Raw genomic sequence first — 134,185 nt, 5'->3', positions numbered from 1 at the left:
CTAAAGCTGTTCCTCAAAGTAAAAAAAAAAAAAAAAAAAAAAAAAAATGCAAGGTGTATTTCAATTTTATGTGATCTTGAGATTTTTGTGGATTGGAATAGTTAAGCTTCCAGATGGGCAGCATTTTATACCAAATTTTTTTTTCCTTTTGGCAAATGCTCTATCACGGAGCTAGACTCCCAGTCCGACACCAACTTTGATTTGTATCCTGTCAATGCACTACCTGTAAAATTATTTTGATGTTATTCTTCAAGGCACTCATTTTATATGTAGCATATTTATTTTAATTAAAAGGAGACTGTATCATTACCGGAAATGGAAAATTAATATCACCTGTGTGATAGAAATAGAAATAAAATAAAACACATAAATAAATACAAATAAAATAAAACAAAGCAACATAAAATCAAATGTTGTTTTAAAACAATGAAACAAAAGTAATGACAAACCTAACCTATTATTTAAAAATTTACATCTGAAACCAAGTTCCTCAGTAAGGAGAATGAACTTGTTTATAATAAGTAGATGTTTGTTTTGATGTTGGCAAAGATCACTTGATTTTTAGTTTTGGTGTTTATCAGTACTAGGATCCCAACTCACTAGTAAACCTATTTAGAAAGATCAAAATGATTTTTTTTTTAATCCAGTGGGGAGCTGATAAGTTTAATCCTCCTGTGGGTTCAGGAAGCATAGAAGAACCAGAGAAGGTGAACCCCAAATCTGACTTCACCTCTCAACACTTTCACCCTGGAAGTGGGAGTTAAAATCAGGAAACCAACGTAGTCATTTATTTAAGCGACAATGAGTTTCCTCCAGAGTCTGTATAGGTTTCCATGACTGGTTTTCTTCTGTGTGGGAGGCCTGAATGGGTCACTCTATCAGTACCCCAAAAATCCCTCTCTATCTACTGGGAGGTGGGAAGTATGGGAGAAAAATTAAGCCAGATAAGACCACTGCAGGAGATTTAATACTTCTAAAGTAGTGAGATGGGACAAAGGACAGATAATTGGTTATCAAAGAAGGGAAATGGTATTTAACATTTCCCCATCAACCTGTTGCTAATACCTCCTGGGGAGGAGAAGGATCACACTTTCCAACACAAGGGATCACACCCCCCCCCCACCCCATCCTCCAGGCTTTTATCAGAGTTTTTTGTTGTTGTTTTTTCTTTTCTGCCTTTTGGTCAAGTAGGCACATAGGAGGAGGAGGGGACAGGAGAAGAAAGGAAAAGTTAAATCTATAAAGGGGCAGGACACCTTTACTCCCACACGCACCAGCTCTGGCTCCCAGGATTCTCTCTCTCTCCTATCCCTTAAATAAAATTTACTTTCTACTCTTGCCTCGGCCTTTCTCTGGTATTTAAGCTTCAACACCAGGGAAGGGGTGGGGGCGAGGACCTGACCTCTCAAGACCAGTATCAGTAGGACTTCCAGAAGGAAAGGGGAAAAATGGTAAAACAACAATGAATGGCGCTAGTCAGCTTTCCTCCCTGTGAGCAAAATACCTGATAAGAACAACTTGGCCCATAGTTTCTGAGGTCTCAGTGCATGGCCAGCCAGCTCCATTGCTCTGGGTCTGAGGGGAGGCAGAAAATCATGGTGGAAGGGCACTGTGCAGGAAAGATACTCAGCTCTCACAGCAGCCTGGAAGCAGAGAGGGTCGTAGGAGCCAGGGACAAAATGTGATCCCATGAGCATGCCTCCAGGGGCATACTTCCTCCACTCATACCCACTTGTCTTCATTAACACCCAGTAATGCATTCAAATTATTAATCCATCAAGTGGATTAATCCATTAATGAGGTTAGAGTTTCATAATTTAATCATTTCACTTCTGAACATTCCCGTGTTAGCTAACACATAAGTTTTTTGAGGGATACTTCATTACCAATGGCAACAAAATAGCCAAACGATAATGGGAAAGAGAGGAATGTAGACTTTGAGCTGGAGACTCAAGCTTTTGGGCTGAAAGACCCATGAAATTCATATTCTCTCTCTCTCTCTCTCTCTCACACACACACACACAAAGATAGACACACACACCAATTCTGGTGGAAATTCAAGATTAAGGAGAAAAAGAATTAAGCAATATCAAGCTTTTCATCTCTAACAGAGGGTGTAAGAAATGATGCTAGAATCATGTCTTCAAAATTTGAGAGTGGAAATTATTTCAAATCTGGAATTGTATAAAATCAAGTCAAAACAACTCCTATATAAGAGCAAAATACCTAATAAGAGCAACTTAGAGGAGGAAAAGTCTATTTTGGCCCATATAGCAAAATAAAGTTGTTTGTAGGCATGCTGGCTCTAAAAAAAAGTCGAGCATACCCTCTTTGAAAACAATAAATCAAAATTAAAAAAAAAAAAAATCCAGAAAGAGGAAGGCACTGGCTACAAGAAACAGTAGAACCAACGCAGACGTATGGTGTAAAGAAACCTCTGATAATAGCTGCATAACTGGCTGGGGTAGTGATCTGTTACTGTGTATGTATCTACCACACTATGGTTTTATCATTATTTTAGAATTTATCTCTAATAATAAAAAAATAAAAGTCTGCTGTGAAACTAGGCCTTGTTTTGCCGGCAGCAGCCTCTTACATCCAAGTGCCTGTCTGCACCATCTTCTCTGGTGCTTGGTTCAGTCTTGTTGTTTTTGTTTATAGTCTCCACAGGGCCAAGAGACTATGCCGTGTATGTGTGTGTGCATGTGTGTGTGTGTGTGTGTGTGTGTGTGTGTACCACATAGCCCAGGTGTGTAGTAGGACATGTCACCTGGGTTAGCATAAATACACTCTGCAGTGTTCCTACAACAATTAAATCTCCTAACATTTCCTAGAACACATCTCCATCCTTAAGCAATGCAGTATTGTGGGCAAAACAGGGATAATAGAGCATAATTTGGAGCTGGGGCTGTAGCTCAGTGATAGAGTGCTTGCCTAGCATTCATGAGGCACTGGGTTCGAGCCTCAGCACCTCATAAATGTAAAATAAGGATACTATGTCCACCTAAAACTTAAGAATAAATATTTAAAAAGTAAATAAAAAATTAAAGCACTAACTCATAGGATAGCAATGAATATTTGTGAATTAATACTTATAAAGCAGTTGCAATAGCACTTAAGGCACAATAGAGCTCATAAAAGTATTATTTTTACCTATAATATGAAGTTCATTTAAAGTTTATATTTGTTGAATAGCTTCATTATTCTTACATTATAAATTTGAGTTTCTATAAAATAACCTCATGTCCCCTTCATCTCTCTTATACATTGAGGTCTTACACAAGATTTCAATTAAAAAAAAAAAAACTAAAGAGGTTCCTTTGCTAAAACAATGACATCAAAAAAGGGGGACACATCATAAACAATTGATTTGATCTCTAAATGTCCTGCCGGCTCTAATTCCAGGGACACCACCATTTCATTCTGTCCCGGTGAACATAACAGTAAGATTTAAAGCTCCAGGAGTGGAGGACCCATATCATACCAAGAAGCACTTGTACCTGTGGGTGGGAAAGCCCTGCCCCACTAACAGCTGGGCCTCCCCTGGGGACTCTTTAGGAATGCACATTCCTGGGCCCCACCTAGACTACCCCGTCCCAAACTGCAGGGTAGGGGTGCAATAACCTGTATTTAACAAGCCCCCTCCAGCCAGGTCTGACTCAGGCCCCAGTTTGAGAACCACCACTCTAGAAGGGAATCCCACAGATTACAATTCTGGGCTCCTAAAGAGTCGACTGTTGTTTTCAAAACTGATCTGGTTGATAACAAGAAGTTCTTTCTGTTTCTATGACAAGAAATTCCCTTCTGCTGTAAGAGTACCCACACTGAATTTTAAGAAATGAAATCAGGAAGGAAAGGAAGTCTTAGAAATCATGTCATTTAACCCTGTGGAGCTGCAGATGAGGAAAAGGAGACAGAGAAGTAAAGGACTGTATCCAAAGTCACACGAAAAAGCTAGTACAGACTTCAGGTCTCCTAAGGTTCATGGTAGAGTGCAAAACACTTGGTTGATTGGATAAGTTTAGTGAAAAAATCCTGGGAATGGTTATGGAGTGTCATGCAACCAACTCCATTGAATGACTGAATATTTCATGTTTCCGTCTGTTTTCTGCACGGTGTAACACACCCCTTTGCAGCCTTCTATAGATTAAGAAACATTGCTATTTTTCCTTTCCTTTCAGTCTGTGGGTTTGGCAACTTGAATTCTTGAGCAATCACTTCAGACACTTGAAAGGGAAAATAAGAAACTGGCATCATTTTCTTTGTGATTTAGAGCTCGGATTGCTGAGGCAAGTGTAATTGTCCAGCAGAAACCAGAAAGGCATGAAAATCCTGCTTCCCAAAATGCTTGATTAAATATTTCTCAACTTTTTTGTTTTTTGTAAATTCCTAAGTCAAAAATGTAGATAGGTATGACAAAAATGTTTTTGTTTGTTCAATTTCTACAAAGAGTCATTGTATTAGCCAGCTTTTGGTTACTGTAACAAAATGCCCCAGATGATCAACTTATAAAGAGAAAAGTTTTATTTTGGCTAACAGTTTTAGAGGTCCTAGTCCATGATCCATTGTCCCCTTTGCTTTGGGCCTGTGGCAAAGCAGCACATCATGGAGGAGGCATGTGACAGAGCAAAACCACTCACTTCACAAAAGTGAGAAAGAGGAGGAGGCTGAGGTCCCACCATCCCCTTCAAGGGCATCCTCCAAAAGGCCTAAAGACTCCCCCCATGAGAGCCCATCTCTTACAGTTTCTACCACCTTCCAGTAGCTCCACCCTGGGGATAAAGCCTTTAACATGTTGGTCTTCAGGGGACATTCAACCATGGCAGTTATCACGTAGATTAAATGGGATAATATCTACAAATCACTTCGCAGATTCCCTGGCATATAATACATGCTTCATAAATAAGGATGAAAGTCTTAGTTGGTGCATAGTTTCAGAGGTTTAAGTTCATGATCCTTAGACCCCATTGCCTTTGGGCCTGTGGCTGTGGAGGGGTGGAGGACCGCTGCTCATCTCATGGTGGGAGGCAGAAAGGGAGATGAAGGAACCTATATCCCAATGGCCCCTTCAAGGGCACACCCCTAATGACCTACCTTCCTTCTCCCAAGCCCCACCTTCCAATACCGCTACAGGCTGGTGACCAAGCCTCTAGCAAATGGGCCTTGGTTGGGGACACTTGCCGCACCATCCCTTAGTGCCTACATCTCAGGAAGTTCTTCTATTATTCAGGCATTCATTCAACAAATGCTTGCTTCAACCCACTCACCGCATAGTATTGTTCTAGGTGCTTTGGGATAGGTACCATAGGGTCAGCCTCTGATCCAATTCAGGCTCCTACCACCTGTGAGATTGTGGACAAGTCACTGATCTCTGTGCATCTCAGTGTCCTCATTCATCAACGTGGTCAAAACAATGTCTAGCACAGGGGTATCCTAGGAATTAAAAGAAATCGTGTGTGCAAAGGGCTATGGATGCTCAAAAAATTATTCTACGTCCTTCATTTCTCTTCAAAGTGTTTGGTGTCTTTATGTGCTCTGGAGGATTCTTTCAAAAAGCCATATATTTAACAAATAAGTGATACAAAGGCATTTATCATCGTGAGACAGTCAGGGACCCCATGATAAAGAGGACACACACTCTAAGAACCCTAACTCCTAGCTGTTTCCCCTTAAAAGTACGGCATGTGCTCTCCCCGACTCTCGCTCTCTCAAACAATCATATCAACCTCAAAAACCAGGTGCATCATTAAAGCCAGGATGCCCTCACCATAAGGAATCCGGGAAGAATAGGATAAAAAAATAAACCTGTGGGGATGGCCACAAAGGGCTAAAGGTAATCCCCAGGGCCCGTCACCTGTCACTCACGTGATTTGTGTTTCTCCCACTCCCATCTATGTGCTCTCTTGCCAGCTGCAGCAACTCACCCTCATCCCAGGACCAGGATGTTCATGCAGGATGGGGTACCAATGGGGGGAATGAGCAGTCTCTGGGCTCCACGCTGACCGCCTGTTCCTCAAGGTCAGAATGAATGTCAATACAGCGTCCCAGTGACCATGATAGACAAAACAAGAAAACACCTTTTGAAACCATGCCCCAAACCAAGGCAGATTCCAAGACTCTAGCCCTCCTCCTCCAGGAATAAAAACTGGTCCCTTTCTTTGCTGGGGGCATATCCAGCCTGACACATTCTTGGTTGGAGCTGCATCTCCTTCTTGCTGGAGCAGAAGCCCCGGTACAGCCTTGCCTGTGTTTGAGTTCCTCCAAGTGTCGTCTCATTTTCATAGTTTCTGGACCCAAGAGCCCCACTCCAATAAGGAGAGGGCCGTAGATACTAACCAGCAGTTCATATCAACAGCAATGGAAAATCTTTTTGGACAGTTCTTACTCAGTTGGAACACCAAGGTTAAGGATAAGGCATATGGATACAGGCTGTACTTACTTCTTATTTAAGTAGATTATAAATGCTGATGATTAAAAATTCTGTTTTGTTTTTGTTTTGCAGTGCTGAGGATTGAACCCAGAGCTTTGTACGTTGGGCAAGGACTCTACTACTGAGCCACATTCCCAGCCCTAAAGTTTCAAATAACATACGATAAAAAAGCAAACTTCCTATTCCTTGCCCCTGGCTCCTTTTTCCCTCCCAAGGGCCAAAAATTTTCCAAAAATATGTCTCATTTTTCACAATTTTTTTTCTCTGCATTCTTCAAATTGGGTAATTTCTACTGATCTGTCTTCAAGTTCACTGACCTTTGGGGAGGGGGTCACTTCCATTGTGCTATAAGCCCATCCAATAAATTGCCTATTTCAGATATTATAAGTTTTTTTTGTTCTAGAATTCCACCATTTCAGTTATTTTAGTAGTTTCTATTTTTCTGATGAAATTTCCTATTTGCTCATTCATTATGAATATATTTTCCTTTATGTCCAGTTTTTATCACAGATATAGTAACCCTTCATCAAAGCAAAAAAAATATATTTTCCACTTTTATTTAATTTTTAGTTGGAGCCAGTATGTGAAGCAGAAAGAACGAGACTCAATAATCTTCACAAAATAAAATTATTTCAATCTTTTAAAATCCCTTTATTCATTTCTCCTTCTCCTTCTTCTTCTTCTTCTTCTTCTTCTTCTTCTTCTTCTTCTTCTTCTTCTTCTTCTTCTTCTTCTTCTCCTCCTCCTCCTCCTCCTCCTCCTCCTCCTCCTCCTCCTCCTCCTCCTCCTTCTCCTCCTCCTTCTCCTCCTCCTCCTCCTCTTCCTTCTTCGCCTTCTTCTTTAGTGCTGAGGATGGAAACTTAGGCCTCATGCCTGCTAGGCAAGCTATTACTGAGCCACATTCCCAGCCCTGTTCAAGCAATTTTAAATTTCAACCTTTATTAGGAATTTATCATTTGAAAACTATCTCATACATCCAATATAAATGGGAACAGCATATATTCTGCTGATCTGAATAGGAACACACCAATATGCCTTTTTACATATTTTTTTATTGGAAATTTTGGGATCTCTCTGCAGTGCCTCATTCTGTAAGCATATAACTTAAAGAGTATGATCTCAGCCAAGCTCCTGAACTTTTTAGGTGGCAACAATTAGGGTATGAGAACACTTTTGCCACCTGACCTTCAGATGCTAGAATAATGTCGGCTTTCCAATTTATTCATGAAGAGAAAGAATTCTTTCCTGGCCACTCACTGTCTCTGCCCTTCAGCATTAGACAAAATACATTTGCTCTGCAAAAAGGAAAAGGAAGTAGAACTTCTACTAAAATGACACTCAACAAAATAATTTTTTAATATTCCATTTTCTTTTTTTTTCTGGTTTGCTTTAGTATATTGAACATCTATGAGAAAGCCATTCTAATTCAATGGAAGAGATGCTGAAGGATTCAAGATTAACATCCATTATTAGCAATGTAAAACGGAGGGAAAGATCAGTGAATTGTGCTCCTAGAATTCTGTCCCCATGGGAGACGGAAGGGTCAAGCCGAAAGCCATCAATGGGAAAGATGAAGAAAGGTGGGCTCTCAGAGCAGGGGTTTCTGGCTAGAAGCTGTTCCTTGCTCACTGTGTCAATATTTTCTCCCAGCCCCCTCAGGCTGATTCTCTAGGCTAAGGTGGTGGAGATGGTGTTTACTGTAGAAAGAAAGTGGCGGGCTGAACCCAGGGGTAGTGCTGAAAAGCTTCGCAAGTCACGCTTGGCTCAGGCTCCTCCAGGGAAGATGGACAGAGGAGCTGGAGGTCCAGGTGGCAGGACACACTTGGATAGCAAAGAGAGAGAGTCTGCAATGCCCATACAAGGGACAGCAGTCCAAACCCTATCTTTCATAAGCAGATGGAGTCTGACAAAGACTTGCCCTAACCTGTCTCCCATGTGGGACTGACCTAGCCCTATTAAGCCCTTGGTGGGCAGCCTGGGAGAGCGGGGGTCAGGGTAGCCCAGTGTTGGACAGGACACCATGGGAGACAGACCCCATGAGGTTTCTGGCTCATCTCCATCTCTCAAAGCTTTTGGACATGCACACACCTGAAGGAGGTCTCCCTGGTGGAGAACTTTGGGCAAGGGGTGGCAGGGTGGGGGTGGAGACTCCCTTGAGAAAGCAGCTGAGGAATGGAGGGATCGGGATTTTCCAGAGACTTCAGAGATGATGCCTGGTCTGATAGGAACCGTGATTCCATGCTCCGACTTGGGGCTAATTTGCCGAATGAGGTACTTCCATCCTGACCTCTCTGGGCAGGGTTGATCTGGGAAGGCAGAAAACGGGCCTTCCCAAGACCCACAGGGATGAAAAGTGACCAAGAAAAGCCAGATTTGGGCTCCCAGAACGCAATGAGAAAAATAGAGAGAGGGCCGTAAAGGATTCTAGGTGCAGGCTGAGCTGAAGGCGCCTTCTATCCATGATTCTGATCCTGACATTGGCTTGGAGGCAGAGACAGCCCTTCCCTGATCTTCCAACGCCTCGGAGATAAAGGGACCAGGTGAAGGATGGGCTTTGGGGCGTCCAAGGACACAAGTGTGTGACGGCCACCCCTACGGAACTCAGCAGGGACCAAAAAGAAATATTCATTTTCTATTAATCACAAGAAACTATATAAGATATAATCAGCATAAAGTATGTACACTGAAAATTGCTCCAAAGATGCAATTAGGCCAATACTGAGAAGAGGATCTGGCATAAAATGGGCACTTAGTAATTTTTTAAAATTAATGAGCCTATAAATTAAAACTATATGCTAAACTGGATTGCATTTTCTAATACCAATATTGGAATCTTCCAGGAAAAGTCAATTTTGAGGGCTTTCTTTTCTCTTGAAGAACATTCTTCTTTTTATTTTTCACTAAAAAAAAAAAAATTGTATTTAACAGATTTCACAAAGAAGAATTCCACACTCTGGCAGGCTGATGTCCAGGTATAGAGTTATCTTTGTTCTTTATGATGGAATTATCAGACACATCAACAAGATCTGAAGGTCCAGTTTCCAGGAGTTGGTAATGGATACTGGTGCAAGCCAGGCTTTCTGCAAAAGTTTGAACAAGGCCATATCCCTGGTGTTATGAAAGGTCTTTTAAACTTAGAATTGCACAGTAAAAAAATTATGTGTTGATTGTTAGTTTTCTTAAATGTTAATTACAGGGTTACGAACTGCACAAATCATGACAGTTTCTTAATGTTCTATTTTAAAAATACAGCTCAGGGTGCTAAACACATATTTATTGTTTGTAAATACCTATCATCTGGCAAAGTCTGATTGGGCCAAACCCTGGAAAATGAAAATATATTTATCCTCTTCCTCTTTGACCCAGCCTCGTGTCTCCTCATAGTTTTAATGGTGTCTGCTGTTGAATTTTGGCAGACAGCACCCAAAGTCTCTAAGAATGCAGGCAGCCTTCCAGCGCCCAGCATCAGAACCCCCCAGGGGGTGCTTGTGAAGAGGATGGATTCCCAGGCTGCCCTGCAAACCTGCTGAATCAGAAGTTGAGTTGAAGAAATACTTCACCTTCAGGGGTGTTTGCCCTCTCCTCCCAGCGGCCTGCCCTTGGGTTTCACTTTTCGACAGGAAACAGAACATAAATCTAAAATTGCCTTTGTGCTTGGACCAGTTTCCTTTGCTGATCTGATTCAAGAATGGCTTTTTGTGCTGTGACCATGAGTCCGCTGAATAGATCCCTTGTATTTTAGGGGAAGAAATGCAGTGTTTCTTTGCTCACCATCATAGCTGGCCCTGGTGGCTCTGAGAATAAGCCAGCTTAGATTTCACCCTTGAGGATTACCATTTCACAGGCACATAAAGCCACCTGAAAGTCAAGATGAGAAAGGGGAAAGGGCACGCTGGACTCTTTGTGTGATTGGTTTGTCTTTTTGCCATTTGTCAGGCACAGCAGCTGATGCTACTGAATCTGACAAAGTAGTAACAGTCAAGAGCAGAATCGACTCCAAGATGCACTTCTGGAGAGTGGAGCCAAGGTTGCTGACCCACCACCTGCCCCTCTCATGACCAACTCCACACCTGGAAAAGTTATCCCTTACCTTCATCTGTAAAGTGTCTGGGGGCCTGCAAAGTAAACTGACGAAAGACAACAGGAGATAAGGCATATAATTTTTATTCATCTTAATATTTTTATCTGCATGTGTTCAAAAAAAGAAGTCAAAACTCAAAAGATGTGATGAGCCTTGGGGACTTTTATACCATTTTAACAAAATGTGATACATTATGAAGAAGTGACTGAAAAAAAAGGGAAGGGGATTGGCAATAAAATATAGAAAAGTGCCTAGGAAATATATGGAGGAAACTAATGGAAGACAAGGATTCTGTTAGTAGGATCTGCTTTTGCAGACTCAGCTCAATGTGATTCCCCATCACCAGAGATAAGAGTCAGTCTCCTCTTCCTAGTACACAGGGGCATCTTCCTCAAAGGAGAATTTATGCACTGCTATTCTGCAGAGAAGGGAACAGCAGCAAATTTTCCCTACATCTGTTTCTTTATTGCCTACAGCTCAAAATAATCCTTCTGCCAGTATGACACATTCAGGATGGTGTATTCTGAGCCTCGTTATTATCATCAGCACATCCAGCTGGGGAGAAGCTGGACAAGGCTGGAACAAAAGGGAGTTTTGGGGCAGTTTCTTTGATTGCTGACCACAACCCTTGGCTGAAGGTCTGGCCTGTGCCCTGGTGAGGCCTGGTCTCACCACCATCCCTGACTGCTGTAAACTGGTTTATGAATGGCCTTGTCCCTCTGGAGGAAGCTATAGAAGAACAATTGATGTGTCCATCAGGTAGGACGACTCCTTAGGGACAGAATCTTGGTTAAAAACTATCTCATAGTTCAAATGACTTAAGTAGGTCATTTGTAATGTCCTTGTGATGTATACAGATAAACCGTATGCATTAGCTTTTTGTTGCTATGACAAATACCTGAGAGAGTCAACTTGAAAGAAGAAAGATTTAGTTTGACTTGCCGTTTCCATTGCAGAAACATCATGGCGGAAGGGCACGGTGGAGCAAAGGTGATCGTCTCATGGCAGAGGAGAAGCAGAGAGAGAGTGAGCAAGGAAGGGGCAGGGACGAGATATGCCCTTCCAGAGAACACACCCAGTGACCTAATTCCACCAAGGAAGTCCCACTGCCTACAGTTTCTACCACCTCCCAATTATGTCAGCAAATGTGAATCTCTTGATGGATTAATCCACTGATAAACACCCTCATGATCCAGTCACTCCCCCAAATTCTCACCTCTGACTGTTGCTGCCTTAGGGACCAGATCTTCAACTTGAGTCTTTGGGGAACATTCTAGATCCAAATCCTAATACTGGAGCTTCAAATAAGGAAGATTTTAGAGTTCAAATACGGAAGTCTAAAATTTAAGCCAGGATCTAAACTCAGAGAAATCATCATGTTCCACTAGAGGGCAGTATAGCAACTTGTTTCTAAGACCGTTGGCTCAGAAGAGCAGAGGAAGGGAATTTTGATCAGAGTTTTTAAATTTGTGATGAGAAATACCACCTTTACTTTAGAGTTTCTCTGCATGACGTGAAAACTACTCAAGAAGTTTTGGGTTTTGTTTTGTTTTTGTTTTTTTTAAGTCCAAATGATTTTTTTTTTTAAAGGCAAGTAGACAGACTTGGAACCAAATGGAATTGCTCTCATTTAGTTGCTATGTTGCTCTGTTGCTATGTGATCTAGTAGATGCTACAAACAAAATCAAGGAGATCACATTTCCTTTGCTTCAGCCCTTGGAAAAGCTTCCTACCCGTACGAGTCCTCATCTGCAGTTGTGCCTGGAGCTACCACGTTTGCAGGAGGGTTAAATTGGGAAAGGTAATAACAGCCATCACTAGCTTTTTTTGAACTCTGAGTACTAGGCCGGGTGCTTTACATGGATTATCTCCTTAATCCTTATGGTAGCTCTGAATTCGGCACTATTATTATCATCCTCATTTGACAGATGAGGAAACTAAGGCCCTAGAGGATTGAGCATTTGCTGATGGGATACAGCTCTTCAATGGCAGAATTGGGATTGGAACCAGGCAAATGAAATCTAGATGTCAGGTCTGAGCTGCTTCTAGGCGGTTGGTGGCAAAGACAGAACCAAAATCCAGTCCTCTTTGTTACAAATTAATGTAACAAAATTTGTGTTGCCAAAGATATATATGAGTAGAAAGGGACAAAAGAAAACTTTAGAAGCTCCAAGGGGAAGGATACAATGTGACAGTAATTGCAGAGATAGGTTCCTGCCAAGAAACAAGAATATTCCAGATGAGTTGGGATGAGCAGCCAGGGCCCATTGCTTCCTCAAATCAAAGACCTCCATGACTAGTAGCCTTTGAAGGAGAAGTCAGCAGAAGATGGGGTCTGGCTTCAGAACACAGACTAAAATACATAGAATTTCACCTACATCCCTGGAGCCATTATCAAGTTCATCCCAAGATCATAAGCATAATTATAATTGCTACCACTGGAGTACTCAAATGCCAGGCTCTACGCTAAGCCTTGAAAGAGAGCATCTCATTCTCATGGTCACTCCACCAGCTGGGCACCATGACCACCCTCTGGGTGTTCCTTGCACCGGCTCCTCTCACGGGGGCTCCCACGTGTAAGGCATGTGTGGATACGTGGGTGAGAATCTCACACACAGGTTGCTTCTCTAACCACCTCCCCTCATCTTTGAGCAAACAGCCAGTTGGGTTGTTAGAATGCAACGAAGTCTGAGCAAGGGTGACAGACAACTCCCTTCTCCCTTCCAACACCACTACCCGGCAATACGGGCACAGAGGACTTACGGGCCCATTAGGAAGTGAAATGAGGGAAGAGACCAACATGGAGAGTTCTACGCATGCTCGGAAGATGAGGAGGAATGGGAACTGACTCAGCGGAGCTGTGAACGGCTTGCTACCAAGGTCCCTGGAGACGGGGATGACAACAAGCAGAGGGGACTGGGCTTACAGATTCTGGTCCTGAGGACTCTGAGAAAAATGAGTCATGGAACCCAAACCAGGGGACGAGGTGGCCTGTTGGGGGTGATTCCACCCCCCCTCCCACTTCTGAAAGCCAGCAGCAGCCCCGTCCATGGGCTTACCCTGGTCCTCTCCCCCACCCCTGTGCCCCTCCCCACCTCCATAGCCGTAAGAGCCTTGAGATGTTCTTTATGGATAGCTAAATGGCTCAAAGACCAACTTCCAAATTCTGCCATTTTGGAGTCCAACTCCAATTAAAAAGCCAGTTTGCTGCCTGTGACAGTTTGGATCTTTAATATTCCCCAAAGACTCATGTGGTAAAGACTTGGTCTCCAGTCCGTGGCACCATTGGGAGGTGGTGGAACCTTCAATAGGGCAGAGCCTAGTGGAAGGAAGTTAAGTCACTGGGACATCTCTCAAGGCAATCTGGAAACCCTGGCTCCTTCCTGTTCCTCAGCTTCTGGCTTCCATGAGGTGAACAGGTCTCCTATGCCACACACACACCCCCGTGATGTACGGTGCTACCAGAGGTCCAGAGCATCAGGGTCCAGTGACTGTGAACTGAAACCTCTGAAAATAAAACTTTCCTCCTTATAAGTTTTTTATTTCAGGTATTCTGTCACAGTAACAGAAAGCTGACTAACAGAAAGATCTTATAGTAAAGATTTTTAAATACAGGTGAAGTGTGCCTTATCCAAAATACTTGGGATCAGAAATGTTTCAGAGTTCAGAGTTCTTCAGATTTTGGAATATTTGCATAGACTTTACTGGTTGAACAACCCTAATCCAAATGTTCCCAAGTCAGAAACGTTTTTGAGTATCATGTTGGTGCTTAAAATTTTTCAGGTTTTAAAGCATTTCAGATTTCAGATTTTCAGGTTAGGAATGCTCAAATTGTAATAATAATTGAGGCATTACAGGAAGTCCAATTTCCAACTGTAAAGAATTCTATAAGGAAAGCTGGGCATGGTGGCACACACCTGTAATCCCAGCAGCAATGGAGACTGAGGCAAGAGGATCGTGAGTTCAAAGCCAGCCTCAGCAATGATGAGGCACTAAGCAACTCGGTGAGACCCTGTCTCTAAATAAAAATATGAAAAATAGAGCTGGGGACGTGGCTCAATGGCTGAGTGCCCCTGAATTCAATCCCCAATGCCAAAAAAAGAAATAATAATAATAATAATTCTATAAGAAGAGAGCAGAGAAAAAGAGAAGCAGGATGAAGGAAGTTATAATAAAAAACAATACCATTTCCCAGAACTGAAAAATACAATTCTTCAGGTTGAAAGACTCCACTAATTGCCAGACTCACTTCAAGATCCACACCAAGAGGCATCAACATAAATTACAGAATAAAGATTTTCAAAGCTTCCAGGGAGGGAAAAAAAATTAACACAAAAAATACCAGGTATTGAATGACATTGGACTCCTCACTAGCCACACTCAAGTTAGAAAATAATGGCTTCAAATTTATGTGTGAATATTACTTTTGGCTTAGAATATTGTAACTAGATGAACAATGTAATATGAGGGGGCTGGGGTTGTGGCTCAGTGGTAGAGTGCTTGCCTAGCATGTGCAAGGCCCTGGGTTTGATCCTCAGCACCATATAAAAATAAATAAGTAAAATAAAGGTATTGACAACTACAACTAAAAAAAATAAATATTTTTTAAAAATGTAATATGAAGGTGCCATAAAAGCATTTCAGATAGACATGAACGCAAATTTTCCTTACAGGTAAAATTAATCCTCTTAAATAGCTAATGCAGGATGTGCACCAACAAAACAAGAAAGTAAACTAATAAAGATGATGTGGGGGGGCTGGGGTTGTAGCTCAGCGGTAGAGCGCTTGCCCCGCACCTGCAAGGCCTTGGGTTCGATCCTCAGCACCACATAGATAAATAAAGATACTGTGTTTCAACTACAACTAAAAAATAAATCTTTTTTAAAAAGATGATGTGGGACTAGGAATTATGGGATATAACCCTCAGGACAGCAGTGAAGAGGGAACTTGCAAGAGAAGAACAGATAGAAAACAACCAGTACAGAGGGAAGCAAAAAGGTCAGCAGGGTGAAGAGGGAGGTGCCCAAGGAATCAAAGAAAATTACTTGTTTGAGGATACAGAAAATAGTATCCAGACATACTGAAGCAGTCTGGAGAAAAATGAGCAATTGTTAATAGATGACCAGGCAAATAAAAAACATAAATCAGGGCCTGTGGCAGACCGCTTGCCTAGCATGGGTGAGGCACTGGGTTCGATCCTCAGCACCACATAATAATAAACAAATAAAATAAAAGCTTGCTGACTATCTACCGCTCCAAAAAAATTTTTTTAAATAAAAATAACTCAATGGGCTGGGGATATAGCTCAGCTGGTAGAGTGCTTGCCTCGCATGCACAAGGCCCAGGATTCAATCCCCAGCACCACAAAAAATAAAAAATAAATCAATGACTAATTCCAGGAGAGAAATAAGGAGAATAACTCTTGCAAATGGCCTAAGACAGAAATGAGCATAGTTCATTCAAGGACTAGTGAGCAGAGGGCCCGAAACTGACTGGAAAGGGGAGAAGGCTAGGCAGTGAGGTCACCGAGATAAGAGAGGCCAGGACATGCCTGTCATTCAGACCACTGGGACAACTCAGCCATTTTCTCTGAGTGAGACGGGATCTGCTGCAGGGTTCTGTGCAAAGCTGTAATGTGATCTAACGTACCTGTTGGCATTTCCTGGTGTATTGAGAATAAACGGAAGAAGGGAATAGGTAGAAGGAGGATGGTATTGCAGTTAGAAGGTGGAAGACAATAATGATGGCCCAATTGGATGAGGGTGGCTTGAACCAGGTGCTAGCATTGGAGGTGGTGAGAAGCAATTGGATTCTGGGTATATGTCAAAGGCAGCGTCAAAGTATTTCTTGACATATGGATGGTAGATGTGAAAAAAAAATTAACAATGAACTGAGCAACCAGAAAGATGAAGTGGCCATGAAGGATGAGGAGACCATGATTGGAAGGATGTGTCCCTAATCTATTGATGAATCTATCTAAAATGAATGATGTCAACCAAGAATCATTGATTCACTGTCATGGCCCTGATGGTTGACTGGCTCAGCTGGGCAGTTTCACTTGGTGGCAGGGATCATCTCAAAAATCTTCCTCCCTCACGTATCTGGTGCCTCTTCCAGAAGATTCAGGGGTGGGCCAGCAGGGGCTCCCTGGGGCATCGCTCTCTATGTTTATGTGATCTCCCCACATAAAGAGACTCGGTGGCTTTGAATTAGCCAGACTTCAGTGATGGCTCAGGACTCCAAAGGGGCGGGTTCCACTAAAGAGAGGAAAGCTGCAAAGCCCTTTGTGACCCAGCCCTGGAAGCAGCCCAGCTCACTCCAGCGGCATTCCATTGCTCAGAATCCGGGCACCATGTTGAAGTGCGGAGGGGATCAGATTCCCCCCCCCCAATGGGAGGAGAGTCAAAGAATTTATGGACGTGTTTTAAAACCAAAAAGTAGGTTTGGGGGAGAAGATCAGAGTTCAGTTGGGGGACATTTTGAGCTGAGCACTGTTTGCATAGTCATATACTAAAGTAAACACTGACTATCAACTTAACCAAGTTGTGATATGACCCTATCGTGGGGGGATGGAGTGGAAGGAAGTGACGGGGTCACTTGTGTGGGACAGCCAAGTTCTCATCCCCTGTGGCAGGAAGCCAATGGGTGTATACAAAGGAAAAACTGAGTAAGAAACATAAAGCAACATCAGTTAGAAATACAGGGATGGATACCAGGGAAAACTCGTAGAAGAGGTAAGGAGGGTCCCTTCTCAGAGCAAGAGGGGGTGAGAATGGGGAAGGGAAAGGACCTAAGTTTTTTTAGGTTTTTGATTTTTTTTTTAGCACTATTTGACTTTTTAATCTAGGTACATGCACATTTGATAAAATAATAATTTTTGCAAATTCAGTTTCTATCAAATAGATGTTAAAAAGGGTTCAGAAAAAAAAAAAAAAGATGTCCCATCTGTGCGGCAAGTATAATTTTAGGAAATATCCATCCCAGACCCCTTTCCACTCTGCACCTTGTCCTTTATGTCCCTGAGCTGAAAGAGTGCTCAGACAGCAGGGGGCACCTTACACAATCCAGGGACACAGCCCACCTTGTGATCTCAGAGCCAGGACCACTGCAGCTTTCCAAAAGCCACAGCTGCATCTCCCTAATCCCCTCCCCAGTCCTTGGGGGCTGGTGGGGCAGGGCTGATGTCTGAGGAGTATACCATGGCTCAGCGAGTCTGAGCATTCACTAAGATAACGTGGAGACCAGAAGCCAGGCCTCCTGGCTTACGGTTTTATGGTCTCTTCACAATAAAAAAAAAAAAAAAAATGGTGGCTGCCATCATTTTAGATGATCCTGGTGGAGTGGGGTGGGGTGGGGGCAGGAGATGGGAAGGGTGGTGTTCCTGGACGGGAAGTCTGTCCTTCTAAATTAAGTGCATTATTTTTCCTGAATAAAAACACACCTGTCATGAAATCCACTGCACCAAAAAGATACTTGATACAGCAACTATGATGGCCCCTGGCCGAAAATACTCCATTTCCCTTAGTCACCCTCCTCGGGTCAGTGTAAGCTTGCTGGATAAAGTAACAGAAGCAAACAGATGTCCCGTGGAATGAAACTCCTTGGCTACGATGGAGACGGCAGCAAGGGGCAGGGGGTGGGGAGACAAGGTTCTGGGTGGAAACTTAGGGTTTTCTCTTGCCCTTGGGGTGACCCCAGTCTGTGGTCTAGAGATTTAAACCCTTTTGGGGGTAGGCCGGGGAGGGCAGTAGAGAAATTGTCCGGTGAGGCAGGATGAGTGCAATCACTGTTAACCCTCTGCAGGCCAAGCCAGCAGAGCTAACCAACCCTCTGATGGTGATTATTTCCATACAAAACCCTGCTCTAGTTATGTCAAAGTCTATTTAAAGTGATATGAGTTGTCTGGTGTCCCCCAGTTTGCCAATATACAGTATCGCAGTGACCATGATGGACCAAACAATCCAACCACAGCCAGGCCCAGAGGATCTACTGAACACCTAATCTAAACCAAGTCTGTCTGAGGCCCAGGATGGCAGCAGATACAGACCACAACAAAATCCATCTCTGTCCCCAAGGTGGCTCTCAGTGGATTTGACAAACTAAACTACGAGTGGCTGTGGCATAGTCCATGCCTTCGGTGGAGTTTCAATTGCTTGTTCAGTGATCCTGCCCATGGCTAATCCAATCCACTTAACTATAGGATGGGCTCTGCTTGTTGACTCTGCCAGGGGAGCAATTTGTAAATCAGAAAGTGCTGCCTGACTGAACACTCTGCATCTCTCAAAACAACAAGAGAAAAAAAAAAACATAGCTTGTTTTCTGAAAAACTACAGCAGATTTCCCTGCAGGGTCTCTGGCCGGTCTTCTCTTCCCTTCTCCATCCTAACCTGAATTTGACTTTTTTTTTTTTTTTCAATTCCATGATAATGACTAAAGGGAATGCTAATCAGCATCCTTTGTCTGCAGCAGTGATGCTACACTTTGGGAATGAAATCTGAACTGTTTATCCAATAAGGGGTTCTGGTCCAGCCCAGAGAAGCTAAGATCCACCTTGTTACCTTCGGCTTCATTTATTCACATCTGCTAAATAAACAAATGTCAGCAGGAACATAACTCTGATCCCCCGGAGCCTCCTCTCACTGGCTTTCAAAACTTTCTGGTGATTGTAAGGGAAACATTTTGAATAAAAAGGTTGCACTATAAAGAAACTCAATGGCACCTGAATAATTCTCAGAGTAAGTACTTCACCTTCAGAAGTCTGGACTGGTTCCCAGGGGCACAGAACCACTCATTCATTCAGCCACTGCTTCCTGTCTTTCCTGGTACCCAGCAACCTGTCCATGTGGCAGCATGAAGGCTACTAGGCCTTGCGGGGACCCAGGCCCAAACTCTGCCTTCAGGGAGCTTATAGGCTAGGGATAAAACAAGATCAGTGAATGACAGGATAAAGTCATGGTTCCCTGGGAACTGAGATGGCACAGTGGTATTAATGAAGGCCTTCCTGAGGGGAGGATGCTTAGACTGAGCTCTGAAAACCAAATAGGAGGGATTCAACCGAATGGGGCAGAGGGAATAATGGAAGAGAAGCATAAAAGTGAGAGTTGGGCCCGAAGACACCTGGCCAGGTTAGGTAGCCTTCAGTGTCCAGTAGGAATCACTTATCGCAAAGACGATGGGAATCCTTTCCATGGAGATGGTGACATGACCAGATTTGCTTTTCAAATCACTCTAGCCCCAACATAGAGAATGGATTAGAGACAGAGAAGCATCCAAGCCCAGGAACCAGTTTTAGGAGCTAACTGTTCTAATCCAAGTGAGAAGTGTTATGGGCTAGATAAGGTCACAGGCAGGGTGGACAGAGAGAGCTGGGATCAAGACCTAGAGAAATCTTCCTGATATATATATATATATATATATATATATTTAAAGAGCTCTTGAAAATGAAGAGGAGACAGAAAAATGGTCAAAAGACAAAAGGTTCATAGTAAAAGGACAAACGTTCCATAAACATGAAAATGTGTTCATCCTCACTCCTAAGAGAAATGCAAATTAAAACTAGAGTGAAACCATCTGTCACCTCCAAGGCAGACAAAAATTCAAGCCTGACAATACCATGGGGAAAGACAGGAATCCTCACACCACATGGGGGGAGGGGTGTAAAATGGCACAAATGCCACGAAAACAGATTTGATGGTATCTAACAAAATGCTCTAGATGTCGAGCCTGTAACCTAGTGATCGTTTCTGGGAATTAACCCTGAAGGTACACCCCCTACAAATCCAAATCAACACGCGCACAGGGCTGCTTACGGCAGCACTGTTTGTTAAACACAGCAAAATATTAAAAATGACCTAGATGCCCTTATGTAGGAGACGGGTCGAATAAACCATGAACTATCCACACAGTGGAGTGCTGTGCAGGCATTTTTTTAAAGATGAGGAGGATCTCTTCAAAACCATACACACTTATTAATAAAAATAAAAGGCACTTCGGCTGGGGGTATAGCTCAGTTGGTAGAGTGCTTCCCTCGCATGCACAAAGCCTGGGTTCAATCCCCAGCATCACAAAAAAATAAAATAAAAGGCACTGGACCGGGGATGTGGCTCAGTGATAGGGTGCTTGCCTGACCCTGGGTTAGGTTCCCAGGACTGCAAATAAATAAATAAACAAATAAATACATGTAAAAATTAAATGATTTGCTATAGTTTGAATCTGGCTTGGTCCCCAGCCCATGGTGCTATTGTGAGTTGGTGGAACCTTTAAGGGGTGGGGCCTACTGGGAGACTGTAGGTCACTGAGGGCATGCCCTTGAAGGGGACAGTGGCACTCAGGTCTCTTCCTCTCTCCCTTTCAACTCTGTGCCATGAAATGATCAGATTTTCCTGCTCCGTGTGCTCCCTGCCAAGATATGCTGCCTCATCACAGATCCAAAAGCAATGGTGCCAACCAACCACAGACTAAAACTTCCTTTGGTATCCCCAGGAGATTGGTTCCAGACTCTTCAGACCCTTAAAATGTCCCTTTTAAAAAATGGCATAGTTAGCCAGGAGCGGTGGTGCATGCCTGTAATCCCAGCAGCTCCAGAGGCTGAGGCAAGAGGATCACATATTCAAACCAGCCTCAGTAGCTTAGTGAGGCCCTATGCAACTTAACTTTGTGTCTCTAAATCAAACATAAAAAGGGCTGGAGATGTGGCTCAGTGGTTAAGGGCCCCTGGGTGGGTTCAATCCCTGGCATTAAAAAAAAAAAAAAAAAAAAAAGCATTCCTTAAAATGGAATAGTTTTTACATAGAAACTTCACACTTCCTCCCATATTTTGACTCATCTCTAGATCCTTTATAGTACCTATTGAACATAAATGCTGGGCTGGGGATGTGGCTCAAGTGGTAGCGTGCTCGCCTGGCATGTGTGCGGCCTGGGTTCGATCCTCAGCACCACATACCAACAAAGACGTTGTGTCCGCCGAAAACTAAAAAATAAATATTAAAAATTCTCTCTCTCTCTCTCTCTCTCTCTCTCTCTAAAAAAGAAAAGAACATAAATGCTATGTGAATCGTTGCCATTGTATTGCTTAGGGAGGAATGACAAGGAAAAAAAAGGTTGTACATGTTCAGTACAGATGCATTTTTTTCCCAAATATTTTCAATCCATGGTTTGGTCAAATCCACAGAAGCAGAACCCATCAATATGGCGAACCCATTATGTATGTGATGCTATCTCTTGTGTTAGAAAGGAAAATTAAAGCAGATATGTATTTGCTTGTTGTTGTGGAAGGAAGAAAGGGAAGGAGAGAGGAAGGGAGAGAAGAAGAAAGACACCCAGGGAGAATAAATAAGAAACAAAAGGGGCTGGGGATGTGGCTCAAGCGGTAGCGTGCTCGCCTGGCATGCGTGCGGCCCGGGTTCGATCCTCAGCACCACATACCAACGAAGATGTTGTGTCCGCTGAGAACTAAAAAAAAAATAAATATTAAAAAAAATTCTCTCTCTCTCTCTCTCTCTCTCTCTCCTCTCTCACTCTCTCTTTAAAAAAAAAAAAGAAACAAAAGGAGAGGTGAGAGCCCAGGGAGGAGTAATGAATAGGAGTGCCCCCTTTTTAAACCACTTTGACTTTTTTTTTTAATTATTTATTTTTTAGTTGTTGGACACAATATCTTTGTTTTATTTATTTATTTATTTTTATGTGGTGCTGAGGATCGAACCCAGGGCCTCACACGTGCTAGGTGAGTACGCTACCACTGAGCCACAACCCCAGCCCCCATTTTGACTTTTGAACTAGGTCGAGAATTTGCATATTCAAAAATGCACTAAAATAATGGAAACAAACCCTCCACTGAATACACACAGAAACAAATGAACTTCACCACATATTACATTCATAACATGACTTCCAAGAGAAAAAAAAATAATACAATTATTTTTTGAATCCACTTCCCTGTGCATCCTGGGGGATATATTCTAATTGGGGGTAAAAAAGCACCACAAAGAAATCCCTAACCTTACTTATTTGGGTGAGTTCATTGTGAGCAGTGGTATCAGTGGAAAAATTCTGTGTTCATTAGAATACAGAAGAAATTCAGAATCATATTGAAATTGTTGGGAATCAGAGAAAATGGAAAATAGAGAATAAAGTGCAGAAGAAGGGCTGGGGATGTGGCTCAGAGGTAGAGCACTCACCTAGCATGCATTAGGCATTGGGTTTGATCCTCAGCACTACAAAAAAATAAAATGAAAAATAAAGATATGGTGTCCACCTAAAAAACTAAAAAATAAATATTAAAAAAAAAGTACAGACGAAGCCTGTGTGAGATTGAATCTAAACTGGAGGTATTAGTAGATTTGAAGGTCTTCTATGTCAAATTTCATAGAGCATGATACCCAGTTGCAGTGAGCACCTCTAGTTCTTGAATCTTTATTGAAAAAATTTCCCACTATTGTTGATGACTTTAAAGAGACCAGGCAGGACCTCTTTAAAAATGGTTGATTCTGGGGTTGGCTGGAGCAAGGAGAGTCAAAGATCAGCCTGGAGTATCCTGTGCCAGAAAGCAGGGAATTGCTCAAACAATCATGAGGACATGGCAAAAGGACAAGCCATCATCCCTCACCGGACCAACTTTGGACAATTTAAGCATCAAAAAGAACTGACAATGAGAGATTACGACACATTGCACTTAAAAAAAAAAAAAATCCATGAGTCCAGAGTAACTCTCAAAAACTGAAGTAGCAGGAGGGAAAGACCTCTGCAGAATAAAACCAACTGATAAATATAGAAGGGAATATGTAAATCATTTTCAACGTTCAATATGATTACAGATTCGGGCAAAAATCACCAATGGATCACCCTAAAGCTAGTGGATGAAAGGTTGCTGGGAAATAAAATGCATGGTCTCAAGAGTTTCACCCATGGAGTTCTAGTTACAGAGACAAAGAGTGTAATGAGAGGTCTGGTGGCCCCTGCCTGTCCATAGTCAGAGCTGACAGGGACAATAGGCCAAGTGTGTGCCCCACATATAATGTTATAGAAATGGCCAACATGGTTCACCTGAGTCTAATCAGAAGGAAACAGTCAAAGAGATTGTAGAACAGTGTGCATAAGACAATTGATGGGGGTTCTTCCAAGAGTCCAGAGAAAATAGCAAGCAAAGTAGGGGGGACTTCTTCCGTTAAAAGAAATAAAAGAGATATCAAACCAAATGAACCGTGTGAACTTTGACTGGATCCTAGACTTTTTTTTTTTTTGAAAGCCATAAAGGGCATGTGGGAACAATTGGGGAAATTTGAATATGGATTGTACATTAGGCAAGCGAGTGTTCAATTTCTTCCATATGATAACACTTTGCTTACATAGGAGAATGTTCTCATTCTTGGAAGATCTTTGCTGAAGTGTTCAGGGGTGAGTTTCATGGTATTGGTACCTTACTTCCAAATGGCTCAGAAAGAAAGATAAAAAAAAAAACCAACTCTTTTATGGAGAAAGAACACACATCAGCAGAATGTTAGCAAACGAGGCAAAGAGATACAGATGTTCATGGACCTATTCTTTTGACCTTTCTATAAATTGGAAATTTTTTCAAAATGAAACCATGGAGAATACCAATATTTCTGAAACTTCAGGACACTCTAGAGAAGGGGAAATCTTGAGCCCCTGCTGGCAGGGATCTCACAAATGCTCAGTTTGCAATGCCTGGAAGGAAGCAAGTGAATTGCTTTGGGAACAGCCCCCAATGTCTAGGTCCAAAGGGGACCCGAGAATGTCCATGAGGCCAATGGGATGTGATGGCTTCTGAGAAAGGAGCCAGATTTTCAGAGGAAGGTAAAATATTTAATTCAGACATCCACAGACTCCCCAAAGCCCACACAGGGTCTGGGTGTTGACATTGAAGAAGTGCAGAGCTCAGAACATAGCTCAGAGGAATGGGGAAAGAAGGGACTCTAAGGCTGCAGAATAGAAATAGCCATAGACCTTCTTCTTCAGGACTTTCTAGGGAAGAAGCAAGCCTTAGAGAGTTTTGGTTTTGTTTGGTTTTGTGGGTGCCAGGGATTGAAATCAAGGGCACTTAAATTAACCACTGAGCCACATCCCCAGCCCTTTTCATTTTGAGACAGGGTCTCACTAGGTTGCTTACAGCCTCACTGAACTGCTGAGGCTGGCTTAGAACCTGTGATCCTCCTGCCTCCGCCTCCTAAATCTCTGGGATTATAGGCTTAAGCCACTAGACCCAGCCACCTTCGAGATTCTTAATGTGCTCTTTCAAAAGATGATGAGGGCTCTTTAGTGTTCAAGAAAGTCCAAACACCGAGCAATAAGAGATCAAAGGCTCTAAAAGCAAGCCCAAAGCAAACTTTAAAAGCCAGAGGCAACATAGCCCAGAAATGATCCCACCAAGTACATTTATTTATTTGGCAGAAGCTGATCCTGGGGCTGCAAGACCATAGCTAAGAGAGAGAGGGAAACCAGTTGGCCATTTCTATGGGTATAATCAAGTCATCTGAATAAGTTCTGACACCTGTCACCAGCTTTTGAAACCCAAAACCAGAGTTGGTTCTGATGGATCGGTAAAATGTCCCACCTAAAACCGACCCACTGAATCAGCATTTTCAGCCTTCTATCCAGTTGCTTGGGGTCATATGGATGGGACTTAACGGCAGAAAATAAAGTGTTCTCTCACGCTGGTCTCCTCCAGTTACAGAGCCCTGACCACTGCCACTGGGAAAAAGCTGAGAACTTTCCCTCCTCTAACACATTTGCGAAATTCGTTGGCTTTAACAAACTGTTCCCCCAAACACCTGGCCCGTATGCTCTCTTCTCACCAGCATGTGTATATCATATCCAGAAGGTGCTTAGAGGCTCTCACTCGCCTTGAAAAATATCCATCAGCTGTCAGAAAAGCTAAAACCCATCTTGGCTCTGGTGAAACGTTCACTTCAGGGAAACGCATACAAGCCCCTTTGGTCAGATTTAATAAGTTTTAACAAAATCCAGGTGAAAGAAACCTCTCTGGAAAAACAGAAGAATCGTATGAACCGTTCCAAGAAATGATTCTCTCAGGAGAGGGGTAAAAAAAAAAAAAAAATGTGAAACCCTCCATCCCATAATAGAGGCAATGAGGATTCCGATTCTACAAATGGGAACTTGCACGTAATCCCAGTTTAAAATGGTGGTGTCCCCAATGTCTGGAGAGTGAGGGTCCTGCTTGCACCCCCTCCCCATTTTGGAACACTCATGCTATGTCCTAGAGGAAATCAGGTTTCAAACTCATTAACTCCTATGATCCCTCATTCCACCTCCCCATCAAAAGAGCATCACGGAACTGACTTCAAACATATCTAGTCCCTCTTATTCTGCAAGAGACACACAAGGGGAACCATTCCTAAAGTTTAAGAGAAACAGTTCCCCACTCCAGCAGGATCTGCTGTACTTTATGTGTGGAGGGGGCAAGGCACGTCTACAACTCAGGAGAGCTCCATTCAACATGTGTGAGTGCTTGGTAACACATAGGCATGCTTTTTATAGAGCCCTGGTGTTCCCGCATTGGCTTCGGGTTTTGAAACTCTAAGCTCCAGTATGTGTCTCTGCTAATAATAGGGCTCACCTTCCCAAGCCTATGAGCAACAGCAGAACTAGAGAGGGAATGGATCCCACTGTGCGAGAATCCAAAAGATGCCAAGGCCTGAACAAACAAATCCACTAAGGACTAGGGTATAGCTCAGTGGTAGTTTGCTTGCCTAGTATGTCCAAGGTCTGGGTTCCAGCACCAGAAAGAAATTTAAAAATTAAAAAATTAAAAATAAAATAAACCTGCAAACAAATTTACTGGAAGTACTGCTCAGTCACCTGTAAGGTCTTCCATGGCCCTCCAACCTCCCCAACTCCCCCACCACCAAGGATCTTCTGCCCCCAGCACCCAACATAAGGGATGTACATGCATCTCCATGATGTCACATTGGCGCCAGTGTTTAGAGCCTATTGCTTGAGAGGAAGATCCATATTAGCTCCTTAATGACAAGTTTTAGAAATCCAGGGACAAAAATCCAATCCAGTTATACAATGATTCTTGAATAAGTATAAGGTAATGGCTACAGCTTTATAGAATCTAAAAATTTTTCTATTAAAATCCTACCACCACTGGGCTGGGGTTGCGGCTCAGTGACAAGAGCGCTTGCCTTGCATATGTGAGGCACTGGGTTCGATCCTCAGCACCATATAAAAATAAAAATAAATAAACAGAATAACGATATTGTGCCCATGTATAATTTAAAAAAAGATTTTAAATCCTACCACCGAACAGCCATGAAATTAAACCTGCACTTTTGATGGGCCACCAGGGGCTTCGAGTGTGGCTCAGTGGTAGAGCACTTGCCAAGTGTGGGTGAGGCTCTGGGTCTGATCTCCAGCATCATGAAAAAAAATTTTTTTTCAATAACCTCCCCCCAAAAAAACTCCCCCAAAACGTTCCATCTTGAGCCACAGTTTATCATAACACATTTCTCAACATCCAACGGACAGATCTGTAAGGGGAATTTTCTGTTCATGCTCCTTAGACAACATGGAGATGGGTGTCCGACACGCAAACTGGGAGACAGCAAATGTCATTTTCAACTTCTCCAGCAAGCGGTTTTGATGCAAGAACAGTTCAAATGGGATTTAATCAGATCTTCATTTGAATATACGCAGTCTCTTATTCATAAAACTCACATCTCCCAAACAGAAATAACAGATTCCAAAAGCCAAGTTCAGCACATCTTTTTATGTACAAATGAGTCAGTGGTACAGATGGAATTACTTCTTATAAATACCTGCAGCAAATCCTCTAAAAAAGATGCAAATAAAAACTCAGCACAAAGGGTCTACCCTTCCCCAAAAGTGTCAGCTTCCAGAGAGCCTATCCTCAGCTGAACCCCTGCTGGGCCTCCTGGGAAGAAGAGGAGCATTGTAGGACCCAGGCAAGAGCCTTCCCATCTCCCCCCCAGAGAGTAGAGGTGACTTGAAGGTCACCCGTTGCCCAGGACCTGTGCATGATTAAATTGTTTCTTCCCAAGACTTCAGTCTTCTTTGTCAAGCTGCTGATTAAGTGGTCTGTTTCCTGGCAGTGGCCCAGAGGGAGGGAGGAAAGGAACCTACAATAGTGTGAGGAAGTAAAAAAAAAAAAGGCTCTGGGTATTTTGATAAAAAAAACACTTGGTAATCAATGGAACCCTATCAAGCCAATGTATCTAATTCACCAGAGGGGAAAACCATAATTTAGCATCCTGGAATCTACACAGGCAAGCATTTCATTAGGAAGATTATTACTTAGCACCAATTTCTGTCTCTCTCTCTCTCTCTCTGGGAATTTTTCCTTTTTCTTGGAAGCCCTGGGCCGTGGTAGTACTGTCCAGCACAGCTCAGCCATACTTTTAATCAGTAACACGGCTGGGCACGAAGGGGCACGCTGTCACACGCCACAGAACAAACAGTGAGCTCACACCACGGCAGCTGCTCCTGGGGTCATCCTGACTCAGGAACACAAGCAGCCCCACAGTCCCATCCCGGGCTGCTCTTTGGCTCTCCGGGTCCCACGGCTTTACTCAAAGCGACGCAGGTGGTTGTACAGCGACTGGACGTAGGTGAAGACGCACATGGGGTCCGGCTTGCGGCCCATCACCATCATGTCCTCCACTTCGATGAGGCGCTCACAGTTGGCCAGATTCCTGAAACACAGAAGCCCCCATCAAAGGATGGTCCCAGCAAACAGCCAGCCCCTCTGCAACTGGGATGTCCTCGGTGTCCCCCAAACAGAATTCAGCATTCCAGTGCTCTCCAGGTCACCTGTCTAACACAGTATTTCCCCAGCTCCCATATTTACAATCATGAACCACCTGTACTATAATTTGTGTGTGCGTGTGTGTGTGTGTGTGTGTGTGCGTGGTACTGGGCGTTGAATCCACTCTGCCATTGAGCTACATCCCCAGCCCTTCTGGGTTTGGAGACAGTGTCTCACTAATTGCCCAGGCTGTTTTTGAACTTGGGATCCTCCTGCCTCAGCCTCCTATGGAGCTGGGATTACAGGCATGTGCCACTGCACCCAGCTACAATTCATATTTTGATTTCAACAGACTTCCTTTAATTTTAAGTGAATTCAACTTAAGTAACAATGTATTCATTATCCTGTGGAAAATTAGCACAAACTATAAAAAGAAATGTAAAACCAATAAGGTAAAAAGTAAATACACCCGTTTGCCTTCCAAATTAGCATTTTAAAAACTCTTCTCTTAAAGAAAAAATAGTTTTCATCATGATTTCAGCACACACACAGTCAGCCCTGTATAAACCACAAGTTCCACATCCACAGATTCAACCAATCTTGGATTGAAAATATTAAAGAGGGTTGGGGTTGTGGCTCAGCGGTAGAGCAATCACTTAGCACGTGCGAGGTGCTGGTTTCGATCCTCAGCACCACATAAAAATAAAATAAAGATATTGTGTCCACCTAAAGCTAAAAAATAAATATTAAAAAAAAATAAAACAAATAAATGAGAAAGAAAGTACTGTGTCCAATTACAACTAAAAAAAATTTTAAAAAGAAAATATTAAAGAATCACATCTGTATTGAACACATACAGACTTGTTTTTTACTGTCATTATCCCCTAAACCATACAGGATAACAACTATTTACATAGAATTTACATTGTTTTAGGTATTATAAGTAACCAAGAGATGATCTCCAGTCTACAGAAGGATGTGCACAGGATATATGCAAATACACCATTTTAAATAAGGGACTTGAGCACCTGTGGATTTGGGTATCCAAGGCGGGTCCTAGAACCGTGGATACTGAAGGATGATATATGTGAAATACACTTCCACAGAAATTCTTTGCTTTACTGATATTTTCTCCATGTTTCATATTTATCCCCCTCCCCACCTTCTATAAATTGCTGAACCACGACAGTAATTTTACAAAGTACTAATGGGGCATAGCTGGATGTTTAAAGAATTGCTCAAAATCATCTTGTCACCCCATCTCCAGCATCCGCTCCTCCCCCACCTGCAGACCCTGTGCCTCACATCCCGGGAAACATGGGTCTAACTCTGGGCACCTTGACACAGACTCCTGTGTAAACTGTAGCCTCGCAGGGATCTCCGGGACGCAGGAAAATGGACTTCATCAGTCAAGACACACAGCCTTGTGCATCTCAGCACTGAGTCCTGACGGGGCAGCAGGCATCTGCCAAGTAATGCCCCTGCCCCCTCTGACTGTGCTCACAGTATGCCCAGGACTCCTGGATACCAGGAGTAGCTGGCCTGAAACCAGGCAGATCCAAAAGGGCAACCATGAGTGCATTTGTCCCACTCGCCAGTGCCCTTCTGTCAGTAGCTATGTGTGCATCTGCAGCTCCAGGCTTTCTCAGTCTTCTTTATCCCCCGATCAGTGCGTGACTGTCAGGGTTCAAATTCCAGCTCCGTCTCTTATTAGCTCTATGATTGAGGACAAGGCACTTAACTTCTCCAGGTCTCAGTTTCCTCATCTGGAATAATATCCACCTCACAGAGTAGCATGAAGGATTAGTGAGCTAATCCATGAAAACCAGTCAAAACAGCACCTGGCACATCAAAAGAGCTCCATGACTGCTGGAGATTATTACTATTGCTGCTTTTTTTTTTTTTTTTGCAGGAGGGTGATACCAGGGATTGAATTCGGAGGTACCCAACCATGGAGCCACATCCCTAGCCCTATTTTGTTTTTATTTAGAGACAAGGTCTCACTGAGTTGCTTAGAGCCTTGCCGTTGCTGATCTTCCATTGCAATCCTGCAGTCTCAGCCTCCCAAGCCACTGGGATGACATGCGTGCACCACCAAGCCTGGCACTATTGTTGCTTTTATTATCACACCTCACTTTATGCAGCAGAGGATCATGGAGAAGAAAACTCAATGTGAAATCTAAACAACTGGGTTCAGATCCTGACTTTGCCAATCACTTAATCTTTCTGTGCCCATTACCTGAGAAGAAAATTAAGTACACCTCTGTTCTTGCTTCCATGGGGTTAGTGAAGAGACTGTGTTTCCACACTATGTCCTTATGCACCTTGAACCCCAAAGAGCCCAGCCAGAGGGAAGACCCCAGGGAGCAAACCAGGGCTCCTCAGACCCACCACAGAGCTTGAAGCCAGCTTGGCGCGACTCCTGCAGCTTCTACCATGACATGGCACCAAGGTAGCACCCTGAACCGTGTGCTCCAGAGACAAAGACTGTAACATTACTACCAGGCCTGGCTCAGTGGTGCTGGCCAGACTCCAGGGCTCCTATCAGAAACCAAATGTCAAGGCGAAATGGAGACATCTGTCCCGGATCCCATCTCCGCCTCCCTTTCGGGTTGGAGCGGGTGGCCTGTAAGAGAATCCAGCAGCTTTGTTGGGTAAAGAGTAGGTTTGGCCCAAAGAGCAGGCACCCTCTCTCCCCAGGCCAGGCCAGAGCTCAGGGTCAGGGAGGTCAGCCCTCTGAACAGGGGAGGCATGCAGAGGTGCTTTGTGGACAAGGACTAAAAAATCGGAACTCTTCAGAGGAGCCAGGACCTGAGTTCACCTTGCAGAAATATCACTGGCATCCGGTGTCTTCCTCCTCCCCTGCCCCACACAGAGAGCACCTTCTCTCTCTCCTCCCTCTCAGGCCTACTATTTACAGGATCCCAAGTATGCAAAGAAGCTTCACATGAGCCCAGGTTACCACCACCAATAGTGGTAGCCTCAGTGCCCCCCACCACCACGCTAAATGAGGACAGCCCTGGGACCCCAGGACCTCAGCCTCAGAAGAGAACTCAAACATCACCCTGTCCAAACACATCAATCAGAAGCCCAACCAGCTCAATCAAGACCCTGCCTTGGCTTGCTCACCTCTAGGACGACCAGGGAGGGGGACCTAATTTCCTCCAGGGACCATTCCAACCTCTCCAGGTGGCTCAAATCCTGAGGAAGCCGTTGCCCATGTGGCTCATGCTATTCTGCCTCCGTGCTTTCTTTTTCTTTTCTTTTTTTTTTTATTGCTTTTATTGTATTTATTTATTTTTATGTGGTGCTGAGGATTGAACCTAGCACCTCACACGTGCTAGGCAAACGCTCTACTGCTGAGCTACAACCCCTGCCCTCCTCTGTGCTTTCTACCTAATGTCCCCACAGGTTATTCTCAGTCTAATTTTTCCCCATAAAATAGCCCTTGACATGCTGAAAGAGAAGCTTCCTATCCATTCCTAAAATGAAATCTTTCTGGTTCCTTAATTGTGCCCCCAAAGAGCACAGGACCCTCTCCTCTGAATTCTGACTTCTGATTTCTGGCATTTTCCAGAATTGTCCAACCTGTGCAGAGGAGGGTGCGTGAACCCCTTCCTTCATCTAGAAGCTGCACTTACCCTCCAACCCACATCCCCTGCCCTGTCCGGGCAGCAAGGCTTCGAGATCAGTGGAGCCTCACCTCTACTCCCATGCCAGGCAGTGACTTCCCCAGAAGGCAACCAGGAGCCTGGGCCACCATCCACCTAGACCCTATCCTACCCCACTGTCATTTTTAAGTTAAGCAGATGAGAATATGGAGTCTCTGAGACTTGGGGGACAGGGGGTCATAGTATGTAACATGTGGCCACCATCTCTCAGCTCTTTCTTTTCTTTCTCTGTACCATCTCTGACCCTCACCTACTTCTTTCCCTGGGGAGCTCCCAAGTCTCCCTCCTCCACGTAGAACAGTGTCCCTATCTGAGACCACAGCATGGTGCACACCAGACCCTCATGGGCACATGCCATCCACTCCAACTTGTCCCCGAAGACAGAGCACACTCTTCCTCAGCTGGTGCCAGCTACAATGGTAACAAGATTCCTAGAAGCTGCAGACACAGGATGAATAAAATTCAGGAGACCCAGTAGGAGAAAAGGGAAATGATGTCCCCACTGACTTGTTTTTATGTTTGTTTGTTTATTTGTCTTTTCAGTACTAGGGATTCAATTCAGGGCCTCACACATCTCCACCTCCCCCCACCAAGCTACACCCAAGCCCCTTTTATTTCTTATTTTAAGACAAGGTCTCATTAAGTTGCCCAGGTTGGCTTTGAACTTGGAATTCGCCTGCCCAGTGTGTGGCTGTGTTTACAGATGTGTACCAACCACACCCGGCCCCATTAACTTTTATCAAAATAATTAAGCCTCAAAATATCAGAAGCCCCAGTTACCTTTTACATTTTAAACGAACTGCTTTTGTAAACATGGTCCAAGCTTGTTTTAATTAATTCAGACTCCATGGAAAAATCCAAAGGAGAAAGTACAGATCCCTTCCAATGCCACCAGACAGCAAGACATTGGCCTACATCATGAACTTGCTTACACTCAGTTTGGAGGGCTTTCTCCTACTCCCATCACCTGTGATCTTCAGCGACCATAGCGCTGGCCTATAAGGGACACAGAGGAGGGACTTTGGGGGGGTTATTTTTATTTTTTAAGCCTGCTCTAAATACAGCCAGGGCTCGGGCTGCTGCCTCCTGTCTGGTTTTAGACAGAGACACATGGAGACTACAAATAGCCTGGAAGCCCCTTCTGCTGGGGCGTAACCGGAGAGCAGGACACATTCCACGCAGGGCAAGTGGGAAGCGTCCTGCGCTGGGCTCTGTGGAGAAGTGGGGAGGAAAGGTGCAGAAGGGCCAGGCGCCTGCCTGACTCAGCCCTTCCATAAAAGGGACTGGTCCTCCCTGTTCCAGGCCCTGAACACCTGTCAGGCAAGGGAAGCTCGCTCTGCTGTCAACACTGCATCACTCACACAGATTAGGCCACAAGGAATCTCTGGGCCCAGAAACTGCAGGGGGGAGGGGCCGCACACACCACTTTTACTCCAAACGTTTCCAGTCCTTGTGCCTTAAAGACACTTGCTCACCAGAGGAGCTGACAACTTTCCCTCCCTGGTGCTAGATGGATGCATGGTTTGGGGACCACCTGTCTTTTCCCTTCTGAAAGTCATGCCTTGATGGTATACCAGGCTTCTCTCATCTCCAGCTGCCTGCTCCCAAGCCGCCTCTCTTAGCTCTGTTCCCTGCCTCCATGGTTTTTGATGGCTTTCCATACCCTGGTGCATCCGCTCGGATTTTGCTGGCAGACCTCATCGGGACACCTGAGACATCCAGAGCTCATATCCTCAAGCAGGTGTCCCCGAGATTCCCAACAGCTTTCCTAACCTGTTGTCCAAGTGGCTGTCCTTCTCAAAGGCCCCAGGCAGGCCGGCCCATCTACCCAGCCCTCTCCCCGACTTGTACCTGTGAGATAATCTCCTGGGTGACTCATTCGGGGAGGCGCTTTCCCAGGCTCTGAGCAAGCTCCCCACACAGGCCCACTGCGGGGCGCCCCTCCCCACCCCCCTGGAGTCAGCAGAAAAGCCAGGGCTGATCTCAGGAGCCCCATCTCAGCGGCCTCCTCCCCTCCCCAGCCAGAGCAGGCTCAGGCTGCAGGGAGGCAGGGCTGAGAATTTCACCCCATTGTTTGCTCTGGAAAGGAGAAGGCAAAGCCTAGACCAGCTTCCACCACCCCTTTCCCCTCCCCCAGGTCGGGAATAGAAGAAACATCTGTTTGGAGTCTGGAGACTCCGTGAACTCAAACCTCGTGCTGGGAAAGCACAGCCTGGAATGGTTCTGGCTTCAGCTGCCAAGGGAAGCTGTTTTCTTGGGGAGCTGGGGCGCCAGGCCACCACTCCATGGCCCAGGGTGTCCCTCTCCCTGCCACAGCCCAGCTTGGCCCAGGGTTGAGGGTGACCAAGGTGGCCAGGGCATGAGTTGGCACTGCTTGGCCCACTGGACATAAATGGTGAAGAATTCTATAGACCCAGCATGGCCTCCCTGCGGCAGGGGTGGATCTGGAGGTGCCCAAGGAGGAGCCCCAATCCCCACACATTCTAACAGTCTGATTTCTGACAGTCCCCATTTCTGTGTTGCAAGCAGCTGGGCCTCCTCCTCTGAGCCACCCCCTCCCCACATCGTGCCGCGACACTTGGCACCACGCCACCTTCGTCTGGATCCAGTTGCATAACACACCCGTCCAGAGCTGTTTCTGCTATTAGGATGACAACTAATCCCAGGCAGCCAAGAAAGACAAGGCTTTAAAGTATACATGGAGTTCTTATGACCCCAAAGGGGCTGAGAGTCCTAGTGCGTCGCCCGAGAAGACACAACAGGCCCATGCGGGTATTCCAAAACGTCAGGCAGAGAAGCTCAGAGCCAGAGGCCTGATTCTGCCCCAGAGCAAACCAGCAGCTGTCGGTCCAGGAGGGCTTTCCATACCAGGGTGGGGTGTGAGATCCACTGGCCCCACCTCCTCCCTGGCCAGGCTCAGGGCCTGGCATGAGGGGGCTGGGCTAGGTGGTCAGGCCCAGAATGGAGTGAGCAGGGCAGGCAAGGCGGGGAGAGGCCCTTTCAACACAGGAGGATATGAGCACTGAGGACCCAGACCAGAAACTCACATGGTCCCCTAGAGATCGACCTTAGAGGCTGACAACACAGAGCCCAAAGGCAGGGAGAGAATGACCGATGTGCCCCCAGTCTGGGAAACTCAGCTTTGGAGTGGGCCTTCCTTCTCTCTAAGGATCTCTTTATCCCCTGCTTTCTACCCCCAGGGGGCTATGATGGGCTACAGTGATGGCTTCCTGCTCTCTGGGGTCAGCCAGCACCAGCCCCCGAGTGTGAGGGCAGGAGAGGAAGGAGGTCCAAGGATGATCCCAGGGCTCTTTCCCTGCTGGGTCTTGTGACCTGGCCACATGCAGTTGCCCGAAACACAGCTCCTATCAGAGAGTCATGAACTGACTCCATGAACCTTGTGTGCCCCCCAGTTTCAGAGAGATAACCACCCAGGGCTGGTAACAGGTCTGCACTGCAGTCACCCCAGACGTGCTACTGCACACAACCTGCTCCTTTTCTCTCGCTCCTGCCCACGCCTTTGGAAAGAGTCCCTCTATGAAATACACATCACCCAGTTTGAATGGACACCCACCCTCCGCCAGGGCCCTGACAGATAGACTAAACTTAGCCAATTCTCCTGCTGCTCTAGGGGTTGCCCTTGGCCAATAACCCAATTCCAAACTGGTTTCTCAAGCACGTCCCAATCCCAGAACTGCTCCTCCCTCCCTCCCTAAATCTTCCTATGAGTGGGACATGAAGAGGCAAGTACCATGGTTTAAAGAGGATTTGCCCCTACCAAAGCTCCTGTTGAGGACTGGTCCCCAATATCATGGCACTGAGGGGTGGAGAGCCTTTAAGAGGCATTAGGCTCATAAGTGATCTGTCCTCCTGAAGAGACTAACATAGTTCCTGCAAGAATGGGTTCGTTATCTTGAAAGCAGTTGTTATAAAGCATTCAAACCCCTTTATCCTCTCCTCTCTTGCATATATGCCCATTTGCCCTCTCTCTTCCCATCCTGAGTCTAGGCAGCACAAGGCCCTCACCAGAAGCCAAGCAGATGCCAGCACTATAACTTTGATCTTCCAGCCTCCAGAACCAAAATCAACCTTTTTTTTTCTTTATAAATTACCTAGTTTCCGGTATTCTGTTAGAGTTACAGAAAACTAAGCTGGTATTTTGAGCATTTCACAGAAAATCCTAAAATAGTATTTAGGGATGCAAAATCTACTTTTGAAATGTCCCAAATTTCCTTATGGTTGGCAGCTGGGGTTTATCCAAGCAATTGTATCTGTTCACCAGTGTGACAAGATAGGCCCACTGCCCCAGGGACCCTGTTCCATTGTCACTCAGGCTCTGTGGTCATTCTTCCATGCTGCACCCAAGAAGCTGAGCACCAGCAAGAAAGAGAGGAACACCAGGCACAGAGAAAACCTGGCCCCACTGAGTACATCCCTCACCAGGCCTCCATCTTCCCATTTGTACAAGAGGAAGATGGGCTGATTGGCCTCAAGGTCCCTCAACTATGTGGCCAGCGGCTCTATGTCCTGCCTACTCCCAGACCCTACCTGGGGCAGAAATAGTACTTGGGGTCTGGCCTGGAGCTAGTAGCCAGCAAGACTTGCCACACTTACTCCGCCATGGTGAAGGCCAACTCAAAGTTCTTCTGCCGCTGCGCAGGGTTCAGGGCATTGTAGTCGAAGGCATCTGGGAAGAAGGAGTGCACCAAGGCACAGAAGGCCATCCCGTCGCTCCAGCTGGATGAGAAGTTCTGCAGGTCCACATGCTGCAAGCAAGGCCAGGAGCGAGTCAGTGAGGGGTGGGAGCACCCAATTCAATCCCACGAGTAGGTGCTCCCAGCCCCGCCCCAAAGCCCACCATCACCCAGCTCATCAACAAGACCTCCCTACTAAAGGTATGCTAGACCAGGCTGCTCAGGCCTAGATCTGGATTCCTAAAATCTCTAAGCACAAGCTGCCGGTGGCTAGACACCTGCTCAGAAGGGACCATGTCTCTAGCTCTAGCCCCTTCCCTCAGCCTGGGCGGGCTCTCGCCCTATCAAGGAGGACAAGCTCAGGGATGAAGCTTGGCTGGCCTTGGGCCAGGGCTCACCTGGTAGCCCAGGGTCTTGTTGCGACACCACTCGAGCAGGATTTGCTTGATGCTGCTGGCGCTGGCCACGCCAAAGCTCTGCGACCGTTTTAGCTTGGCCCGGGCCTCACCTTTGCCCCTGTGGAGAAAGGGCAGGCCTGCTGTGGGGGCTGCGGGGAGGACCTCTGTACACCACCCAATTAGACAGCCCCCAGGTTTGCTCACTCTAGGGAGACACTGGGTCAGGGTGCAGCTAAGGCCCCCCAGCACAGCCCCAGGTACCATAAGCCTCCTTTGATGGTATCTGGAAGAACCATCATCACCCCCTTGCGGCCCTCCAGGGACCCTGAGAACTTTTGCACTTGTAAGCAGGGGGCCACTGGGTAATCCAATGGAGTCCTCCTTTTCTGAGGGTTCTTTCCTGGCAGGAGGGATGGTTTTCTCCTTGGGGCCCCAAGGACACTTCCTAATGGCTAAGGTCAGGTTGCTGATCATAGGGTCAGTGGGGATCTTCCTGGCTGAGATTCTTCCCTAGACTTGAGCAAGGATCGCCTACACCCCCCCTTGCACCTGCAAGATATCAATACTATGCACCAAAAAGGGGGTTGAATAAATATGCAAAGGCAGGATCAAGAATCTCATCTCTCCAGAGCATGTTGGTGGCCAGCCGGCCCCTGAGACCTGCCATGTCACCTCTTTGGTCCTCAGACAAGTTCAGCCCAACGGCAGCATGGTCTCCCAACTCCAAACAGGAATACCAACCCCTGCCAGACTCCCTGGTCATACCCAGAAACTAAAGGAGTGACAATCCTGAAAAATTCAGGTTTGAGGGTGGTTTGGGCACACTGGGAGTTTAGAAGACTGGGGTACATCGGAATAGAGGGGAAGGACCCTCATCAGGCCTGACCCAGACCCTCTACAGTCTCTACTCCCCATAAACTCACACTGTGACTCAACCTTGACCTTGAACTTTAACCCAGAGGGCTAGCCTCAGGTTATGCACCTGGGGAACAGGTCAGGGCCCTGCCTTACTATGCCCTGCCTGCCTGACCCCAGTCTAGGCTGGGCCTGATGTGGGGAGGAGGGCCTGAACTGGGGGTGAGTGTCCGTACTTGCCCGCTGTATCCTGCTCCCACTTCTCAAACAACGCCTTCCGGGCCTGTGCCCCTGAGGTGCGGGGCAGTGTCTGCGACCTCACCAGCTCTCTGCGACGCTCCCCCTGGCGAGGGGCTGGAGTCACAGCTGGCAGCTGTGGGGATGGGGGTGACTGGGGTGGTGTCACCAGCGGTGGGCTAAGGAGAGAAGCACCATATCAGGAACACAGACCTGGAGTCACTAGCTCCCTAAGCCCCGGTCCAGCCCCTGCCGAGTGGGAGAAAGGCTGACAGGCTGTGCCATGATGGATGGGCACTATGGCGGCAGTCAGAAAGCAAGCCCCACCTGCTCCATCCTCAGCTGGTTTGGCAGGTTTTCTTAACTGAGTTGCTGTCTGAAGCAGGCCAGGCCAGCAGGCCTGACTGCGGAAGGAGGGTGGGCCCAGTCTCTGGACATAAATCCTTTCCTCGGCAGGTGTCAATGCCTGGGGGTGGCCAGGGAGGCCAGGAGGTATCCCCTGAGCCAGCCCTACCAGGGCCAAGTCTCCCTCCTCCACCACTAAAGAAGACCCCTGATGTTCCCTGCCCCCAACAATTGGCCAGAAAGCCACAATCTCTATTTATTATTCAAAGATAGAAAGACCAGCCCAGTTGCCTCTCCCACTCCCACCCCCAGTTCCAACCACAGCTCAGCTGGCCTGCGGGAGTGGGGGTGGGGGTACCTGCTACACAGGGAAGTCCCTGCTACCCTGCCCCAGCTCCTGGGCCTCTCCGCATATCTGCTCATCCTGAGACAGGACTGCCTAGCTCTGAGGGACCCTCCAGCCAGTGCGGAGGGAGGAAGAGAAAGTGGGACATCCTTCTGCCTTCCTTCCTACTATGGGGGCTGAGACCCCAAACTCCCCTGCAATCTTCTAACTGCCGAGCTGCCACCATATTTCTCCAAAGGAATCTCTCTGCCAATCCCATGACCTCACTCCCCCTGCTCACACCCTCCCAGCCAACCCCACAGCCTTAGTTCTGGGGAGCACCAACTCCAGGGGGGTACTAACTTCTGAGCCGGTACAGGGAGCTCCCTGAAGGGGGCCTGGGCAGCCTGGGCCTTAGGCAGAGCGGAAAAGCCACCTGGGGAGAAAGACTCACCTGTCCTTGCGCTTGCCTGCTGTCACTGTCCCGAAGCCAGAGCTTGACAGAGATCGAATAAAAGAGGAATTCTTCTCTGTAGGATGAAGGAAGGGAGAGAAATGACAACCCTGGCCTTAGAGAGGGTTGGCCATAGCCTCCCTTTCTCTGGCCCTGCCCCATTTATCTGGCATCACTTTGGACAAACCAGAAACCCTGGGCTAAACTGGCCTCAACAAACCAAGCAAAAAGGAGAATAGGGACATACAGCAGTGACATCCAAGAGGTCCTCTAAACTGTCTCCTACCTTGCTCAAGGGCAGAGCCCAGGGCCTCCTGTGTGGTGTGACCAGAAACCATTGTCCCCAAACCCACCTTTGGAAGACCACAGAGCCCCAGCCACGACACACCAATAAGACCCAACCACAGCTCAAGACAAGGCCTGAGGGTGCTGACGGAGGGGACTATGCCAAATATGCAGGGCAACCATGGCTTCAACCAGGAATGGAAGCTGTGACAGGCAATGACAGGCAGAGGTGGCTGGGGCTTGGCCTGGGCTTCTTGAGTCTCTTGTCACCCTCCTCCAGCCCTGCCCTCCCTCTCCCCGTCTGAGGTGGGCTCAGCTCCCACACCACTCTCTCCAGCTCATACCAGTGGGACTGGGAGTCCAGGGGGTGGTGGCCTCACTGGGGCTTGAGCTGAAGCCCCCCAGGATGGCAGCAGATGTAGGTGACAAAGCTGCAGCTGAGGTCTCTCCAGAGAACTTCTCAGAGACTCGGGTGACCGCCGTGACTGGCTGGTGAGGCAGCCGCAAGGAGAGGCTCACAGGTCGAGGCTTGGGGGGCTCTGGTGCCGAGAAAGCTTGGGCAACTTCAGGGGGTCCGTTGCCTGGACCTGGAACATGTGACCAGCAGGGAAGGATCAGTCATGGCAGCCAGAGAAGCTTCAGAGTCCCCAGGAGGGCTTCAGCCTCCCTGGCCCTCCTCCTACCTCCTCCAGGAAGGGCCCCTGACCTCCCTGACTGGGGATATCCTGCTGCTCTAACAGAGCCGATTCTTCTCATCTTCCCCTCATAGCCAGCTCAATAAACACTAATTGGCCAGCCAGCCACTCTCTGTCCACTTCATTGCTTGGACAATTCCTCAGCTCCCGGCTTGCTTTTCTCTAGAAACAGGGAAGCTCACTACCTTCCAAGATCTCCCCTTTCCCTGTGTGTTTAAAAAGTTGTACTGTACACCAAATGAGGCTGCCCTCCTGGAAGCTCTCTGCCTATTGTGGCTCAGGCTCAAGTCCTCCCTCCCCCCAACCAAGAAATGGCTGGGACAAATGGCTGGCCGAGGCCCTGATGCCCAAATCTCTCCAGCCACCTCTCCCATCCCTCCATCCCTACCTGCACCCGGCTGGTGTCCATTCTCCACGATGCATGAGTTTGAGGTTCGTCTCACCTCTGGCTCGCCGGCTTCATCATGGTCCACGCTCTGCTGAGACAGTGACACCACTGAGACAGCTGCCCACCCCCAAAACCACTTCCTAAACCCCTCCTCGTTCAGGCAGGGTGAACAGCCCTCATTTTGAGAGAAAACAGGCCCCAGGAGATACAGTGGTGAGCAAGGTCAAGAGCAAGCTGGGATGAACCCACCCCAGCTGCAGAGCCTCTCAGGGCTCATCCCAGAGCCCAAACAAAAAGCTAAGGACAGAGGTCAAGGTGGAGGGTTCTGAAGCAGTGTCAGGCAGCTCCACCCCTCCCCCTCAGGCTGGTCCAAATGACCAGAGTCAGGAGAACCTGGACCCTTCTCCTCCCAGCTGGGCCACCCCAGCTTGGCTACCCACATGGGAGCAGCAGGAACCAGGAGGTACAAGGTCCTCCGGAGCATGAGCAGCAGGAGAGGCCCCCGTCATGCTGAGGCCTTTCCACTAAATGCAGTGACATGAGACTTCCCAGATGTGCAGAGTGCAGGAGCTAATAGGCTCCATGCCACCCCTCCACCCTCCCTGGGCTGCAGCAGGGGTTGGGGCCAGCAGGAGGCAGACAGAGAGCCAAGACGGAGAGGCGGGGTAGCGGGGTGAAGCCTGGGATTCTGGCTGAACTGCCAACCCCACTGTATGACCTGGGACACATCATGTCCCCTCTGAGTCTCCGTTTTGAAAAACAGGAGCAGATGATGCAAGTGCCATCTGAGAAATTACCAAATGGGTGGAACCTGAGGTCTCAGAAAGGGGACATGCACTGACAGGGTTGTAGAGTGAGGAACAGCCAGGCTGTGTGGCCAGGGGAAGTCCTCTCCCCCTAGGTCCCATCGCCTCCTAATACGGGTGTGGTGTGTCAGTATCTGTGAGGCTGGGGTCAGCCTGGCCAGGGGAGACAGAAGCAGATCCCAACCAGGCACTTGATTAAAAGCCCACACTGGGTGGGCTTGAGGGGTTAGCCATGCCTCTCCCTAGACACCTCCAAAGTGGCCCCTTAGTTTACAAGCTTCCCAGACAATAATTTGTCCCTCAGATGGCTCAGGTTTTCCTGTAAGCAGTGCTGAGGGTGCCCACCCTGCCATGGGGAAGTCAAGCTGGCAGGTAGACAGATGGTGACAAGCCAGCACAAAGATGCCTAAGATAGACATCAGCCCCAAGGGGCAGGGAGGTTCCCCAGAGACAGGCAGGGGTGCCTGGGCCAAACCCAGAATGAGCTAGGTGCACGAGGAGCCGAAGCCATTCTCAGCAGACCCGTGGCTGCACAAGCAGAGAGACATCAAGGCCCAGGCCTTCTGATCCTGCATGACCCACAACCCAAGCTTCCTGCCAGGAGTACTTGGACTTGACTCCTAAGGCAAAAAGAAGCCAAAGGCATATTTTAGGCATCCTTCAGAAGCCAGAGAGAGTGGAATGAATGGGAGAGTCCAGATGGTGAAATCAACTCAACAGTCCCAGGCGGGGATCTGAGGAAGGGCCATGGGGCAAGAGTGTGGGAGGGCAAGGGCAAGGACTCAGAGCTTTGGGGAGAAAGGAATCCAAGTGGAAGAGGGATGGATGCAAGAGAGAGAATGTCCTGCCCGCTCCAAGCCCAGGCTTGGGGACTGAGTGCAGAGGAAGCAAAATAATTTCCATTTCAGACATGATGGGTGTCAGGGGTCCCTGGAACATCAGGGAGTTAAGGAGGTAAGTTGGATATTCGAGCCCGAATGGGTAAAAGAAAGGACGGATGATGGGGAAACAGGAGTCACAAGATCCACGGGCTTCAGGGAGTCAGTAGAGGAAGAGCTAGCACAGGGGCAGCGGGGGACCTGAGATGTGGCACCCACATCTCAGAAGCAGAAGAGATATCTGTGAGGGAGAATAGAAGGAGCAGCCAGAGAGGTGAGGAAGAAACCCAGCAGGACATTGAGAAAGCCAGGGAGGGAAGTGAATCAAGAAGGCCACGTGTCCAAAGGCAGCCTGAGGTCGAGGACTAGAATGTTAAGGAAAACGTGTCCCTTTTGTTTAGCCAAAAAGAGGTCACTGGTGATGGTTATCAAAATGGAATCAGAGGCCTAGGAGTGAGAGCAAAAGACAACCTTGGGATAGAGAAAGGAGCTGGCAGCTTGGGCTGCAGGTTCATCTCCAGCCACCCATCCTGGTCATGCAAGGGGAACAAGAAAAAGGGTCTGGGGGTGTTCTCCAGATGAAACAGGCAGGACCACACTGACAGGCTGAGAGAAAGGCTCCAGCAAGTTGAGGGGACCATCTGTGAGGTGGGGACCTGGCAAAGTGACAGAGGACAGGACCTAGAACCTGAGGAGAGCCTGGCCTGGGAAAGGAGGCAAGCCCTCAACTTCTGATTCAGAAGGGTGGAGGAGAGAGGCCAAGCCTGGTGGACACAGGACCCCTGGAGAAGGGCAGGGTGTCTCCTGATACTCCAGAGTAGGAAGGGCATTCCCAGAGCCACACTGCTAACCCGAAGCCAAGCCAGCATGGGGAGGAGAACCAGCCAGGTCAGCCGAAACCCAAGCCCCCACTGTCACCAGGGCTCTCTCTGGGGTCTCATGTCCCCCCATCTACCCCACTCTGGTTCAACAGGTTTCACAGGTCCAGGAAGGGGCCTAGAGGGACAGGTTGATGGTGAAATCATTTTCCCAGGAATGTAGGTCTTTATGGGGGAGTCCCCCAAAGCCGCTTGTCCCTGCATGTTGCAGGCCCCCACCACCCATGCTGCCCCGGGGACCAGGAAGGAAGTAGGTTGTGCACCTCTTTATCAGCTGGACAAACGCCTGCTAAGGGGTCCCCAGCACAGGAAGGAAGAGAAGAAGCTGGGCTAACTCAGGCTAGCAGGGCAGCAGTAGCTAGGGTGTGGAGCTTGGTCCTGACTCCCATGTCCCCCTGCCCGCTGCCCCACACTACAAAGTACTCCGCACCTGAAGAAAGGACTCCACCCAGGCCTCAGACCAAGAGGCCACCTTCCAATCTATCATCACACAGACGAGGAAATCAAGTCCAGGGAAGGGAAAGGATGCCCTTAAACTCACACTGTGGCTGAAGGCAATGTCTACGTCAAGGGTTAGGACTGGGATCTCCTGCCCCACTCCAGGGATCTATCCACAAAGCACTCTGGGCTGTCAGAGGACTGAGGACAACAAGACAAACTTGACTCCCAAGACTTGGTCAGAGTGAGCTCTGGCCGCAGTGACCCGTCTTAACCAGATGACAGGGAGGTAAAGGTGCGAGACTGGACCATCCCCTAGAGGGACTGTCACAGAGCCCTGAGACCAAAGGGCCAAGCCCAGCTAGGTAGAGCAAGCTATTCTTCCAGGGACCAAGCCCACCCTAGGGGCTTCTGGCATGTTCCTCCAGTGGGGTGTTGTTGGTGGGGGGCAACCTGCCCCAGCTATTGGGGAGGGTCCTAGGGAGGAACCTCTGTGTGCGGGGTTCAGTACAGAAAGTACTGCCAAGCCCTGGCCCTGAGGACAGGTCCTGTTGAGCTGGCCTGGCACCCCCAAGATTCCCCAAATCTGCTTTGTTTTGGAGAGGGGAAGGTGACCCGTGAGGAAGCCCAGGCCTTAAAATTCACAGGAGAAAAGCAGGGGATGAGATAAGTCCAATTTCAGGAACTCTGGGAGAAAGGACCCTCTTTCTGAAGAAGTTTTTTTTTTTAACATCTTTGTGGGGGAGGGAATAATTTAGGCCTTCTCTGTGTTTCCTGGTCCACCCAGGCTCATACGTGAACACGGGAGACAACATGTGTGCCTGGCACAGCCCATGACAGGCAGAACCCCGTTCCAAGATGGTTAACAGGGCCGCCCTGCCCTGCCTCCACTCACACCACAGTTTTAAAGGACTCAATTCAAACTTCTCCCTAAAGCATTAAACTCTCTTATCACACGATGGGTCTGGGAAAGGAAGGCAGATAAGGCGAGAGTCTGGTTTCTTTCTTGGTCGGGCCTCTGACACCCGGCTCCTGGCAATTGTTCCTGAGGGACTGTGCTGCCTCAGCCATGGGGACCCAGCAGCTCCAGCTAAGCAGGAGCTGAAATTTCCAGGGAATAGCCCTAAGTCAGCCTCCTGGGGAGTGGACCTGTCCTCCTGGGGAGTGGGCCTGGCCTCAGGTTGTGACCATCCATCCCAGGCCCCCAGGGGGCTCCTGGCTCCCTCCTCATGGCCACACAATGGCAATGGCTTCCAGGACACTTTTGTTAACCCAACTAATTGGGCACTAACTACCCAGCCTGCTCAACAGGGCCCTTCAAGGTTGATCAACCCGCCTTGGTTTGGATACAAGGAAACTGAGATTTAGCTGGGAAGATATGCCCCCAAGCCTCGCAGCAAATGCTCCAAAAGTCTGCTCCAGTGTCTCAGGCTTCTGCATCCTCCCTGAGTGCCCCTGATCATCCTCTGTCATTAAGTTCAGACCTGTGTCCCCTCCTCCCATGTCATAGCAAGACCAAGGTGTATGCACTCAAAAGTGGATTACTCGATCAATCCCTTCTGAATTGAGTTTGGAGCACATTTATATGTTGAGTACAACCCATCTCCAACTCCAACTGTCCCCAGCAAAAAGGTGTTTAAATCCATTGCTTGTTTCTGAGGGACAGTGTAACACCAGCTTCCACAAGGTCTGACCACACACGGAGTATGCACAGGATGATATACCCTCAGGCCCAGAATCACCCCACACACACACACATACACATACACACATGGAATATGAAAGGCCAGACATCAGCAGCTGTGAGTGTTCATTGTCCACACTCCAGTTTTGCCATGAGGCCCTGATTCCTTGTTCGTGACCAAATACCCAATCATAGGCTGCTTGTGGGTCACAGCACACAATCTGGAGCATGTGCATGCTCTACTCAGGCCCCTTCATTACCAGAAGCTGTCTCAGACCTTTGTCAGTGCTGCTGAGAGGATAGTCTGCAAGAGCAGTGGGGACCAGTGCCTCTAGGGTCAGGCAGGGGAAGCTGCCTCAGGCCCAGGAAGCTGAGACTCAAGGGCTGCACACCCTCTGGCCCAACTGGAGGCCAGCCATCCTCCACCCACTGCGCTTGCCCGCTCAGCTACACTTGCTGCTCCCTGCCTCCAGGGCCTTTCTGAAATCCACAACCTACTACTCCCCAACTGGCTCTCTATCCTCAGCTACAGCATCCCTGACCCCAACCTCTTCTTCAGAAGGACTCCCCTCTCTGGATTTCTAAGAGTGGGTACTCCAGGTCCTTCTTGCTTTCTGGCAATTCTGTGACCTGGTTTTCACTTGCTTCAAAATTTTCTGCCTCTGTCCAGGGCCCCTTCTCTGCAATGGACCTGGAGACCATATCCACCCTACAACTCCAACTGCCAGCTCTGCTCACATAAGCCCCCTGACTCCCAGCCTTGATCTATGGATCCCTCTGCACTGAGACAACCTCACCTGGATGCCCCACAACCCTCTCCCAGTCAACCCCCCCACCCAGATCTGCAACCCCAATAGTCCCCCAAGACAGGGTTATTCTCCCCACCCCCATTCTCATGTCCTAAAACTACCCTACCTGTTGGTTTCTACCCTGACCCTGTCCAAGGCAATCTGTCCACACACCACTGCCCCAGATGAGACCCATTCTTTCTCCTGTGATCATCATAATTAAGTTACTGGTCTCTATCCATCTCTGAGGGAGCTTGCCAGATACAAGGAGAATCCTATCCCTTCCCTATCCAGCCCCCCAATGCCATTCCCATTACTAGGAGGGCTAGCCTGACCTGGTGAATGGTGAATTCCCATTGAAGAAAATCACAACTAAAGAGAATCACATATATACTTCTAAATGTGTACACATCTACATGTATGTATGACTCTGAGATTATTTTTCTTAAAACTTGGACAGCTGCTTCCATAAACAGACAAGTAGCAGATGTGTGTTAAAATAATACTTCAGAAACAATCGATGACATAGTTTATTAGGCACGTGTGAGCCCACAGTGGTGATTTTATACCAGGGACATATGAACTCTCATGCTCATAGGAGAGACTTAAGTGTATCCATGTTTCCAGACACTTCAAGCGGGGCACTGGGACAAAGCCCAACTCCTCTCTCCAGTATCCAGGGCACAATTCTACCCTCCACTCTTACACATGGAGGCTCACCCTGGCCAGCAAGTTCTTTTAGATTTTCTGAGGCAGCAAGCACAGCCCTCCACATACCACCTGCACTAGTAGCCTGGGGCTCCAGCACAAAGACCTCCTTGGAGCAGAACATCCCTGGCTGTTCACAGTTAGCACTGCTCAATGTGGGGCCCTCTCCACCAGAGGCTGGGACCTCCAGAGGCTTTATCAGAGCCCCTCCTCCAGCCCCAGGTGCAGCCCAGCCCACAGCAGGAGATGTGAGTGCGTGAGAGAGTGCACGGAGGAGGGGCAGCAGGGCCAGACTACTCAGCCTCAGACCCTGGAAACCCAACCCAGAGCACATGGCTGATCAGGATGGAAAATCCCACCTAAGGGCCACTGCACACACACACATGGAAACATTCTATCCAGGACCTGCCACTCCGGGAGGCCCATGTTCAAGGTACTAACTGGTCTACACCGGCCTCTGGCCAGTCACTGAACCCAGGAATTTAGACACTGCTTAATACCTGTACCCACCCCGCCTTCTCTTCACGGTAAGGCATTTGCCCCCTGCAATGTATGCAAGATCCCAAACCAACCCAGATCAGACTGCATCCCTCCCCAAAACACACACACACACACACACACACACACACACACACACACACCCCTCAGGTTCTCAGTTTAGGTTAATCTATAACTTGAGCGGTCAGGCTTCAGTGAAGCAGCAACACGAGGCGCGTGAATGGAAGTGGAGGGCTGGGTTAGGGGGGTGCTGACCACTCCAATACGAAGGAGAGGCCCCAGGCGGTACTCAACCTTCAGGGACTGCACCTCAGCGCCCAGTCCCTTAGAGTTGAGGGGCTGTGGGAAGAGGGAGGCAGAACCCAGTGCAAACAGGACTTGACTCCATATTAGGGAAGGGGTGTGAGACAGGTGCAGCGGGCAGACTAAGCAGGCTTCTTCCTTCCTTTCCAACTCCGGAGTGGTGGTGCGACCCCCGCTACCAAGTCCCAACGGTAGGCGGAGGCCCAGCCTGCAGGTCAAAAGAAGCTAGAGAGCGCACGCACTCGAGAGGGAAGGACGCACCAAGGCGCTGAACCCTACTCCTTGGCGCACGCGCATGATCCCGTACCTGTGTGCAGCGCTCCCCTAGGCTCACCTGGCTGCGGCCGGACAGCGAGAAGGTGGCATGGCTGGCGAAGCGTGCAGTACCCAGGCGGGGCGCTCGGTCCGGAACCCCAGGCGCCGGCGGGGGACTGGGTGTGCCGGGCGCAGGGGACAGCCCGGTCGCCAAGCCCAGCGCTTCCACCTGGCGCGTCAAGCGCTCTAGCTGCGCCTGAAGCCGCTGATTGTCGCGCTGCAGGTCCGCCACGGTGCGCGCCAGGGGACCAGCCAGGCGCAGCGCCTCGGCCACGCGCCGCTCCACGCCGCGCTGCAAACCCTGCATGTCCTCGTGCAGCGCGCGCACCGCGCCCTCCAGCGCCGCCTCGTAGCGACCCAGGGCCTCGCGCACACTGCGCGCCTCCTCGGCGTCGGGGGTCGGCTCCATGGCCGTGTAGGGTGCACCGATCGGAGAGCGCGTCGGAGGTGGGAGAGGATCGGAGCTCTGCAACTCAGTGCTGCGACTGGCCGTAGGGAACTGGCCTCGCCAGAGGGGCGGCCGGAGGGGCGGAGGCAGGGCGGGGCGGGACCCGTGAGCCCCGGGAATGGGCGCCACGCGGGGGCGGGGTTGTGGGGGCGGGGCCCGTCCCGCTCAGGGACACCCCGCCCCTGGAGATTCTTTCTGTAGTGCGGGATGGAGAGCTTGCCACCTCCTATCCTCTCCAGGGGAGCAAAGCCTTGGGAAGTTTCAAGTCCGAGCCCCTCTTGACCCTGAAGGAGCAGCGTGCGGCCTGGGGGCGGGGGGGGGGGCGCTGAGGATCCACCGGAAGAAGGCCCTGGCCCTTGGGGACCATAACCGAGGGCTATGCCTTCTTTTTCACCTGTAGGACCTGGGTTCTACTGGAGTTGGGGATGCCCATTTCTCAGACCTGAGAGCAGCAGCAGTGGTCTTCAGAACTGTTCGGACTTTCACCAAGTCCCCATCATCTCCAGTGTCTTACGTGCACATACTTACCTGTGGGGCCTTTGCCCATTACCAGACCTCAAGGAGAATGAGACAGGTGGCGAAGTCCTCTTCCAGTCTTTTCAATTATGTGCTGTCCACGCCCAGTTCTCCTACTCTGTGTAGCAAGATCCTTGCACGCTTCCCACCCGTGGTCAGTAAGGGCTCCAGGCTCACCAAAGAACTCCCTATTAGGGCATCCAGGAGAGGCTGAGTGCAGACAGGGAGGAAAGGGTGTGCTTAGAGTGGAATCTCCAAATCCTGCCATGGGCATCTTGGACTAATCTCCTGCCTTCCCCCATGAGAGGTCAGTCCCTGGCCTCTACCCACAGGCCAGGGCTCTGACTTGTATTCCCTCCAATGCTCTGTTCATTCCTAATCCCAGAGAGACACAGGTCCAGAACACACACAAGCATCAACCATTAGAAGAAAAAGAAAGAAAACAGTTGTGACTTTAGGATGATATTGTAAAACTGATTTGAAATTAAAATGAGAACATCTCATCCTTGGGGGGGGGGGGGGAAGAACTCCTAATTAGCTTTTCCTTTTCAAGGTTTGAAGGAGGCTCCCAGGCTGGGAAGGAACACCCAGATGACCCACAGGAAAGAGAAAACTGAAAGGCTTGTTTCCATGGTCCTGTTTAGCTTCCAAGGATATTTGGAGCCACAGAGCTTTCTAACCCATTCCCTGCCCCACAGGAGCTGGATCAGTCTAACAGATGCTGGCTGCTGCCCCTCCCCACACACATACACACACAGTGGGGACAGGAAGGAACACTGAGTTACCTAATCCAAGGAGCCTTCCAGCAATTATTTCACGAGAAAGTCAAGTGCCAAAAGGCGTGCATGTTGCATGTGTGTGCGAATGTGTATGTGTTCCAAGTAGCCGTCTGGACAGGGTGAGCCAAACCGCTCCCCACATTCTTTCTACGGGTGGAATTTTTGATAGAGACCTTGAGAGATGCTGCTGTAGCAGCCCTTGCCCACAGACAACACTCATAGCCCCAAGAGGTAGGAACACAGGATCCTGGAGTTCAAAATTCCTGGTTCCAGCCGGAGAAACCCAGTCTCCTCCCTTACAGAACCCGAGAAAGAAAGTTTTGGGAGGGCCTGTTAATCCCTGGACCACAGCTGGCTGTTGTGCACCTGAACGTATACCTGGACTGACAACTTAGCCAGGGGAGTGGAGGCTGAGCAGGGATCCAGCCTCAAGAAGAGGCTGGCTGGGGTCTCTGGGATGAGAACCTCAGTGGGTGGAAGGTGGTAGAGATCTGCCCAGGATACAGCCACACTCTCCAACCTCAGGTAAGTTACCTAGTCCCTCCTGGGCCACTGTGGATAATATCTAGGAGTTGCTTGGGGCCAGGGCAGGGTTCCTTCTGGGGCTAAAGTAGGGACTCTGTCAGGGGCAGACTGGGCGTCTCCTGGGTCCTGGGAAGACAGACGGTACAAGATTCAAACCATCCCCCTGGCTTCTTTCCCTCAGCAGTCAGACCACTGAGTCAGTAGCTGGAGATGAGCCTAGAAGAGAAGAGAACCAGGAGGGCAGGGAAGAGGGGCAGGAGAAGAGGAAGGAAGAGAGGACAAGGGGAATTCTGGAGAGGGAAGGGGGTAGAGCGCCGTCCAGCAGGACCCTATCTATGAAGCTGGCTCCAAGACAGATCCGGGGAGGCTGCCACTCTGCTCCTAGGCCAAAAGGTCCTCCCGGCTCTCCCTGAAAATCACCCCCCATCCTCTCCAGCTCAACTCCAAGCTGTGAGGGAGGTGAGGGCTGCTGAACCTGGCCCAACTCCCTCCACGTTTGCCAGCCCTGATGTCAGCGAGCAATGGAGGCCGACCTCCCACCAAGTCCTGGGGGGTCTGGCATCTGCCCTTCCAGCTCCGCACCCCCCCCCCTCACTGGGCTCTGACGCCATCACTGCCTGCTGGTCCCCTGCTCAGCTATGCTTCTAAGCTCAAAGCAAGAGGCAGATGAGCCTTCCCAAGGCCCCCTGCCAGTCACCTTACAAAATCAAATCCTTGGCAGGCCCAAACCACACAATTAGGGAAGTTAAAGGCATAGAGCTGACATGGGGAACTGATGCTCCGAGAGGGCATCACCTGGCCTAAGGTCACTCAGCAAGGCACTCAAAGACTGGACTGGAACCCAAGATTTGAGGTATTTCCTCTTCCTACATCCACTCTGAGCAACAGTCAGATTTAGGCAATTCAAAGCAGTTCCTCTCTGCGTCCCAGGTTGGTGGGAGGCTCAACTCCCCTGGAATTTGCCCCTCAGAAGTATTCTGGGGGCTCTGCCCACCAGCCTGACACGACTTCTGCACCCTCTGCACCCCTGGGTCCACATGCATGGGTGTACAGGTACACACTTGCATGCACACATTGGACCCCATCCACAGAGGGGGTCTATCTCAGCCATTTTCCTGTCCCCATACCTGGTGTGGCAATTGGCTTCAGTACATTGGATGATTGGATGTCTGGGAAGAGGGGTCTCATTGGAGAGCCAATGAGACCAACATAACTGTTGGATGGGAGGACAATGGGGGATGCAGGAAGGAGAGAGGTAAAATGGCTCCCAAATTCTGACTTGGGGACATAGAGGTAAAGATCACTCTGGTGAGTCACAGAGAACATGTATTAGAGCGAAGTGTGGGCTGTGAGGCTCACGGACCAGTATCCAGGGTCACATCAACATTCACACTGGATCAAAGGCAGTTACTGATGTCAGTGGAGTGCCCTCCAAAGCCCACTCCCAGAAAGAACTCAGATTGGAAGGTCAGGGGCCAGGCCAGACCTATTGTCTGCCAGGCCCTGATTGGCCCTGCCACACCCTCCACAGAGGCCCCAGCTTACTGGGGCAGCTAATAGGCCTGGTCTGGTCATTAGGCTTCATATCCAGGAAGGTATATGCAGCTAGCCATACTCCCTCCACGGTCTGCAGCTTCAGGTGCCCAAACCAAACACATTAATAAGACCTCCAGGAGGAAGAGTTCTGGACTGAATCCACCCCCACAGCCAACGTACCATCCCCCACTCCTCCTCCCAAATCCTGAAATCCTCTCTGTCCCTGGAAACTGTTGCCTTGTTATGAGATCCATAGGGGTGGGGACACAGGGCTTACATTTATCTTTTCCTGCCAGGTTGCTGGGCTCAGAGCTAAGAGGAGTAAGATAAGGAGGGAGGTAGAAGATATGGTAGAGGCTGCACAGGAGCAGAGGCTCCAAGTTGGGTAAGTCTTGGAGTCCCCAAGTCTCACCTCCAGCCAGGACTCAGGGAAGTGCCCAGGAGAGGAACCCCTGGGTCTCTAACCTCCTCCCCACAGCTCTACCTGCCTAATGCAGAACCACAAGGGCTAATCCTGGAACCCTCAGGCCTCTGGGAAGCTGGGAAGAAACTCTTCCTGCCTCCTGGGTAATTACAACTCCCCTTTACAAAACCCTCCTTTAAATCTGTCCCTCCTTTCCAGTGGACACTCTGCCCCACACTCCTGTACTTTTCTTTCTTTTCTTTTTTTTTCTTTTTTCTGGTACTAAAGATTGAAACCAGAGGTGCTTTACCACTACATCCTTGAGCCCTTTTTTAATTTTTTAATTTTGAAAGAGTCTCCCTAAGTTTCCCAGGCTGGCCTCGAACTTGTGATCCTCCTGCCTCAGTCTCCCAAGTTGCTGAGATGATAGGCATGTGCTATGGCACCAAGCTGATAGTGTGCATTTTTAACATTAATCTTTTTGCTGTGTCTGAGAATGTGTCTGTGCACGCATCATGCTTGCACATGCATGTATGTGTCCAGGTAGAGATAACAGATGAGAGTTAAGAGTCTACTATCTGCACCCATGCCTGCACATACACGTGATATGGGGAGCGTGTGCACATTTGTAAGTAGCCATGTTTGCAGGAGGGATTTTTAATGTGTTTGCTTGTTGGTGACTGTGTGTTTATATTTACACCTATATGGGTATGCCTGCAGTACCTGTGTCAGTGTAGACATCAGGTGTGTCATATGCAGCCGGTACTGTACACATGCTTGTACGCGTCATGTATACAATAGATCTATATACCTTAATGTTTGCATGTATATCATCGTGTGTGGATTTGGACATACATATTACATGACCTGTTTCGGACTAACTCCAGCCAGATCTAGAAGTGTCTCTAGAAGGCCCAGTTCTGGTGTGTTCTAGGGCCTGCTCTGTAGAGATTCTTGCATATAAAATTCTACAAGTGCCCCTGGTTTGGGGAGGAGATATTAGAGAGCAGAGCTTCCTGCCCTCTTGGACAGACATTAGACTCTCTTGACCCCAGTGGGAGAGGAACTTCCCACAGGCCTCTGCTGAGGCCCAGGCTGCCCACCCATTCCTGCATGGAAGCCTGTGGTCCTCCTCCCAGAAGCAGGGGCTGTGGAGGGTGAGGGGTGGGGACATCTGCTTCCAGTGCAGATAAGGCCATTGGTCTCACATTTTCCATTTCCAGGATCCTCCCCCTTGGGTCCCAGCCCCTAAGCCCTGGCCCCCTGGACTCCGGAGGCCCCTACACTGATCCAGCCCAGCTCCCCACCCTCACCCTGAGAACTATGGAGCCAGGAGGGGAGATTGCGGTGCAGAAGGAGCAAGCACTTGTCTGGGGCTTCAGGCAAGCAGGGGCGGAGCAGGCACCCTGCCTCAGTCTGTCCCAGGCTTCTGGATATTGGGAAGAGGTCTCTAGAACAGGGAAGACCCAGCCTGAGGGCCCCACAGTTCATATCCAGATGCTCGGGCCTCTAGAAACCTGCCCAGAGATGGGAGGCAGGAGGATTGGCACTGTGCTGATAACACACTCCCTGAATGCATACCCTTTCTGCCCAGCCCAAGGACCACAGACCCAAGGGGCAAGCCATCTTTTGAGGGCAGATCTGGGACTCAAACTCTGGGCTCTTCCTCCCTTCTCTGCCTCTTACCACCCCCTCCTCAATATCCCACCAAAAGGCCTGCTCCCTCCGGCCCAGCCTGGGCCTGCCTCCCCTCCCCCTTCTAGAGAGGGGGCCGGGGGAGGGATTATTTATAGGGCCTTGCTCAGTGGCCTCTGGGACAAGAGGAGCCAGAACTCCAGAGCTACAGCTCACTAGGCCTTCCCCAGGGGCCCCACGGGACAGGCAGTGTCTGCTTTCAGTCCAGCAAAAGACCGAATCAGTCAGAGTGGGCAGTGGGGGTGGGGAGGACAGGCCAAGGCATGGGGCTGGGCTGAGGCTTGGGCCAGGGGCCCTGTGGACCCTTTTACAGCCCAGAGACAAGCTCAACTTCCTCCAGAGCATTCTGAAGACTAACCAGTACTAGGAGCCTGTAGGGAAGAATTCAGGGGTCACTGCCCCCTCCTTCAGGGAAGGCCTGAAGGAGTCACCAGGTGGCCATGTCCTCTATGAGCCCCAAAGGCATCTTGCTCTTACAACACTCTCCCAGCTAGTTCTCCTCCTCCTGACCCAGGGCTTCGGCTGCCAACAGGACAACACCTTAGAAGGCCATTCACGACCCTTCCTGACCAGGTCCCCTTGCCCGAGGCACATCTTCTACTTGCCAGACTGACAAATTCCTGCTCACTCCTCAGATCTTCAGAGCCCAGCTTCAGCGTCACCTCCTCCGAGAAGCCAGCGGGGCCACACCTCTGCTGATCCCCTCAGGCCTCCTGTCCTTCCTGCCTCCCTGCCCCAGGACAGACCTTGTGTTTCTCTCCAGCACTGTCTCTCCTGAGGGTGTGGCTGGTGGCTGCCCTTCCCCTCAGGCTAGGGGCTCCCTAAAGGGCAGGACCCTGTCTCTCTCCCTCTGTCCCCATCACTCAGCCTCCCCTCCCCATCAGCCAGGGCTTGTTGGTGAATGAATGAGGGGAAAGAGCCCAGAAGGAACAAAGGAACAAGTGAGTGAATGGGTGAGTGCAGAGCGAATGGGCGTCTGCAAGAATGGGGAGGGCAGGTGAGCAGGCTCGACCCCCTTCAGCGCCTCCCGACCCTGGGTAACTGCTTGGCGACCTGGAGGGCGGGAAGGCGGCAGGGGCAACCCAGGCCAGGTCTCAGTGACACTGCCGGGCCCTGGGCAGCAGCCAGATCGGTCACTCTCATTCTTTCCAGATCAAAGTTCCCCCAGGGAACAGCCCGGAACCTGACACTGGCTCTGGGGGGTGGGGCCAGCTGGCCCTCTACAGGGAGAGGCTGGGCACCTGTCCCCTGTGCCAGGGACACCAGTAGCCCAGGGCCAAGGGGAGGGAGGGCTGGACCATGTATGCACCTACCCCAGCCCCACCCCCACCCCTGGATGAAGGGCCACACCATTGAGTGGCGGGAGTCCTTGGACCAAGACCATCCTGCACCAGAGTCCCTGAGGATGCCAAGCCCCCAGGACTCCAGGGCCAGGGCTCCTTGCACTGTCATGCTTCTGTGTCATCTTGGACTCACCCCTGGCCCCATCTCCCAGCAGCTTCTCTCTCAGACACTCTTGGGTACCTCCTTCTGCCTCCCAGTCTCTGTTCTTTCTGTCTTTGCTCCTTCCTGTCTCAGCTCTCCATATTTCTATATTTCTCTGTATTTTTTGGTTCTCCTCTGGTTCCTTCTATCTCCTCCTCTCTCTTTCTCTATCTCTGTGTCTTTCTAGACTTGAAGAATAACAGTGGCATCTGAGCCCTTCTTTTGTTTTTTGAAATTAATTTGATTGTATATTTTATTTAACAAAAGTATGTAAGATATTAGACACTTCCAGCTGGGGCTGTAGCTCAGTGGCTGAGCGCTTACCTTGCATGTGTGAGGCACTGGGTTCGATCCTCAGCACCACATAAAAATAAACAAATAAAATAAAAACATGCTGTCCATCTACGACTACAAAAAAATTTTTTTAAAAAAAATAGACATTTCAACATAATATAGTTAATATAAAATTATTGAGGATATATTTCTTTTTTAAAATATGTTTTTAGTTGTAGATGAAAATAATACCTTTATTTTACTTTTATGTGGTGCTGGGGATCGAACCCAGTACCTTCCACATGCAAGGCAAGCACTCTACCCACTGAGCTACAACTCCAGCCCTATTAAGGACATATTTCACATTTCATTTTTTTGTACTCCAAAATCTTGTGCATATTTTTAATTTGTTCTTTTCAGATATACATGACAGTAGAGTGTGTATTTTAATGTATTATATTTACATGAATTATAACTTCCCATTTTTGTGGTTATACATGATATAGTGTTACACTGGTCGTGTATTCACATATGAACATAGGAAAGTTATGTCCAATTCACTCTATTTTCTTTCCTATTCTCATCTCCATTCCCTTCCCTTGTTTATCTACAAATAACAGAGAGATCTGTGGAGCCAGGTATCCCTGACTCAGTCAGGCTAGGTGAGGACCCATAGCAACTCCCAATCAGCCACCAATCAGCATGAGATGTATTCACATATGAACATAGGAAAGTTATGTCCAATTCACTCTATTGTCTTTCCTATTCCCATCTCCATTCCCTTCCCTTCATTCCCCTTTGTCTAATCCAATGAACTACTATTCTTCCTATATATTAGCAGCTATATATCAGAGAGAACTTTCGGGCCTTTGTTTTTTTTGTTTTTTGGAATTGGCTTATTTCACTTAGCATGATAGTCTCCAGTTTCATCCATTTACTGACAAATGCCATAATTTTATTTTTCTTTATGGCTAAGTAATATTCCATTGTATATAATGAGCCCTTTCTTCTAAGGAATGCACTCCCATACCCCTTCCTCCTCAGTAGCCTGGACCCTGATGTTGGGATGATAGTGGAAGAGAATGGGAAAGAGAGAACCTAGGGCCAGCCCTACTGCAGACAGATCTCCTTTGAATGTTCAGCCCTTTGTCAGATCCAGGCAGGAAGGATGCAGACAGAGCTCTTCTGGGGCAAAAAGCTGGTGTTACTGAGCCAGGTCTTGGGTTTGCCACTCTCTCTCCTTCTTCCCATTTCACTCCTAGCTGTGGAAAGTCACACCACAGTCAGATTTTTATTTCACGTCCCAACTCCCATGTGCAAGGTAGTGCATGTGCACGAGCACACAGACACACACACACACACACACACACACACACACACACACGACATAGAGTAGCAGTGCTGAGCTCAGGACTCGAGTCCCAGCCACAGCTCATCACTCCACACATCAGTCTTTTTATCTGTAAAATGGGGAACATGAAAATAGTAGCAGCTCCACAGAATCATCATGCGGATTGAATTAGTTCACCTTTGTAAGTCCCTTGCAAACAAAGGCCAGTATGTCTGGCACATATGGGTTTATGTACAGTAGCCCTCCTCCCTATCCACAGTTGTGCTTTCTGAGGTTTCAGTCATCCACAGTTAACAAGAAGAATAGGTACAGTGTAAGATATTTGCAGAGGGGAGGAGCACATTCCCGTAAGTTTATAATAGTATGTTAAAATAGTTATTGCTGTTAATCTCTCACTGTGCATTATGACTTAGATCTGGAATAGCCCTCTAAAAGCGTGTGTGTTGAAAGCATAGTCCCCAGTGCAGCAAGGTTCAGAGGTAAGGCTTTTAAGGAGTGATTGGATCATGAGGGCTGTGACATCATCAGTGGCTTAATCCACTTGATGGATTAATCCACTTGATGGATTATTAGTTTGAATGGACTACTGGGTGGTAAGTGGAGGCAGAGAGGGCATGGCTGGATGAAGTAGGTTATGGGGAGACCATATTTGTTCCTAGTACAGGTCTCTCTCTCAACCACCCCACTCCTTGCTTCCTGGCTGCCATGAGCTAAACAGCATTCCTCCACTCCAGCCATGATGTTCTGCCTCATCTCAGGCCCAAGCAATGGAAGTGACCAAGCACTGATGAGACCTCTGAAACTGGGAGCCAACTGTGGTCTAAGTTGTTCTCGTCAGGTATTTTGGTCACCACTATAAAAAGCTGACTAATTTACAAATTAAACTTTAGCATAAGGCTGGGGCTGGGGCTCAGTGGTAGCACACTTGCCTGATGTGTGAGGCACTGGGTTTGGTTCTCAACACCCCATATAAATAAATAAAATAAACTTCTATCAACAACTAATATACATATATATGAAAAAACTTTAGCATAGGCATGTTATGTATAAAGGGGAAAACAGTATATATAGAATTCAATACTGTCTGTGGTTTCAGGCATCCAATGCCTGAAATGAAAGATAAGGGGGACTACTGTATACATACATAAAATGAAGGCTCAGTGATAGAACACTTACCTAGCATGCACAAGGCCCTGGGTTTGATCCCCAGCACCTCAAAAAAAAAAAAAAGAAAAGAAAAAGAAAGAGAAAAAACAATAAAACAAGAGATTGTTTTCACTTTGATTCTGTTGCCCCAGGCTGAACTGGACCCTAATCCCAACAGATCCAAACAAGCCTGATGTGAGCAGCTGAGGGAGATCATCCAGCTGTGAGGGGTGTGTATTTCTACAGATCTGCCTGTGGAACAAAGTCACATGCAGAGAAGTCACATTGCTTCAAGTTAAAATGATTGAAACCATCTCCTTATGCTTCCAATATATAGACATGAGATTTTTTTTAATAATCACACAAATGTGATCGATAACAAGAGAGTGTGCAATTGGCACGTATCTGTAATCCCAGCTACTCAGGAAACTGAAACAGGAGGATCACAAGTCCAAGGTCAGCCTAGTAACTTAGTGAGAACCCGTCTCAAAATAAAATTAAAGAGGGCTGGAGGTATGAATTAGTGGTAGGGCACCCTTAGGTTCAATCCCCAATACTGCATAAGTAAATAAATAAGAAAGGGACAGGCTCAGAGACAAGAAGTGGAAACTTCTTAAAAAGAAAAGAGACAGGAGCCCTCAAGGGAGAGACAGGAGCCCTCAAGGGAGAGACAGGAGCCCTCAAGGGAGAGACAGGAGCCTTCAAGGGAGAGAAGGGAGTCTGTAGGGCTGGGCAGAGAGCAAGGCTAAATTTGAAGGATGTAGACTGTGGTATAGATGCTTAGCATGGCTTGTATCTGAGCATGGCTGGTTTTGGTAATTGTGCTGCCAGTTGGTGAGCATAAATCAAAGCAGCTATATCTGCCCTTCAAAGTCATGGCAAAAACCAAGCCACAAGCCTGTGGTTGTGCCCTCAAGCCGAGCCACCGACCTCACAGTGACTCTCCCGGAAATATGTCATTCATATGAGGTGGTGACCACAGTAGACACTTCTGAGAAAACTCTTGTCTGGAGCCTGACCCAATACAGACCAAGCTAAGGCCACTAGCAGATGGCCTTGAGTCCTATCGAGTTTCCAGATAACCTCAAAACCAGGAATCATAGAGTATTGAATAAGATCAATAGCATGCAAGCAAACAAACTCAGTAGACAGAACTGAGAAACTGAGTTTTAGGGCAATTTAAAAAAAAAACACATTAAATTATCTTTAAAGGCCTTAAAGAAAAAAAAAGGGGATGGCAACTGTGAACCAAGACGAGGAAGTAATAAAATAAGAACAGGACAAATGAGAAAACTTCCATTAGAAATCTGAGGAATTAAAATTACAGGAAAAAAAATGAAACCTCAAAAGACAGACTAAATATTTATAGTTGGAAGGAGAAAAATGAACTGGAAATTTGAATTGAGGAAATTGCCAAGAACTCAGCACTGAAATGTCAAGAGATAGAAAATATGGGGGTGGGAAGGGATACAAGAAGAATAGAATCTGTGTAACTCTATATCATGTACAACCAGATGAATGAGAAGTTATACTATATTAATGCATGATGTGTCAAAATACATTCTACTGTCACGTATAACAAATTAGAACAAATAAAAAAATAACAAGAATAGGAATTTATCTCTCTAGAACAGAGAGGTAGAAATAATGATTGACGACTTTCCAGAAGCAAAATAAATAAATCATTTGTTTGGGAAAAATCTTATCACATGCTAAGCATGATGAACAAATGAACAAAAAAATCCATTCTTATTTTCACACTTTAGTAAAATGTAAGAACATCAAGGATTAAGAAAAAAAATATCCTAGTGCCAGAGAAAAAGTAGATTATCTAAAAACAAGGAGCAAGAATCTGACATCAGAGTACTTTTTGACAACACTGAAAGCCGGAAGAAAATAAAATAATATTTGCAAAGAGAAAAGAAAATAAACTTGAACCTAGAGTTGTATACATAACTACACCACTCTTCAAGAGTAGTGGCAAATTAAATACATCCCGGACATCACTTAAATGGAAAAAAAAAATATGAACCTAGGAAGAAGCAATTTGAATTACAATGAGCAATAATGACACATAGGCCTTGGGTGCAATCACCAGCACCATAAAAGAAGAAGGAGAGAGAGAGAGAGAGAGAGAGAGAGAGAGAGAGAGAGAGAGAGAGAGAGAGAGAGAGAGAGAGAGAGAGAGAGAGAGAGAAGAAAGAAGAAAAAAATAATAATGATCAAATAAAAGTGGTTAAACATTGGTGAAACAAAATACCAACTCACTGTGAACATTGATGTCATGTTGAGTTGCTGGTACTAAAACTGCAGAATGTGGGTGTTGGGAGGGCAGAGAATGGAGGGCAGTCAAGGGCATTGAGGGCTGGATGCTGGTGTCCTGACTCACATTGTCTTGGCTACGCTTCTGATTTCAACCAACGTTGCAGCCAAAGTTCCTGGAGAGCTCACGACAGGCTCCCGCCTTAAGTTGAGTTTCATTTTCTGCTCCAGAATTTATGGAGTTAATACCTCCAGAGGCAGCCCTCAAAAATGGGGGACAGAAGCTGAAGGATAAATGTTTCTCTCACTAGTTCTTCATGCTAAGAAGTCTTCTATACTTGCTTTAGAAGGTCTCCAGAGACATTGAGCCCAACTGTCCACAGTGGACACCTGAGTAACACACACTCATATTGTCCACCCTTCATTCTCCTGTTCCTTTCTCAGCTTCTCATCAATACCCATCAGGGGGCTGGGGATGTGGCTCAAGCGGTAGCGCGCTCGCCTGGCGTGCGTGCGGCCCGGGTTCGATCCTCAGCACCACATACAAACAAAGATGTTGTGTCCACCGAAAACTAAGAAATAAATAAAATAACATACCCATCAGGTAAACCTTTTTCTTTCTTTTCTTTTTTCTTTTTAAATTTTTCTTCTAGCTTTCAGTTTTCTTCCATCATCTCCTTCTCTTTCCAGAGCCTTCCATCTCATCACAACCTCTATGTGCCATCACCTGTCCCTCTAGGTCCACTTCAGACCCTAACATCCTTCCAAGCACCTCCCAGCCTTCCCCATCTCTTCAAGTCTCCCCTGGTCATCTTTTCCTTCCATAATATCCACTCTCCTCCTCGCTCCTCTCTCACTCCATCCCATTTGGAACCTCAGCAAGCCTCATCCCTTTAGCTTTCTCCCAGACTCAGTCCCTACTGATCAGTTTGAACCCCCAAACCATTCCCACAGTTCTGTTTCACCCAGCAACCCCAAATATTCATTCCTTATACCCCCACTCCCTGGGACCACAAACTTCCTCCCGTATTCCACAATCCCTCCAGAGCCCTCCTGTGCCCTGGCCCCTCTATTCCTCCCTGATTAGAGACTCATCATCTAGGTCTTCACCTGGGACGGTGAACAGGTCATTTTCCTGCATCTCAGATGGGTCAGTCCTTCCATTGAGACCTTCAGCTGGCCAGACTGTATTAAAACATAGACAATATTTAATGCTGCCTCAGGTACCCCTAGACCCAGTGAGAAGGAATGGAATCACCATATGATCCAGTTATCCCACCTCAAGTGGGATGAGAGCGTGCTGACCGCAGTCAGGGAGGGCCCACGCTGGCAGCCAGGAAGGTCCACGCTGCTCCGACCCACACAGCCAGATCAGATCAAGGGGACTATTGCAGCAGGAGGTCATGGAAACAAGGTCAGGGGATTCTGTCTTGAAGAGCTTATGACTTTTTGAGGTGGTCAGTCCTGTGCCACCCACTTCCCACCCAGCCCAACATTACCCAGTGACCCAAACCCTTCTCATCCCAGCCAGATCTCCCCACTCTCTTTCCTCCTCATTCCTCCCCTTTCTCCCAGACACTCCTAGTTCCACCCACCCTCCCATCAAGACCTCCCCTCCTCCCCCATCACCCCTTCCCTATATCCCTTCCAATCCCTCATACCTCCATTAGGGACAGGGACATCATGGCTTCAACTTTTCTCTATGCAACATAGAAAACAGAATAGAGGTGGCCAGGGCTTAAGAGGAAAAAGGAACTCTTTTTTAATAGGTGCAGAGTTTCTGTTTGTGGAAAGAAAATGTTCTGGAGATGAACAATACAAATGTAAGTGAACTTAATGCTGCCAAGCTGTACATTTAAAATGCTTACAATGGTAATTTTTTAAAAATTGTAGTTGTAGATGGACAGAATACCTATTTGTTTATTTTTATGTGATGCTGAGGATCAAACCCAGTGCCTCACATGTGCTAGGCAAGCACTCTGCCACTGAACTACAGCCCCAGCCCCAGTAATCTTTAATCTTAGGTATACTTTAATAAAAATTAACTTTTAAAATGGTGCTTGGTGAAAACTGGCTCTCCATATGTGGAAGAATGAAATTAGATCCCCATCTCTCACCACGCACAAAAGTCAAATCAAACTGGATCAAAGACTTAGGAAATACACCAGAAACTTTGCAATGACTAGAAGAAAACTCAGAGTCAACCCTCCAGTTTATTGGTGCAGGCACCAACTTCCTTAACAAGACTCCTAAAGCTCAAGAAATAGGACCAAGAATCAATAGGTAGGATGGCATCAAATTGAAAAGCTTCTACACAACAAAAGAAATGATTAAGAACATGAAGAAAGCCTGCAGAATGGGAGATCTTTGCCAGCCAGCTGCTCCCATGACAGGGGATTATTACTCAGAATATATAAAGAACTCAAAAACCTTACTATAGTGGTGCAGCCATCTCAATGTTTATAGCAGCACAATTCACAATAGCCAAATGCGGAATCAGCCCAGATGCCCATCATAGATGAATGAATTTAGAAAATGTGGCATATATATACTATCGGGAGCTGCCATGGATGCAGAGACCTTCAAATCCTGATACCTTGGGGCTCTGACCAATTACTATATTTCCTAGGGACTTGGGCATTGTCCCAGATCGGATAGCAAGGCTCGGCTCCAGATTGAGCTACACTCACCTGTTCCCTCGTAATCCAACCCCTTTGCGCTTTTTGGGATAGAATGTTCCATGGAACCTCCCCCTTGTGTGTCCCCTGTATAAGAATAAAGAATTCCGGTGGCTCTCTCTCTTTCCAAGAGAGAATTCCGGTGGCTCTCTCTCTTTCTCTCTTTTTAAGGTCGCAGAGCCATCTCCAGATTACTGAAAAGGTACTTCTGCGCGGTTGCGTGCTTTCTTTGTCCTTTTCTTGAGTTGCTGGAATAGTCAGATTTGGTGAACCCAGCATTAGGTTGCCAGCTAGGACAGATGGCGATAATACACAACGGAGTTTTACTCCATCATAAAAGAGAATGAAATAATGGAATTTTTGGTAAATGGATGGAACTGGGGAAGATCATGTTAAGTGAAATAAATCAGACTCAGAAAATCAAGGGTTGAATGCTTTCTCTCATCTGTGGAAGCTATAGCAAAATAAGGGCAAGAATGTGGGGTGGGGGTTCAGATGTTATAAGGATGGGGGGGAATCAGAGCAGTAGAAGGAGATAGAGACACAGGGAGGAGGGACAGGAAAGGGGGAGGAAATGTGGAAAGGATTGAACAAAATTGCGTTATGTTCACGAGCAAATATCACACAGTGAATTTCACTTTCATGTGAGTCTGTGGAAAGCACCCATCAAGGGCAGAAAAACGGACAAGCAAGGGGAGGATCAGTGGAGTGGAGGCAGGTGTCGGAAGAGGGAGGAGTGTGGGGGAAACAGGGACTGAAATATCGCAGGTCGGATTCCATGCATGCATGTATGATTTTGTTGGGATGAACCCAGCTACTATGTATAGTGCTCATTAAATAAATAAATAGGGCTGGGGATGTGGCTCAAGCAGTATCACACTCTCCTGGCATGCGTGCGGCCCAGGTTCGATCCTTAGCACCACATACAAATAAAGATGTTGTGTCTGCCGAGAACTAAAAATAAATAAATAAATAAATACAAGTTTTTAAATTCCTTTCCATCCAAGACACATCTACCCATTGCTTTCAATCCCATCCCGTCTTCTCCAGTGTTCTTCAGTTCCCCTTAGTTGCTCTTTTTTTGGCAATCTCTCCTTATGTTTTCTCTGCCCTAAGTCACCTCCGTTGTCCTGGTTCTCACATCCTCCTGAGCTCACTCATCCTCTTATTCACCCCATTCCTTCCATGACCCCCACTGCCTCCAAGCCCCCCTACCCTTCCTAATCATTTCCATTCTCCCCAGGCTCCCTAAATTCACATCTGTTTCCCTTGATCCCCAACAGCCCCTCCAAGGGCCCTCTACCCACCCCTATACCTACCATGTCCACCTCCACCCCATTCCATAGACCCTGCCCCTGCCCTACCCCAGTTCCAACCCATTACCTTATTTTGGTCAAAACTGCCTGTGCATTCCAGGAGCTATTTTTCCTCAATGGATTTGATTTGATTTTAAGAGATGCAGCAGAAATCTGCCTGCAGTGGTTTAAACAAGTGTAATACCATATGAGAATGGGAATTGTCTTGGTGTTGACTAAAATCCCAAGACAATAGGTATGAATGACTCCCCACTCCAGAGGGAAGGAAGTCCATCAAAGCAACTGAGAACCTGCTACATGACTGTCAGCTGACCACCCTTTTCTAGATCACAAGAGAGAGTGTAGAGACTAAGAGAGTTTTATGTTTTTGTTTGATTGTTTGTTTGTTTGTTTTTAGTAGAGATAGGGTTTCTTTGTAGAAACCAATATAGTGATTTCCACCACTAACTCCCACCAGTAATGGGGAGAAGTAGGGGAGTGACTGTCCCTTACCTCAGGTCTTGGCAAAGTGGCTTTAATCGGACCACCCAGGAAGCTCAGTATGCAGTCAGAAAGTTGCTGATTGTTCCATGACTGAAGATGGAATAGGTTGCCTCAGTAATTTAGAGAACATATTAGAATGGTCTCTGACTCATGCTTCAAACATTTAATAGGGGTGACTTGTCCTTCTGCCTATGAAGGATTAACTGTCTCAGGAATTGCCCCTTCTTACAGTAAGTGATTAGAAGTCTGGACAAATACATGAAACATATTTTTAGACATTAAACAACAGGTAGCACAGAACTCTGATCCCTGAGGGAAGAGAAATAAATAGTGTGAATGCCCTAGTTCACAGCCTGGGGTAAGTTTTGGGGTCACAGTTCAAGGAGGAGGATCCTAAACAGAGACCAACAGTCTCAACAAGTCAAAGGGGCAAAGAGCAGAGTTGGAAGTCTAAAGAAATTTGCAAGACAAAGTACTGAGGAAAAAAAAATGAGTCTCAAAAAAAAAAAAAAATTCCACATGGTGTCTTCAGAGGAGTATTCTGGAGTATCCTGGGCTAAGAACTGATATTCTCATGTGTGAGAAGAAAACACCCAAAAGCTGATGGGGGTCGGGGGAACAGCAGAAAGTAGTAGGTCAGATAATACCTGAAGATCACACAGGACTCAATGGAAAGACCAAAATGGAAAGATATTGTAATACATCAATCGTTAGGTAGAATCCTCAGAGGGGTCATACATTACTAGTAGGGCTAATTAGTCCCAGAATAAAGTCTTCCTACCATAGCAAAGCTTCAAAGGAAGCCCTGAAAGGATCAAAGTGATTTACAAGTACTTAACGGCATGCCAAGACAAAATCCAACACTCTTTAAGGGAATACAACAAAACACAGCACTCAACAACGTAAAATTTACAATGTCCAGCATCCATTAAAAAATTACCAGATATGCAGAGAAGGAGAAATTTTTTATCCATTACTAGGAGAAAAACAATTACTAGAAACAGATCCAAAAATGACAGAGATGGTGTAATTAGTAAAGAAATGTTCTATAAAAAGAAAAAAACTATAAGGTGGGTGTGGTGGCACAGGCCTATAATCCCATTGACTCAGGAGTCAGAGGCAGAAGGATCTCAAATTCTAGTTCAGCTTCAGCAGGTAAGAGGGGCCCTTGGCAACACAGCCAGATCCTGTCTCAAAATAAAAAATAAAAAGGTTGGGGATGTAAAGTACCCATGGGTTCAGTCCCCAGTACCAAACCAAACAAACCTATAGCAAATAGATCAGGACAAAAAGAGAGAGAAGACACAACTTAACAGGAATGAAAAAGAGGGTATTTCTACAGATAATACATACATCAAAATGATAATAAGGAAATATTACATATAACTTTATGCCAATAAACTTAGATGAAATACACACATTTCACAAGCAACACAAACCACCAAAGTTCATTTAAAAAAAAATAGGTAATACTTCTCAAGACTCTAAGACAAATGATTTCACTGATAAATTCTACTAAACATTTAAGGAAAAAATATTAAAAATCATAGACAAACTCTCCCAGGGACTTACAGAAGAAGAAATACTTCCCAGCTCATTCTATGAGTTCAGCATGATCCTAATTTCAGAACCAGATAAGAACATTATGATAACAGTACAGAACAATATTCTTTATGTACATAAATACAAGATCCTTTAATAGAATTTTAGCAAATCAAATCCAATAATAAATAACAAAATAATACATCATGACCATAAGGAGTTTATCCCAGGAATGCAACATTATTTTAACATTTGAAAATTAATCAATATAATCCAAATTAACATGCAAATAAGAACTGTAGGATTATCTCAATAGATGTAAAAGCTTTTGACAAAATGTAATATCCATGCATGATTTTAGAAAAACTCTTATAAAAACTTGGAACAGAAATGAATTTTCTCTACCAAACATAGCACATCCAGGATAAAGATACAGCTAATATTATATTTTATCATAAGAAGCTAAATGTGTGTGTGTGTTGCTGGGCATGGTGGTACCTATCTGACATTCCAGCTACTCATGAACCTGAAGAGGATCACAAATTTGAAGCCATCCTGGTAAACATAGCAAGACCCAGTCTGAAAATAAAAATAAAAAGGACTGGAGATGTGTGTCAGGCGTAGAGCACCCCTGGATTCAATCCTTAGTACTGGAAAGGATACAAACAAAAAATGAAATACCAGTATATACACAGACAGGCTAAAACCCTAAAAATTGACAATATTAAAATATTTCCAAGAATTCAATACAACTGCAACATTCACAAATTGCTAGTGGGAATGCAAAATGTTGCAGCTATTTTGGAAAATAGTTTGATAGTTTCTTGTTGAATTAACCATACACTTACCATATGATCTTGCAGTCTTACTCTTAGATATTCATGCAAGAAGAATGAAAATATATGTCCACAAAGACTGGTACACAAATGTTTATCAACTTCGATATTCATAATAGTCCAAAATATTGAAAACAATTCTATCTCTGTCAATGGGAGAATAAATTGTGGTACATAGATATAATGGACATGACTCAGCAATAAAAAGGAAAAAAATACTGATACATGCAACAACGCGGTTGCTTCTCTAAGACTTTATGCTAAGAATCAGATAAGAACAAGCACATACTGAAACTTCCATTTATAATATGTAAATCCTCAAAACATGACTCCTTTAGTAAAGGCAAACATATAGAGATAGAAATAATACCACGGGTTGGAATTAACAGATGAGGCAAAGGGTCACGGGAAACTCTCTAGATGTTGGAAATGTTGTCTTGATTATGGAGTTTGTGGCTGGCCATACATATGAAAACTGATGACTTTCACCTTATGTAAATTATACCTCAGTAAATTGGGTGGCGGGGGATGAGTAGCAGAGATTGAACTCAGGGGCACTCGACCACTGAGCCACATCCCCATCCCTATTTTGTATTTTATTTAGAGACAGGGTCTCACTGAGTGTTGCTTGTCACCTCACTTTTGCTGAGGCTGGCTTTGAACTCATGATCCTCCTGTCTCAGTCTCCTGAGCAGCTGGGATTACAGGCGTGTACCACCGCCTCCAGCATATCTCAGTAAATTTGATTTTAAAAAAAAAAAAAATGCGCGGGAGACTTGTTGGATAATACTGGTTTGGATAGTAAGGTGAAGAAAGTTGGCCGATTGGAAACTGGCACCCCTAAAATCTACTGGAGGAAAAGATGTGATTGTTTTCTGGGCACCAAATATAAGCTACAGGACAAGAACAGAGCAGTACTAAAATCTGCCGAGGAGCGCCACCTGGAGACAAGATCCGGTCTCAGCAGCAAGGAACGGAAGGCTGAGCTACTTGAGAACCAGAGTAGTCAGCCACACCAAAGGCAGCTTGGGTGAGAGACCCAATAAGAACTTAGGAAAGTACTCATCTGGATGAAGAGTCAGCCATATATACAAACACAAAGCCCGAGCAGCTCACACAGTCCTAGTCAAAGACCTTTGCCTCTTCCTCCTCCTCCTCAGTTTCAGTCCTGGAGGAACCAAAAGTGGCCAAGTACAGGAGTGAGGAGCAGAATCCATATTATCAAGTGGAAGGAGGAGACTTTGCAATTTGTTAATTGCAATTCCTCTGTTTTTCCACTCGTTCTCTCTTTTCTCTCTCTCTTTCCCATTGCTTGCTACCTGTCCACAGAGACCAAGAAAGAGCAAGGAAAAAAAAAATTAAAGAAGAAATCTCTAACTTGAAAGAGTCTTTTTAAGTTTTGGGGAGGATTCTTGGGGATTTTGTTTTGTTTGGGGTTTTGTTTTGTTTTGTTTTGATTTTTGTTTTGCTTGTACTTCTTTTCATTTTTATTGTGGTAAAATATTTAACATACAAATATTTATACATAACATAGAATTTACCCTGTTAACCATTTTAAGCGTACAATTCAGTGGCAGCCAATATGTTCACATTGCTGTGCATCCATTTCCAGAACTGTTTCATCATCCCAAACTGAACTTCTGCACCCACGAAACAATAACTTCCATTCCCCAACACCACCTCCTGGAAACCACTGTTTTAATTTCCACCTCCATAGATTTAACCATATTATATGGTGTTTTAAATTGCAGTGACTGAAAGGAGACTTTGAAACTTGAAGTGACCCAGAAAATGTTTTATCAACAGAGTGTTCCAGAGAAGACATGAGCCTACTCTATGTTCAATTCAAAAGAGTAGTGATGTGGCTGGGAGCTGTAGTAGTGGAGCAATAGCCTAGAATTTGCAAGGCCATTCGTTGGATTCCTCAGTGCTGCAAAGAAAAAGGGGGGAGATGATGGATCATCCCCACAATCTTCATTTGAATGAAGATTGGGAGGTTGTTAAAAAGTTACTTTATGCCATAAACATACATTGGAGAAAAGATGGCCTCTTCAACAAATGGTGCTGGGAAAATTGGAAATCCGTATGTAGCAAAATGAAATTAGACCCCTATCACTCACTCTGCCCAAAACTCAACCCAAAGTGGATCAAGGACCTAGGAATTAGACCAGAGATCCTGGGCCTAATAGAAGAAAAAGTAGGCCCAACTCTCTGTCATGTTGGCTTGAGAACTGAATTCCCCAACAAGACTCCTAAAGCTCAAGAAGTAAAATCAAGAATCAATAAATGGGATGGTATCAAACAATCAAGAACATGAAGAAAGAGACTGCAGAATGGGAGAAAAATCTTTTCCACCTGCACCTCAGATAGAGCATCAATCTGCAGGATGTATAAAGAACTCAAAAAACATAACACAGAAACAACAAATAACCCAATCAATAAATGGGCAAAGGAACTGAACAGACACTTCACAGAAGAAGAAATACAATTGTTCAACAAATATATGAAAAAAATGTTTAACATCTCTAGTAATTAGAGAAATGCAAATTAAATGTAGACGAGATTTCATCTCACTCCAGTCAATTATCAAGAATACAAGTAACAATAAATGTTGGCAATGATATGGGGGGGAGATACACTCTTACATTGCTGGGACTGCAAATTGGCACAACCACTCTGGAAAGCATTCTGGAGATCCCTCAGAGAACTTGAAATGAAATCACTATTTGACCCAGTTATCACACTCCTCAGCCCATATACCCAAAGGGCTTAAAATCAGCATACTATATCGATGCAGCCACATGAATGTTTAGAGCAGCTCAATTCACAATAGCTAAGCTATGGAATCAACCTAAGTTCCCTTCAACAGATGAATGGATAAAGAGAATGTGGTATATATATACAATGGAATATTACTTAGCCATAAAGAAAAATGAAGTTATGGCATTTGTTGGTAAATGGATGGATCTAGAGACTATCATGCTAAGTGAAATAAGCCAATCCTCCAAAAAACCAAAGATCAAATATTCTCTCTGATATGCAGCTGCTAACACACAATAAGGGGTTGAGGAGGGAAGAATAGCAGTTCATTGAATTAGATATAGGGGAATGAAGGGAAGGGAGGGAGGTTGGGAATAGGAAAGACAATAGAATGAATCAGACATAACTTTCCTATGTTCATATAGGAATACACAACCAGTGTAACTCCACACCATGTGCAACCACAGAAATGGGAAGTTATACTCCATGTATGTGTGATATATCAAAATACAATCTATTGTCATGTACAACTAAGAGGAACAACTTTTTTTAAGGAGTTTTTTAAAGGTTTTTTTAGCCAGGTGCAGTGAAACATGCCTATAATCCCAGCAACTCAGGAGGCTGAGGGAGGAGGATCACAAATTCAAAGCCAGCTTCAGCAATTTAGCAAGACATGAAGTAACTTAGTGAGACCCTGTTTCAAAATAAAATATAAAAAGGGCTGGAGATGTGGCTCAGTGGTTAAGCACCCCTGGGCTCAATCCCTCGTACAAAAAAAAAAAAAAAAAAAAGTTGCCTTATATCAATACCCCGTGAATTCTATTTCTTCAACCTCACAGCTACACAAATAAGTTTCTTTTCCCCATAGGACCCAAAGTGTGAATGTAGGGAGTTCAGGGCTGATATCATTGGTTGCGGAGTCATCAGAGCCCACACTCCCTTAGCTTCTTGCTGCACCATCCTCTAGGTCCAGGTTATGAGTTCCAGGCAGGAAGAAAGGAACAGAAAAATGCTTTGGGAAGAAGCGGGGAAATACCACCAGGATCATTTCCTGTGCTGTGTGGATCAGAAGAGGGATGACCCAGTTAACAAAACCTGTTCCAAAGGTCCAAGGAAGTAAGGAGCGTGGCAGTGTCCTGGTAGGACCAGGCTGATCCACAATTCCTATTTCCAAATGGAAGTCACATGTTCAAATTCAGAGAGAGAGGAGGTCAACCCAACTTAGCCACACGTTTGCCCAGAGGCTGTATGGTAGGGTCGCATGAGGACAGATGTGCTCCCTTAGCTCCTGTGGTGGGAGGCACACTGAACATTATTAGCCTCTGTCATACAAATAGGCTAACATGGGCCCTGCATATCGGTCCCTATGATTTTTACTTCTTCACAACAGGACTGTTAGAGACCCGTGGAGCCAAACTCAAATGTTTACACATCTAATTGCCTCCAGGACAGTCCAAGCAAGCACATGTTCAGCCACTTACAGCCTGCCTGTTTTGCAGATTCTACCAACACCTGCTGGCCATAAAAAGGCCAAGCCCTGCAACTATAAAAGTCTGAGCCACTGCTGCCCTTTGGAACTTCTTTGACCCAGAGACACCCTCGTCATGCAGACATGTAAATCCCCTTTCTGATCCCTCTCTCTGGGAATTCCCTTGCTTTCTTCCCTTTCTGGGTGGAGGCCCCACAGCACTATCCATAGAAAGTCTCCTGCTATGAGGGATTTCCCCTAATGAGCACCCTGGCCAAGCCCTACCCAAGAGTTCATTGTGTGCTACTGCCACCTGGTGGTCATCTTCTCCCTTGCTGAGCCCCCAAATCCTAGAACTCAGTACCACCTCTCACCAGGACTCCATAGGATAGAGGAGGAATAACACCCCATTAGAAAATTTAGATTCAGTTAGGAGAATGGAGAGAGATGAGCTAAAAACCTGATGAATGTTCATGAAAGTAAGTAATGCCTACAAGAAATAAGACTCTCAGAGGCAGGGGATATAAGCTCAGTGGTAGAACGCTCTTCTATCATGTGTGTGGCCATGGGTTCTGTCCCCAGCACTACAAAAAAAGAAGTAACCTAATTGTCATTGCTTGCAGATGTGTGAATTTAATGTCTCAGAAAAGCTCAGAGAACATTCAGAATTAGAATTGACATCATATTCACACTTTAGGAATGACTGAGCCAAAATAGAGTTAGACCCTTTGCAAAGTTTCTCAGCACAAAGGAAAAGGGCTGGTACCTGAAGCCAATTGGAATGCTTTTGATAAAAGAAATGAATAAAGAACTAGATGCTACCATGAAAACAACACCACAGGCACTTTAGAGTTTGTCCTTTCTGCTTTAGAAATATTTCGGGGGGGGGGCTGGGTATGGTAGCAGATGCCTGTAATCCCAGCTACTCAGGAGGCTGAGGCAGGAGGATTGTAAATTCAAAGTTAGCCTAGGCAACTTAGTGAGACCCTGTCTCAAAACATTTTTTAAATGGTGTCTGGGGAGATGTCTCAGTGGTAGAGCACTAGCCTTAGAAAGAAAGAAAGGAAATTTACTAAGTGATAAATGACCTCTTACTGGAATTGAGCTTCCTCCATTCTAAGTCTGGGTCTAAGACTACTTCCTAGGTAACAGCAGGGTCAGGACCACACAAATGTCTTTCTTGCCCTCTTGAAGTTTTAGAGACTGAGAGCCAGTGTCTGCACTACATTGTGCTCCCACTTCAAGTTGCAGATGACATTTGCTACCCTCCAGGGACTCCTAGAAGTATGTGCATTCATTGGCATTATTAATTGTAAGCAAAAGACATTTCTGCAGGACTTAAGTAGAAAATAAATATATGAAATTTCGGTGGGCACAGAAAATGGATGGTGGGCTATTGGGGAACTGGCTCAGAAGTTATGCAGCCAGGACCGTAGTCAGAATCACACTGTAGAAATGTCTGGTGAGGGCACCACAGTCTCCACCTCATCTGAGAATCAGCTGCCACAGTTTGTATCCCTGACATTGTGCTGTAGAACTGTGGTGCCATGACTCTGAAGGAATACCAGCAAAGTGTACTGCTGACCCTACTAGGTAAAAACAAATACCTTCTGGACTCTCTGATTATCAGGATCAAGAACAAAATGTTCATCATGGGCTGTGTTGGTTTTTCCCAACAAAGAAATACCTGGGATAGCAGCTGCAATTTGAGTTTTCTGTTTTTACTGTATCTACAGTTCTTTTTCAATACCTATCTTCTGCATTATACAGACCACTACATTAAGTTGAAATATGAGAGCAATCAGTACTCTTTTGTCTTTCAAGTGTTTAATGGCAGCATGCATTTTTGCAATTCCTCCAAAAAAGCAGTATTGATTTTGGTTTTCTATTGCTCTTATAGAGGGAGCCCTCCTGAGGTTTCCACTTGGCTCTTATTATGTTAAAATCTCTTATTCTATGAGTTGGAGAAATGATGCAAAGATTATAATTAATGCAAGGAATATTTTTTCCAACCACATTCTCATAGTGTGGAAATAGCCACAGGATGGGTTCAGAATTCCATCAAACCTACCATGAAGTACATATAGATGTACATATAGATGCTCCTTTATCAATGATCAGAGTTCTCATTCTAACTAATGAACGACAGTGGCCTTCAGAAATCACTAGTTCAGAGCCAACATCCAACAATCCCTGAAAGATGTGGGTATTTCCATTTCCCAAGTGGGCACTTATCCTAGCAAATGCGTCTACTCATTCTAATTCCACCTCCCCTGTCATCTGTAGTCCTGATTGCTTAAAAACCCCATGCTGTGGTTTCTGCAACTGGAATCCCCTGGAGTGATTTTTCTAAAAATTCTGGTCAAATCAGAGAAATGAAAGGCCAAATTCTACCTTGTCTCCATGGCTACCATTAGAGTCAAGTCCTAGCATGCTCCATGGGGGCCAATTATAAAGTCAACCTAGGGAAAAGCTTCCACACAAATACTCTCACACTTAGCAGATCTGAGATATGACCTGGAGAGCTGAGCAGGAAATTCCCTTCTGGAGTTCCAGGGGATTGTAGAAATGCTGACAGCTGGGTCCTTATCTTTCCCATCTCTGGGATCCCTTTCTGGTTAGCAGGAGCCACCAGGGCTAGAGGACATGTTCTGTGGACTGAGGGACATCCATCCTTCAGCTGTTCCCCAGGCTCCTCATGGTCTTCCCCAGCACAGGTGCCTTAGATTAGGTACTCGGAGAGTATCTGCCATATCCATCTGTGAGGATATTATAGGCTGCTATTATTGGTATCTCCCAAATACCAATAAAAACCACCAGGGGAGCTTTAAAACTATCATAATCACCGGCTTTTGTTTCCAGAGATATTGATTCAAATTCAGTTGGTGTGGGACTGGGAGACAGAGAGGAACCCGGATGTTGGTGATTTTTTTAAACACTACAGGTGATTCCAGATTATCTGCCTTATCTAATTCCCAGACTAGGGAGTTAGATAAGGCAGTGATTCTCAGCCACACCTGCACACTGAAAATGCCCAGGAAGATTTTTAAAGATGTTGATGAATCTCCAAACCACAGAGTCTGATTTTGGTTATTTAATTGATCTGCCTAGGTATTAGGATTTTTTTTTAAGTTTTCCAGGTGGCCCTAATGTGCAGTTATGGCCATTAGGATTTTTTTAAAAAAAAAGAATAAGAAAAATGAATCAATCTATAGCCTTACACTTCAGACTCAGTCTCTTGTGTGTGTGACAGAGAGAGAGAAAAAGTTAGTTTCAGGAGTGAAGATTATCCATACCATTTAGCATGGGGGAGACTGAGGCCTGAAGAGCAGAGAGGAAATAAGGAAAGAACTCATTTTTGGGAGGTCTGTTCTTTACCAAGCCTTACCCTATGTGCTTTAAATGTTTTTATTGGTTTGTTTTGGTTTGGTTTGGTTATGGGGATTGAATCCAGTGGTGCTTAACCACTGAGCCACATGATCCCCAGCCATTTTCTTTTCTTTTTAAAAAAATTGTCCTGAAACAGGTCTTGTTAAGTTTCTTAGGATCTCCCTAAATTGCTGAGGCTAGCTTTGAACTTGCAATCTTCTTGCTTCAGTCTCCATAGTCACTGTGATCACCAGTGGGCACCCTGCTCAGCAGCAATTCAATTTTGCAAGCTCCCTGGTGATTCTGATACACACAAAAGTTACAGAACCCCTGTACTTGAGGATGCCAAGAGAAAAAAAAAATGACTGGAGAAGCATGTGAAATCAAAGGATTATTTTGTGCTGGTTGTCTTCATTTTGTTACTTTTTATTTATTAATTTGTACCAAAAATTGTAAATATTATTGGGGTGCTGTAGAATGTTTTGGATGCATGTATATATTGTCTAACATTTAAATCTGATTAAAGAGCCAGGCACAGTGGCACATGCCTGTAACCTCAAGAGGCTGAGACAGGAGGATCACAAGTTTGAGCCCAGCCTCAACAACTTAGTGAGGCCCTAAGCAACTTAACAAGACCCTGTCTCAAAAAAACAAATAAATAAAAAGGCCTGGGAGGGGAACTCAGTGGTAAAGTACCCCTCAGTCAGTCCCTAGTGCCATAAATAAATAAATAAATATCAAATTAAACATATCTATCTCTTTATTTAGCATGCATCTTTCCCTCTCTCCCTCACTCCCTCCCTCTCCCTCTCCGTCTCCCTCACTCTACCGGGGATTGAACCCAGAGGAATTCAATCACTGAGCCACATCTCCAGCCCTTTTGTTTAATTTTTTTATTTGGAGACAGGGTCTGGCTAATTTGCTTAGGGCCTTGCTAAATTGATGAAGCTGGCTTTGAACGTGCAGTCCTCCTGCCTCAGCCTCCTGAGCTGCTGGGATTACAGATGTGTGCCACTATGCCTAGCCTATTTATCATCTCTTTATAATGAAAATGTACAAAATCACTTCTTCTAGCTTTTTGAAATGTACAGTGTACAATTATTGTCTATAATCCCCACACTGTACAATAGCAGCCCAGAGCTTCTTTCTCCTTTTCTAACTGTCACTTAGTACCCACCCATCAGCCCTTCCCCTCCCTCCCACCCTGCTCTCCCCAGCCCCTGGTAACCACCATTCCACTCAACCTCTACGAGATATGGCTATTGTTTTAATGTAGAATATACATGAGCTTTGTTGTTTACTTTGTAATTAAAATACAGTATACAGAAAATTGCAGGTTCATAAATGTACCTCCTGATGTACCTTCATAATCAGCACATCCATGTCACCAACCCCAGGATTAAGATTCAGACATTTACTCTGAGCCCATCAAGCCACCTGCAGAGGTAAAAACTTGATGGACAAGAAGTTCTCACTGAAGTTTAATGGTGGCAGACATGTCCAAGAAATATTTGGGGGATTTTATTCCTTTATGAATTTTGTGACAGATGAATGTGCAGAGATGGCAACTAATGCTCAACAGAACAGTACCGAAATAGTGGTAATAGGAAGGAAGAATTCCACCCTGTTAAACGCCTTGGAATGAGGATAAAGAATGGCGGAGGAATCCATGTCCCTTTTCCAAAGGTCCTGTTTTACTATGACATACAAATTAGGCCATGTACATTTTCGTATTAAACTTTTTATTAAATAAACACATGTAACTTTTCCAAAATAAAAAAAAAAATAGAATAGAAATAGACATCACCAGCTTCCCTCCTCCAGTCACTCTGTGACTTCCAACGGCAGATGAGTTTTCCTGGTTTTGTGCTTTAAATAAAGGAAAGCATATACTGCTGCGCCTTTTCTTGGCTAGCTTCTGTCACTCATCATCATGTTTCTTAAGATCCATATATTTTATTGCACATAATTGTAGATCGCTCTTTCTCACTGTTGCAGAGCATCCCATTGACATGACTTACACCATTCGTTCTGTTGACAAAGGGTGTTTGGACAATGTCTAATGTGGGGCTGTTACAAATACCGCTGTTTATCTTGGACCGAGTCCTTGATGTGAATCCTGGAGGGAAGGAGCTTGGAAACGTGGTTTCCAGGCTGCAGCTTCCCACAGAGGTCTGTGGCGCCGCCTGCTGGACAAGAGTCACATGACATGCCCCGGGTTTTGCCTTCACCGCCCAAGTTTTTTCCCAGACCTCAGAGCCTTGTTCCCACCTGGAGACCACACCCCCACCTGGAGACAACACCCCCCCACACGTGACCGGGTCCTAGGCTGAGCCACCACCCAGGCCGCCAAGTAACCTTAGTTACTGAGTCCTCAGTCCCTAGAGTCTGGAGCAAGCCAGGAATCTCGGGGCTGCTCCCCCAAGAGAAAGAGGCCTTTGGATGTCCCTTCCAACGTCCGTGGCTTTGGGGCTAGGCTCCTTGACCTTGCTGAGCTGAGGTCCTGACAGGCAGCCTCACTGGGAACCTGTCATGAGAGTCCCTATGCCCTAATGGGACAAGCTCACCCGCAGTTTCCCTGGCCCCACCCTGCCCAGACCTGTTCTAGATTCCTCCACCACCCTTCCCCAAGGCCACTGCACCTTCTGCCCGCCTCGCTGAGCAGTGCCTCCTAGTTTCAACCCGGAAGGCTGGCAGGACGACGGTTGGGTTGTCTCAGGGGCCATGGAAGCCTCGGCAGAGCCTGTGCTCTATCAAAAGCTGCAAATCTGGGAGCCAAACATGGAGTCAGAGGAAGAGGAGGAGGAGGAGCTGGAGGAGGAAGAGGAGGAGACATCAGAGTCCCTGGTTCTCTACCTCAGGAGGCCCCTGGATGCCCCTGGGTGAGTTGGGGAGGGGTGTAGATCCCTGATCCTCAGACTGGAGGCTGTCAAGTTCCTCTCTCTGGGACCCTGAAGCAGGGCAAACAGGGCCAGCTCAAGCTTGGCTCAGCTTCAGGGACTTTCTGGATGAGTGGGGGAGGGGGGTCCCAGGCTGCAGCCCCAGACCCCGCTGAACCAGTCAGAAGTCTATGAGTCCAAAGGGACATCTGTACAAGCCAGTCCCTGTCCTATCCGTGGCTGTCTTAGGTTCCCAGCCCCTAGCCACCGCCCCCCCCAACACACACACCTGCTGGACGGATTAGGGCTGGGCTACACCTGGCTGGCCCCTGCTCTTCAGCCTTCTCTCCTGCCTGCCAAGCCCCTTCAGGCTTCTCTCCAAACTGGCTGGCCCCTGCCTCTCCAACCCTGCTACAGACAATCCCTCCAGAGCAGGCCACAGATTCCCCAGCTCTTTCCCTCTCTGGGTCTTTGCCCATGCTGAGCCCTCTGCCTGGAAGCCTTGCTCTTCTTGGCAAACTTGGACTCTTGCAAAATCAAACCCTTTGGGGAAACATTCCCTGTGTTCTCTTGGGATTCTTTGGTATCCCCCTGCCTCAGCCCCAGCTCAGAACACCCGTCTCTGCAGGAACAAGGTTGATGGGCTTCCCGGAGCCTGGGCCCGGCTGGTGGCAGCTCTGCTGCTGCTGGCTGTTAGCTGCTCCCTGGCTGTGAGGCAGTTCCAACGGAGGGGCAGCTTGACGGGAAGGTTTGGCTCGGTGGCGGCCCCTCCAGCCAGCGTACACTCCCATCCCACTGGAGTATACCATCACGGTGCCATCATCAGCCCTGCAGGTCTGTGCTGGGAGGGGAGGGGTCAGGGGTCACTTGTCCCCATCACTCCCCCATAACAATCCCTTCCTTACTGCAGCCACGTGCTCCCACCTGGGCCAAGAGCTACTTGCTGCTGGGGGCAATGTCGTGGATGCTGGAGTTGGAGCCTCTCTGTGTCTGGCAGTGGTGCACCCTCATGCCACAGGGCTAGGTCAGTGACCCATGACCCTGACAGCAACACTCAATCAGGGCCCTGGGCTGTGACCTGAAATTCAGGCAGTCAGTGGCCTTGACCTCAAGGCTAGCTAGCCAACAGCACTGTTCTGTTTTCTGTAGTTTGAAAGTAATGTGACTGGCTTCAACCCTAGGCTGTGACCCTTGAACCCAGGTCTTTATAACCTTGACCCCAGGTGTACTGTCTACCTACCCAGTTGTGCTAGGGCAGTGGGCTAGGTCAAGAGCCCAAGAAAGACAATATGGGGATAGGAGATATGGGGTTCATTGAGAAATGCTTCTAGGAAGGTCCATTGGCGATGGGTGGGGCAGGTGTTCCTCTGCTCCACACAGTGCCTTCGACACCTCACCTGAATGTACCATCTCTTTCCTCTTGTGATACTTTATCCAGAGGTGGCCTCCTTGAACAAGTACATCCCTCTCCACAATGCCCTGATGTGTCCCAGTTTCCAAAAGGGCAATTTTATAGGTTGGGTTGCAGAAGTAGTAGTTGCTTTGCTGTTTGTATGACCAGCGTCCCCGGGAGCAGCTGTCCTGGCACATGTCCAAAACAAAACCCAGCTTTTTTTCAGCTCATACTAACTTACCCTAGTTCCCAGCATACATGACAGAAAGTTTATGTCCTTCTAGTTTATCTGGGCATTCCTGACCAGAGCCCACTCTTCTAGTTGCCTTGACCTGGTGGGATTCCTGGAAATTAAAGGAATGTTCTAGGGATGTGGTGTCTTTTTGTCCTCCTTTTAAGGATAATACATCCCCAGGCTCATGGATCAGTCAGTAACCTTTCACCTGAGGATGCTGAGTGGCTCTGAGCCCAGTCCTGGCCAGCGCCCCTGACCCCTTTGTTACCCCTTTATCTCCTGCCAGGTGCCATGTTCTGGGGCCTCTTCCATAATAGCTCCTCAGCAAACACAACAGCTCTGATGTCAGGCCCAGCCCAGACCCTGGCCCCTGGCCTGGGGCTGCCCACTGCTCTGCCTGCCCTGCATTTGCTTCATACACACTTCGGCCACCTGCCTTGGTCACGCCTGCTGATGGGTCCAACCATGCTGGCTCAAGAAGGCTTCCTGGTGGACGAACCCCTGGCCAGGGCTCTAGCAACCCAGGGCACAAAGGGCCTGTGTCCACTGTTCTGCCATGCTGACGGGACCCCCCTGGGCCTTGGGGACCGAGCCACCAACCCAAAGCTGGCAGCTGTGCTAGGCAGGGCAGCACTCACCCCTACTCCAGCCCTTGCTGGAGATGAACTACTGAGTTTGCTGGCCAGAGATCTGGGGCTGGAGGAACCCTCAGCTAGGCCCATGCCCACCTTGGTGCCAGCACTGCAGTTTTCTATGGCCCAAGGCACTCTATTCACCACCCCTGGTCCCTCAGCTGGCCCAGAACTGTTGGCACTACTGAAGGCAGCCCTGCACTCTGGAGAACCCCACCCTGACCCCTGCCCACCCCTCCTGCAAACTGCTGTGACCCCTGTGAGTAGCATCCTGGCCACCGTGGACAGCAGCGGCGCTATGCTCCTTCTCACCTCCTCACTCAACAGCTCCTTTGGGTCTGGACATGTGTCTCCAAGCAGTGGGGTTCTGCTTAGCGATCTAGTGGACAGGTCTGCAACTAGTGCCTGGGCCTGCCCCCTCGTTCTCCGTGTCAGTCCGGATGACACAGAAGCTGATGTGATGGGACTGGTGGCCTCAGGAAACCCCAAGATGGCCAGAGCCATGACTCGTGCCTTGCTCAGCCATCTCACAAGGCCGCAAACCCATACCCAACACCAGCAGCAGCCCCAACAAGGACCAACAGAGAGTTCCAGCACTTGTGGCCAAGGGACCCTACTCCAGGTGGCCACCCATGCAGAACACTCCCATGTCTCCAGTGTCCCTAGTGGCTGCTGCCCCTTCGAGGGGTTCTAATGGAGGGGCAGGAGTCTGATGGGAGACAGAGTTGTCTCAAGTCTGAGAGCAGGAGCAGAGCAGACTCGGCAACAATGGGGTGCATAGAGACTGTGCATCTATTATGTGCCATTGTTGGCTCAGCCCCCAAACTCTGGACTGGTCAGTTACCTGAGCTCAAGCTCTGGTATCCGGAACAAGCTGGATCACTCTTCATAGCATGCTCACTGGACGGAATTTCTGGCTTTTTAAAAAATCAGATATAGAGCCTGATGATAATGAGGAAAAAGCATCAGGTCCTGGGCCTAGCTCTTGAGTGCATATCACCTCTGGGAAAGACAAATGGAAGAATACCAAGCCCCTAATTAAGCTCTGGGCTTCATGGGATAGAGCAGGCGGTACTCAGGATCCTGCTGGTATCTCTGGCTTCCCCTCCATAGCCATCCTCTGCTGATCTTCTTCAACTGGATTGAAAATAAATAAACATCAAGTCTCCAGGGTACCAAGTGCCATTCCTGCTTTTTGATTAATTTTCCATCTGCCTTGGAGGCACCTGATTTCAGAGTTTCCCCCATGACGGCACAGGTGACCAACATCCAGGGAGGATGTCTGAAAGCTTTTCTTGCTCTGCTTACCTCGTGCTTCCTGGGGCACCAGACATGCAAGGCAAATCTTTTTAAGTTTGCTTGCTAGAACAGACAAGAGTGGGGCAGGGTTTGCAGGGTTACCGGTTACCTTGAGTCCTGCAGAAGCACAGCAAGGTAAGTGTGGAGTAGAAAGTAAGAAGCTTCATTTAAAGAGTAGTAGAACAGATTTCTCCCAGGTGGAAGAAGGGGACCCCAAAAGGCAGAATCTGTTGGATGAAGAAGTCCCAACCCTTTTATACATCTAAAGTTTTCTTTGTCCTTTTACATTCCTCTCCTTTATCTTGTTCATTTCCCCTCATCCTGTGTATGTAATGGGAGGAGGGGGTTGCCAGTGGGAAGGCCAAAAGCTGGGAAACAGGTAGGCTGGAGGGGCCAGAGAGAAGTGATTCAGGCAGGAAAGGGGGCCCAGGGGAGTTGCTTCATTAACAATTATTTCTTTCTTTATTTTTTTTTTTTTAAATATACCAGGGATTGAACTGAGGGGCACTCCACCACTAAGCCACATCCCCAGCCCTATTTTATATTTTATTTAGAGACAGGGTCTCACCGAGTTGCTTAGCTCCCCACTTTTGCTGAAGCTGGCTTTGAACTCATGATCCTCCTGCCTCAGCCTCCCAAACTGCTGGGATTACAGGCATGCACCCCTGTGCCCAGCTCATTAACAATTCTTTAGGATGGGCACTAGAGGCAGGGCTTTGGAGACCTTAACATTTCAATCTCTCAGGGGCAGTTTCCTAACTCAAATGGGACTCCAGCAGACCTGACTTACCTAGCTACACTAACTACCTGTCTTTAAATCTGGCTTCACAAGGGTAAGTAGGAGGTGTCCCAGGGAACTGGTTACCAGGGGACTGAAGCTGGGTGTATGGTATTCAAGGGTCAAGCTTGGCCCAGACCTTCTCTCTAGGACTGGGGTCTCTCTGAATATGATACCACCGTTTATCGGTGCTGAGTGCTGCTCCCTCACGTGTTGAAGTATAACATTAGAGAAGCATGCCAAGACAAGCATTTGAAGTAGGGTTTATTTAAAGAGGAATAACATAGAGTTCTCCTGGGAGGGAGAAGGTTACCTTCGCAATAGGTTGGAGCAGGGGCAGATTTTTGTGTGTGTGTGTGTGTGTGTGTGTGTGTGTGTGTGGTGTTGGGATTGAACCCAGGGCCTAGTACACGCCAAGGCAAGTGCTCCATCAACTATATCCCCAACCCGGGAGCTGGTTATCTTGATAGGATGGAGGAAGGGCTCTGAAGGCATTAGCATTTCAATCCCTCTCCAACTTCCCAGATCCAAATTGGCCTTCATTCTGACTGACGACCTATCTTTGAGTCTGCCTTCAGATACGACCCTTTCCAAGCCAAGAAGCAGGGGTGGCCAGAATCCACCCCCTTCTCTGCCATTGTAAAGAGCAACTCTGATTTAATAGAACTCTCCATCCCACCATCTCTATCTCCCCCTCAGGAAAAAAAAAAATCTTTATCTCCCAACTTAGTAATGTACCAAAATCTATCTAGTTATTTTAGCCCCAAACCTGGCATCCCTGTCTATTCCTCTTCCCTGACACCCAACCCATCACCTCCTCCAATCCCCACTCCAACCAACTTCTAATTAGCCCAAATCTGATCTGTTTTCATATCACAATGGTTTAATCCACGCATCTTCCATCTTCCTGCTTCTTCTACCTTTGCCTGCAATCCATCCCACACACAGCAGCCAGATAATCTTTTTAAAATGCAAATATGATGTGAAACTCTCCAGGGACCTCCCAGCACACTCAGAATGAAATCCAAACTCCTGATCCTGGCCTGGGGTGCTGTAGGGGCTTGCTTCTCTGAACCCCACCCCCACCCTCTACCAGCCTCCTCCCCTTCATCTCTAGGGTTTCTGTAGCAGCAATGTCCTTTGCCCCTCCTAGATCTTTGCCCTAGGGGAGAATGGGTTCTTCTTGTCATTCACGTCAGCCCACAAGTCACCTCCCGGTGACTGACCACTCCCTCAAATCAGTATTTTAGAACCTACTGAATTCTTTTCAATTAGCAAGATTTTTTAACGGGCATTGTATTCACACCCTTCAAAATTTAAAAAGCTGCCTCTGACCTCCTACATTCCTTCTTCTTCTTTTCTTTTTTCCATAGTTATCTTTGTGAGTGTATTTGACTACTAGTTCTCAGCCGCCTCCTCCCATTAGAAAGAAAGTACATCTAATTGGTGGCTTTGTTCCAGCCCGCGGCCCGGTTCAGCACGGTGCACAGCACCCAGTAGAGCTCAATAATTGTTGAATGGCTCAATGCTCGCAGGGGCCGCTCTGGGACGAGATGGATCGATCGCCCTCACTTGGACCTATTTTCCGAGTGGGATATGCAGGAACCCATGCCGTATGCTGAAAAAGAGAGGAACGAACTGAGGGTTTTCCACTCAGGGAGCGGAAAACTCTGGCCCCTCTCTGGCCCCGCCCCGGCCCGGCAGGCCCCGCCCCGGCCCGTAGGCGGGCCGACCCAGTACGCCTGCGCCGAGGCCTGACCTGGAAGCTGCTGTCTTCCGACCCCACGTGTTCCGTGGAGCATGGCGGAGATCAAGAGTTGCGATGTGGCGGAGCCTGTTTCTACCCAAGATGCGACGCAGGCCGACCGCCATGGCCTGCTGGAGCATAGCCGCGAGTTCTTGGACTTCTTCTGGGACATTGCAAAGCCGCATCAGGAGACGCGGCTTGAGGCCACCGAGAAACTACTGGATTACCTGCGCACCAGGCCGACGGTATGGTGGCGGGGCCTGGCGCAGCGCGCCGCGGAAGTCCCGGCTAGGAAGCTGCCTCGGGCCCCGAGATTTGGGACAGGGACCTGTGGTAGCGACCCTGGTGCTAAGGAGGGTGAGGGCGGGCCCTTTTGTCACTGCTCCACACGGGGAACGCTTTGGTTCCTTAGGGATCTGAGATGAAGTATGCCCTGAAGCGCCTAATCACTGGACTGGGGACGGGGAGAGAAACCGCTCGGCCGTGCTTCAGTCTGGCTCTGGCACAGGTGAGGCGGGGCTCCTGGGCAGAGTGGTGGGGTGCAATGAGAACAGGTGTCTCCGCTGCAGGAAAGGGGGCCGTCTGAATGAGAAGCCCAGGGCATCCTCACATGGAGCTAGTGTGAGCAAGGCCTGGCTAGGAAGAAATTCGGGCAGGTGGAATAAAAATTTGAACAAGTTTTCTTTAATGTTTTTGATACCCGGGCCTGACTGTGTTGCCCAGGCTTTCCTCGAACTCCCTATCTGCCCCCATCCCCAGCATACTGAGTACCTTTGATACTTAAATTAGCAGCATACCTCTTAGATGTGGCTGCTGGGATCGGGAAATTTTGGAGTGGACTCCAGCAAAGCTCAGCGCCCTGGCCACATGAGGGATTTCAGCTGATCATGGGCCATTCTCTGAGAAACTTGTACAAAAGAGTAAAAACTTACTTCTTTAGGATCAGCCTAAAGAGGCTCAGAGCAGGTGGTGAGAATGGGGTGGGTTGTCTGGGAATCACAGGCAAGCAACCTAAGGGGGCATAGCCACTATAGACCTACCTTCTGAATCCCTGGTGGGGCTGGGGCAGGGAAGCAAGATTCAATTACATTTGAGCCGTGGTAGTCCATCCTCAGGCATCCTTGGGGTGAGACTCTGGAGCCAGGGTTTCCTGGGAAAAGTTGAAGGAAGAATGGAGGTTGGTGTCTGGTGGCACATAGCTGGGCCTCCCTGCTGAGCCCCTTTCTTCCTCCCGCCCCTACTCCTGGCAGCTGTTACAGTCTTTTGAAGACATCCCTTTGTGCAGCATCCTGCAACAGATACAAGAAAAATATGATCTGGAGAAGGTGAAGAAGGTGAGCCGTCCCTAGGGAAGTCAACAATCTCGCTCTCACTCTGGGTGAAGGGATGGGGGGATGGAAAGCATTTGCGCTCTTCTCACCTAGGTCTGGAATCCTTTTCTAGGCAATGATGAGATCTGCTCTCTTTGCAAACCTGTTTGGGGTGCTAGCCCTCTTTCAGTCTGGCCGGCTGGTAAAGGTAAAGGCTTTGGGGATACAGGGGGCACATGGACTAACTTGGAAGTGGGGTGGGCACAGTAACATTTAACACGCTCTCTGCCCTCTATATACCAGGACCAGGAGGCCCTGCTGAAGTCAGTAAAGTTGCTGCAAACCTTGGCCCAGCACTACAACCACTTACACAGTCAGCCCCTGAAGGCCCTTATGGACATCCTCTCTGAGGTATGGGCTTACCACTGTGGGATCTATCACGGGTCACATTATCTGCTATGGAAACATTGAGAAGACTCCAATTACCACATGAGAACACTCTAGAGTAGCACTGTCCTATAGAATTATAAAGGTGTGTAACTGGAAAGTTTTCAGTACTTGCGTTGAAAAGGTAAAACTAAAGCTGTAGTTTGATAATATTTTACTTAATCTAGTAGTAAGTCTAAGATGCTCATTTAAACATGCAATCCATGTAAGGACAGATTCATTCTTTTTGTATTATATCTCTGAAATCAAGCATGTATTTCATACTTAGAACACATTTTCTTTCAGGTAAGATGCATTACAAGTACTTGGTAGCCATACATGGCTAGTGGTTTTCCTGCTGAGCAGCACAGATTTTAGATAATGCCTGACACACAGCGAGTATGTTAAACATTTCTTGTTATTGTGGTCAAGGCTGACCTTTCATGGGCCTCCATTGCCCTTCCTGAGACTGAAGTAGGTTCATACTAGAACCATTTGCTACTGAAGAAAAAGGAAGGGGCCTGACATGTCCCAAACTGGCTTTCTGTGCAGTCTTACCTCAAAGCCAGAAGGACCTGAATCCAAATCCCATCTCTTCACACAGGGCCCTTATATAAAAAATGGGTTCATCCTCTATAAGACCAGAAAAAGAATAACTTAAAGCATAACTCCAGTTCAGTTAGCATTAATGGGGTGCTTTACAAACTCAGCTTCCTGGGAATTTGAGATATTTCTAGCAAATGCCCTGGTACCTGTCAAGGTAGATTGTAACTATCCTACTTCAGACTAACAATGCCATGAAGCCCCATAGATAGAACAGGTCCTAGAGGGAGCTACTTTGTCTTAACCTGTCTCCCCATTACCAGGTCCCAGAGGCCACATTCCAGGAGATCTTGCCGGAGGTCATCACAGGTGACCTGAATGTAGTTCTCAGTTCCCCTCACCACCTGGAGCTCTTCCTATTGGCTCAGCAAAAGGTGCCCACAAAGCTCAAGAAGCTGATGGGATCAGTCGACCTGCTGTCAGATGAGAATATTCCCAGGTGTGAGGGAATTGGGTCAATGAGCTCGCCCTGGGAACACTGCACCCTTGTCTTCTAGTGGGTGTTTACTGAGTCCCCTCTGCCATCCTCCCCAGTCTGGTGAATGTACTGAAGATGGTGGCCACCTCTGTGAAGAAGGAACATAAGCTGCCCGGCCTGGCTTTGAACCTGCTCCGCCTGGCACTGAAGGAGGACAGGTTCTCACGGTTCTGGAAGGAAGTGGTAGAGCAAGGGCTGCTAAAGAAGCAGTCCTGGCCAGCCTGGTGCGTGTGGCATCATCTCCCCTTCACCACCCCCCACCCCACTCCCTGTATGGGTGAGACCTGCCCTGCAGTCCAGTCTAGGGCACTGGGAGCTCTGACCAGGCTTTGTCCCATTCCTTAGCTACCTGTGTTTCCGTCTGCTGGGCGCAGCCCTGCCCCTGCTATCCACAGAGCAGCTACAGTTGGTGATGCAGGGAGACTTGATCCGCCTTTTCGGAGAACACACGGTCACTACTAAGGTGGGCTTTATGCTGTGTTGTTCAGCATTGCCAAAAAGGAAGGGCCAGACAGCAACCTCTTCCTGCCAAGGAGGAGGGTCTGGGGGCCTGGGGGGTCCCTGGCCTCTGGGTAGGGTGAGCTGCCTGACCCCAGCCTGAAGGGAGTTTGGACAGGCTCAGGCCCTTCTGTCATCAAGTCCACTTATAAGTGAGTATAGCCAGTTGTCTGTTTAGACTTCCCAGATTGCAAAGGATATGAAGATTAAACAAGTTGCAAGAAAATGTAGCATGGCATTGACACATAGTAAGCATGTGAGAACTGGTGGTTTTTTAATTCTAGGATAGTGCAGCTAGGAAACTGGCATAGCAGGATTCAAGCCCAGGTCAGCCTGGACTCTTAACCACCCCTCCACACTGCATCAAGCTGGGAAAGCAGCCCATCCCCGCCGGTTGAAGTGAAATGGGGACCTTCTGAGGCTGGCGGTGCATAAACAGGAGATGTCAGATATAGGGAGGCCTTGACACCAAACAGAAGTGATGGGGGAACAGGGAGTCATTGCAAGTTTTAAGTTCAACCCAGCTGGGTACAGAGGAGGGGTTCTGGACCTGGGTTCATCCTGTAGTGGAAGAGGCTGGTGGTGCTAACCCATGCCTAATTCTTACAGCTCCCGAACCAGTTCAAGTTTGTCCCAGAAATGAGCGAGTACATTGGCACTTTCCTGGAGGGGAGCCAGGATGACCCTGAGCGGCAGTTGGCTGTGCTGGTGGCCTTCTCATCCATTACCGAACAGGGCCTCCCTGTCATGCCTACCTTCTGGCGGGTCACGCAGTTCCTGAATCCCCAGGCCCTGCAGGACTATGTGGCCTGGCTACAGGACATGTTTCTTAAGCCCAACCTGGACTCCTTGATTGAGTTTAGCACCACCAACCAGAAGAAATCCCAAGATGCTTCACTCAACATGTGAGTGGGCCTGGGGACAGGGGGCATACCCAGGCTTCTGGATTTTTCTTCCTGAACTACTGTACCCAGACTCTCCCAGTGTTGTGGCTTCAAACTACAAAAGGGTGCAGGGAGGAACCTTAGCTCTTAAGGATGGCCTTGGCCTTGCCACCCTGGTGTTTTGGAAGATCTTGGTTTCCTGTCAAGATGGGGCAAAAGAATATCCTGCTTTTGACATCTCTGAATGGCTTCCATGACCTTAGCTACTGTCTCTCCAGGCCTGAGCGAGCTGTGTACCGTCTGCGGAAATGGATCATCCACCGAATGGTGAACATTGTGGACCAGTTGCACCAGGAGAAGGAAGAGGCCTTGATTGATCAGGTGGCCAGGTACAAAATGTGTCTGCTTCCTCAACTCCCTGTGGGTGGTATGGCCAAATAATTGGGTCCTTTGCCTAGTCCTAGTTTGGGTCCTCATTGAGCCAGATGCCTTCAGGTTGAGCTATACTAGGGAGCAGCAAGCAGAGGGATTTAGAGGAATTCTCCAGAAACCTAGGAAGTGTGGGGCTTCCGAGGCCTGACAGGCTCAGGCTTGCCCTGCATGTGCTACAGCATCCTTTGCACACAGATGTTGTATGGGAAGCTCCATATCTCCCATCTGCCAGACACAGAGCCGGGGGGGGGGGGTGTTTGTTCCATGCACACAATCCCACAGGAAGCAGCCTCACCAGCCCTGCATGGGCCTTGGCCATTGGCTGCACAACCTCACATCTGCTTTGGTCCAAGGGAGGGGCTCTCCTTTTAGCTCCATGCTCAGCTGGGGATTCGGGCCAGAGAAATGACCCCTTCCTATCATTGCCTGTTTGCTTCTGGCCTTGCCCCGTAGGCCCCAGAGTCTGTGCCCAAAACCAGAGTTATGTCTCCTTCCTCCTGGTACCACACCATCTTTGGTGCCACCTCAAGAGGGGAACCTGTCAAAACAAATGGCGCTGATAGGCAGCACTCATTGCTTTCCCCAGATTTTGTTTGTTCCACTCGTTCTTTAAGACAAAGAATCCCGTGGATCAGATTCCAGAGACTAAGCAGCAGCTTTCCATCCCTCTGGATGTCCGCACCAGAGATTTCATCATCACCGCTTTCTTCAGGTGGGACTTGGGCAACTCAGGAGAAGCCTGGGGGGTGACAGTGGCCTTGAGAACACTTGCTTCTTCCTATTACAAGCTGGGAGCAACAGCAAAGTTCCAGTGTGTTCTTCTAGGTCCTGGGCCTGGGGACTGAATCCTGGGGTGGGTAGAGGAATGGTGTCATGTTCACTAGTAGAGACCTGTGACCCCTGTCTCCACTCTTGCCCAGCCTGCTACAGACACTCAGCATAAAGTTCAAGCAAGCACCAGACCAGACCCAGGGTGGGAAGTCTTGGACGTACCACCTGGTGCAGTTGGCAGACACGCTATTGAACCACAGCAGCAACGTGGATGCCGTGACACCCTTCACAACGGAGCAGCGCCAGGCCTGGGACCAGTGAGGGCATGGAACTTCAAAGGTGGGTGGGACACTTAGGTCTGGCTGGCAGCAGTCGTCTGCAAACATCCCTATCTTGCCACAGGATGCTAGAGACCCTGAAGGAACTAGAGGCCCGCTCATCAGAGGCAAAGGCCACTGCCTTCCAGCACCTCTTGCTCCTGGTGGGCATCCATCTCTTCAAGGTATGGTGATCTGGAAGGGAGGGACATAGGAACTTGGTGTTCTAGGGCACAATGGATCCCATATTGAGAGGCTCAAGGGCTCTCTGATGGCCAGGGAAGGCTCTGTGGGGGCAGAAGTTAGGTTTCCCAAGATATCCCAGTCCTATGCAGACTTTGCAACCCAGGGGAAATCTCTGTCAGCTTGCCAGACACCAGACAGCATCCCAAGCTTTCCATGCAGGGCCTCTTGTAATCCCCACAGCTTTGAAGTAGGCACTTCCCCGCATCTGAATTATAGGGAATCAAAAACAAGTAACTTGTCCTGTACCTCATAATAAGTGGCTGGGTTACAATTGTCCCTCAGGACTTCCCAGATGTTCCTCACTGACCAGAGGTGATGGATTAGAAGGAGAAATTGGGCCTTGGGGAGGCAATCCCAGCATCCATTGGGTGTGTCATTTTGATAGTCAGTTAAAAATGATACCTAGTTTTTATGTTTCTCCTCCCTGCAAGACAGTGGTAGTGGCTGAGGTTTGTTTTTCCTCACTGTGGATCCTCCTAGACTATGGTGTCTCCCTTTCTGTTCTTTTGAACAAGAATCTTTGAGCACATGTAAAGCTCAGTGCCAGTAACACTTGTGACCTGTGGGGTTTCTTCTTGACACTAAGCCCTGGTTTCTTCAGAGGCATTCTTGAGGTGGCCAAAGCTCTTAATGAGGCTGCTTTAGGTCTTAGTAAATCTGAATAGACAGGTCCTGCCTTTGTTCTTTTCTCGCCACTTGGCTGAGGCTTTTATTTCCAGTATCTGGCATCGGGCCTTTGATAGCGATAGGACTCCAGTAATTCTTGGACACGTGTGTAACCTATCCCAGACCCTGGGGTCTCTGAGATTGACTTGCAACCCACAGGACAGGCACCTGCCCAGTCACACCACCAGGTAGCTGAAGACCAGTGGCCAGGGCTTAGGCTCCCATTCCCCTGCCCTAGACATCAAAGCTGCCCAATGCATCATGAAAGGGACATCTTCCTTCTAGGTACCTCACATCAGAGAATGCTTTCTACAGGTGCCTCACCCCCAACATGGTGGATTAAAGTTTAATTATTTTCAAGTTTAATGCCAAGCCAAGTGTGAGGGGTGGTAACATAAAATTGTGCATTGGGAGTCTGTGACCCACTGGCTTCCTCAGGTTCTGCTTCTCTAGTTATCAAAGGGAAAATTGGGTTCCATGTTCCCCAAGGGCTCTCAGATCCAGGGGTTATATGTGATGTGTAAAAGGGTCATTAGCTCTTGGGCTGCCCCTTGTCTTCCATTCTGGGTGATGACAGTGACTGTCACAGGGCAGACAGTTACCAGAGTGTTCAAAGCCTCTAAAGTGCCAGCTACTCCTGTGTGGTCAGCCCCTCCCCTGGCTCAGCAGGGGCATGAGCAAGGCCCCACCCCTGATTTCTCTTCTGCCCTTAGTCTCCCACAGAGAGCTGTGATCTCCTAGGTGACATCCAGACCTGCATCAAGAAGAGCATGGGGGAGAAGTCCCGCCGCCGTTCCCGTGCCAAAGCCACTGGTGGGTCATTGCCCCTGGGGTAGGGTAGGAAGGGTATGTCCTTGGGGGTGATAGGGAGCCAGAACAGGGCTGACCTGGGTAGCCAGGCCAGCAGTATTGTGCCCAGACTCAGCCCTCTTCCCTGCTCACAGACTCACAGGAACCACCATGGGTGGAGGTGATGGTGGAGATCCTGCTGTCCCTATTGGCCCAGCCCAGCCACCTGATGCGCCAGGTGGCCCGGAATGTGTTTGGCCACATCTGCCCCCACCTGACCCCACGTGCTCTGCAGCTAGTCCTGGATGTGAGTTGGGCCTTTGGGAAGAGGAATCTGGGGTGGGGCTCACCCTATACCATGCTGTACTAGGGGTGCCATATCATCCCTCTGTCCCCTACTCTAACCAGCTGTCAGGGGGCATGGGGTCCTTGCTCAAGCTATTGCCCTGCCAGCCTCTTCCAGGCACCTGAGGCTTGTCAAGGAGACACTGGTAACCCATTTTCTTCCTGAGAGGAGAACCTTTGACCAAGACCAGTGTCCTGAGGTGGGCTGGGGTATGGTGCAGTAGGTAGGAATTGACCTGGGAATCCTTCCCAGGTGCTGAACCCTGAGACAAACCAGGATGAGGATGACAACGTGGTGGTCACTGATGATTCCGATGAGAAGCAACTAATGGATTCAGAGGTACCTGGCAGTGAGGGGCAGGGCTGGGTGGGCAGCTGTCAGCAGGCAGGTGGCATTGGGGAGGTATGACTCACATGCCACCACAGAATGAGAATAAGGACAGTGAAGACAATCGAAACTCAGAGAGTGAAGAAGATAGTGAGGATGGAGAGGAGAGCGAGGAGGAGGAGCGTGATGAGGACGTGGACCCCGGCTTCCGCCAGCAGCTAATGGCCGTGCTACATGCTGGGAAGGCGCTGGTGAGCAGGAGCCAAGGGAGGGACTTGTACATGGCTGTGTGTGTCTGTGCCTTCCTGAGGCCAGGCTGATGGCTGGGCCCCTGTTTCTCAGGGTGGAGTGGATGGTGAGGAGGATGAAGAGGAGCTGGGGGATGAAGCCATGATGGCTCTGGACCAGAACCTCGCCAGCCTCTTTGCCGAGCAGAAGCTGCGTATTCAGGCCCGGAAAGATGAGAAGAACAAGCAGCAAAAGGAGAAGGCGCTCCGGGTGGCCTTCCAGATCCGGGTGAGCATGCAGGCCGCCTGGACCCTGCCCCTCCCCTCCCTATGCACAAGCTCCCATGCTGACTGACCACTCCGCCCCACCTTGGCCATAGGTGCTGGACCTTATTGAGGTGCTGGTGACCAAGCAGCCTGAGAACCCCTTGGTCCTGGAGCTGCTGGAACCGCTGCTGAGCATCATCCGGCGCAGCATGCGCAGCAGCAGCACCGCCCAGCAGGAGCAGGATCTTTTGCACAAGACGGCCCGCATCTTCATGTGAGCAGGGCAGGGGTGTAGAACAGGCCCAGAACCAAGGCTGAGGATAGCCAGACCTTCAGGGTTACCCAGATAGGAAGATTGAGCCAAGATTGAAACCCAGGTCCAATAATTCGAGCTCCCTGCTCTGACCTGCGGCACGTGCCACTCAGTAACTCACAGAGCCCTTAATGCATCCTCCCATTCTCAGACTTCATGCCACCCAGACCCCAGAACTGGGAGTCTTTGGGCCCCAGCCCTTCCCTGCCCTCGCAATAGTTAGGACACCAGTCATCCAGTACCGTAGTCCTACCAGGATGACAGGCCTGTGGTGGGGGATTAGAGACAATGGGAGTCCACTGTGGGGGTCACTAACCCAGTCCTGGGAGAAGTGGGAGCTGCAGAATTAATGGGAGGTCATCAGGGGCCTAGGGCAGGATAGATGGGAGGAAATGTGAGGAGCTGGTCACGGCAGCTGCAGCTGGAAGGCAAGGCAGGCAGCGCAACAGGAGGGCCCATATGGGCCGAGCTGGTCCATGGAGCCATTTTCCACAGGAACTAGGGGGCAAGGGAAGGCCTGGGATGGAGAGGGTTTGGAGAGGGCTGTTCTAGAGGCAGAGAACTGGGCTAGAGCAGCAGCTGGAGAGAGACAATGTCTGTGCCAGTTTCTGACCTGCCTTCCAGAACTCAGGTGCTGGAAGAGAAGGCCTAGGGACCTGGGACACCGAGTAACATTGCACAGACAGGGTAGTGGCCCCCAAGACAACCTCGTGCCAGCTCCAGGTCACGCTTGTTCAGACAGTTCTGCCTTCTGCTTGGATAGTGTCCAGTTCACCAACTGTCCTCCCTCTCATCCCATGCTCTCCTACAAGAGACCATGTAGGATGTCGATAGAAGATGGGGACCAATCGGGGTGTTGGGTGCCTGGGCAGCTTTTTCTTCCCTTTGCCTCATGACCTCAGAGCAAATCTATAGGACCTGAAGTGGGGCTTAGGGTCGTTCCTCTTGTAGTTGGTTGGCTTTGCTTGGCAAAAAGTAAGGTGGACAGAAGTTCTCATTGACTCTGCCTCTCCCACCCCAAGGCAACACCTGTGCCGCGCCCGGCGCTACTGCCATGACTTGGGTGACCGGGTCGAGGCTCTGCACACAAGGGTGGAACAGCTTGTGCAGCAGGCCAGCCGCCAGGCCGACTCCTCTGTCGCCCTTTACTACTTCAATGCCTCTCTCTATCTGCTGCGTGTGTTGAAGGGCAACACTGTCAAGAAGGTCATCCACAAGAGCCAGAAGCAGAAGAGAGCCAGCACCAACATAAGCTCCGAGCCACAGGAGCCACAGGTAAGCCAGGCCTGTCCTGAAAGGGCTTGGGAGGGGCCCTAAGCTCATCACAGGAGGCGGGGTGCCACCTCCATCATTTTACACCTGGGGGTTTGAAGATAAGATTTCCCTGGGACCCAACCCTTGGCCTTCTGAAGGCAGTCTGGGCTCTGCTCTCATCCTCACCCTGCCTTTCACCTGGCCCAGGCTGCCAGCTGCTTGGACTTGAACCTCGTGACCTCGATATATTCAGGAGCACTGAGTTCCTTCCTGACCAAGCGCAACAGCCCACTCACTGCTGCCATGTTCCTCAACCTCTTCTCCCGGTTCCCAGTAAGTATCAGAGCCAGCCCAGCCCCCTAAGGGTCTCTACCCAGTCCAGTTGCCACCTTATGGCTCTTGTCATCCCCCACAGGTAATCTGTAAGAACCTGCTCCCCATCCTGATTCAGCATGTTGCTGGCCCGGCAAGGCCCCGCCATCAGGTAAGGGCCTTCCTTGGTCCCAGCAGAGCCTATGTGAATTACTTGCTTAGCTCCCTTCTGCCTGAGTATTAGTGAAGCCTAGAAGCCCTGCCCTGCTGGTCTTGGCTGTGGTGTATGCTCTTCAACAAACAGGATGGCTGATCTGAGGGGCAAGGCCAGCTTTGCTCTTGCAGCAACCACTTTCATTCTGGCCTGAGCCCTTCATCTCCCTGCAAGAGAGGTACAAGAGATGCCTGGGTGTCTAATTGGGCACTGAGGCTGTTGAGGCGGCTGGAGGGAGGTGGCACTAAGTTTATAAGAGGGCCAGGAACTATCCCAACCTGAGATCCTGCCCCCAGCCACTTGGGCCCCTTGCCTGTCCCCAGACCTCAATGTCTTCCACCTATATGAGAAGGGACACAGGTGGATGATCACAGAGCCAGAACAGCAGGGAGTTCATTATGCATCACCTAGAGCTACTTGACCTTATTTATGAGGTGTCCAATGGATTCCTGAGCCTTGGCCCAGCTTGTCAAGGCCCCCGGTAACCACCATCTATCTCCTTGCTGCAGGTCCAGGCCTGCCAGTTGCTCCAGAAGACTTTACCCAGGGGGGAGCTGAGACCATGTTTTGAGGAATCTGAGTGGGAGCAGCTGATTGTCCAGATTCTGGTGAAGGTTACTGAGGTAACAGCCATGGAGCGCCCTCCTCCCAATGCATCAAGAATGGTTCTCTGGGAACTTGAGCCTCCAGAGTGTGGTTTGAGGGTGTCCCAAGGGACATTTCCTTTCTCTGGGTTTGTCTGGTGAGTGGGAATGGACAGAAAGGCCTCAGAATCAGTGCCTGATTCTGACTACTTCCTCCCTAGAATCTGCGCACGCTGGGGGAGGCGCAGAACAAGTCGGAGCACCAGAAGGAGCTATCTTCCCTGGGGCTGCTCAACATTCTCCTCAAGAATCACAAGGTGAGGCAGCAGCCTTGCAGCTGGGCCCAGTCAGGAACTTGCATTGCATAGGGTTCTGGCAACAGACTTCCCGGGAGAGTCAGGGCTTCATGGCAGCACGGAGATCACCAGGCAGGACTGTGGGGACTGGGTGCCAGTGGCAGGAATAAGACTGTCCTGATTTAAGTGACTATAGAGCCATGTGTGGTTGAAGGTGACACTTGGGAAGACAGCACCACACCTGTGGCTGACAAGGTGGAGGTGGGTATGGGGTGTTTGCAGGCTTCAGTAAGAGAACTGAGAAGGGTCTGGGAGCACTGGAGGCAGTGGGTGGAGTTGGAGAAGATTGAGTGTGGACAGCAACTAGGAAGGAAGCCCGGCCTTGAGCAAGAGGACATGGAGGGGTGCTGAGGAGTTGAGTCGAAGCTGGTGGGGTATGAGATGTTCAGACTGTCAAGGTAGAGAGGCAGCTGGAAATGGGCCTCTGGGCCCCTCAGTCTGGCCAGAGGGAAGGGTTTCAGCCAGGTGGAAGGCAGGCTTGGGCTCTGCGCAGTGCTAAAGGGAGAAGGCAGGGCTCAGGGCAGAACCTTGCAAAACAGCAACATAGGGGTAGCAGCTGGACTAAGGCAGGAGGCCTGGGGCCCAGGAGCCAGGGAGAGGCCCTGCCTCCCATCACCACCGCAGCTCTAGCCTTCCCTTCCTCTGCAGAGGCGGGCTGGGAACCTGACCACACTCCTAGACGTGCTGCAGGGCCGGCAACAGATCCTGCAGCAGAGCTTGCAGCAGGGAGAGCACTTGATTGGCTCCACCCGCCTCCACGACCTCTACTGGCAGGCCCTGAAGATGCTGGGAGTCCAGTACGTTCTGGGAGGAGGACCCTTACCTTGGGAGGGGGCTGGAAAGACCCTCCCACCAATGCTGTACCTATTTTGGTTTGCATTCTTGGGCATGGAAGCTTTGGGTACCTGGGTCCCACAGGAACTCAAGGTAGAGGTGGCCCTGCCCTCACTGGATACTTTTTTGCCTTGCTCATTACCTCCCAGGCGCCCAAAGTTGGAGAAGAAGGATGCCAAGGAAGTTTCCAGTGCCACCCAGAGTCCTGTTAGCATGAAGCGGAAGAAAAAGGGGTTCTTGCCAGAGACCAAAAAGCGTAAGAAACGCAAGTCAGAGGATGTCACAGCCATAGCCACTGGTGAAGACCAGCCCCCAAGCACAGGCAAAAGGAGGAGGAAGAAGATAAAGGCCAAGACCTCAAAGCTGCAAAACAGAAGCGAGAAGCTGTCCCAAGTGAATGGAGTCACTCCCACATCCCCAGCAGAGCCTGCAGGCAAAAAGCAACGGCAGAAGGCTCTTCCCAAAAAGGAGGTCTCAGGCAAATCCCCACAGTCCGCCCTGCCTCGGAAGAAGGCAAGGCTGTCTTTGGTCAGGAGCCCTAGCCTGTTCCAGGGTGGGGCCAAGAGAAAGCGAATGATGCGCAAGAAGGGACGAGCGGCACAGACACCCGCCTGCCCTTCCTCCCCCGCCACCAGAAGCCCCGTAGACTCCTAGTTTTTTTTAATAGATAAGCTGCAGTCTAAGATGCCAACTGCTGCCTCTGGGGAGTGGGTCAGTTGTTAGTCTGTCAGGCTGTATTTCCCCAGGGATCCCAGGGTGGTACAACCCGGAGCTGTGGGGTGAAGTCAGGCCAGTGCAGGTGTGATCATTTCCTGGGTGCAACCCCCACCCATCCCTAGACCATTTTGCAACAGGAGCCATCAGGACATGATTTAAATAGGTTTATTTCTTCTTCATTTACAAGAGGAATATATTTGGCTTCTCTCTTAAGACTCTGAGATTCACAATCAGCAGCTCTAAAAAATAAAGGAGCAGTTTGGCTTCCGGAAGGAAGAGGAGGCAACACTGGACCTGGTTCTTGTACAACAAGAAAACATTGCTGGGGCCCCGACTGAGGCTGGGTGGAGGCCAGACTGGTCTTTGGGGGATACCATCCCCACCCCACTCCCTTGTCCAGCCCCCAGGGTGCCCCAGAGCTTGGTGGGGTGGGTATTCCACTAGCTAACACCACTGAAGCCACAGCCAGTCAGTAACTAAGGGGCAAAGGGAGCATTGTCCAAGCTCGGGGTCTCCTATGGGCCATGACAGCCCCCCTGGACCACAGCCACCTTGATTGCAGCAAATGTGCAAGGGAGTATGGAGTGGTGGGGATCAGCTCCCCCAGGGGCTGGTGTGAGGTGGCAGCTTTACCCTAGCGTGTGGTTTCAAGGATAAGTGTGTGTACAAAGATGGGACTGGGTGAAGGCCTGCGCCCCGTCCCCCCCCCCCCCCAGCTGGGAGTGTGTATGCGCGTGCCTATGAACCACTGTAGCCTGTGGCTGGTGGTGTTGGCTACTGGACAGGCCTCAGCCTCCACAGACCATCTCCTGGGCAGGAAGCTGAGTGTATAGCTGCTTCCTCCAGCAGCTAGAGCGCTGGCTACTGCCCCCTGGGTTCTGGGAATTGCTCTCTGGGCCTCATCCTTGGAAAAGGCTCAGCCAGCCTGGGGGGAGGGAGTGGGCCCCTGGCTATCTGTGGGGTGTCAGTGAAGGTGCTCCAGGGGTCCAGCAGAGGTGGGCTAATGGGTAGCTCCCAGAGATTTCAAGCCTGGTGTGCAGCTGCTGCCAGCTCCCTGTAAAGGGACAGTCCTCACCTGAGACCTCCAGGTGAAGAGCCAGTCTAAGGCAGCAGGGACAAGTGTCCTCCAGAGTGACCAGCCAGGGTAGGAAGCACCCAGTGAAGGGTGCTGGGTTCCATGTGCCAGCCTGAATCCAAGGTCAGAGCATGGTCTCTGTGCCAAGCCTTTCACAGGGCTTCAGAATTTGAATTGTGGCTCTGAGGCCTGAGCCATCTCTTGGTATAGTCCAGCACCCACTGGGTCTTCAAAGCTGTGTAGAGTGCCTTGCCCAACATACTGTGTGGGGAAGTCCAGCCCCCTGGCCCCATGACCTCGGGAGGGCAGGGGCTTGCCCAAGATCACATAAGCTGGTGGCAGGCCAGGTTCTCCCAACACTCCCACTTGGGGCTGTCTTCTCCCTTGGCCCCAGGGCCCCTGAAACCCAAACCCAGGACTGGGAATCTGTCCAACTGAGTGGCTCCAACACACACAGCCTTCCAGGTTAACTGAGGACACAGCCTCCTCTTGGAGCCAGGGCCACTCAGCAGTCCTAGGCCATAGAGAATGGGTGCCCAGCTGTGAGTCACACAGAAAGCTTTGGGACAGCCCTGTAGGTCCGGGATGCTGAAGGACATCTCCCAGACTAGGGAGGAGCGAGGGTTCTTCACTGTCCCAGCAGCACCTGAAGGGGGAGATGTTAGGTCAGAGGTGAGGCTTTGGGGGCACATTCCAAGCCTTCCCTCCTTCATTTCCTTGTTGTTTGGGCCACCAGGTCTTCCTCTGGAGACTGGTCTTGCACTGCCAGGAAGCTCTAGTTCCTGAGGCCAGGCCCTAAGGAAGATCACCAGCTCTAGGAAGATTTGGAAGTGCGAAGCTGGGGAGTTCCTGGTCAGTCCCAGCCCTGACCCACAACCTCAGCGCTTCTGAGGGAGAGAGCTAATCTAACAGAAGCCTGCCTGCCTTGCCTAAATCAGTAATCTTGGGGCAACACTGCAAGAAGAGACCAAACCCAAGGTTGGTGGGATGAGCTTCTCCGGGATGTCAGGGAAGTTGCTCCGCTAATACCCTGTCCCTCTCCCACGGGCCTGTGGCCTGCACTCACCACCTCAGACTTTCATGGATGCGGGTGGCATCACCAGCTGGTTCACCCTGGGGGAGAGACGGGCGGGGGTCAGGGTGGCGCATCAGCGGGGGCCGGGCCCGGGCACAGCTCTGGCACATCGCATCGCAGGGGCCGGCTGACCGGAGGTGCTGGGCAGGGACCTCGTCAACCCCAGGGGGAGGTGGGAGAGCCCAGGGGTGAGGAGAGAGAGAGAAAGAAAGGAGTAAAGAGAAGAGGAGAAAGAGGTCAGAAAATGAGAGGAAAAGGAAGGTTAGAGGGTCCCAGCTCTGAAAACCCTGGACCTAGGAACCCAAATCCCATCTAGAACCACTGCAGACCACCTGGGGCCACTACTGGCCCAGTGTGTGATGGAGGCTGGGAGCTGGGCCTTGGCAAGGCCTGTGGCCGAGGTGTGGTGGGGCTGGGCCCTGGACTAGAGCAGCAGGTTACCCCCACCCCAGGACAGCGCGGAGGGGCTGCCACGCTGTCCCTGCTTCACAAGGCCACCCCCTGCCCCACTCACTGCTGCTCAGCCTTGGCACGGTCACTGAGGAAGAAGAGAGCAGTGGCGAGGAAGAACATGCCACCCAGGACCACGACGAAGGGGCAGAGCATGAGGGCATAGCCCAGGCTCAGGAACTCCCAGAGGGGGGAGTCCTTGGTGCTCTGGCGGATCAGGTCCGAGATCTGTGAGGATTTGGTGGGGACGGGGGTGAGGGCAGGGCCACCTCTTGAATTCCCCCAACCTCCCCAGGCCAGTCCCACTCTCTGAGCCACTCACAAAGCCTATGAGGTAGGGGCTTCCGGCATCGCCCAGCAGATGAGAGGTGAAGCTCTGCAAGGCCACCGCGGTGGCCCGGCGGGTGGGAATCACCACATACTGCAGGAGACAGAGGCAGTCAGTGGCCGGAGGGGCCGGGCCCACCCCACGCCCAGTCCTATTCCTACAGTATGACACTTCCAAAGCCCCTACTACCTCGGACTGCTGCCCTGGTGTCTTCTCCTTGCTCCTGGGGGTTCCTCTGTCCCCTTCCCCTGCCCTCTCCTTCCCTGCCTACCCTGTAGGTATGGCTGTCCCTGTGGTTCCTCTGCTCTTCCTGCCCGGAGCTGTGTCATACCCACAAACAGCTCTGGTCACTACTGTCCCCAGCCCAGGCCACTCTGTCCTCCTCTAGACCTCCCTTCATCTCAGAGACTGAAACCTTCATCTCCATCCTTACCACATCCAGTCAAGGAGAGAACAGTTTGGGGGTTCCCCGGTACCAGCCCACACCAGCTTCTTCAGGCCAGAGCTCTTTGAGCCTTTGGGAAGCTGAACCCTGAGGAAGAGCTGCCGCCTCCCCGACCCACTCTCCCTCTGCTCAGGATGCTCTGCACTTGGCAGGGAGCTAGGTGCTATGGTCAGTGGACACTGATGCCCAGAGAGGAGCCAGCCATTCCTGTGGATCACATGGAGTCCTGCAGTTCTAGAACTAGAACTATGGCCTCTTGCCCTCACCTCCCACCAAACATCTTGTGTCCCCCTCCATGTAGACCAAGCAAGACTAAGGCTGGGACAGTGGGGACATGTGGAACAGGGCCCTGACCAGAAAAACTTCCTCTTGAATCTATGGGCACCCCAAGTACTAAATGCCAAGAATGGCTGGGCCTCAGACACACCCCCATCAGTCCAAGCAGGCTCTGACCCCTCTCCAAGTCAGACAGAAAGGGTGGCAGAAGAGCAAAGCAGGCAGGGGGTGCCCTTTGTCCCTGAGCCCAGCCTCATCAGCTCAAGGTTGTGGACAATGTGGGAGCAGTCAGCATCCACCAGGCACCGTAACTGGGGGAGAGAGACCTGGATCTCCCAGGTTAGATTAGATTGCATGGCCCCATTTCCAGCAATAATTAGTCACTTAACTGTGACACTTAATAAACTGGGACATGATTTCCCTGGGATCCAGACCTTGTCAGCAGCTGTCCGGGGCTGCCCCTGGGGATGAGGCAGGGAGGAAGTGCTGCCTGGCACCACTGGCTCCCTGCTTCACTCTGGGGCTATCCAACCCCTGCCACCACCCAGCCCTGCACTGAGACACAGAACTGAGTCAGAAGCCCACCACCTCCACCCAGACATGGACTGATGGGGGACAAAGAGCGATGGCAAGGGGAAGCAAAGAAGAGGGAGGCTTGGGGCGGGGCAGGGCAGACTTCCTGAAGCAGAGGGCTAGCAGGGGCTCAGTGCCAGACAGAATGTGACCTCCTGGGCCATCCCATGTTTTCAGGCCAGACTCAGAGCACCCTCAGTATCTCTCTCCCCTACACCTACGGGCATTCTCCCCCACGCCGGTCCTCTGTACTTCTTCTCTTAGTCCTCTCCTGACCCTGACCAGGAGGGTCCCCAAGGACTGGAACAAGGGTCATATCTACCCTGCCCCCCCCCCAGAGTACCACAAGTAACTAGACCCACTGCCCACTCCTGGCTCCTCCCAGGCTGCTCCCGTCCCCACCCAGGGACACAAGCCCCTGCCGGCTGCTCAGACAGCCCTTTGTCCCTGGCCGGCTGGTCTGCAGCCCATTGTTGGCCCTGTGAAGACGGCCTCTGTCCATCCAGCCCAGCCGCAGGCCCACAGGCAGGCAGGCGTGCCTGGGACCCAGGCTGAGCTGGGAGGGCAGAGTCCACGGACTTTCAGACCCTGGGGGAGGAGTGCTGGCAGGCAGCACCACCTCGGTGCCAGCCTGGCACCACCAGCCTCCCAGCCACAAACCTGAGCCTCCAGACAACTCCCTTTCCCACCCCCACATTTTATCCTGGCTGCCAGCTCAACCGCTGTTTTCAGGGCCTGCCCTGGTGTAGACCTCCAAATCTCTAATCCACTCCCTGCCTCTGGGTTCACCCTCCCAGCAGGCCTCCCTGCCGAACCCTGCCAGCTCTCCCACCTCCTCACTCCCCGCTCCCCAGCTGCCCCTGTGAGGTTAAGGTCTGGGTCAGCACATGGTGATCTCAGCCTGCCCGGCTCACCATGAGGATGTCCGCAGTGATGGCCCAGTTAGAAAATAGCAGTGTCTCCCCAACGAAGATACAGATCTAGCCAGGAGAGAGAGAGAGAGAGAGAGAGAACAATTATCAGGCGAGCCCTCCACCCACTGGCAGCCCCATCATACTGGCTCCTATCATGGAGCCCCAAAGCCTCCAACCCTCCCACGGGACCCCCACCTCCTGATGGTCAGGCTCTTGAGGAATGGATCAAGCCATGCCCATGGCACTGAAGGACACCCAGAGGCCCTGAACTGAGCAAAGGCAGGCAGGCGGCCAGAGGACAAGAGCCTTCCCGTGGGGACAGAGGGTTCAATGAGTCAAAATGCATTTCCAAGCCCCCGAGCCTCCTGCCCCCCTACACTCACATAGGCGCCCACAATGCTGCTCTTGGCAGCCACGAAGATCAGGCAGATGAAGATGGCGGAGCCCAGCATTCCCACAGCACACACCAGTGGGTCGGCCCGCTGGGTCCTCAGGCGGCACCAACGCGTAGCTCCTGCACCCGTGACCACACCCAGGAAGCCCGTAAAGCAGGTGATGGCCCCAAAGATGAGGCTATGAGGACACAAGACAGTGTAGGGCATGAGTGGAATAAGGTGTGAGTGGAGGGGGACATGGCTGGGGCAGAGATGCCCTCTCATCCAGTGTTCCTCACCACCCAGGGCCCAGCTGAGTAAGGCCTACCTATCCTTGGCCCCGCAGGGCGGGCTGCTGCATGGCTCTGCTGTCTTCTGCACAACTTGGGCACGGTGCAAATAGAGCGGGATCCACATGCCCAGGGCCCCTGTGGCGAAGGACACGGCCGACGTGGCCAGGGAGGAGAAGACGTAGCTGCGGCTGGGGAAAGGCCAGGGCAATGACACTGAGCTGAGGCCAGAAGCCCCAGCAGCTGGAGTAAGCAGCCCCAAGCATGGTGGCCCAGGAAGCTGCCTCTTCTCCCTCCCCACACCCAGGTAAAAGCCTGTCTCCCCCAGTCAGGCCTCACCCCACACAGGCTCCAGGGTGAGGCTTCAAGCTGCAGGAATAACCAAGTCTAGGGGCCAAAATGTCACTGCCAGCACTGGACACCCAGATGGCAGGTGTCCGGGTGAGGGTGCTGGGCGGGCCACTCCAAGAGCAGGGCCCTCACGTGGCCGCACCCCTCCTTCTCCCTACCAGACTCCTCCCAGCAGTACTCACTTTCGGATCAGAGCCTTCATGTCCCGGAGCCACGATGTCCGTGCCTTGAGCTGTCCCCCGAGCTGGTCGGCATGACCTCTTTTAGTGGCTGGGACCAGGACAAGGATGAGTGTTCCTGTGATCATGCCCAGGACAGGGGACACCTGGCAGAGCGGGAAGCATGAAGTCAGGACACTAGGGCCCTGTGAGCTTTGTTTGTGCCCCTCGAGAGGCTCAGACAAGCCACGCCTTCCCTAGGTTCCAGACCCTTCCTCTGGACTAAGACCCGTCCAGCCTTCCTGTCGGGACCACTGAAGAAAGTGACTGGGGATGAGGTCAGAGAAGGGCTCCGGGGTTCAATCCAGAGAGGAGGAGGTAAGAAAGACTGATAGGCTGAAAGGAAGGAGGGAGGGATACATGGATGCTTGAATGAACAATGGAAAGACAAAGATGTGGAGATGGAGAGAGAGATGGAATGACAATCTTGGAAGAGGAAAGAGAAAGTTCCTGAGGGTGGAGAGCCAAAGACAAGCCCTGCCCAATCCCCTGGGGCTGGGAGTGTTCCCCAGACCCGTTCCTCACCCCTTGGGGCACTGGGAAGTGACTGGCTGTGCATGACACCTCCAGCCAATAGATCAGGTAGGCTATCCTTGAGAGATGCCCATGTGGGTCACTTTGGGTCTTCCCTGTGTCCAGCCTAGTGTCAAGAACTGACTCCAATGCCGCAGGTCTCTGTCCCCTACAGGAGAGGGGCCTCACAGCAGCCCGGATTCCTACACAACAATCCCTGAATCCACTAACCCATGAGAAAAGAGAAATTTGTCCCCACCCCCCACAGGCCTGGGAGCCCTTGGGCTGGGGAGTTCCTATCCATGCCAGCCCCTCTCGCCCCCCACCAAGAAATTCCACGGAGGCTGCTCCCTTCCTGCTTTTGAGGAAAAAACACTTTGTCTTCGGCTTCCGCTCCTCCGAGAGACGGGGGATCTCTGTTTCCTCCGATTGCACTGTCCTGGGGCCTTGGTAACTTGCCCCCAACCCTCTGGCGGGACAGGAAGTGGCTCCAGACCCCAAGGGCCTCCACATAGAGGTCTTGTCCCAGCCTCACCCTAGCTCAGAGCCAGGACTGAAAGCAGGAAGCTCCGCCATGGATCTGGAATTTCCTGACACGGTGAGAGAATCCTTCGTCCTGTCAACCTGGGGCTGGGCAGGGGTGGGGGTGGGGGTTAGGGATATTTCCAACCCTGAGACTGAGGCCCTGAGGGCAGTGAGGCTGTCCAACTCCTCGGAGACCTCAATCTGGACGACTAATCTAGAAGGACAAGACCGCAGAGGCCAGGTTGCCCCTGGAGAGTCTGTTTAAGGCCTGTGCCCTAGCCTGGGCAAAGCTGGCATCTCTGGACCAGCAGGGGCAAGGGCTGGACTCAGGGGGTGACCTCCTGGGAGGGTACCTAGGCCTTACCCGCAGGGCCCAGTGCCAGTCTCCAGCCGCTTGCTTCACACTGGAGCCAGTGATGTAGCCCAGGCCGCTGCAGAGGAGACAGACACATGTCAGCGTATGCAGAGACAGGGACTGGGGTGCGGTGTGCTCCCTGGTCTACAGGGCAGGCCACCTGCCCTCACCACTCAGCCAGCCAGTCAGCCAGGCATCGGGTCAGGGAATTCTCCAAGGCTGACTACTCACGTGTCTGGTTCACTGAGGGGGTGGTGGGAAGACCCCTCCCGGATCCTCACCCAAACCAAGACACCTCCCCTCTCACCTGCCCAGTGGGATGGCAAAATAGAAGACAGACAGCATGAGTGTGCGCGTGTTCTTGGTGAAGAGGTCGCCAATGATGGTGGGCGCGATGGTGGAGTAGCTGGCCTCACCAATGCCCACCAGACCCCGGGACAGGACCAGCAGCCAGAAATACTATAGGGGAACAACAGAGAATGCTGGGGACGGCCCTGCCCTGCTCCTCGGCCTGCACATCCTTGCCTCCACTGTGCACCCCATGCCCTTCAGGGTCCAGGAGCCAGGGGAGAAGATGGAACCCAACCTTTGCCTCAGCGGTGACTCCAACCCCAGGCCACCCGGGCTTCAGGTTACCCCGACACCCAGGTTGAGAGCAGTATGGCTCTTGGTCCCCATAAGCACTAGGGATATAAGCCTGTGTCTCTACCTGGGAGACTTCTTCCCCGATCCTGGCCCCAACTTAGGAGCCGCAGGTCACCCCTCAACTCTGTGCTCATCCCCCAAGTAGGGCAGGTGGGCCAATCCTGGCAGCACTGAGAGCCCAGTGTGAGCAGGGAACACGCAGAACAGCCCAGAGGGCTCAGAGTCCCACCCCCACACACATCAAAGGGCAAAGCCAGCTGAGCAGGGAAGGGTGGGGCCATGCCAGCTGCTGGTGGTCCTACCCCTTTGATGTGAACCTGCCCCCTCGGTCCCCCCAGCTGCCCAGGCCTTGAGAACCCAGCCTGGTCATCTTTCCCCAGCCCCACCCTGACCACCCATCCGGCCAGCATCGCCCACATCCAGCCTCCCCCGGGCTCCCCGATTTCCTCTCTCTAGTCTCTCCTCTGGCTCCTGGCAGGTCCTCTGCTACAGTGCTGGCCCTTCACCTTGACCCCCTTGTTTCTGTAGCCATGTCACCCACTCCCGGGAGACTCCTGGTCTTCCCTTAGCTCTTTGCCTGATTCTCTTCCTGGGTCTCATCTGCCCATAGCCTTTGCCTCTGGGCTGTCTGGGTTGGTGTTTTTTTGTTTTTTTGGTTTTTTTTTCTGTATTGATTTATATTAGCTTTTTCTCCACAGAGCTTGCTCCTTTATCATCTGTGTCCCCGCCAGCTTCTGTCATTTTTCTCTCCACTTTGTTTACACCCTTTTGCAGGCTTCCGGATGTTCTCTTTGATTTGATGCCGTCAAATCTGTTGATTTTTCCTGAAAGCCTTGTTCAGGAAGGTCTACTCCATCCCCGAAACACAAAAACATTTCTCTTCTATTTTATGTGTGTTACGTTTGAGAGAGAGGACGAGAGAGGTGGGGAGATGCGTCAATCATCCTCAGCACAGTAGCCAGCCACTGCACCCACGGAAGCCCATGGGACCGTGTACTTGCTATGAATCTGTCTGTGCCTGCATTGCACATGTAGGCACCAATAAACAGCACTCAGTGTCCTCTGTGTGCTTGGAAAACATGCACGTAAAAGGGACCATCCCAAATCCCGCCACTTGCTTTCCTGCTCATTCTTCTCTTTTTGAAACCCATTTGCACTGGTTAGCACAGATCTAGTTCATCCTTCCACTGCCCAGAGTCTCGAAGTATTAATACACCCCATTTATCTGTGCAGTCCCCTAGACAGCTTCTTCTTTTATTTTCTAGGACAGTATGACAGCGAGCACCCATGCACACGCGAGCCCACAAGTTAGAGTTGCTCTCTTGTCTGTATAAGGCTGGGCCAAGCAGGGTGCACAGGGAGAATTTTACAATTTCTTGCCATTCTGATCCCCAAAGAGACGCCTACCAATTTACACTCCCCACCAACAGCGCCTGAGTCCCGGATTCCCCACAGCTGTAATAACACTTGGTATTGTCAGCCTTTTTAATTGTCGCCAATCTGATGGGTGTGAAATGGTATCTCATTGTTGTTTTAATTTGCATTTCCCTGATTACTCGAGAGGCTGAGCCAGAGGCTGAGCCATCCCTTCCTACATTTATTGGCCGCTTGTGTGTTTTCTCCTGGAAAGGCCTATAACGATCCTGGGGCTTGTTTTTCTACTGGGTTATTTGTCTTTTCCTTGTTGATTTATAGTTCAAGATTTTTAGCTCGTGTTTTGGCTTAACTTTTCACCTATCTGGAATTCATTTTGCAATATGGTTTGAAAACCAGATCAAACTTTATTTTTGATCCAGATATAGATAGTTCTCCCCAAGCCACTGATCTGAGATGCAACTTTTATCTTACATTAAATCCCGGTAGACACGAGGACTCGGTTTCATTGATCTCCAAGTCTATCCCTTGGCTACTGTAATTAGAATAGCCATTAATTTGATAACTGATAGGGCAAATTCCCCTCTCGTTGTTATTTTTCACATTGTTCTTGGCTGTTCCTGGGCATTTTCTCTGCCAAATTAACTCCAGAATCACATTGCCAAGGTCCACCAAAAACCCCCACGGGACTCGGGCTGTGATCGCAATGAATTTACAGATTAATTGGAGATGATCTGTTCCTCTGCCTTTGTTCATCTTCTCTCCCCAACTCATAAGGAAACCAAATCTTGGTATTGTGGTCCAGTATTCACTGGTCAGTTCCAGAAGCAGCCTCAGGGGCCTCCTTGGGGCAGGACAAGGCCCAGGGAGGCCCGAGAGGCTTCTGGTCCAGTCTCTATATCCTACTGTGGCTGCCAGGCTGCACCTGGCACTGGGCCTGGAACTCTCCTAAGCCTGACCCTCCTCCATGAAGCAAAGTTGTTCCCCACAAATCTGTAGGTTCTTTGCCCTCACCTTCACTCTCCCCTTCATCAGTGTGAATCTGACCCTGACCTTGTCCTTGTTGAAACTTTTCCAGGGCTCAACAAGCACACCAGTCCCCCCCATGAATCAGTCCCTGCCTTCTTTCCAGCCAAAACACTCACCTCCTGGTTTTCTCGACACCTCTGCCATTCGGCACCTGTGAGTGTACTCCTCTGTCCAGGACATTGTCACCAACAGACCTAGCCTTCCAGTCCCAACTGCCTGGCTCAAGTGCTACCTCCTCCAGGAAGGTTTCCCCGACCCCACAGATTGCAAGAAGCTGTGCTGTCTTTCATGAGAACTCAGCACATTGCAGGTCTTAAGGCTCCAAGCCAGGGACTCCTGTCCCATCTGCCCAACCCAGGCTCCCAAGGTCAGGGCCAAACTGAAAGTTCTTGAACACAGATCCTGACTTTCCCCTTCTTCCTCCACCTCTCTCTACAGCAGCTGTCCATGATTGCCCACCTTCTGCTTGAATACTCCTACTGATGGGGAAACTCACTACCTCCCAGGGCAACATATCTCCTCTTTGGAAGAAAGAACAGAAATAGAGCTGTGTTGAACATTTTCCATGTTCCAGGATCTGGACGTTCATTAACTTACTTGTTTCTCACAAGAAACTTTCAAGTATTATCCCCATTTTAATAATGAGGAAATTGAGGCTCAGAGTTGTTCCAGGTCCCAAAGCTGAGTGGGCAACAAGAGTTGGGATACTCCAGCCCAGGACTGTGAGAGCCAAGCCGAGAAGCATCTTTATTTGAATTGATGCTTCCTTCCCTGGAACTTGGACTCAAGCACGTGGCTGGCCATCTGACAAAGAGCAAATTGAACAAGAAACAGAAAGGGGAAGGGACTCACCCAGGGTCACATAGCAGGCCCAGGGCTAGAAGCCAAGGTCCTCACCCCTAGGCCAGATTTGTGTCCACATTCCTTGTACCTTTCCCAAGTCAGAGGGAGGCTCAGAAAGAGTCAGGATGTCACCCAGGCTGCACGGCCCTCAGTTACAGCCACCTGGGGAAGACCTATCTGCACAGTTGATTTACAAAAGCAGTGAAGACCCCCGACCCCTGCCTTCTGCGCTGTTAAGGCACCGTCCAGGGTTTAAGCTAAGGAGCTAAAACTCCCAATAAAGGCGAACAAAGCCTCGTCACCCAATGGAGGGGCCAGGAGGGTGGGCCTCACCTGCTGGGGGATGAAGGAGCTGGAGAAGGTGACTGCCGACCAGAAGAAAATGCCGCAGCTGAGGATCACCTTTCTGTTGAAGCGGTCACCCAGGTAGCCGAAGATGGGGGCAGCCACCATGAAGCTGCAGATGAACACTGTGCAGGGAGAGGAGAGCTAGAGGGGCGGCCCAGGGTCCCTAGGCTGGGCCCAGCTACCCAAGGCCAAGTGCCCGTGATACAAAGCTCAGCCTGGATCCCGACCAAGGAAGCTGAGCCCCTGCCCCAGGGAGGGAGAAAAGCCTGACTGGGTTAGGGTGATACAGAGACCACATCCTCTTCAATGCATGTCCATTTTGCCATTTTCTTTACACCAAGTGCTGTGGTCAGGGCGTACCACCGTATTTCAGCTCACCACCCACTGCCCCAATGGGGAGACAGGTTCAGAGATGGAAGGTGACTTATGAAGGACCCCCAGGCAATAAATGTCCTCGTGGGAATCTTGACCTCCAGAGCCCATGTTCCTTACACTTTGCCACATAGCTCTCTCTCTCTTTTTTTTTTTAAGAGAGAGAGAGAGAGAGAGAGAGAGAGAGAGAGAGAGAGAATTTATTTATTTATTTAGTTAGTTAGTTTTCGGCGGACACAACATCTCTGTTTATATGTGGTGCTGAGGATCGAACCCGAGCTGCACACACGCCAGGCGAGCGCGCTACTGCTTGAGCCACATCCCCAGCCCTCACATAGCTCTCTTTATTGTACTTGGTTCAGAGAGATGAAGGGATCTACCTAAGTTCACACAGCCAATCAGGGCAGGACTGGGCCTGGCACGGCAGCTCTCAGTACCTGCCAGATCACCCAGCTACCTTCACTCCCAGGCTGCAGAGGCTTCCTGACAGTTTGTAACCCTGTCATGTATTCATTCATCTATTCATTCAACTGAAATGTTCTTGCTCCCTATAATGTACCTGGCAATGTTCTAGGTGTTTGGGATACAGCAATGAATAAACAAAGTTCCTGCCCTCGAGGAGCTTTCTTTCTAGTGAGGAGAATAGACAATAAATAAATAACAGTTTATCAGATGGTGATAGGTGCTAAGGAAGGTAAAAGGGCAGAAACAGGAGACTAAAAAAAATGCACAAAATAGAGAAAGAGAAAGCAGAGGTTTCCATTTAAAATAGAAGGATTGGGCTAGAGATGTGGCTCAGTGGTAGAGCACTCGCCTAGCACGCATGAGGCACTGGGTTGGATCCTCAGCACCACATATAAATAAATAAAGTATTGTGTCCAACTAAATATATATACAAATATATGTATTTTAAAAAAATAAAATAAAAAAAAAGAAGTATCAGAAAAGGTGGCATTTCAGCAAAGATACAGAGGAGGTGAGGAAATAAATCATGCTACCATAGGGGTAAGAACAGCGAGTGCAAAGGGCCTGGGACAAGAGTGTACTTAGCATGTTTGAGAAAAAGCAAAGAGGCGAGAGGCTGGGGCGAGGGACCAAGAGGGCAAAGGGCAGAGACAGTGTTGAGAGGCCAGAGAGGGTAGAACAGTGTAGCCCACTGAGACTAGCGTGACTCCAGGGATGAGAAGGGGAATACTAGAGGAAGCTGAGCTGGTTTGGTTCTTCCAGAACAAGGAAGTAGTAGAGCCTTAGAGGACTTCACAGGGAGGACCCCCCGCCCCCCCCCCGCCCCCCGTCAGTGACAGGAAGGGGCTTAAGGGTCACAGGAATGAAGAGACCTAGGAGGAGGCAGGGTAGGGTAGACCCTAGGTCACATAGCAAGGCAGCCCCCTCCCTCCCCACAGAAGGCGGTCCCACAGCTGACAGGCAGATGGCCAGACAAAGGCCCAGTGGGCTGCCGATGACCACCAGGCTGAATGTGGTCATGGGCTCAGCTGCTCCCTCCATGGACCCGAGTCCCCAGGGAGACGGGGACTAAAAGAGGCAAGGGAAGGAAGAGGGTGGGGGAGGGGGTGAACCAGGGGAGAGAAGGCAGAGGGCAGAGGTCTCCTGACTAGGCTGGAAAGGTGTGGTTGTCCCTGTCTTACTCCAGCCCAGAGCAGGACAGCAGGTGTGTATGGGTGGGTTGGGGGACCTGTTAATCCAGTTCTGAGCGATTCGGGCCTTGGGCAGGATCAGCACAGAGGTGCACAAAGCTGGGCGCCAGAGACACTGCTTGTAGTCAAGTCCGGCTCTGTTACTCCCTACCTGGGTAACCCTGGCCAGGCAGCAAATTTTCTGGGTCTCCCCTTCCATGGTGTGCTGGTAAGTGTGTAACAACTGGCTCTCTAAAAAGGGAACCCGGGAGGGGGAATCTGCTAGGCAGCCTCTGCCAATCTCCGTGGTGTAAACTCCTGCTGTGGCCGATGTCACATCACCCATCAGAGCTGGGAAGAGATGTGCCGTGACCCACCATTGTGTGCTTCCTTCCCCTCAGAAAATATAACATGATTAACCATCAGAGCACAGATAATAAAGTAGTGAAATAAGTGGGAGGTGATGACGTTTGAAAACGTATTGTCTTGTTTTAATATAAATTATTTAATAGTAAGTTTATATAACTCAGTTTTTAACAATGGTTGCATCTAACAACCACTCTCACGATTCCTGAAAATCTAACAATCGACTCTCATGAGCCAGTAGGAGCCAGCTCCGGCACGCCAACTTCCTCATCTGTAAAATGAAGATAAAAATAGCAGCTCCCCTGGGCTCCTGCTCCAGTCCTAGATGAGATAACATGGGTAAGGTGCTTCACGCCACACCCTGCCCAGAGCTGGCCAGCCCGATCAACACTGGGCCCTTGTGTAGATCAGTCACAGCCGGATATTATTTCCTCAAATCTAGAAAAAGAATGTTTTCCTGCTGAACCTGCCTCCCAGGAACTGCCTGAGATCAGATTAGGATGTGGGCAGGAAGGAGATTTCAGGGGCATCAGGATTTATACACGTTAGGGCAGAGGACAAATTGCTTTCTCTGTGCCTGTCTGTGCCAGGTGGGGGGTGGATGGAAAGATCAGAGTAGGGGATGCCCCCTGTCTGATCCCATCTCTAGGTTGCCCCCACTTAAAGGGCTAAATGGCTGGAGAACCAGCAAGGAGCACCACATCCCACCCGGATAGTGAACCGAGGTTTCCTGAAGGCAGTGATGTCCACGCTGGGCCCTGAAGCGTGCATAGGAGTTTACTGTGATGATAGACCTCAAGTCAACAGTATGTACTAAAATGTAAATTCCAGATCTTCTGAGCAGTACCGTATAAGGGTTGGTGGGGCGTAATGCCTATTGCTAATACCTGCACTTATCATTTCTGAAACACTGTAGGTGAGGCCTGGGACACACCCTCCACCTATTCACAATTTTCTCGGTGGATTCTCACTATTATCTTCATCTTACCAAGGAGATAATAGAGGCTGAGACAAGTGATGTCACACAGTGAGTGTGGCCGAGACAGAATTTAAACCCCAATTTGGCTGACTCCAGAGTCCTTCCTCTAAATCACACCACAGGCTTGCCAGACTGGGAAGGGGTAAGGTCCCAGCTGATATGCCCAAGGTCAGAGAAAGGTCAGGACACGCTGGGGACAGCAAGGAGATGGGTTGGGCTGTGACATGGGAAGGCCATGGAGGAAGTAGGGGGAGATGAGGCCCTAGAGGGAGACTGGGCCCTGAAGACCAGGACTAAGTCTGGGTTCTAGAACCATGGTGTGCTCTGTTCTTCCCCAAGAAGGGGGCACTTTGAAAAGCACACACGGGGTAAGCAGAGGAGGCTGAAGCAGGTAACCCAGGCCTTGGCCAGACTCTGGGTGCCCTGCTCCATCCCACTCTCAGGCCCACAGGACAACAGAAGAGAACTTTCCCCTTCTGACCCCTGAGCTTCTGCCTGCTCATGTGGGCATGGATAGGAACAGCCGGAACCATGGATGGACTCCTTTCAGAAGCAGTACGCCCTGCCCCCACCTACCAGCCCCAGCCTGGCCAAGGTCACCAAGCATCTGCATGCCTTTAGCTCACCTGAACCCCATCATTCTGTCCCCATTTTACAGATAGGGCCACTGAGGCCCCAAAGGGTACAAAATTTTGCCCCTGATGACATAGACTGCCTGCCCCTCTGTGTCTTTCCCTTGGAGACAAAGAAATCCAGAGTCAGGAGGGAGATTGAGTCCATCTTTGTAGCCTCACCCACCACTACCCCACCCCACCCAGCCCCACACAAGAGGGAGGACCCCCTGCCAGTCCTCAGGGGGACCTGGTACTGTAGGGGTAGAGACAAGAGGAGGAATTTTCCTGGCAAAGAATTGTACCTGATGGGGACCGCAGAGGCTCATTCAGCCAATAGGCAGCTCTGCAGGAAATACACTGGCCCAGGCCAGAAGCTTCTCCAGCCTGCCCGCCCCCCCAATGCCCATCCCCCAGCCCATAGTCTTTGTTTGTTGGGGGGAGCTTTCTGGCCAGACTGGCTGCCCCACCACCTGATTTGGGTAGGGGTGGCTTTCCCAGCAGTTCCCGCAGGAGGACATCCTGTGGCCAGGGTGTGGGGAAGCCCTGCTCAGCTCACGTGTGCTGAGCCCACAGGTCTGGGACAATGGAGCCGCAGGGCAGGATGCCAGGCCAGGGGGGGCAGGGCCACAGGCAGCAGGGTGGGAGGGGAGAGCCTGATCCAGCAGCGAGAACTTGGGCTCAAAGCCTCACTCCCTCTTCCTCATGGGCTGGCCCAAGGCCATCAGAAACACAGGGGGCCGGACAGGGTGCTATCCACCTCCCCCAGTAGTCCCAAAGTCCAGGGTGCCAACGGCAGCCAGAAGCTCAAAGCACCCGCACAGGGGACTCAGTGTCCTTGTAGGCAGCCACCCAAGACCCAGTCCATGGTGAGGGAAGCCACCCTCACCACATACCTCACATGTGGCCTGTTTGAACTCAGAAAGTGGTCCTAGGGTTGGGATGGAGCTCAGTGACTGAATGCATGCTAACAAGTGCAAGGCCCTAGGTCCAACTTCAGCACTAAAAAAACAAACAAAAAAAAACAATGTGGTCCTGGTCCTGGAGCAAGAGAGGGCAATATCTGAGCTAGGAGATCCCTGGCCTCCTACTTAAGAGCCTGCATTTAGTTCCTGCCTGGGCCTGGGCTGAACCAGGGCTATTTTTACAAAGCCGAAGCTCCAACTGACCCGTTATTTTGAGAGATTTGCCATCGTCCACATCCTGTGGGTAGGGACGGTGCTCCAGCAGGATGGATTGGGTGGGGGTCAGGCTGTGTCATTCAAGGACAGCCCAGCCCATCCCAGCTGGCCCCCAAACAGATGGCAGCCCACTATGGAAGCCCATCATGCTCAAATGTCCCACAGGAAGGACAGGAACCACCTCCCTTTTCATGTCCTGCTTGGGATAGAAACCTGTGGCCTCAGCAAGCAAGGCTCTTAGGCCGCCTTCTGAATGGGAGCCCTGGGAGGATGGTCAGAAGGGCCGCCCAACCTTGCCTGCAGAACCCAGGCCTGCTGGAATGGAGGATGTCACTAAACTGGCCAAGCCCTAGGGGAGAGGAGTAAAGCCAGGAGACTTGGCCCCAAAGCACAGGCACTGTCTGGTTTCAGTCTGAGCTGGCTCTTCCCCCATCCCCACCTCCTCAACCCTTGCGCTTCCTCCTGACCCCACAAACCCCAACCCTGAGTGTGTTTTAACCTCCTCTGCCATCCACTCCTGCTCTGGGCTCCACCAGAACACCGTGATGCATGCAACTTCTGTCTACCCTGCTCCAAAACCTTCTCTAGCTCTCCATTGCCCCAAGACAAAACTGGAGATCTTATCCCAATCTGCAAGCCTTTCACAGTCAGACCCACCCACTGCCCTGCCTCCTGTCCCTCCATTCTCCCTACTCCAGCAAACAGCTGACAAACCACAGCTCACTAAAGCCAGGCACTGTCACAAACGTCACTTTTACTCTCTTCCCTGTGCTACATTTATGCCAATCCTTCAGCCCACAGTCAGAATTACAGCTAATAATTCTCATTTGCTCATAATTCTCATTTGCTTATTTTCAACTACATCCATTCTGCTTGTTAACCCATCAGATTAACACATTTTTTATTTCAATACTTACATTTTTCCCTTCTAGAACTTCCGGCTTTTAAACATCTCCCCGTTCTTTTCTCATAATGTGCTATTCTTGTCTTATCAATCCTAATCTTTCTTTTGAACTTTGAAAATTAAGCTCACCTAATTTTAAAGTCCTTTTAAAATGAGTCTATTCTCTGTAGTTTTTCAGGCAGCTTTAGGGCCCTCTCGTGAAGACGAGTTTCCTGCTGGGTATGGTGGTGCACCCCTGTAATCCCCAGGAGCTCAGGAGGCTGAGATAGGAGGATCATGAGTTCAAAGCCAGCCTCAGCATCTTAGCAAGCCACATAGCAACTTAGTAAGACCCTGGCTCAAACTAAAATATAAAAAAGGGCTAGGGATGCGGCTCAGTGGTTAAGTACCCCTAGGTTCAATCTTCAGTACCCCCCCCAAAAAAAGAGAGATGAGTTTCCTGTGTGGTTTGTTAATTTTGAATTTGAGTTTGCTGGGAATTTTCATCTGGGCCCCATGCAGGCTCTGGGATATGAACAGTTTGGGATTTGCTTCTTTTGGATCCCCTGAAAACACAGAGCCTCCATGGAGAAGGTCCTAGTCCTGCAAGGAGTAGGAAGAGGAACCAGCCTCTCTGCATAAAGCCAGAGCCAGGAAGGAAGTGTCCATCTGTGTATAGAGGCTCTACCAGCACAAGTGCCTGCCAGCTTGGAGCACAGTTTGGAATCAGGGAACTTGCCTGAGCTCTGGGAAGGACACTGAATCATCCCCCTGACCCTGGAGCCCAAGCCTGCACTGCCCAGTCATCAGAATGAAGAAGCCCTGAGCCAGGAAACTGGGCCAGACTGTGATGCTTTGATGAATCTGGGTGATGAACATGTGAAAATTCTTTGTCCTCGACTCTCTACTTTCACATATGTTTAAAATATTCCATGAAAAAAAAATGTTTATATTAAAAATACTATAACAAGTGTTGAAGGCATGAATCTGATCTCTAAATATTCTGAATTAGTTGGCTTTGATTCCAGCTCCCACTCCAGTTTTTGACTTCAGCTCCTTGCTTCTGACACCTGGGAATTTCCCCATTAGCTTTAGCTTTCAAGCTCAGCCATGTAATTTAAACGTGTTTTCTTGGCATATTTTATCTAGCTTGGAGGGGAGGGGAAGGTTTCCTAGTATCTACTAAATCTGACAAACCGGCTACATAAAAGTCCTTTCCCCTGAACAAACCCTAACTCATCCTTCAAAGCCCCCATTCAAATGTCCCCTCCTCAGAAGTCTTCTTCACATGCCACCTAGGTGGCTAGGTACAAACTCTCTACCATCCACCAGGCTCCCACAGTACCCGCTGTGCCTGAGCGGTGATCTGATGAGCCATCAACAGAGGGAACCTACCTGAGGGCCAGGACTGAGTCTGGGCAGAACCCAGCATGGGGCCTGCCAAGCGGTAAGTTGAGAAGCAGCTGCCCCTTTAGATGTGGGTTATGGGGGATTCCAAAATTGCAAGACCCAAGAAAATTGCAAAAGCCAAAATTCTGCGGTGGGCTGTCACAGAGGCTAAGCTATGGTTCTTTCAGGTGACCCAGGAGCCTGGTCTGAGCAAGCAGCCAAGTGCAAGGGGAATGCTGAAAGTGGGCCCTTCCCAAACCAGTGATGTTCTGGTCCCAAGGGGAAACAGCAAGGGCAGGCCCAGGCCTAACCCTCAGTTACCCCCCACCCTGCCTCCCAGCCCAGCAGCCCCTTGTGCCCACAAATAAGCAGGCCGCCACTCCCAGCCCTGGCCCTTTGATCCGGGCAAGCACCAACACCCAGCTGGCGCCCTCCACACCGGCTCCAACCTTATCAGGCTTGGGGAAGAGACAGGTGCCTGGGGCACAGGCCAATTAGGTGACTTGTTGAGTTACCCACTGAGTCACATCCTGGTCTAGCACGACTGGCTTCAATGGCCAAAGAGGTAAGGACACTCGGGGAACCATCCCAGGGGTGCCAGTTGTGGGTGGCAGGCTAAAGGCCACAGGGTAAGGACTCACACAAGAGAGTCTATGAATGCTGGAAATTCTCACCAAGCCCAGAAATCTCTCCCACCCCGCTGAGATGTCAGACATGTGGACTCCCCCACAAGCCAAGTGGGCTGCCACTACAGAGGCCTCCTGGGTCCCTATTCCAGGCCTGCTACTCTCTCACCATGAGACCTTAAGCAAGTTGGTTTGCTCTCTTGACCTGTCTCTTTGTTGGGCAAGTGAAGCCGGAAAAAGCTGTGTGGCCACTGGAAGACCCAAAAGAGATGATGCTTGTGGGTGATGTGTCTACATATGCTGGGGATATAGCACATTTGGTAGAGTGCTTGCCTCGTATGCACAAGGCCCTGGGTTCAATCCTCAGCACTACCAAAAAGGAAAAAAAAAAGTGCATAAGGAACCAGAACACTGACCTGCACAGCTGTCTTGGGGCCAATGCCCCCCACCCTCTCCCTGGAAGGCTCTGTGGCCTTAGACATGTTTATGTAGGGGTGTTAAATGGAGGAGGATCAGGGTAGAGCCTCCTTCCAGATCAGTCAGCAAGGCCAGAACAATGAGGCTCAGGGGCTGCGAGCTGGATGACTAGGGTGACGAGGCTCTCCCCTGCCCCTTCCTCACCAGCTTGGCATCCTACTTCCTCCCCAGATCCCACCAGCTTGAACCCATCTTCTTGGTCAGCGCTGGTCACTGTGTGCAGGGCCCAGGAGGCTGGAGGGAGCTGTCCCAGGCTGTGTGGCAGGCTGACTTATTCTGGCACAGACAGGGAGGCCCAGGAAGGAACAGGGGAGGGGGTTGGGCTCCTGGCCTGGATAGAGGCAGTGTCTGCCAGGGCAGGGACCTAACCACTTGTGGGGGACGCTGAGCCACATGACCTTGCTCCAACCTTGCTTAGTAAGTCTCATTTATTAAGACTGAGCCCAGGAGCCATTATATCCCCTCTCTTTCAGCCCCAAGACCCCATCCGGGATGTAAGGACAGGTGGACTGACTGAGTGGCTGGGGCACTCTGTGAGCTCAAGGAGGCATTGTACATATTGGAATGCTACCTAGACAGGTCAGGCAGGTTCCTGGACAGAGCTGGCACATTCCATCCCCTCCCTCTTAGGAACCCCAAGCTGGGGAAGGGGTTCACAGACTCAAATGCACATCAGGGATCTTCTCCTACACATCTGGCTAGGCCTCACAGCTAAATGGAGTCCAGAATCAAGGGCCAAGAGATAGGCATTAGGCTAGGGTCACACAGCAAGGCTGGGGCCACATCAGGACTAGACCTCCTCCCCTAGCCCTGGGATAAAGCACTAGATTGAATCTCCACCCAGGCAGCCAGGACCTGCTGAGCATGACCAGCAATGGTAACAACCAGTGGATAGGCCAGGGAGCCAGGGCCTTAGTCCCTTGGGGTCGTGGTGGGGCAAGAACCCGGGGGACAAGGGAGACATGGTCTCTTCACAGAGGGAGGGGCCAATAGGCTGGGATAACTGCTCAATGGCCTCCCACATAGTCCTTGCTCAGCTTATAGCGGCCTAGAGGGGCTCTGCCCTACCTCTAGCAGTCCATCAGAAGGTTAAGACTCCAAGGGAAAATGGGGCAGGGACTCCCAAGCCTCAGTTTCACCCAGGCTCCAGGTTCTCCGTCTCTTGCCTGGGTTTGGGAACCTTCAGGGGTTGACCAGGTGGACTCTTTCACTTTGCCATCTAAGAGGTGGTTCCCAGGGTTAATGGCAATGGAAGGAATTGGGAAATGGGGGCAGGAGATGGAAATGGTCACATTGGTTCACTGGCATTGCACAACCCACTCATCTAAGGAGGTCCCTTCATCAGCCTCGGGAAGGGACCCCATCACTAGGTCTCAGTGAGACCCTAGGACACAAAAAGGTCACACAGGGTTTGGGCCCTTGGCCTCGGTGTGTCTGTCTCTCAAGCCCCTGGGGCAGGTGGTATGTGTTACAAGAAAAAGCAGCAGAGGCTTGGACAAGTGCCATTTGTGGGTGGCAAGGGTGAGATCTGATGAAAAGCCCGTGCTGCCTCTGGGAGTCAGGACTCGGGGAAGAAGAACCCTCGGCCAACAGGAGGAGATGCCAGCACCTGGGCGGGCCGCAAAGGCGGGAGGTGGCCTCACCTGACTGCAGCAAGCCAGCGCCTCGGTCCTTGACCCCAAAGTGCTGCTGGATGTCCAGAAGGACACCTAGAGAGGGAGACAGAGGATGTTTATCAGCAACTGTGTAACACCTGGGTACCCCATCACCCCACCCCACCTAGGAGACCCCTCCTCAGCCCAGCCCAGCCCAGCCCAGCCTCCTTTCCCACCTTCAAAGCCCAGCTAGGTCCTACCCCAGAACCACCCTGCTATGACCTCCCCGCTGCCCAGGCCTCCCTCTTGGTCCCACTGGGCCTCCCATGTGCAGCCTGGGGATGGGGCCTCACCCCAGTGTAGGGGCCCACAGTGCAGAGAAGGGTGAGGCTCCCCTGTGGTCACTCCACCCTGGGGGCAGCCACACCTCCTATCTGCCAGCCTAAGCCTTTTGCCCACTTGTGGCCGAACCCTGGCTCAGACACAGGGACCTAAGCAACAGGTAGGTACGGGCCCAGCCCTCAGGGAAACCACAAAGCCTAAAGGGCAGGGGTGACTCCAGGCGTATATACAGACATGAGTGCACACACGCTAGCTCCAGCTGCCCTCCAGATTAAAACCAGGACTCCCTGTTTGTCCAACCATAGGAGGTAGGATGCAGTCTGAAAGCACGTGGGGCTCCAGGCCTGCTTTTGGGGGGAAAGGGAGTTCTTGAGACCATGCCTGCTCCCAAGTCCCAGCTACCTCCCCTGTCCTCTTAGAGCTCTGCCCGTCAAAGGGGAACCTGGAAGCCTTGAAGCCACCCAGAGTTGCCCACAGACAGGCAGGCAGACAGACCCAGGCTACGGGAGGCCCAGCAGAATCCTGGGCCCCGCCCCGCCCCGCCAGCTCTTAGCCAGGGCTCCTGAATCAGCCCCTGGCCCCACCAGCCCCAGGGGCCCCACCTCAGCTTATCTCTGAGGACAGCAGGATCTGGGGGGCCACAGGTCTCAGCCCCCTTCCTGAGAAGGGGTGGGGGAGAAAAGAGGAAGAGACAGGGCCCTGCAGGGGACAGAGGCCTCTGGGGGACTCCCAGAGCTCTTGGTGAGGATAACAATGACGGCCTTATACGTGATGGTAGTTTACATTGCTGAACATTAAGTTATTCATTTGTTAAACCGTCATATAGCCTAATCAGGCAGGTGCTATTATCTCACTTGCCAGATGAGGAAACTGAGGAGAGGAAGTCCACTTATGGGTTCAAAGTCACACAACAGGGAAGCGGGGCAAAGCAGAACCCCCGAGCACTGTATCGGGGTCCAGTCTGGCAGCTGGGGCTTAGGATTCAAAAGACACCGAGAGGCTTGAATATTAGGTTCCTCTCAAGACCCAGGCTGGGAAGCTGAGCAGTTTCCCAGCTGCAGGGTCAGACCCAGCTGGTGTTCTGGCAGTCTGACAGCCCAGAGAAACTGGCCTCCTCCTTGTTAATGCCCTGAGTGAATTCACCACAATTACCCTAATGAAGAGGCTGTGTGAGGCTCAGTTAATGACTTAATAACCAAAGCCTAATGGGGCAACAGCCTTGCCTTCAAGGTGGAGGCCAGGGGCCAGTCCTGGGCTGGTAGGTCCCAATGGGCCTCTGGGCCTGGGTCAGGGCACTTCAGCATCCCAGTTGGTGGCCCTGCCATCCATAGGCCCACTGCCATTCCTTTAAGGTTATTTCAGTTGCCTGATCTTCTAAGTAGTCTTCCCTGATTTCTCCCCTTTCCTCATCCCAAATGAGTTACAGTGCCCCATCTATGTCCCCAGCCCCATCTATGTCCCCATCCTAGCTTTGGTACTGCTCTTTAGGACAAGTTAGGATTCTATAGGGAAGACACACAGGGACGGGGATATGAACTACTGGGACCCAGTGTGGCCAAAAGCTAAGAGACAATATTTATTGCTTTTTGCTAACTTCAGGGCACAGTGAGGCTTTAAGGATGGCATTTCTATCCTTGGCATGCATGCTGGTATTTGTAATTATCATTTCCATTCTGCATATGAAGAAACCAAGGCTCTAAGACCCAAAACTCTTTGTCATGCAGCACATTAGTTTTTGGTGGTCTGAAAATATAGATTAAAAAAAAAACAAACTCCATTTCCTCCCACTACACACTCATAACAAACTGCTTCTCTGACCAAACTGTAGGGGGTGGGGGTCCCCACACATCAAATAGGCAATTAACTCTGCAGCAGACACCAGCTGGGTATTCTCTAATTCCACTCGTTTCTGACACTATCTACCCAAGAGAGCATCAGATCCCCAAAGCAGAGGACTCAGCCCCAAGACCATTCCCCCCCACTTTAGATGCCCACCACAGCCCCAGGCTATTTTACCTGTATAAATTGGGGTTCCCACGATCCTCTTCTTGGGTTTGATCAATTTGCTATAGCAACTAACAGAACTCATTTGCTTGGTTTATTATTATTTTTTAAATATTTTTAGTATAGAAGGGACATATTTATTTTTATGTGGTACTGAGGATCAAACCCAGTGCTTCACCCGTGCTAGGCAAGCGCTCTACCCCTGAGCCACAACCCCAGCCCCTCACCAGATTTATTATAAAGCACACAGATGAAGGGATGCTGGAGAACATGGAGCTTCCATGTCCTCTCCAGGCTCACCCGCCTGCAGGAATCTCAGCACTTCCACTATCCCCACACTCTCCAAATCTGGGGCTTTGGGGTTTTCTGAAGGTTTCATTGTATAGTCACATAGTCACAGCTGATTATATCTTGGCCAGGTGTGATCAGCTCAATCTTCAGCATCTCTCACCTCCCTGGAGGTTGAAGGTAATACTGAAAGACCCAACCCTTAGCCTTCCCTGCGACCTGCCCCTATCCTAAAGCTACCCAGGGACCAGAGGGCATCAGTCATTCATTAGCATAAAGAGACTGATCATTTTGAAGATTTCCAGGATTTTAGGAGCCCTATGCCAGGAGGCAGGAAGAAGACCAAACACATTTTTCTCAATATCCACCCAGGGTCTGCTCCTGAAAAACAAAGTTTGGTCTTCTGCCACACTACCTCTTCATGCATTGCTCTTGTCCCCAGCCCACAGCCCAGCACATAGCTGGACCTCAGGGACTCTCTGTGGGGCAGATGCACAGATGGATGGGTGGCCATGAACTGGGCACGGGACATGGTGAGTCAGCTCCAGAACACAGAACAGGGACTGTCACAGTTTTGGTAGATGAAAGGATGGGTGGAGTTGGGAGATGGTAGGAGAGTAAAAACATCCCCAAGGCCCAGGACTGTGGGTCTCTATCCACAGCTCAAAGGAAGGACGTGGGTTGGAGGCAACCAGAGCTCACAGTTCCACAGCCAAAGCGTTCTTGTTTCCTCCCTGCAGCACAGCAACTGGACCCTTCCCCATCCATTGATTTCAAGGCCCAGCATTTGCCTCTGCCTCCAGGAAGCCTTCCCTGACTTCTTCCCCCACACAGAGTTCTTAGTAAGGGGAAGAAATATTTCTCCACATCCAGGTAGGCATCCAAGGCCCCTGGGAGCTCCTGGGCAGTCTAGAACCCTGGACATAGGAAACCCTGGATCCCTACCACCATCCATTTTACCATCAGGAGGGAGCATAGCCTTGAACTCCACCTGAACTCCAAGAAGAGGGCCAGAGAGCAGGACTTTTGCAGGCTGTGAGGCCCATGGCCAGGCTCTGTCTGGATGAGGCCATGGCCACAGGAGGGCAAGATCCTGCTGGCTGCTGGCACGGGAAGCGTGTGTCACAGCAGCTCGGCCGTCGTCTCACATTTTCCTCCAGGGCCCCAGCCTGGCTGGGCCCGCACACCCCCGCCCTTCTTGACCACAGCCTTATTTTTAGCCTCTTTCCTGGAGGCTGAGGTTTGGTGGGTCACAGGACGGGCCTCACGCCCAGGAACAGCTTCCCACAGCTCAGGCCAAGCCAAGACCCCAGCCCCACCATCTTGGGGACATGCAAGGTGGGGCTCCCACCCCAGAGGCAGCCCCCGCCAGCCCAGCCCACAAGGCCAGCCTCTCCAGGCAGCCACCCCTAATCCACATCCTGAAAGGCTCTCTGGCCCCAGGGTCCCCATCCCTCCAGGACACATTCTGGAACCACAGGAGCCCCTGGGTTTTCTCATCCACTCACACCAGTCTTGCCTATCCCGGCTCTCTCCCCCGAGGCGGGGGTCTCTGCTATCTGAGGCCCACTCTCTCCAGTCCTGCAGAGATCCCACCCCATCAGCCCCTGACTTGGGCCTGGGTTTTCATCCTCCCCTTGATTTTTGTCTCCCACACAGCAGCCCAGACACCTGCTCACATCTCGCTCACCCCACCTATGAGGACAACCTTGATCTGTCTCCTTCGGCCAATACTCCTCCTCCCTCTTCCTACAGAGTGGAAGTTGTTGTTGTTGAACCAGGGGTTGAACCCAGGGGTGCTTACCCACTGAGCCACATCCCCAGCCCTTTTTAAAATATTTCTATTTAGAGACAAGGTCTCAGTGAGTTGCTTAGGGCCTCGCTAAGTTGCTGAGGCTGGCTTTGAACTTGTGATCCTCCTGCCTCAGCCTCTCACACCACGTGGGCCACCATGTCCGGCTCAATGGAAGCTCTTGAAAGAGTTCTCTCCCCCAATTCCAAGTCCTCACCTGCATTACTGCCCTGAGGCCAGCCGCCTCTGTGCTCATCTCCACAGACTCTCATGCCTCCATTTCTCAGCCTCCTGGACTCTCATTCCACAGCTCTCCAGCTGGTCCCCTTCTCTGAGCGGCACCAGTGCAGCACCCAAGCCAAGTACCTGGCAGTCAGCTGTTACCTTCTTCCTGCCTCCCTGAGCCCCAGGAATAGGCCCCAGCAAGCCGTCTCTTTTTCTCCAGCCAGCCTCCTCCCCAGCCTCCTCGCCTCCAGCTTCTGCTGACCCAGCCACATCCCTTGTGCAGTTAGATCTCATCAGCACTAAGCAATCACCAACCAAGTTCTAGGCCCTGAGCTGGGGCTCTGGAGCCGTCTAGGCCATCTCTGAACTCAAGGAGCTAATGCTGTGGCCTTGTGGGTGTCATCTCTTGCCACGCCTCAAGTCACCCAGGACTTTCTCAAGATCTACTGCCAGGTCCCTGGTTCAGCAATGCTAACAGGGCACATATTTATGTGAACTGAGTGCTTCCTGTGTGGCAGACACAGTCTGAAGAGCATTAGCTCATTAAGTGTGACTGCCCAGTAATGCACAGTGGCTCCCCAATCGCTGTCTGAATAAAGTCCAGGGCAAGAGAGCCCTGGAGGCCCCCAGGATCTGGCCCTAACCCAGCCAGAGCAGCCACTATCTGGGCCTCCATTTCTTCCTGGGTAAATAAAGAAGTTAGGAACTTCAGCGGTGCCCAGGCCTGCCTGAGAATCCCAATCCCCTTTAGAGAGGGTGCTTGTTAGAATATAGCCTCCTGGGCCCCACCTAGGTCTGCAGAATCACCCAGAAGGGAGGGCCCTGTGACTTGCCCATCACAGTCTGCAGCTCCAAAACCCAACTACCTGCGTCCTCTTCCTGCCCCATCCATTTCTGCCTCATCCTCCAGGGCCCAGATCCAATGCCTACCAGGGTGCCCCCCTCCCTCCTCTGAGGCTCTTGGTAAAGTGGACCCTAAAGGGGCCCCCCAGAGCTCGATGGCCTCTGGCCCTGATTCACCCAGAGGGCTAGTTCCAGATACTCATGGTGAGCACCCATCACAGCTGGGTGGCCCCAAAAGAGTCAAGTCCAGCTCTAGCCAGGTAAAACCTGCTGACATGACGGAGTCCTTGAAAGGCCAAAGGGTAAGAGAGCACTGACCTTGGGAGCACTAGCTCAGACAACCTTGGATATCAGGTGCAGAAAGCAAGATCCTGAGGTCTCTTCCTGTCCACTCAGCAGGAACAGACTCCTGGGTGCTCAACCTTGTTCCCTCACATTCCCCAAGCACTGTCTTTATCACCACCCAGTCCCTCCTCCTGAACATCTCTCAGAGCAGCAGGCAGCTTAGCTGAACTCTCAAGAGCATAGGCTTCAGAACAAGACCATCTGGGTTTTACACCCCAATTTTTCCACTTTCCCTGCTGTGTGACCTTAGTCAGTTAAACTACTTAACCTCTCTGACCCAGTTTGCTCCTCTGTAATATGACTTGGTTTCAAGACTGTTTTCCACAGGGTTGTTTTGAGGTTTCCGTCGTTTAATCCACCTAAAGTGTTTACAACAGTGGCCGGCACATGGTAGGTACTCAATAAACGTCACAAACGTTATCAGTCATCATTAACTAATGGCACAGGAACAGCCCCAGTCAAGAATGTGGAACCCTCCCCTCGGTTTTCTTTTTTCCAAAATGGGAGCAGGCACTTAGAAAGATGGACCCTAGGGACCTGAAGGGATGGACTGCTGCCATCGGTCAATCCCTCTCAGAGGGACCCTGTCCTCCTGTGGAGGCCTCAGCACTGGCTCAGTTTTGCCCCCACTCCAGCGCTCAGCCACAGCTCCCACCCCTGGTAATTACAGGGGCCTAAGAGCCGGGCTCTGCTGACCTTGCTCGGGATGGCGAAGGCCGGGAAACCACAGCCTGGCCCCTCTGGCACCCCCACAGCCAGGGGCCCGCCAGGCAGTCCCTGAGCCAGGGACCCCAGCTCCCAAGCACACACACTCACACCTGCCCTGGGATCTGCCTCCTGTCTCCAGCAACAAGCCGAGTGACCCCTTCTCTGAGCTTCTGGTTGCCCTGCTGTGTCCATTCCTGCATCTCAACTGAGTTTGCTTTAAATGGGCCAACCCTCCCTCCCTCAAGCCACTCTACAAACCTGTCATTCATGTCTCTGTGGGCACCATGAAGATGAGGCCCTCCAGAGCTTTGGCCTCTTGGAAGAACACCCCATCCCCACCCAAGAGCCCTGCCTGCAGACCCCACCAGTCCCAGAGAGGCACCATCCCCGGAACCCAAGAGCCCCCCCCCTCCTCCCAGCCACTTCTCTCTGCCTAGAGTGGGCGGGGCCCACAGCCGGGCCTCTGGTCTGTGGTTCTAGCCTATCATTTGGGGCCAGCTTTCCTGGAACCAGACTCTGCCTTAGCAATTTGGGGGCTCTGCATAGCCACTCCTTCCCAGCTCAGCCTCCCAGCCCTGTCCTGGCCCAGGGACTCCCCAGACCACCAGGAGTCCGGAACGAGGTGGCCATAGCCTTATTATGACCCTCAGGGGATGTAACTGGTACGTTCACTGACACAGGATAAAGCCAGGGCACAGGGACAGAAAGGGTAGGGGAAGATAAAGGCCCCTCAGAGTGGCGCAGGTCAGGCCCTCACACCCTAAACCTGCTCTGGTGTGTGGCTTCGGTGGCCCAAGAGAGCAGAGACCCCTGCTCCCACTTCTCGGGTGGAAAATTGAGATTCAGGTGAATGGACAGAGGCTGAGGGATCAGGCACGAGCTGTCCTCCAAGCTCCTAGACCTGGTTGTGTTGCCACCCTCAGCTAGAAACTTCTAGAAAAAAGGCAGCACCTGGCCCCCACACTCAACACCCATGCCAGTTGCCCTCATATGAGGGCTAGTAATGGTTTTGTGCCCAAGTAACCACAACTGCCCAGGCACAGCCCTCCACAGTTTTCAAAGCCTAAGCATGCTCCTGGCCCCAGGGACTCCAGCCAGCACGCCATGCTCAACAGTGAATGGTCACAGAGACCGGACAGAACTAGGTGCAGGGAGACCCTAGCAAGGTTTCCAGGTGGGGAAAAGTCTGAGGAGGAAGCAGGTCAGGGCCCTGTCCTCCAGCTCCAAACTCTAGCTCATGGATTAACTCTACCTATTTCTTGATCTAATTTCCATTCTTCTGCCCTCAGACACCGGTTCTCCAGGATTCCATTCACCCACCTCTCAGCCACCTGGAGAGGACCAGGCCCAGAGCAGACCAGTGCTGTCCTTCACGAGACCTCGCTGGGTGACCCAGGCCCAGCCCTGTGCCCTCAATGCCTTATCTGCAGAGGAGACAGGGCAAAGACGCCATTGTGCCTTCCTGGATGTCTGGAAGTCACTCTGCCCAACATGGGGGTGGGGGTGACCCATTGTCAAGACTGAGGACAGGGCAGACAAGGACTGCCTTGGACGACTTCCTCTCGTTTCCTTCCTGGAGACATGAGGCCCGAGGCTCATTGTGTGCCCTGGGCTAGACAAAAGGGCAGCACCAGTCACTGGCAGAGAAGCCCTGGCCTCAGCAGCAGTGGCCTGGCCCTTAACCTATCCAAGCCAACAAATGCCCTTTCCACCCACCCTGCAGTCAGACAGGACTGGATCAACCCAAGTCTACCACCCAAGCCTGGGCCAGCCTCACATGCATGCTGGGGTCACAGATAGATGGCCCCTCAAGGCTGGAGGGAGATGGTGACCTTACATGGGGACAGGAGCTGTGATGGAAGCAGAACAAGATGCAGCCAAAAACCAAGAGTTAGAGGCTGGGGGTGTGGCTCAGTGGCAGAACACTTGCCTAGCATGTGAGAGACCCTAGGTTCCATCCCCAGCACCACAAAAAAAAAAAAAAAAAAAGAAAGAAAGAAAGAAAACAAGAACAAACAAACAAACAAACAAAAAACAAAAAAAAAACCAGTGTTAAGTGCCTAGTTCCACCCAGAGAATTGGAGAAGCCCTCCTGGAAGGAGTGCAGAACACTACCAGGACCCACCAGGGCAAATGGAGGCTGGCAGCTCCTGGGGAACAGACCTGATTATCCTGGGGGAGAGAGATGCAAGCGCAGCCAGCAAAGCAGACGAAAGTTCCGGAGACCAAAAACCCCATGAGGACCTGACCACAGCAAGAGAGGGACAAAATCTCTATTCAGGGGCTGGGGATATGGCTCAAGTGGTAGCGCACTCGCCTGGCACGCGTGAGGCACTGGGTTCAATCCTCAGCACCACATAAAGATAAAATAAAGATACTGTGTCCACCTAAAGCTGAAAAATAAATATTAAAAAAAAAATCTCTATTCAGGGATCAGAGGGGGGTGGTGTCAGGATCTCCCTTGAGTCACACAGCAAAACCAGCAGCAAGAAGCTCAGCCCCAGAGACACTCAGGGCCCAAGAGGGAGCCCAACCCCAGAATCCTGGGGCTCTGGAAGTGTTATTTGCCTCCCCTTTTTCTTCTTTTTTTGGTGTGACTGGAAAATTGAACCCAGGAATACTCTACCACTGAACTGCACCCCACCCCAAAGTCCTTTTTAATTTTTATTTTGAGACAGAGTCTTGCCAAGTTGCCTAGAGCTGGTCTTAAACTTGTGATCCTCCTGCCTCAGCCTCCTGAGTTGCTGGGATCATAGGCATGAGCCACCATGCAGCTTGCCTCCCTTATTCTTATCTGTCTCTCCTCAAGATTTCAGTCCCCCACACCCAAGCAGAAACAAAAGCCACTTCTTTTTGTGGAAGGGTCTAGGGAAGGGATGAGGAGCTCTGTCCCTGGGCAGCTGTGTCTAGGGCAGCCTCACTCCCAGGACAGGCTATGAACTGCATGCAGTCGGTAGCCTTCCTGCCCCAATCACAAAATGGGAAATGGAGGCTTAGGCCAGGGAGGTGTCTGGCGCGGGGTCCCAGGCTAGGTGAGCCTCATGGCACTTCCTCCGACAGGTCAGCCGCGCAGTAGGGGTGCTGGCAGAAGCAGCAGGAGGTGCCTGGGGAGAGAAGCAGCCTTGAGGGAAAGGGCAGCTGGTGATCAGTCACTGTGGCCTCACCTGAGCATGTCCTCTGCCAGAAAGGTGATCAAGATGCTCCACCCTTCAGCCTTTAGCTGGGACTTCCCCACTGTACAGACATGGCAATGACCAGGACAGGGCCACTCAAAGGGGCAGGTTGGGGACTGTGTTTACCCTTAAGGTGACTACCTATCTCGTGGATAACCACAGAGTCACTAGGCTCTAGGACTGGCTTGGTACCTATGTGAAAGACCCTAGGCCTCAGTTTCCCCATCCGTCAGTCCATCTGATAGACTCCACTGGACATAGGGAAGAAATCCACGGGGAGAATGAGCCCCAACCTGACAGCTCCGCCCCGTCTGTATTCAGCGAGGCCACTCAGGGGAAGCCCCCTGAGCCCCAGCTCCTGGCTGGGTCCCTGGGCTCATCTCTCCTTCTGGGTTTGTGTTAGTGAGTGGTTGCCATGGAGACTGGTCTCAGCTTCTTTGGCAGAAAAGGACTCCCCCAGGGCAGGGCTCTGCCTCTTATCACCAGCCCCCACTCCGCCCAACTCCAATGCCCAGTGTGTGGTGGGCTGGATCAAAGGGAAAGAAAATAGGTCTTGGGAAGGGAACAGGTGCCTCAGAAAAGTTGGGAAAGAATCTCAATTCTCCAATAGTCATTCACCAACCATAATTAGTGCCTGGACCAGCTCCCTCTTGCTGGGCCTGGTTCCAGGAGCAAAATGCTACCACCTACACCCTCAGTTCTGCTTCCATTTTACAGATGGCAGAATGGGATCCCGGGGGGCAGAGGCCGCTCTGGCATCAGGAAGCAGAGCTGGGAAGGGAGCGGGTGCTTAAGACCCTCTCCTGAGGGGCTTCCTCCTTCCTCTGACCTGGCAGCCATAGGGGGCTCAGAATACACAGTGGGTGGCTGCTGGGTTGGCATAGCCGAGGGAGCCATGTGTCCTAAGGGAACTCAAACTGCCTGAACTAAATGGAACCCAAATTCACCTCTCCAGGAGGGCTCTTGCCCTGGCCAGCAGAATCTCTGAGCTTCCATATCAGAAGCAGGGGACATGCCCTACCTCCACCCAAGGTTCCTGGAGCTAGAGGGCCTGCTGCATTGGGGAATGACATGTGACCCTGAGAAAGTTCCTTTGTTCTAGGCATCAGTCCCCGTCTGCACAAGGAGGTAGAGGGAAGGATTTAGATGAGATTTCTAGACTAGCTCAATTTCAATGCTCAAGAAGAAAAGGGAATGGGTGCCCGGGCCTCCTCACCTGGGTCTGAGGCCGGCTGCCCTCAGGGGGTTCTCATGGGGAGGTGGAAAGACCATAATTAACAGGATCGCTGGGTGGCGCTGGGTGGCGCTGGGAATGCTAGGGCAGAGGCAGAAGCCACTCGGTTCCCAGGATAGAGCCCAGCCCTGGTGCAAAGGGAGGAGCTAGCAAAGGTGTCTGAAAGGGACTATCACAGACAGAGAAATGGGAAGGACATTCTAGCTGGGGACACAGCTTGAGCCTCTGCATGAAAGAGAAGGCAGCTGACATTTGTAAAGCCTTCAGAGCTATCTGGCCTAGTCCCAGGTGCTTTGGATACATTCTCATTCATTCCACACAGCCCAGGAGGTTGAGATGATCCCACAGAAGGCTCAGGTGATGGCTGCAAGGTCACGCAGCTGGCCAAGCTAAAGAGCGTGGACTGTAGACCAGTTATTGTCCACGCTGGTGACCCCCAGCCAGCTGGTGACTGTCCACTGTGACACTGACATGTGCTGAGAAGGTAAATTATGCACTGGATTTCAAAGACAGTATGAAAAAAATGCAAAATATCCCAGGAATACATTTGATATTAATTACACATTGAAATATGTTGGATACATTAAGTAAAATATATTATTATTTAATTGTATCTTATTTCTTTTTTAATCTGGTTACCAGAAAATTTGAAACTAATGTGGCTTGCATTATATTCCTCTTGGACAGAGTTGGTCTATACCATAAAATAAAGAAATGCACAGGATAAATATAAAGGAGAGTGGGAATTCCTTCCTTCTTTGATGGGGCCCAGTTGTGAGGTTCTCAGAGTTCAAGTGGGCAAATATCAAAGGTGACTGAACAGCAGAGTACCTGCATCCTGCCTCTGTCCCAGGAGCCAACAGGTAGACACAGGCCCTGGCACAAGGAACATAAAGCCATAGTAATTCTACCATAGAGACGGTTAATGTTCCTAAAAAACTGAACTTGGGGGCAGTGGGAGGGAAGTGTCCCATAAAGAGAGAGGTAGCCAGGCTTATCCGGAGAGGAAATCAGCACATGTTATGTGCTGGGGGTGGGGTGGTGCATGAGCCCCAGCCCTGGGCCTCCACAGGGCAGGATGCACAGCCTAAGCTGGGTGTTTGCCCAGGGCTTTCCGGGCCTTCCTCCCCACTGCCCCACACCCCTCTTAGTCACCTATTCCCATCCCCCTGACCAATTCACCAGAAATTAGCTATCTTGTTCCCCCATTCTGACAGTCTAACACATGTAGAGGTAGGAGCAGATAAGCACCAGACCTCCTGATCCCACCCTCTCCCCCTGGCAGAGTCAGTTCCCTCAAGAATGTCAGAGGGGGACAGAGCCAGAAAAAAAAAAAAAATGAGTCGGAAAGTGTTACAGTCCAGATCAGCACCACTTGTTCCTCAGCTGGGAGAGAGTGGGGAGACCTCCAGACAGACTTACTATTAGAGCTAACACCACCTTTGTTGTCCACCTTTGGGGCCATCTTGGATGAGGGCCTGTCCAGGGGCCTTGATTCCCCCATCAAGGTGTACAGAAGGTATACAGAAGCCTACTTTGCACCAATTACAAGTCCCTGATATTCTCCGACTTTTCCCCACAGGGTGGCAGCTAAGCTCCTAGGCAGAATGGCACAAGTACGACAGGGTCGGTACACTGGGGTGTTTTTGTTTGTTTGGGTACTGGGGATTGAACCCAGGAGCACTTTTTAATTTTTTATTTTGAGGCAGGGACTTGCTAAGTTACTGAGGTTCTCACTAGGTTGCTGAGGTTAGCCTTAAACTTGCAATCCTCCTCTCCTGCCTCAGCCTCCCGAGTCCCTGGAATGAATTACAGGCATGCGTCACCACACCCAGAATTTGGGGAGTACTCAATACTGCTCCTGTTCACCAGATCAAGGTAAGAGTCTTTTGGAGATAGCTCAACCCATTGGAGTACTGATACCACTAGTACCTACTTCCAACTCTCCCCAGTGGAGGGACAGAGAGCCCAAAGGGTTTTGCAAGCATGAATTGGGAGAAGGGGAAGCTTCTGCTCTCCCATTAGAGTTTTTCCCTTACACTTGATACAACTCCATTCAACAGACAGGAAACTAAAGCCCAGAGAGAGGAACACCCAGGTGGCATGTATTTAATAATTCACTTGCCAATCATCCCTAAATTTTCTTTAGAGTCTATCCTAAACCTCCCTTTTGTTCTGTGGTGGCAGATTCTGGACTAGCATGTCAAATATCCAGAACTGCTCTCCTCCTGCAGGGAGCCTCCACCTATGCCACCCTGGCCAGATTCCTTTCCTCTCAGCACTATATCATTCCCAGTTGGAGGCCCATCCATCTAGGGCAAGTCCCTACTTCTTGACCCCTGAGAAGTCAGGGAGAGGAGCCAACAGAAGGGAATCTCAGAACCGTCTCCATCCCAAGAGGGGTCAATCAACTCACAAATAGAGAGACAGACCTAAACATAAACTGAGACTGGCCCAAGGTCACACACAAAGCACATTTGGGACAAATCTGGGATTAGAATCCAGTTGTTCTATCCATCTCAATCCCATCTTTATCGCTGATTCCCAGAGGTGTTCACAGAGGATGAGGCCTCCCCTCTTTCGCCCCAGAGGCCGGTGCTGTGCCCCAGGCCCCAAGCGCCATAGAGCAGGGGGAGGCGTCTTCAGGCCTGTAGCCAGGGCCAGCTGCAAACCGCATCCAGGGTCCCCAGGCGCCGCGGACCCGCCCCACCCCTCCCTCGGCTCCCCGCAGGCCGGAGCCTTTGTCAGCCACGCGCTCACAAGCTCACACACACATCCGCGCCGCCACGAGCGCACACACTTAGTCTCCCTGGCGCACACCCGCAAGGGGCGCACACACTCGCCGCACGCACTCTGGGTGGTGGAAGCGGCCGAGGAAGGAAAGAACTGACGGGCCCTGGATACACAGACGGCCTGGGCTAGGGGAAGACGAAGAGAGGCCCGGGAACCTGCGGCTGTGGCGGGAGGGGACGCAGAGGAAAGAACGCAGAGACGCAGAGGAGACTCGGAGAAGAGGAAAACGGAAGGGCCGTCAAGGGCTGGCGAGGACGCGCCGGCTGATTTAGGGATGGAGACTTTTCCAATCCCTGTCCCCTGGTTGTGTGGGGGGGTTTCAGATTAAACCCGTGGAGCACCGGGGCATCACTTGCTCAGTTGTGCCTGAGCATACAGTCCTTGGGGGACTCCACGTAGGGCTTGGATATAGGGAGCCTGGGACCAAAAAGCTCCCTAGGGTACTTCGTTGGGGCGGGGGCTGGGGGGATTCCTGGTCCTCGGGTTGGGTGGGGCACTTGCTCACCTGCCACGGTGTACCTGTCCAGGTAGTTAAGCACGTTGCCCAAGCTGAGGATGGCGGCAGCTGCCCCCCGCCCGCGGCCCAGGGTGGCTGGTTTGGGCTGCTGTGCGCCGGGGCCCTTGGCAGCGGCTGCGCAGCCGGGGGTGCCGGCGATGCTCGGGGGTCCGGACGGGGCCCGCCTCACGCTGCCGGACAGCGTCTGCACCTCATCGTCGGGGGCCACGACTCCAGCGCTCCCGGCGCCCCGCGCCCCGCAACAACCGCTACCGCCGGCCCCTCGCTGCGCCCCCCGGCGCCGGCGCCGCCGCTCCGCGTCCGCCTCCTCCTCCTCCGCGCCGCCCGCCGCCGCCGAGGCGCATTCCAGGCACATCATGCCGGCCGGGATCGGGGCGGCGGGGGGCGCGGGGGCCGCGGGGCCCAGCTTGGGCCCTCTCAGTGCGTGCGTGCGCTGCGGAGCCGCCGCTGCACCATCCCGGCTGGGCCCCGTCGGCTTCTGAGCTCAGGCTCGGGCCCCGGCTGCGGCGCTGCCACTGTTCAGCCCGACGCGCCGCCGTCGCCGCGGCGGCTCTGACAGCTGCGGTCCGGACCCGCCCACCAGTTCCGCGCCCAATCAGCTCCTTGCTCGGTCCACAACCCCGCCCCGCACGTGCTGCCCCGAGGGGCGGCGGGGGGGCCTGGCCGCAGAGCCCCACCCACCTGACGGGGGCGCTGTCACGCTAGAACCGTGCGGCCGCGGAAGCCTGCTAAGAGCTGGAAGGGTTTTGCAGGGAGCTACCCAGCTGGGATTGGGGTGCTGGAAACAGGAATCCCTAGCACCTACTCAGTAATCTCCACCCAATCTCTACCATGAGAGTGAATTCCTGGCAGAGACTGGGAGAGGACCGAGGGCTTAAGCCTAGGATATTTGGACAACCTGGAGA

At 49.8% G+C, this 134,185-nt stretch overlaps 4 protein-coding genes and 2 long non-coding RNA genes across 9 annotated transcripts; 2 read left to right on the top strand and 4 right to left on the bottom strand.

Annotated features, from left to right (window-relative positions):
- Positions 1-27,243: 27,243 nt before the first annotated feature.
- On the bottom strand, positions 27,244-48,430 carry Smtnl2 (smoothelin like 2). 3 transcript variants are annotated; one of them, XM_040269523.2, is made up of 8 exons: positions 47,890-48,430; positions 40,602-40,689; positions 39,863-40,105; positions 39,234-39,309; positions 38,109-38,288; positions 37,018-37,135; positions 36,540-36,691; positions 27,244-28,201 (listed from the first exon to the last, which is right to left on the bottom strand). In XM_040269523.2, exons 1-8 carry the CDS (start codon positions 48,304-48,306, stop codon positions 28,075-28,077), a joined length of 1,401 nt encoding a protein of 466 aa, XP_040125457.1. In that variant the 5' UTR covers positions 48,307-48,430; the 3' UTR covers positions 27,244-28,074. The 3 variants fall into 3 exon arrangements, with proteins under 3 accessions (XP_040125457.1, XP_040125458.1, XP_005337381.1); XM_040269524.2 differs by having other exon boundaries at positions 40,602-40,692; positions 47,917-48,430; XM_005337324.5 differs by having other exon boundaries at positions 47,917-48,429.
- Positions 48,431-76,493: 28,063 nt separating this feature from the next.
- Positions 76,494-78,312, bottom strand: LOC144376151 (uncharacterized). Its single transcript, XR_013436279.1, has 2 exons — positions 77,411-78,312; positions 76,494-76,954 (listed from the first exon to the last, which is right to left on the bottom strand). It is a non-coding gene; the product is annotated as an uncharacterized LOC144376151 (long non-coding RNA).
- Ggt6 (gamma-glutamyltransferase 6) lies at positions 77,061-81,082 on the top strand. Its single transcript, XM_013363774.4, has 4 exons — positions 77,061-77,650; positions 78,276-78,481; positions 78,558-78,671; positions 79,562-81,082. Exons 1-4 carry the CDS (start codon positions 77,493-77,495, stop codon positions 80,599-80,601), a joined length of 1,518 nt encoding a protein of 505 aa, XP_013219228.2. The 5' UTR covers positions 77,061-77,492; the 3' UTR covers positions 80,602-81,082.
- Positions 81,083-82,231: 1,149 nt separating this feature from the next.
- LOC144376152 (uncharacterized) lies at positions 82,232-85,353 on the bottom strand. The gene is made up of 2 exons (XR_013436280.1): positions 84,772-85,353; positions 82,232-83,602 (listed from the first exon to the last, which is right to left on the bottom strand). It is a non-coding gene; the product is annotated as an uncharacterized LOC144376152 (long non-coding RNA).
- On the top strand, positions 83,739-97,188 carry Mybbp1a (MYB binding protein 1a). Its single transcript, XM_005337319.5, has 26 exons — positions 83,739-83,976; positions 84,144-84,239; positions 84,982-85,065; positions 85,175-85,249; positions 85,345-85,452; positions 86,334-86,509; positions 86,605-86,772; positions 86,894-87,011; positions 87,656-87,951; positions 88,209-88,319; positions 88,949-89,074; positions 89,283-89,450; positions 89,536-89,635; positions 91,076-91,175; positions 91,307-91,458; positions 91,750-91,836; positions 91,923-92,075; positions 92,167-92,340; positions 92,432-92,592; positions 93,654-93,906; positions 94,093-94,218; positions 94,301-94,369; positions 94,921-95,034; positions 95,217-95,312; positions 96,000-96,148; positions 96,335-97,188. Exons 1-26 carry the CDS (start codon positions 83,785-83,787, stop codon positions 96,837-96,839), a joined length of 3,957 nt encoding a protein of 1,318 aa, XP_005337376.2. The 5' UTR covers positions 83,739-83,784; the 3' UTR covers positions 96,840-97,188.
- On the bottom strand, positions 97,052-133,850 carry Spns2 (SPNS lysolipid transporter 2, sphingosine-1-phosphate). 2 transcript variants are annotated; one of them, XM_078042694.1, is made up of 13 exons: positions 133,269-133,849; positions 119,065-119,130; positions 108,889-109,025; positions 104,972-105,123; positions 104,674-104,740; positions 103,236-103,378; positions 102,741-102,893; positions 102,422-102,611; positions 102,039-102,104; positions 99,825-99,923; positions 99,567-99,730; positions 99,044-99,090; positions 97,052-98,623 (listed from the first exon to the last, which is right to left on the bottom strand). In XM_078042694.1, exons 1-12 carry the CDS (start codon positions 133,636-133,638, stop codon positions 99,048-99,050), a joined length of 1,650 nt encoding a protein of 549 aa, XP_077898820.1. In that variant the 5' UTR covers positions 133,639-133,849; the 3' UTR covers positions 97,052-98,623; positions 99,044-99,047. The 2 variants fall into 2 exon arrangements, with proteins under 2 accessions (XP_077898820.1, XP_077898819.1); XM_078042693.1 differs by lacking the exon at positions 97,052-98,623 and having other exon boundaries at positions 99,054-99,204; positions 133,269-133,850.
- Positions 133,851-134,185: the final 335 nt, after the last annotated feature.

This window comes from Ictidomys tridecemlineatus, chromosome 3 (genome assembly GCF_052094955.1).
Source record: "Ictidomys tridecemlineatus isolate mIctTri1 chromosome 3, mIctTri1.hap1, whole genome shotgun sequence".
Taxonomy (NCBI): Eukaryota; Metazoa; Chordata; class Mammalia; order Rodentia; family Sciuridae; genus Ictidomys; species Ictidomys tridecemlineatus.
Note: the sequence above shows the minus strand (reverse complement) of the source record. Positions and strands in the feature narration are given on the sequence as shown.

Coding starts and splice junctions, on each gene's coding strand:
- Smtnl2 (XM_040269523.2), bottom strand. CDS start 48,306: ATGGAGCCGACCCCCGACGCCGAGGAGGCGCGCAGTGTGCGCGAGGCC. Junction 40,106..40,601: donor TGGACACCAGCCGGGTGCAG/GTAGGGATGGAG, acceptor CACATGTTCCAG/GTCCAGGCAACGGACCCCCT. Junction 37,136..38,108: donor GAGCAGGATACAGCGGGCAA/GTACGGACACTC, acceptor CTTTCTCCACAG/GGGCAAAGGTGAGGCCCGGG.
- Ggt6 (XM_013363774.4), top strand. CDS start 77,493: ATGGAAGCCTCGGCAGAGCCTGTGCTCTATCAAAAGCTGCAAATCTGG. Junction 77,651..78,275: donor AGGCCCCTGGATGCCCCTGG/GTGAGTTGGGGA, acceptor CCGTCTCTGCAG/GAACAAGGTTGATGGGCTTC. Junction 78,672..79,561: donor CCCTCATGCCACAGGGCTAG/GTCAGTGACCCA, acceptor ATCTCCTGCCAG/GTGCCATGTTCTGGGGCCTC.
- Mybbp1a (XM_005337319.5), top strand. CDS start 83,785: ATGGCGGAGATCAAGAGTTGCGATGTGGCGGAGCCTGTTTCTACCCAA. Junction 85,250..85,344: donor AGTCTGGCCGGCTGGTAAAG/GTAAAGGCTTTG, acceptor TCTATATACCAG/GACCAGGAGGCCCTGCTGAA. Junction 87,952..88,208: donor CAAGATGCTTCACTCAACAT/GTGAGTGGGCCT, acceptor CTGTCTCTCCAG/GCCTGAGCGAGCTGTGTACC.
- Spns2 (XM_078042693.1), bottom strand. CDS start 133,638: ATGATGTGCCTGGAATGCGCCTCGGCGGCGGCGGGCGGCGCGGAGGAG. Junction 102,612..102,740: donor CCCTGCGGGGCCAAGGATAG/GTAGGCCTTACT, acceptor GTGTCCTCATAG/CCTCATCTTTGGGGCCATCA. Junction 102,105..102,421: donor GCAGCATTGTGGGCGCCTAT/GTGAGTGTAGGG, acceptor TCTCCTGGCTAG/ATCTGTATCTTCGTTGGGGA.